General features: G+C 43.6%; 1 protein-coding gene and 1 pseudogene across 4 annotated transcripts; both read right to left on the bottom strand.

Moving 5' to 3' along the window:
• Window positions 1–54,281: 54,281 nt before the first annotated feature.
• On the bottom strand, window positions 54,282–121,421 carry RECA1 (recA DNA recombination family protein). Of its 4 annotated transcripts, XM_087690891.1 has the most exons (14): window positions 121,140–121,421; window positions 104,337–104,428; window positions 104,161–104,236; window positions 103,851–103,913; window positions 103,350–103,479; window positions 103,156–103,241; window positions 102,944–103,069; window positions 102,758–102,862; window positions 102,606–102,662; window positions 56,392–56,454; window positions 56,239–56,321; window positions 55,765–55,837; window positions 55,540–55,684; window positions 54,282–54,756 (listed from the first exon to the last, which is right to left on the bottom strand). In XM_087690891.1, the coding sequence occupies exons 1-13, from the start codon at window positions 121,332–121,334 to the stop codon at window positions 55,580–55,582; spliced, it is 1,254 nt and encodes a 417-aa protein (XP_087547017.1). In that variant the 5' UTR covers window positions 121,335–121,421; the 3' UTR covers window positions 54,282–54,756; window positions 55,540–55,579. The 4 variants fall into 4 exon arrangements, with proteins under 4 accessions (XP_087547017.1, XP_087547007.1, XP_087547026.1 ...); XM_087690881.1 differs by lacking the exon at window positions 54,282–54,756 and having other exon boundaries at window positions 55,381–55,684; XM_087690900.1 differs by lacking the exon at window positions 54,282–54,756 and having other exon boundaries at window positions 55,381–55,684; window positions 56,239–56,315; window positions 121,140–121,420.
• On the bottom strand, window positions 80,794–80,879 carry LOC148039455 (U6 spliceosomal RNA; annotated as a pseudogene).
• Window positions 121,422–126,626: the final 5,205 nt, after the last annotated feature.

Below are 126,626 nucleotides of genomic sequence, written 5' to 3' on the forward strand. Positions count from 1 at the left end.
TTTGCCTTAGCCCAAAAGTGCTACAGTAATCCTACCTAGCTAAGCATACTATGAACTCACTCCCGAATCGTCCTATTCATGCGCCTAAAGGATTTAGGGATATACTCTCCCTCATTGTCAAAATGTAGGCATTTTAGTCTATACCCAAACTAATTTTTAACAAAAGCAAACCAACACGAAAATGTAGCCAAGATTTTCAATTTCTAGTTTATGATGGGGAATGCCCAAACCTTATGTGAGTAATTATCAATGAAAGTAACAAAATATTTTCCACCACCTAAAGCCTTGCAAGGTATAGATCCATAAATATTAGAATGAGCAAGAGTCAAAGGCTCACCCATGTGCATAATACTCAACTTCTTATGAGAATTATGAGCCTACCTCTCATAAAGACAATGATCACAAGAATCAAAACGCCTACAGTCAAGGAGTAGAGGATATTGCAAACGAGCAAGCATTTTCATTCCTTTTAATGGCATATGCACAAGGCGGCACCACCATAACGATATGTGTGGTACTATAGCCACTGCCAAAATATCATCAATAGAGCCATATACAAGTAAGAGGCAAAGAGTACTAGACTTGGTATCTCATGCCAAGACAAGATTCGCATAGGTAAGCTTCCATAAGGAATTACCAAAAGAGATAGCATAACCTGCATCATCCAATTGTCCAACTAAAAGTAGGCTTTTAGTCAAAGCTGCAACATGATATACATCATGCAAAATGTCTGAAGAAAATTACAACTTGGCATCTCTAACACCAATAATATCCAATACCAAGTCACTACCCAATCTAACAAATCATCTCATGTTGCGATAGCAGTGGAATCACTCTCGATAAGGAGTGACATGAAATGGAGTCCCTAAAAGCCAATACTATTGAGTATAGGTAGAGGGGGCATTAGTCAACTATGAAGCATCAAGAGAAGAATCTATAAGTACGTAGTCATCATTAGAATCAGTTTGCATGACATTAATCTTTTCAATCTTGATGTTGTACTTGCTAGGGACAATGCTACAATCGTCATTCTTTTCTTGAACTTTATCCTTACCATTTTGTTTACACTTGTCATCGCACATTTTATAGGATTGTGGTCAAATATGATTGGACAATGTTGCCATCATCATTCTTTTCTTGCGCTTTATCCTTTCCATCTTCTTTACACTTGTCATCATGCATTTTATGGCACTGTGGTCAAATATGATGTTACTTCACACAATAATGACAAGTCAATGTAGACTTATGGCCACGAGACTCACTCCGAGGCTATCCATGTGACTAAGAGAACGAAACTTTTGAGAGTCTCTCCATGGCAATCATTATTGCTCCTACCATTATTGCCTCTCACTATCAAAGCATGAGAGGTGTGGAAAGCATCAATATTCTTTGTATTAACCTCTTCATTTAAGAGTGCACCCTCTACATCTTGCAATTTCATCCCTATATAGTAGTACGCAATATGTCCCATGACTCGAGTAATATAACTAGCAAGAACAAAGGAGGAATATTGTTCTCAAATTTAATCCCCTGCAATGACAAGTCACTGAAAAGAGAATGAAACTCATTTAAGTCGAAAAAAGTGGAGGTTCCCTCCTTCATACAAAGGTTCACAAGTTGCTTCAACTAATACATTTCATAGACAAAGCTTTGCATATTATAGATATTATGAAACTTATCTCATAATTGCCAAACCGTCTATCCATGTTGAGACAACATTATAGTAAACCTACTTAAAAAGTGACAAAATTATTGTAGATTTATATAACTCATCTAGTTCAATCAAATCCTCTATATCAAAGCGTTCGAGCTTTACACCCTCATCTCTCAATGTCTTAATCTATAATTTTTGGACTAAAACTTGCCAAATTTATACTTTTCAATAGTTGTAATTTGTGCCATCCAACTTCTCAATGTTAGAGATAGCATTGTCATTTAATCCACTAGCCATAATGCAAGAGAGAAAAGCACAATCCAAGACAAATAAGCTATTGTAAATGATAGTAAAACAGCCCCAGAATCACAATCAAATCAAGGGTTAAGAGAAACTACCAAAATAGTGAGTTGTCCACAAACTATAATCAAGTAACTGCCAAATCTAAGTGACCACCCTTGATAGAATGCATAAAACTAAAATGACAAGCTACTATACTAACTGTAGTATTATGTCAGTAACCAATCATGAGCAACTAAGAAAGAAAGACCATGAATAATTAGTATTGAAAGTTGTCACAATTGCTCAACACATAACCCAGAAGCATATAAATATCACTCATAACACACTAAAAAGCATAAGTGTCAAGCACAAAGTAACTAATCAAACTAGTCCACTATAGGGTAACTATATCCAATACATATCAAGAGAGCATGTACATGAAGTGTCCCATGGTCTCGATGAAAGTAAGCTCAAGCTCAACTCCATAAATCCAAAGCTCTATGGAACATTCAAAGTAAAATAGGTAACTCCCACTAGAATAAAATTAAATGCCAAATTAGCAATGCAAGCTCAAAACACCAAGTGCATGACATCCGATTATCTAAGATACATGAAGCATAAGCCAAGAGCATAGAACCCAATAGATTCTTTAAGCCTGTAAATGTATAAGCCACTAAAGCAACTAAGGCATGTAATCACAACCAAGATCAATGTAACAAAGCTCAAATCTTAGCTCAAAAGCATGCCATAGCATATTGGAAAGTCTACACAACAACCGAAGTAGTGATGCATCCACTCAATATCTTGTAAAGCATCAATGAGCATTAGGCATAAGCTTTTCACTGATAAAATCTTCTTCTCCTATTTAACAGGTGAGAATGATCAAAGCTTACACGCGAGAGCTATGGCGGGAGAGCAAGAGTAAGAAAGAAAGAGACAAGAAATGGGAACTCCAACAACCACAATGTGTGGTCGGGCCTTCCTTTATTCAAAATGTAACTAAAAGAATAAAGAATAAGTGACTGTAACAAGCACCCACCACCTACAGTGTGTAGTGGCGGGTACTGTCAGTGTAGTAATACACAGGTGGCTAGGTGGAGGTGCCTTTACCCCCAACAACCTCCCACTTAAAGGTGAATCTGCCCCAGTGAGAGAGAGAGAAAAGAAAAGATAGTACAACATATACACATGTACAACAGGATGAGAAAAAAGGCGTCATCTCATCTAATGTCCATCAATCTCCTGAGGAAGGCAAAGCACTCAGTAATGAGGCTCTTCATGAGCAATTCTGCATGATTCTACTCAGTCAGAATCTTGACAAGGTCAACAGACCTGTCCTCAATGACCTCGTAAATGAAGTGATACCTCACCTCAATATGTTTCGTCTTTGCATGGAAGACCACATTCTTGGCCAACTAAATGGCAGTCATAGAATCCGAATGCAATGTAGACATAACATGTGTCATACCAAGGTCTGCAATTAAACGGCCTAACTAGATAGCCTCTTTGCAAGCCTCTGTGGGCTGCAATATACTCTGCCTCTGTAGTAGAAAGAATTGTACACTTTTGCACCCTGGACATCCAAGAGATAGCCCCTCCAGCATAAGTGAATACATAGTCACGCAAAACGGTCAGGAGGTCGTCCATCTCTTGTAGAACGCCTCAATCCAAGCTCTGCTGCCTGACCAACATCCTGTCTAACATCAGTATGTCTAACATCTAGGCCAAGAGCATCAAGTGATGTTACATGCTGTCTAGCTAGCCGTGGAGTGGGCTAAACGAGAGTAAGTGGCTCCTCCTGTGAACGATAACTCTACGTTCCTCAACCACTTTTTCAAGCTGCATATGCATTTTGTCCTCATGAAAGATGACATCATGGCTGCGGATCACTTTCCGTGCATGTAGATCCCATAGATGGTAACCCATCTCTCCTGCATCTCCATAGCCAATGAAAATGCATTTGACACTCTTAGGATTCGGCTTATTGCATTTGTCCTTGGACACATGGCAGAATGCCTCACAGCCAAAGATACGCAAATGATCATAAGAGGAGGGTTTGCCTGCCCATACCTCATTTGCAACCTGAAAGTCAATGCCATTGCTACGTGACCTATTAATGAAATGCACTATATTAGTAATTGCCTCAACCCAAAAGTATTGCGGTAAGCCAACCTGGCTAAGTATGCTATGGGCCCTTTCCTGAATGGTCCTATTCATGTGTTCAGCCAACCATTCTGGGGTGGGGTGTAAGGGGCGGTCAACTAACGCTTAATACCCCGCTCATCACAAAATTGCTCAAAAGCACATGATACATACTCACCCCCATTATTTGATCTTAGGTATTTTAGCCTTTTCCCAGACTGGTTTTCTGCCAATGCAAGCCAACACTGAAATGTATCTAAGACATCGAATTTTCTTTTTATGGGATAAGCCCAAACCTTACATGAGTAATCATCTATGAAAGGAATAAAGTACTTTGTCCCACCAAGTGACTGAAAAGGCATGAGCCCACATACATCTGAGTGTACAAGAGCCAAGGGCTCACCCATGTGTTTCTTACCAAACTTTTTATGTGTATTTCTAGTCTGTCTTCCATACAAACAATGATCACAAGAATCAAAATGTGAAGAGTCAAAAGGCGGAAGATACTACAAAGCACGGAGCATTTTCATTCATTTAAGAGACATATGCCCCAAACGAGCATGCCAAAGGGATACATGGAGAATAGAACCCACAGACAAAACATGATCCAATGTAGCTCCAGATACAAGGGATAGAGGCTGCCAGATTTGGCATCTCTTGCAAGTACAAGCTTGCCACAAGTAATATTCCATGCAAAGTCTCCAAAAGACACAAAATACCCTGCATCATCAAGTTGTCTAGCTGACATAAGGCTGCGTGTTAACACAGGTACAAGGCGTACATCATGTAAAAAAAAAGAGCTACCAAAAGGAAACTGCAGCCTAACATCTCCAATGCCCACAATATCATGAGACCTGTCATCACCAAGTCACACAAAACTAGACATGGTACGATAGCTATGAAACCAATCTCTACAGGATGTCACATGAAAGGACGTATCCAAATCCAAGAGCCAACACTGGGCATACATGGAATGTATCTGCGAAGTCTGTAAGGCATCACATACAGAAGCTGCAAGTATGTAATCATCATCTGAATTAGTAGCTTGCATGACATTAACCTCTTTTATCTTCACACTAGACTTTGTAGGTACAATACTGCACTCAGAAGACTTTTCCTGCACTTTTTCTTTTCCCTTTTCCTTGTGCTTATCATCGCGCATTTTATAGCACTGCGGCCTAATATGTCCTACTTTCCCATAATAATGACAGGTAAGATCAGACTTCCATCCATGAGACTTACTGCGACCATGTGACTTGGACCTGGACTTCTGAGAGTCCCTATCCTTATGATCATTATTATGCCTGCCATGTCTGCCACCTCTAACGGTCAATGCATGTGAAGAGCGGGAAGCATCATTCTTTCTCCTGTTGATTTTCTCAACCAATAAAGCACTCTCAACATCTTTGATTTCCAGCCCATCAAGCTTGTTCGTGCATATGGCAAGAAGACATCCCATGATTCAGGCAAGGTGCCAAGCAGAAACAATGGGTGCAAGTTTTATTTGAACTCAATACCTTGTGACAACAGACTCTTCATGATAGCATGAAACTGACTGAAATGAGATGAAAGGGAGGTCCCCTCCTTCATGCAAAGGTCCATTAACTACTTCAGCCAATACATCTGTGACACAGGACTCTGGTGCACATAGAGCTTCTGAATCTTCTCCCATAAATTCCATGCACTCTGATTCTCGTCTTCAATAACATTATGATAGACCTCTTCTGAGAGTGACAAAATAATGGTAGACTTGCATAGCTCATCAACTTCCATCCAAACATCATCATTCATATCCTCAGGTTTGACAACTATGCAGAACCAACTCTCTAATGCTTAGATCTATAGCTCTCATTGCACTCTTCATTTCTAGCTATAAAACACCTAAACTCGATACTATATACAAAAATTAAGGCCAATATACGATAGCACTGTCAAGCTACCATAGTTTCGACTTATACAGTATGCTCTATATCCACTCAAAATGGATAAAATGGATACTCCTTAGCTCAATAAGCACTTCATAAGGCTCAACTAAGCCTTGGGAAGCTCCTCAACAAGCACGGAGCAAGCGTACCTTGAGAGAAAAAAACAATGATTACCATGAAACCTTGAGTTAAATCTTTGAATGCGAGTTGAAGCAAAGGATAAAGAAGCTCCTCGAATGGTTGGCTTTGATACCAGTTGAAAGGTAGAGCCCGAGTGAAAGCACACAAGCAAAAGCAATAGCTATGGTGGATGAAGCAAGTGAGCAAGAGCGAGATACATTGTATGTAAAAACTCCAATAGTCACAATGTGTGACCAATCTTCCCTTATTCAAATGTCATTGAAAGAATATAAAGAATAAAGTGACAATGATGAGTGCCCCTCCGTTTGCAATGTACAAGTGTGCCAGTATTGTCAATGTAATGAATATAAAAGTGGTTAGGTAGAGGTGCCTTTACCCCCAATGACTTATTCTATTATTTCTCATCCTTTAAAGAATCCATTCACACTAAATGTTTGCTTATTTACAACAAGAGTGTATCAACCTATCCTTTCTCATTTGTAAGCTAATTTCAAGTCAAGGAGGGTGCCAAAGTGTATGCCTCTTCAACTAGCTCATGGGAATTCCCTTCATGACCAATAAGAACCTAGTCTAGAATATCACTACTTATGCAATTGAAAATCAAGTCATTCATGAGTCAAGTTGTACTAGCCTATATAAGAAGCAACATGTCCACTCATTTGTAATGCAAAGTTTAGGTGTGGTCTAGTCTTTTTCTCTCAACTTCATTTATTTTCCACTTTGTTCTTCTTAGCTAGTGATTAGCAATGCATTTAAGCCATAATTATATTGATTTGTAATCCTCCTTGACTCTACATCCAAGGGTGTGTAAGTAGAATCCACTGACATTCATTACAAGAATCATGAAGACCATTGACAACAATCTACACAAGTCAAAAATTTGTCCATAAAGTCACCTTCATCCATTTGTTCACCCTCTAATTGCTTATCCAAGTAAGTAGCACATGCCTATTTTATTCCTTCATACAAAATTTCAAGTATCTCCCAAGCATCTTTAGTTGTATTACACTATGTCATCCCAAGGAATCTACTCATGAGTAGATGGTGGTGTTGCTCTAGAATGAACTAGAGTAGAGCTAGAAACTACAACATCCTTAATAGCACCTATTTCTACTAAACTTGCAACTTACGGAACACCACCAAGATGTACTTCCATTCAATGCACAATATTCCAATAAATGATGCATCATTTCAGCCCATAGTGAATTGTTGGTTCTATCTAGCTTGTGCTCAGCTAACATATAGAACGCATCTTCATTGCCAATCATGGCCATTGACTGTACTTAATGAAAAGTATAGAGAAATATATACACAAAACAAAACTATGCTCTATAACATAGCACAAACTATGTTGTAAAGGTTCTTACATGCAAAATTGACCAATATTGCTAAAAGTTTTACATAAACATACAAAATAGCTTGTGCAATACAAGCAAAAGTGCAAATGGAGCCCGAAATGAACCCAAATCACAAATATCACAAATTTGATAGTGCTTAGCCCTAAGGTCTTTCCTAAGAAGTTTTTACTAAAAACACTTGTTAAATTTTATTTCACTTCAAGAAAATCAATTGGAAGGTGACTCTACTGAAGAAGTTAAAGCATGCTTTGATGCCAATTATTAGATTTAGGATTGCAATAATGCACACGTACTAATTGGAGAAAAACAAGATTGAGAGCACATAACACAAAGTGTATTGAGTGGTATCAATAAAGAAGATTTACAAGACATCTACAAGACTAAGTATACCCTAAAGTGAATAGGCATATATACAAGCTCCGAGGGAAGAGGGTTACCACCTAGGGAAAGGAAAACAATGTCCCAAGGGTCCTAAATGTGTTCAATGCATCCTACTAAAACATGGTAATCAATTTATCCTTTGAGAGCTAAGTCGAACAATGAAATGATCAATTAAAGGGCAAAGATTTCTAAGGCATCAATATATTTTTGATACAGACATGAACTATGCAATTATCAAAGATAGGGCAAAGATTGAGAAGTCCAATACCATGCCCCAAATTGTTGGTGCAAGCATTACATGATAATAAAATATATGCATGTTTTTCTAGTGTCCTTTTTTTGAGTCACATGGTGTGTTTTTCATTAAATTGTTGCACTAGTTGTTTCTAGTGTGCATTATAAGAATTACTCTATCTCTTTTCATTGAAGAGATTCAAAAGAGAGATAAGATTCAAAAAATTTGATGGCTACTATGCAATGTGAGTATATTGCTATTTTCAAATATGGATGCCATGAAATTTGAATGTTGCTATTATCAAAAATGGTACTTGGTTCTTGTGTGAATTGCCTCCTAATAAAAAGGCCATCTGACTGAAGTGGGTTTATAAGTTGAAGAATAAGCCAAATGATAGTGTTGATCACTAGAAAACTAGACTTGTGACAAATATGTATGTTTAACAAAGAGCATTGACTTTGATGGGACCTTTCCTTCTGGTTATCATATGATGACAATTCATAGCATTTGCGCATTAGAAAATGGTCGAAATGTACATCAATACCCTCCATAGAAGCCTCTAGAAAAGCACTAAAGATGTGAATCAAATCTTCAAAGCTAAGAATATAGTCCAAGAAAAGGGTGCACAACCTATAGCTAAGAACCAAAATCTAAGTAGCCTTAGATAATAAAGGTTAGGCCATGATGCCGAATCTCAAGCCAATCAAATAGAGTAATCATAAAGAGTTGAGGTGATTTGGAACATAATACAAGAGATAAATAAGATTCATGCATATAGAAGTAGTCAAAAAGCACAAAGACTAGCACAACATAGAAGTGAGTGTAGTGAGTTCACAACAACCAACACTTGGGACTCCCTCTTAAGTTTAAAAACCAAAATCCAAGTGTAAAGATGATCAGTCTCAAAGCTGATGGCTTGGCAATTAGGACTTGGTCTCATAATCACAAGGTTGTGGATACAAGTCTCATTGGGTGGATCGCTTGGTTGGACACTTATGTTCACATGGTGTGTTGATGGAAGTATGTGCTCTTGCCCAATCAAACACCTACTTGATCAGGTCGCCAAGGAGGAGGATCCAAGTGCAATCAAACTCTTCCGCACATGCAACTTGCGAGGTATCCTATTTGCGCATAAGAAAAACACTAGTGTGGCTCTTTCCCACTCTTTTAAGAGCCTCCCCTTGCAAGCGTTTAGGTGTCGGTATATCATATTGGGAAAAAGTATAAAATTTAACCAAGTCAAAAACAAATGAAAGTTACCACAATGAAGCAAAGTGGATTCAACCAAAATGCAACATTTAAGATTTGAAACATGCCACAACATAATAAACCTTCATGGTCATAAAGCAACCCAAAACACAAGTTACCTAAAAGTCATGTGATACAAGGAAAATAGGTTTTCCAACCCAAAGTGAGGCCATCCATTAGAAAACATGTTGCCCACTGCAAAGCAGGGTGAGGAACTTTGAAAAAATAAAGAAAATATTAATTCCTCCAACAAAAGTAATACAACAAGTCATTAGGTTTATAGACAAATTTCTAAATAGTGGATAGGCTTAGAAGTAGTAAATGCAAGATTACAAGCATGTACTAACCAAGAATAGCAACACATGAAGACACAAAACCAACAAGACTAGTCATCTAATACCATGTAAAAATGAGACAAGAAATGAAAGAAAAAGGATATGATTGTTGAACATAAAAGAATGAGTGATGAAAAAACAAAGACATGAACTCAGAGAATGAGCAAGCCAATGATAAGAGTCCATAAGACATTAGTAACAATGAAAACCACATAGGTGATGGCACAATGATGATAAGGAATACCACTATTCTCTCTTCTCCATGCGGATGGACAACCTCAAATGAGCCACCCAGCTACCCATGAAACCACTAATTAAAGGCCCAATGTGTGCGCCCTTGAAATGTACATTACTAATAACTAGTGCTTTGATAATGTTGGAAGTGTAACAAGCCTAAGGGAGTTTTCTTTTTTGGGATATATATATTTTGTATGTGTTAGAACAAAGCTGAAGCAACATTAAGCAAGGCTCATGTAAAGGAAGTCCATTAGTAGATACAAACCAAATACATGTCTAAGATACACAATTGTATTAGAATGAAATTGATCAACATAGAGATATTAGAATGAAATGATTTATTGGCAACTGCAAAAGGCTAGCATGACCTATGACATCAAGAGTTATAAAAATCTATATGGTGATACAAATGTCTGAAAAACAGAAGTAATTGTAAACGAAAGCCAAATGAAAGAAACGTCTTGGGCTGATACAATCATACGTGATGATGCCGCCTCTTTTTGTTTTGGGGAGAGAGAGAGAGAGAGAGAGAGAGAGAGAGAGAGAGAGAGAGAGAGAGAGAGAGAGAGAGAGAGAGAGAGAGAGAGAGAGAGATTGAAATGATTTATTAAGGTATGTGAAAGGCCAACATGACCTATGATCTTAAAAGTTACAATCATCTATATGGTGGTACAAATGCCTAGAAGGAAACAATAAATGTAAATGAAAGACAAATAATAAAATAAACATAAGAGATGATGTCATGTACATGGAACAAGGTTACCAATATCATCATGGAGATGCACGGAGCCGAGCTCTAGCACAAGCAATAATCTCCTCCATCCTCCTATGCATGTGTCATCAATTCATGGGTCGAGATCTAGGACATCTTAATCAACCAATCTGGACAACTTGGTCAATCAAGGTCCCCCATGTAGATGTGAACTATGGCTATGTCGGCTATGTTGGAACCTTCTCACTACTCGTATTAGATGTGGACCAAGTCTAAGACCACTCTAAAGTCCCGTGGTCACCCCTCAAAGAAATTTGTAAGTTGCCTCTAGATGTCCTCAATGCACTCGAGCCCTAGTCCTAAGGAGTCTCTCTCTCAATTGTTGTATCTCAAGGAGAAAGAGGCAACCACCTGATCTATGTAATCAAGGACTCTCGATAGTGGCCGAAGCCTATCTCTAAAGAAATTAAAAGCACCCTTGAACCTCATAATAGGCTAAATAGCACAAAGAGAGTGTGTGTGAGAGACGCACACATGCACGTGTGTGCGCATAGTGTTTTAACAACATCATGAGATCAATACTTAGTAACATGACAATATAAAGCATAAACAATACCAATTACAAGTCAAAGGCAGCTCAATAATGATAAAGAACATACAAGAGTTACCAAAAAGTGAGTTATCAATAACACTTTCAACAACCTAAAGCCAAGAGTGAAGCAATAACCAATTGTGAGAAAAGAATAAGTATTGCGTACAATGTGTAGCATGCCAAAAGAGGGTTATATTTAAATATGGTAAAACTCGAACCAAATTAGATAACATGGACAAGAGTCTCATTATGAACACCATATGACAAGAACCCAAATAGCACTTTAAAGAGTAACATGTGTATTTCCAAAAACTACACCTTTTGAAGAATCCCCATTTTTGACACAGATAAATAATTTACTTTCTTTGGACAATAGGTGTTTGAAGGGGAGAGAGTGCGCAGAGACACGAGCAACAGAGTTGAGAGCTAGAGAGAGTGAACGCAGAGATGGGTGTACCAAATTGTGATAGTACACAAAGAATGAAAGAATGTATTTATATGTTAGGGTACAATAAGGGTGTGCTCACACCTGTATTGGCTATATACACGAAGACGAAGGGACTTTACACCCAACAACCTCCCACTTAACGGCCCGAAGTGGTACCTTTATGTAATATTTCTACAACAAAATATTAAAGACCCTAGGTCCCGTGCAAAAGCAATTCAAAGTAATCCCCCGCAACAAAAAAACTTTGGCCTAAGTGCTCCATCCTCGTGTACTAACAAACACCAGCCCGCGTTGTGCATAGGAAACCGTGGCTCAAAACTGTAACCCACCACGGGAACTCCCCTTCAAGGGAAGAAGGAATAATCAATGAATTACACTTTTTTTATATAACTCCCTCTCCTTCACCCGTTGCATGGCGGGGAGAGAGAAAGTGAGTAGGTGTTATGGAGGAGCATGGGGGGGGAAGCATGCAATTGCCACTTGTGTGCCCCCTCCCCCCCCCCCCCCCCCCCCACCTTCACCTCATATAACCCCCCCTCCCTCCCAAGCTTGGGAGGGGCATTGTCTGTGCTGCCCACCGTCAAGCTGCTGCCACCACCAGTCTGCGCCACATCGCCAAGCTGCTGCCCGCCGCCAATGCCATCATCATCATCATCATCCTCATCGTCATCCTCACCATCATCACTTCAATCATCTTCCCCATCACGTCTTCACACGTCATCTTTGTCCATCAAGAAGCTTCTATTGAAGCTTCTCTAGACCAAGTTCACTCGCGGCTCCTGAGGTTTCTAGAGCATGTCTTGCAAGGCCTGTTTCTTGTGCTGGGAAGGAGATTCGGGCAGTAGTAACTTTGAAACTCGTAAGGGAGCCAAGGGAGAGTTTGCTGAGTCGAAATTTACCTTGTCAATGGCTCCTAAGCAAAAGTCGAGAGGAGCGCACGCGGGAGCTTCCACCCAAAGTACGAGAGTGGACAATGCCCCGATATTCAATGCCCAGGTTCTGAAAATATCCCCGCATGGAAAGGATGCATAAAGCATGTTTTAATTCACATAGAAAACTTATATACTTGTTCGATTTACAAATTTCAGTTGCATGACGAGGTACTTGCATTTGCTTGCACTTCCATGGTCAAGGGTAGTCGCATTTTTTAACGTATGATGCATAAGTTAAAAGTTGAAATTGTGCGAAGGCGTCCTTGTTGCATCACGCAAAGGATAGGGCATATAACACATAATGCACTTATGTAATAATTTTCTGGTTGTGACTCATGTATAAGATAATCGTAGACGATCATTAAATGATGTCTAAATAGTTGCAATGAAAGGAAAAGATTTATGAACTTTGACAAAAAACATATAGTATGCAATTCACATGCAATGATAGCTATATTTTAGGTTGAGACAAGTGATAAAGGATGGATTAAATCTATGATTTATTCATTGGCATCTGGTCATGAAAGAATGTTGCGTCCATCCATAGAGTTCTATTATCAAAATTCGCAATTGGGAAAGGATGCACCTTCACTAAAATACAAAAGTTTTGAATTTGATGAATAAAATGTAGGATTTATAAGAAATAATTGTGAATGTCGACCAATACCGTATAGGGCGAGGAAAAGAAAGATCATTGTAGAACCTATAGTTGCATAAAGGTAAAAGATCTATGGTCTTGAAATTTCATATTCACATGAAATGATTCATCTCATGCATCTTGCAATTACTTCCATCTTTTAAGGAAAGTTCTTGCAAATTTTGGAGGGAAATATTTGCATCTCTAAGGGAGAGATCATCTTTATTCATAAGATAGTTAGATTAGTTAAGTAAATCACATGTAATTGTGTAACTCACATGAGATTCATAAGGGTGTGAATAGTTAACGTACGGCGAATAGCTCAATGTGCTAGGTTAGGTTAAGTTATGTTAAAATTTTGCTTAGTATCGCACTTAGGATGCTAATTTAATATTTCCAATCTTAAAGGTCCTACCCACATTCACGAAATGTTAGGATTATCTAAACGCCCATGTAAGAATGATCTAGGGTTCTCACTCTAAGGATTAGATGACCAAATGCTAGACTTCCGCAAGGAATTTAGGGACCTTAGGGCCAAAACATTTATCAACCTAGTAGGATTAGGGTTTTGGATTGGAATCAATAGGACTCCCAAACCCTATATCGTGATCAAGACATACCGCATGATGGAAGATATAATCCCACAATTTAGGTACTGACACCTATCTTATGCAACAAGCTTGCAAGGCCATATGCTCTTGCGTCTAAATCACAAGTTACTACTACTATATCTTAGACCAAGGTTAGCGAGTCCTAATTACAAATTAGTTTCTCTGACAATTGAGTAGTTGCCCTACTACAACACTCCCTCTTGGGAACTGTTTTGTCAAGTTTAGGGCAGTGGTGAATTGTCAAGAAGCAATTTGACCAACCAAGTTAGGACAACAGGGTTGTCCAGGAGCTATTCAACTATAATATAAGGAAACCTAAGGTAGTGAAAATTTGGGGTCAACAGGGTATAAACCCTAACCCAAGGAAAAAGGGTAAACAAGCAACCCAGCTTGCTAAACCTTTGGGATCTTGCCAAGTCATGAATGATCTAGGATTGAATGCTGGAAGTATTTGGTAAAAAGCAATCACACCTTAGCAGTTGGCCGTACGAATGACCACTGGAATGTTCGTGATTGTACACTTAGGTGCACTATTTGTACTTCTTTGCTCAAGGAACTAATTTCAGAAAAAACAACTAATGCTTCAGGTTAAAAAGCGTGGAGGGAGAGTCAGTTCCAGTTACCTCTGACTGTCTGTCTGACCCTATCCAAGGGGGTTGTTAGCCGCGTCAAGTACATGGACCGAACCCGCCGCGAGAGGTCTCTCTATGGGTGCTACTTGGAGCAGGAGGACGCTTGGATACTAGGGGAGGCTCTGGCCGTAAATTTCTTGCCTCCGGATCCTGCACAAGAGGCCGATGTGACTCGAGACAGGATCTCAAGGCCCGTATACTAGTCAACGGGCGAAACTTGGAATAGTGATCCCCTGAGGATTGCTGGGATAGTCTTCGGGCAGGATATTTGATGTATTCCAAAGACTATGATAAATAAAGATCAAATGTTGATAAAGGAACTTGCTTGACATTGTTTTTGTTACATGAAGGAACTTGCCTTAGTTACATGAAGGAACCAGTGATTAATTGGTTAATTAAGGAAGTTGTTTTTGCTTGTCAAACTAAATGTGGTAGGTAATTAGATAGCTAAGCAACCCCAGGAAAGTGCAGTGGACGTGACTCTGGGTCCGTCCTATGGAAGGGTGGTCCCGGTTGGCCGGAAACTTTTCTCAAAGGAATTGATAGAGAAGTAGCAATGACCTAGAATTAATAGAGTTAGAGTCCCGATTTATGTTGTTTTAGGGGAACGGAATGGGACTAAGCCTTACGAGTAGAGAGGTCGAGCTTTGTATCCCTCTCGTTTTCCATTCTCCTTGAACCAAGTGCAGTTTAAATCCGCTACGACCCTGATGTTTTGCGCAAAGTGGTTTGTCTGGGACTCAACGCTAGCTACTTCCTAGTGAAGGGGAGCTTCGAGCTCTACCCCGAGACCTACCGACCACTTATTGCTCAAGTGTTTCGAACCGAGCGGCCATGGCTACCTCTCACATAGCCGACGTGCAATGCCTACCTTACGAGTGTAGTGAGCTTACCTTGTTGCTCAATCGAGTACCCTCCTCTTTCTTGCACACTGGTAGCTCCATGATCCTTGAGGCAAGCTCAAGCAACCTCAATCCCTCTCCCAAGAGCTTCATCCTCCATAGCCATGCGCGAGACAAGAGGAGAGAAAAGAGGAAGGAAAGATAAAGAAAGAAGATGGAGAGCTTCTTCTCCAAGATCCCTCACTCTCACACAATCTCTCCCTCACTCCCTCACACTCTCTCAATCCCTCTCTCAAGCACAAGCAAGGAGGCAAGAAACAAGAGAAGAAGAAGAAGAAGAAGGAGAAGCTTTGGCCACACACAAGAATGAGCTTCTCATTCACTTTTCAACTTTATATACATGCCCTACTTTTCATGGGCGGTCATCCCCTTTTTTACATGGCCGTCCATTAGCCTAGGCCCATTTCTCATTTCCCACCGTTCTAGTCTATCCTATTCCCAACTAATGCATACAATTTGCACAAGAGTGAGCCTGGCACTCTCTTACAAGGATTTGGGAGCGTTTTCAGACTTAATGGTGTGCTTTTTACTCTTTTACTCTCCTTGGGCGACTCTAAGACTTCTTAATGGCTCGTACCCGTGCTTTTAATTTTTTACAGGGTCTGGTTACCGGTTAAGGCGCATTTTTCTTCTTTTTGTCCTGCGCCTTTTGGTATTTCCTTTTTTCCATTTCCCGCTCCTCTGTGTTGCGGTAAACATTGCCCCCCTCCTAGCCAAGTGCCAATCCCATGGCATTGTGGTGGGAGGTAGTGGGATAGATGATGCTATTGCGAGGTGGAACTGGTGGGTAGATGACACAGATGCTTGTGAATGAGAAGTGATGGGGTTTGATGATGATGACCAGGAGAGATTTCGGCGTGCTTTAGGCTTGATGAAGATACTTGGCATCTTTCACACTGTTGTGGCGCCCCTTTAGGTAGCCGATTGTCCTTTGAGTATCCAAAACGCTTGAAGCAATAAGCAATCCCTTAGGAGGATGGTATTGAAGGGATTTATTCTGGAGAAACCCCCCGAACACTGTTTGCCTTGAAAAGTCGTGGTTGTGGTTGAAGATCCTTGTCTTTGAGTAGAAGGTCTTCAGTTTTGAGTTGAAGGTGTTCAGGCTTGTGGAATCAATAAGCGATCCGTAGATCTTGAGGCATTGGGCAGGGATCATTGGACGATGAGGTTCCAAGATCTATGCCAATGGCAGATCCATCACTGGGGTTTCCTTCTGCTTGATTTGGTTCAGTCATGGCAGCCATCAGTAGACAGATGTTTGGCTACATGAAGTCTGTTGAGCCCTTTAGACCTTCGCAGTGAAGCTTCAAATTTGTGGGAATGGAGTCATGTCCGTCCCATGGAAAAATTCCTTGTCATTGGAGGATGTAGTGGATGATCTTCTTCAACCAAGCAGCCAGTTTTGGAAACACGAACATAATCTGCAAGAAAAGTTGTGCACTTCCTAGGGGGTGTGTCTGTCTCACTGTGCAGTGCATGGTGCCCGTGCCAGTGGGACTGGGAGATGAGTCTAACCTTGGGCAAGCCCTTGGTAATGTCCCACACTACCCTTGATGTGCCCTAAGTGTAAAGTGGGGGAGGGGCTAGAGAGAACCCTAGATGCAATGAGTGTGGTGTACAATAACAGTGAAGGGAGACTGCAAACACATGTGAAGTGTCCTCCTTGTCAACCTGCTTAGTAGTAAATTCATCTTTCAAGTTTGCTATTTTTGCTATTGTCCTACTCTCCAGTCACCTTGTCTTTGTTTCCTTTGTTTTTCTCTTTTTTTTTCTTCTTCTTCTCTCTCTCCCTTTTTTTTTGAATAAGAATGAGAGAGAGAATACATTTAGCAAGGTATATCAAACCCATTTAATCACAGGGAGGCATTGTGATAAGAATGCACGACTTTGTAGGTATTCTTTAATATCGGCTTTAGCTCTCAAAGGAGTGGTTGACAAGAAAGGGTGATTACACCTTGCAAAGCGGGTGTCACTCATATTTTCTAAGAGCTCTAGACAGAAGGAAGGAAGGAGAGTAGCCCGCATCATTAATCTAGTCATAGCTCTACTATCTATTCCTAGGTTAATATCAAAGAAGAGTGGGGGGAGATGGGCTTCCTCTGCTGCAGGTTTTTGGAGTAGCAAGAATTTGATAAGTCGAAGGTAATTACAAGTGGTCAAAAATGCTGGATCAGGGCTGGAAGAGAAGTCTACAAGAAAATGATTTATAGAGGGAAGTATATCCTCTAACCTAAACACTAAGCACTCCTCAGGGCTCCTAGCATTTACATTATATATTTTCAGGAAGTCATAATCCCCATGTAAGTCTCTATCATAGTCCACTCCATGCCTACGAGGGTAGGGCATGTAGATAGGACCATTGCGCTCTTCGGGGAGTAAACTACAAAAGGCGGTCCATGCATCAAAATTGGTGTCCCAAATCCTCCTCCGCCATTTCGGCTATGCCTCGTAGCCTTGGACGGTTTTGGGAACCAGATTGACCTTATCTTCCCAGTACTCCTGTGGCTCTTGTCGCCGCCTAGTCATTATTATGCTCCTCTCTTCTATCCACCTGTTTGCAAGTTCGTTAGCCAGATATTTGATCTTGGCTACGACTCCTAGAGGCAGGGCCCGGTCCAGAGAGCGTGGGAAAGCAAATGAAAGCTCAAACAACCTCTTATGTAACTCTCGCTGACGCCAGATGACCAACTCATGGGGCCAATCTACAAGATGTGTATCATTTCTCAGTGGCATGGGCTCCTCAAGGAGTTGTCGTGGAAGTGTGCATGCTCGGCGTTGGGCCTCCTCAGCTAACTCTTGTCTCCTTCTCCTTGCTGCAACTATGTGCTCAAGTAGATGGCCATCTGCAGGTTCTTCCTGTGGGATATCGGGTTGAGGCGGACTCGGCATCCTTTGTTGCTCTTCGTCATCAGCTTGCTCGAAATCCGGACCCTCTTTGACATGTCGCTCAACCACAGGTGGGATGACTGGCGGTGGTGGTGGTGGCTGTTCACGCTCCCGAAAACCTAGCTCCTTGAGCTCAGCAATGGAAAGGCATGTACATCGTAGGTAGTGGAATTGTTGATCTTTAGTGATCCCTGTACTTGTTGGAAGCTCCCGCTCTTGAAGACCGTATCTTAGAGCTCGGGTGGTTAGCTCCAACTTTCTTTTCACCTTTTCCACTGGATCATCGCCCTCAGCTTGTGTGACATGGAGCACCGTGTTGAGGAAGGCCTGCCGTTGTGTTTTAGTAGTTATTTCGGCAACCTCAACCCTAGCTTCTGCAAGCATTCTTTCGTATTCTACCACCGCCAGGCGTTCGGTCAAGTCCCTCACCCTGTCAAAATTTTTCCTTTCCCATTCCGTAGCTCTTTCCTCCATCCTTTTCCTTTCTTCCTGCAGTTGGCTCGCCAGGGTGGTTACTACCTGTTGTTGCTCATTTGTTAAAAACCATAACTGGTTTCTTTCTCTTAACTTTTGAGCCAGCTGCTCTTCAGCAATCCCTTTGGCTTGATCAACAATGATGAGCCTTTGGTGCACCTCGGCCAGTACTTCTGATTTTTCTTGCACCAGCTACTCTTGGCTTCGGATTTCAGCAAGGAATAGCCTTTTTTTATTGAAAGCCATGGCCATGAGGGCCTCTACATCTTCCTGGGAGATCTCCAGCACATCTTGTAATCTTTGCACTTCATCTTGTAGCCGTTTTGCTTCAGCTGCTGAGACTCTTAGCCCTTCACTCTTCAGGAACTCGATTTCGCTTATTAACATGTTCTGTTCTTCTAGCTCCTGCCACGACTGGGGCTCCGTGGCATGTTCTTGTGGTATATTGGCTTCGCCTTCCTGAACCTCCTGGTTGAGCATTTCCACTTGAGCGACCCTTTGTTGTAGATCATTTTATTGCTGCATTAGTAGCTTTAGACTCCTTTGTTCTGCCACCAGGTTCTGTTCCTCGTCTTCCAACCTTTGTCTAAGGCGGCTTTCATTGTCTTGGGCTTCCTTTGTTTTTGCTGCTAGTTGGTCCTACAAGGCCTTTATTTCTCTTCATCGGTCGGCTCCCTGCCTTAAGACTTCTAGCCTAAGATCCGTTGACATTTCTTTTTCTTTCTCTAGCTCCAGCAAGTCCACTTTCTTCTCTTCTTTCGCATTGTCCAGTTGTGTCAGTAGCTCGGCCGCATATGCGTTATAGTTAGTGTCAGCAGGCATGGGAGTATGGGGCGTGGTGGTTGATGCCTCCAGCCTTTGTCGTTTAGGGTATTGCCGTGACTCTGCATCTACGGGGCAGTGGGCCTTTTCAATCTGGTTTCTGGCACGATTTCGGCCACTTTGCTCACTAGCATTTGCACCATGTTCATGAGATGTGTCGTGTCGAGGGGAGGTGTGGGTTGTGCGGTGGTTGCAATCGTGGTTTCAGCCGTTGTCGGCACAAAAGAGGAAGGAAGTGGATGTAGTAGGAACTTGCCCTTGCCTACGACCACTGGAGCTGCTTCCACACTTGCACTGGCTTCAGCTTTATGAGAGGGGTTCACGGGTTCGAGCTCTCCACCCCCGTGGGTCTCTTCCACAGATCTTCATGTAGCCTCTGCCAACTCGACCAGTTCCTTCAATCTCTGCTCTTCGGCTTCTTCTTCTGCCCTTCTTTTCCTGTCCTCTTCTGCCTTCTTTGACTCCTCTCTTATCCTTGCAAGCTCCTCCTCCTCTTTCCTCCTTCTTTCTTCCTCAGCCCTCCTAGACTCTCTTTGAGCCCTCCTGATGTCAGCTCGTTCTTCTTTGCTTAATTTCTCTTTCCTTTCCTTCTGTCTCCTGTCCCCTTTCTTTTGTTCTTCGGGTTTTCTCACTCGTGTAGGCGGCACCTCATGTTCTCCCTTGTCAATTATCGTTATTTTGCTTGATTCTCCTCCTTCATGGTGAGGTGGGCTTTGATGCGCAGCTCGCTCCTCCATGACGCCAGCATCCTTTATTGCTTCATCTATGATGGCTGTCAAAATACCACCGTATCTGATTGTGGCTACCTTTGAGGCAATTTTCTTCCTTGTGGAGTGTGCGGTTGAGGCAGGGATTCTCCTCCTACTGGTGCTTCCGCTGGAGTGAGAAGGGCAACTGAGCTTTGAATGGTTTTCTGCATGAACCCATTCTAGTCTACCCCTTCAGGGACTCCTGCTGCAATGCTTTCTAACAGCGGGACCCCGATCCTGTTCATCAATGCATTGTACCTTTGGCCCGAGAAGAGTGTGTGGATCATCTTCGCTTGCAGTTTCACTGCTGGATCCGGGATGTCAGCCAAGCTGATTCCATCCATGGTGTGCACGTCTTCTTTCTTTACCCCCAGCATGGCGTAAACATCCCTTCTCAGCCGCCTCTCTTTCTTGGGCACGAGCCCTAAGGCTTTCTCTACGATTGCCGCATTGAGGGGCACTTCAATTCTTCTCTCCTGCTCCCCTGTCCTCACTGTGACAGTACCACAGTTCCTGCCCTTATCGAAGTTCCTCAAAAAATCCGCACACATGTCGTAATCCATGGCCTGCCCCACCTTTTCCACATACTTGTGGAGGTGGCATCTATCCACCAAGTATTTGATCGCAGGTTCCTCCAGGATGGCCTCATCCAGATTCGGCGTGTGCTTGAAGGTGAATTGACTGAATCCTCGTGTCTCGACGCTGATGTCGAAATTGGTCATCTCTTCTTCAGAAAATGAGAGTTTGCCCCCTTTGTCTTGTCCTACCATGGTGGTTACCTTTCAACACACCATGCCAACATTAATGCTTAAAAATCAGCTTATTTCTAATCAAAACTCAAGTTTGAGAGAAAAATGTATGCGTCCAAAGTTGGTATACTTGCTTAGAGGCTTGAATTTTAGGGACAAGCCAGCAGCAGCAATTGCTATTGTTTACTTGTAGTATTCTTCCATTGAAACTTAATTAATCATAACATCCTGCTAGCTAGATAGCATAACTCTCATTTTTCTTTGCTCTTGCTCACATTGCTCCCCCCCCGTCTTGGATCTTTCAAGGAATCCTTCCTAGGATTAGCACGGGAAGGATGAGGCAAATGTTGTTTCGTGTGGATTAACTTACCTAGCCAATAACCAATCATAGAAGCGTGGATTGTATTCGAGTTGGGCATGACAATCAATAGCAAATGGTTGGATGGAGACTTGGGAGATGTAGGTCAAGACATCATGAAGGAGATCTCTAGTATTAAGGTGGCTGGCAACATGTAATTCCTCTTCTGTGAGGAATTGGTCAATGTAGGGGTGAGCAAGCACTTGGTCGTCTAAATGCTGGTTGCGGGCGATGGCCAAAACCCTAAACGATATAGGTGCCATATAAGTAGGGTCATATTCGATGGTTTTAACGGCCCTGCATTGCTCAGCATTGGTCATTATCCGGCAACCTTTTTTCTCCCATTGGATTCTCAGAGTAAACCACTGCTGCAAGAACGTGGAATGTGAGCTTGCTATCTACGTGAGCTCTTGCAACTCATGTTCAGGAACAGAATGAGGAGGCTTACGATATGAAGTGATTAGTCTTTTGAGGGAAACTTGTTGCTTTGAGATTTCGTCATTTACTATCAGTTCGGCAGCAATTTTGGGAAATTTAGTGGTCATAAGTTTGTATTCTTCCCAAGTGCATGGTAATGCACGAACCTCCGAAGCAAGTGTTTTGTCAAGAAGACCTAGGTCTAGCCTCTCATAACTTCTAGCAAAGGTAGTTAAAGTTTTGTCCAACATCTGGATGCAGGTTATTAAGTCATCCCCAGAAGTCGCGGCGAGGTATTTAGCCAAGGAAAGGAAAGGTCGTACCGTGTAGCAAGGTTTAAGACCTACTAGTGGTAATGGTGCAGATGGACTGGATAGCGGCGACTCCATCATTGGTGTCACAGGTGTGGCTGTGCACTCCAAAGCACTGTGAGGTGTTGTTGAAAGCTCTGGGGGCATGGGAGGTGTGCTGGGTTCTGAGTGAGCAATCATGGGGGTATTTAAGTTCTCTAAATTAGGTAGGTCTAAGGCTTGTGGCATTTTCTTTGGTCGATAGATGAGCTGGGGCTTACTAGCCACAGTGGGCAATGGTTTGCTGACTATGTCTTGGGCACCATGTGTGCAAGCCTCCCTCATTGGGGTGAGATTGCTTGTAGATGAGCTTTTTAGCTGGCCATTTTTAGGCACCCAAATCCAGGGGTTTCCCTTGTAGTATCCTTGTGCTCGCAAGAGATCTTTAGGGATCCATCGCGGCATGATTGTGTGTATACGTTGATAGCGTTTAGATTGCCTCTTAGGCCGTGACGGTTGATGATTTTGGCGTTTAGGATCACGCTTGGGTGGTCTACCCGGATGTGGTTTTTGTTGTTTCAGACCCATATAAACTTGGACTCCTTGGCCTTGTGAGCACTCTTGGTGGGTTTGGGCCTAGGGTCGAGAGCCTGGCACGAGGCCGTAGTTTTCTTCTATTTAGACTCGGGCTGGAGCGTGGTCGTAGGGGTTTCTACCGAGTGGCTTTGTAATGGTGAAGGAATCATGATAGCTCTTGCTGAAAGTCAATAGCAAGATGAATGCGGTTTAGGTTATAATCCACATTACAGTTTGTTTGCTTCTTGAAAGTGCGACCCAATAGTGACACATTACCGGCTCCTTTAGTGTCAGGCAACACATGGAAGAAAGCTAGTAAACTCTCAGACTCGATGGAAACGACTACCTTGCACTTCCCTAGGAGTGAATAAGCAGTACCCCCAAACGGGGTGAGTTTGGCATTAGTGGGTTGTAGTTTCGGTTGGCCAATGCATGTCCAGTGGTCATGCGTCAAGATGTTGTAGTCAGCACCTTCATCAATCAAGGCATCGAAAGAATACGTCACTCCTGTTGTGACTATGATTCACAGGTATGCCGGTGCCACTGCTTCTTCGTCCTGATCTGTAAGGTCAGTTATAGTAGCCATGCAGATGTTCATTGGGGGTTCTAGCACGGGTGGCTCATGTAATGGATGGGAAGGAGGATAGTACTTCTTCATGCGGCTGCCATTGAAAAAGCCTATTCCTTCGCCTTCAAGTGTCTCCAACTCAACATTCCCTGTTCTACCAATCATGCATACCCTGAAAGGCCCTAGCCCCCGAAACTTCATCTTCTGTTTATGTCCTTTTACAGAATATAGTAGAACAAGGTCCCCTTGTTCAAAGTCTCGCTGTTTGACATACTTGTCAAACCACATCTTTCGTCAAGCCTTCTCACAAATCAGAGAGTGAGTGGCGAGGAATCGAGTCTCCATTAGGCACTCTAGCTCCACTAAGCGATTGGTCCAAGCCTCTCTTCCCTCCCAACGCTCCTGGACTGCTAGTCTTAAGCTAGGGATGAAGAATTCCAAGGGCAAAATGGCTTCAGTTCCGTACATCAGCCTAAAAGGCGTCTGTCCTACCGTCATTTTATAAGCTGTGCAATAGGCCCACAAGGCCGCCATTAGCTTGTTGTCCCAGTCACTTCTTGAAGTAGACACAACCTTTGAAAGCACATTGACTAGGATTTTATTTGTGGATTCGGCTTGGCCATTAGCCTGAGGGTAATAGGGAGAGGACTTCCGATGCATTATTAGGAAGGTAGAGAGCAGGTGGGCAATCACTTCATTAACGAAGTGCGTGCCTTGGTCACTTACAAGTTCGATTGGATAGCCAAACCGTGAAATGACCTGCTCCCACAAGAACTTTGCAGTGGTCCTAGCATCATTCTTCCTCGTGGCTCGTGTCTTTGCCCACTTCGTTAGATAGTCGATTGCCACTATGATGTAGCAAGCTTGGGAATATTGTGCCACAGGACTGATCGGTCCAATAAAATCAATGCCCCATTTTTCAAAGGGTTGTCGGGCTATGACAAGGGTCAACTCCATCTTGTCTTTTCGCACAGGCACTTTGGTCCATTGGCACTCATCGCAGTGCTTTACGAATTTAGTTGCATCGCGGAAGAGGGTGGGCCACCATAGTTGGAATTGTAGCACCTTTCGGGCTGTCGTGTCCCCGCTAAAGTGTCCTCCAACGATTCCGCCATGTGCTTCGTTCAATGCATCGTGTATCTCGTGCTCACACACGCATCTGCGCAATAAATCGTCTTGTCCCAACCTGTAGAGTTGGCCAGCTATCAATTGGTATGGTTGAATTTTCAAGATAAGTCTTTTCAGCCTGGCCTTCTCAATGGGTCGCTCAGGTAGTCCGTTTTCTAGCACTTGCACTATGTCATCGACCCAATACGGCATCAGATCAGCTTTAAATAATTCTCTCTCGCTAGACAGGTTAAAGAGATTAGCATCCGGCAAATCGTCAAGTATGCCTCATCCAGCGGCTTCTCCTGTGGGTATGCGGGACATGTGGTCAGCCATGTAATGTTGCTTTCCTTTGCTTACAAACACAGAGAAGTCAAACTCCAGTAGAAGGAGTAATCATCTAGCTATGCGTCCCGTAGCGTAAGGCTTGTTCACAAGATACAACAAGGCTTGATGGTCAACAAAGAAGACAAAGGGAGTGGCTAACAAGTAATGCCTAAATTTCTTTACTGCAAATACCATGGCCAACCCCTCCCTTTCCGTCGTGGAATAGTTCATCTCGGTCTCTGTGAGCTGCTTGCTGGCAAAACTCACCAGGCAATCCAAGTTATGTTCACCAGGCTGGCATAGCACGGCTCCAATAGCGAACTTAGAGGCGTCTATGTGTACATGAAACGTTATGTTCCAATCTGGGGCTCGTAAGATTGGTGTAGTCATAAGAGCCTTTTTCAACTCTTCATATGCGCGTTGGCATTCCTCCGTCCACTCGAACACTATCAATAGCTTGTACAATGATCTAGCAATTAGTGCGTAATTTAGTACAAAGCGTCGATAATATACAGTGTGTCCTAAGAAGCACTGAACTCCCTTGTAGTTATCGGGTGGCGGTAAGTCAACAATGACTCTAACTTTGGAAAAGTCAGTGGCAATGCCGTTCCTTGACACTACGTGCCCTAAGATGCATCCGTGTTTCACCCAGAATTGGCACTTTAAGGGGTTCAACGAGAGGTGGTACAACCTACACCTTTCAAAGACAGCTCTCAATTTCTCCAAGTGTTCGGCCCAACTAGAGTGTAAGCATAAGTCGTCTATAAACACTTCCAGTTCGTGCCTAAGCATGTCCTTAAAAATAGTGCACATTAGGCATTGAAAAGTTGCAGGTGCGTTCATTAGCCCAAAAGGCATGACAATGTAGGCAAACGCACCCCATTCCGTGGCGAAGGCAGTCTTGTGCATGTCATCGGGGTGCACTTGCACTTGATTATAGCCCTAGAAACCATCCAGAAAACTGTAGGCTTCTCTACCTGCTACCCTTTCAAGCATGTGCTCGGTGTAGGGTAAAGGATAGTTATCCCTCTTTGTAGCGGCATTCACTTTCTTGTAGTTCACGCACACTCGGATTTTTACATTTTTCTTCATGACAATCACGATAGGTGATACCCAGTCCGTGTGCTCGATCTCATATATGAATCCTGCCTTTATGAGTTTATCAATCTCTTCTTTTACTACATGGGCGTGCTTGGGATTCATGGGGTAAGGTCATTGTTTCGTTGGCACTGCATCCAGGACCATTGGGATATTATGAGTCATGACCCTAGGGTCGACTCCCTTAAGTTCGTCCAATGTCCAGGCATATACATCAATGTACTCTTGCAAGAGCGCAACAAGTTTGGTATTCTCATCCTCCATCAAGTCATCTGCAATGAACACCAGTCTTGGCTTTTCACCTTCCCCAGTCAAGTTAACTTCCTTGACCTTGGCGGGTCCCTCGATCAGTTCACTAGTCTGACCTTGTCTTTTTGCACCTAGTAGAATCACCACTCTGTCACCCCTTTTAAATTTTGTAAATCGTTTGGACAGATCCTACGGTTTCTTCTGCCTTTCTGCTTCTGAGTTCCTTGCTTGCTTTCTGGCCTCCTCTTTTAGCCTCCTGCGCCTCACGTGGACTGGCAAGTCTCCCTTGGTGCATTTGACCTTAGAGGGTTGCGGTATCTCGGGATCACTCTCAGTACTGACTTCCGACTCTGAGTTAAACTTGCATCCCTCACTTGAGGAAGGTGTTTCCCCAGGGGATCGTAGTTCCGTAGGTGCATCCATCTTGAGCACTGGGATTACCCATGGTTAGGCTACTCCAGCTTGCTCGTAATCCACGGCTCCTATGCGTTCTAGCCAAGATCTATCACACTCCATCCGTATGACTCCTTTTTCGTTCCGACTGGTCCCTTCTTTCCTAGGCCTTGAGTCTGCCCTGATTTGTTCTATCGCTTTTTCTTCCGTGTCGTACTCTATTGTGTCTATCTCTTCTTCACTCTCTTCTCCCGTAGAGTGACAGTCCTCATACTCCTCATCATCCGAGTCATGTCCTTCTGACTACTCATCATCCCCTAAGCTTCCCTCTTCAATCTCCTTGTCATCAGTAAATAAAGCCCAGTTATATAACAAATTCAGGTCGTGGACCTTGGTCCATTTCCATTCTGGTTTAGCTAAAAGATCACGTAGAGGTTTTAAGTTAGCAGCCAAATTGTCGTCCAATTTATTGGTCAAATACTCTACGATTTCCTGAAGCTCTAATTTGTTGTTGGGGATGTGGGACAAGGTTGGTTTGCCCGGGTTGAGTGAGCTCCCTGCCATCGTGCAAAGTGGCACAACTGGCTCCTTAGTTGGCATGGTTGCAGCTTTAGCAGCCTGCCGATACGGTTCTTCCTCATTCGAGAATGGTAGGTCAATGGTTGCCAAAACGTACATCCAATTCCTCTCATCCTCAAGGCAACTAATATATTTAGGAAGCGATCCATAGGGTTTGCTTGTTTGAGTATCGCCTTTTAGCATAGCCGAGATGGCAGCTAGGTCAACAGGTGTCGTCGTCCAAGTGTCCATCTCTACCCTTCCTACACTAGTTCTATTCCCTAGGAAAATCAACCCATTGCCCCAGTCCTCTATGACACTCGCATTCCTCATCCAAGGTCGGCCTAATAGTATGTCGTAATCCACTCCCTTCATGACAATGAAGTTTACCGAAAATTGCACACCGGCAATCTTTACTGGCCAATTCTTTAAGACCCCAAATGGTCTTACCCTCATTCCATTTGCTAACATGACGTTAAACCTGGCAGTCTCTATAGGAGGGTTCCCCCATGCCTCTAAGACTGCATGATTTAGTATGCTGACACCTGCGCCTATGTCTACAATTCCCTTTCGCGTCATATCTCCTAAGGCTAGGATGGGAAAAACTACATGCATTTCAGTGCCTTCCCAAAAAGCATTGATATGCAAAGATTTAGGATTTGAGTATAGAGTTAGACTTGGGATCTGTGTAACTACATCATGATCTTGCAGATTAGCACCCACAAGTCCTGTGTGTCCCTCGATCAAGTCTTTTAACTCCTGCCACAAGGAATGATTTTGCCTAAGCAAATCTTCCAAGCTTAGAGTTACTGGAGTGGACAACAAGGTTGTGAGGAGGTTACTGGACTCTTATCTTTCTCTGAGGCTAGCAGTTCTAGGCCATGCGTTCTGTCTGCCCTGGTAAGTTTCCCCCCGGCCTTGATGCTGAGTCGCTCCTAGTGGTGCAGATATGCTCACAACCTATGGTTTTGAGGGTGAGACTGGTGTGCTCACACTGGAGAAGTCGTCCCGGATCTTCTAATATGGGTTCAGCATCCTCGAGGTGCTTTTGGGCATCCTTGACCCACTCCTTGACCTTGGCTATAGCCTCGAGTTGCTGTTTGGGGTGGGGATATTCCCCTACCTTGGCACTCCCTAGCTCAGCTGTCTCAAGAGCCAAGGTCTCTGCCTCTGCGTGCGTGACCTTCTTTCCCGTTACTAGCGTAGTCACTTCCTCGGTTTTAAGGGTTATCTTTGCATCGGTTCTCTTTTTCCATCTCCTCCGGCTTTTCTTCCCTATTGAGGTTGCATCAAGGTTACTTGGCCCTGGCAAGGAGATGCCTGCTTGTTTCGTTTGAGCTCGCTTCATAGCATGTAGTGGAATGGGCGTATCCTCACTACCAAAGGTTTCCACTCCAAAGAGCCACAACGGCACTGATGGCATGTTGGCAGAGCTGGTTGATGCTTCCACCTAGGACAGTCAGGAAACAGATGTGTGATTCCACACTCTGTGCATCGGAGATCCGCTTTGTCCTTGTTAGCTTGTTCTCGTTCTGGGCAGCGTGATGAAATGTGGCCTGGGTGGCCGCAAGTCCAGCATGTGACTGGATCTTGGCTGGGCCCTCCAAAGCCTCTTCCTCTTCCTCTTCCTAAAGCCATCACCGGCACTGGCCGATAGTCCATCAGGACTGGGTTGCCCTCCTCGTCATAGAATATGTACGGGTTGACGTATGTTTCTTCCTCATTAGGCTCCTCCACAAAGTGAACAGGAACATCGCTAGATGGGTTGGTTACAAAAGGCCCTGGTGGCCTGGGTATACTAGTTGGGTTCATCTCCAGCCTAGGCATGGCAGGTCTTGAGTCAGGTCTTGAGTCAGTCGGTGCTGGAAGACCTAACTGGGCTCTCCTGCCAAAGAAATTAGGTGGCCTATTACCTAAGTATGGAGGGTTGTACTGCTGTGTGTATGGGAATCTCCTCGGCATTCTGCAATGCACTGCATCATGCCCGAATCTACCACAATTTGAGCACGGCCAAGATCAAGGATCTTGGCATTCAACTGGGAGGTGATTGTCGTCGCAGTATACACATTGTACATGCGATCTCACAGGCTTCCTCACGAGCTCTTGCAAATGTGCAATCTCCATTCTCATCTCTGCCATCCCTTGGTCGGGGTCTACACTCTTTCCCTTATCCTGCACACTAGCAGTTGCTTTTTCCCCCGAAGTGGTTGATCTCTCAGGGTTCCTCTAGCTTGCACTATCTCGGTTGGCAGTCCTCATGCTACGTTCCCTGAGTTGATCATCTACGCGTATTGCCTCCTCGAAGACTCTAGCTATCACGTCTCGTTGCAAGGTGGAGTTACTGGCCAAAGCCTTGTAGAGCTCCTCACTCCGAATCCTGTTCATGAATACTGTAGGCACTACCCTCTCGGTAGGTCGCTCGTTGGCAGGGATTCTCTTGTAGAGGCTGCGCACCTAACTGACATAATCCCTAACGTCCTCCTTCTCCCTTTGACTGATATTCATCAACCTAACAATGAGGTTATCCGAATACCCCGCCTTCGAAAACCTCTTGATGAAGAGGCCCTTAAGGCGAGCAAAATTCGTACGTTCTGTGTCATCCAGACTAGAATACCAGGTCCTCCCCTTATCGCCTAAGCATAGGCCAAAGGCTTGAGCTCGCTGCGCAGGATCAGTAAGACCGTTTGCCTCACATACTTGCTCGAACTACTCCATGAAGCTGTACGGGTCACTGCTAGGTTCGTACCTAGCTAGTTGTTTTGCTACAATGGGGATTCTAGCCTGCCCTTTAGCCCCTTGCGTGACTCCCAATCCTGATAGTAGCATGGTGGCTAGGGAAGTAGCGCTTTGTTCCAAGGACGTATTGTCCATGAGTCTCTTTGCTACCAGTTCACTCAATGTCATGTTAGCCTCTGCTGCCCGTTCCCTCTCTATGTTCGGTCCGGATTTGGCCGCTCCTGCTAGGTCTAGTACTCGTCTAGCCTCATACATATCTACGTCTTGCTGCAGCCTTCTAGCCCATTGCTCATGGTTGTAGGCAATTATGCCTTCCAGCTCTCTCTTGATAGCTCTTCTCTCTTCTTCCAGGTTAGCTACCACTTCCTCTACAAGTCTGCCTTGGATCACGGTCCTGGTGAGTAGATCGTAGTCGTGGACCAGTTCCTAGACCGAGGTTGGAAATTCTCCTAATTCTAATCGGTCTTCCCCTTGTTTACCTCTTGATCCTGACATTGTTTCCCTCCACATTCCTAGCCTAATTTGAGTTCTCAACTCGGTTCCCAGCTATTCTACGATCTTTCTGCAGGTCTGTGCTACGTTTTCTATTCTGCCCTAAGTTCGATTGGTCTCTGAGATTCTAATGGTCAAACTGGGTCTTGGGGGTATTCAGGATTGCGTCCTGGGGATCAGGTCTGTGGCAGGGTCAACTAAAGATCCTTATCTTTTCCTTCTGGCAGGATGGTCCGATTCTGGGAATCGGACAGCACTGGTCCGACTCTAGGAGTCAGACGGTCTAATTCTTGCAGTCGGACAGGTCTGGTCCGACTCTACTAGTCGGACAGGGTTGGTCCAATTCTGGGACTCGTCCGATCCTGGTGGTTCGATTCTGGGAATCAGACCAGGAGGGTGGTCCTATTTTCAAAGTGGTCCGATTATAGACCGGCCCGAGTCCGACTATAATGATCCGACTCTAGTGGGCAGTCCGAGTGCCATGTGGCACGTCCGATCGGGTTGTCCGATTCTGGGAATCGGACAGGGTTGGTCCGACTCCCTCAGTCAGACAGTCCAATTCTAGGAATCGGACAGTCTGACTCCAAGACTCGGGTGGTCCGATTTTGGGAATCGGACCACTGGGACCTGGTCCGACTGTGTTTGCGGCGGGCGCGATTCCGACGCATTTGGATCCCTATTGATGTCTGATGCACACAATCACGACAAACTTTCCATATCTGATTAAAGCACTATTAAGAAACACCAGACCCACCTAGAGCAGCATGAATTGATGGCACCCAGAATCGTGATAGCGCTCCCTCTTCCTGTCAATCAAAAGCTTTCTCTCTCTCTCTCACACACACAAAGCTAACCATTGAAATGAGGTTTGTCCTGGCCTCCCAAGCCTCTTAAGGCCCTTTCCTAGCACTGCAAAACCTTACAACCAGTTCCCTTTCCCTGTTTCACCCAGAAACTTGAATCTGGTCCCGTGTTTCCCTATTTCCAGCAACAGCCAAAACCTCTGTTTTCTCTTTTCTTAACCTAATCTAACATTAATCTAGTGCAGCCAAAATGAAAAACAGAAATGCAGAATGGTAGTCCTAAACTAATGCTTCCAACAAACCCAAATACTTACTTGTTTCATGAATTAAACCCTTCTAAATCTCCTAGTTATCTCGAGCACCGGTTCAGGCTCCAAACCTTACTTCTATGCTCGATTTGATGCGCGTGGCGCTCAAGGCTCAGGGGAGCCTCGAGCGCTACCCCGAGACCTACCGACCACTTATTGCTCAAGTGTTTTGAACCGAGCGGCCATGGCTACCTCTCACATAGCCGACGCACAATGCCTACCTTACGGGTGTAGTCAGCTTACCTTGTTGCTCGATCGAGTACCCTCCTCTTTCTTGCACACCGGTAGCTCCACGATCCTTGAGGCAAGCTCAAGCAACCTCAATCCCTCTCCCAAGAGCTTCATCCTCCATAGCCACGCGCAAGACAAGAGGAGAGAAAAGAGGAAGGGAAGATGAAGAAAGAAGATGGAGAGCTTCTTCTCCAAGATCCCTCACTCTCACACAATCTCTCCCTCACACTCTCTCAATCCCTCTCTCAAGCACAAGCAAGGAGGCAAGAAACAAGAGAAGAAGAAGAAGAAGAAGTAGAAGCTTTGGCCACACACAAGAATGAGCTTCTCATTCACTTTTCAACTTTATATACATGCCCTACTTTTCATGGGCGGTCATCCCCTCTTTTACATGGCCGGCCATTAGCCTAGGCCCATTTCTCATTTCCCACCGTTCTAGTCTATCCTATTCCCAGCTAATGCATACAATTTGCACAGGAGTGAGCCTGGCACTCTCTTACAAGGATTTGGGATCGTTTTCACACTTAATGGTGCGCTTTTTACTCTTTTACTCTCCTTGGGCGACTCTAAGACTTCTTGAGGGTCGTGCCCATGCTTTTAATTTTTTCCAGGGTCTGGTTACCGGTTAAGGTGCCTTTTTCTTCTTTTTGTCCTGCGCCTTTTGCTATTTCCTTTTTTCCATTTCCCGCTCCTCTGTGTTGCGGTAAACGCCTAGAAACTTGACTATTAGGAAACCCTGATTCAGTTCAGTCCTAAGTGGGAACGGCCGGATGCTTCCTCTTCGTGGCAGACTCGGAAAGACCTTGATCGCAAACCCCGTAACATTCCTATGAGTATTAGGCGGCGCTTTCTGAACTCTCTTCCCGATGGGCTGCTAAGACATATCCTACAAGTGGACAGGGGGACACGTTACAGTTGGCATCAGAGTGAACCAACGGGATCTAATATTTACAAGGAAACTTAACGAGGGGGAGTAAAGTAATGTTGCCGCTAAGAACATTTCCTTACTTACGGATGTTGGGCTGCAGAGTCGCGAAGCATGGAACAATTTCTTGGTGTTCCAGGTTATGTTTATGACTGCAATGCGTGCTTCAAATTATCGATGGCAGCTAGGCATGATGAATATTCTAGACCGCATCTACAATCCTTCACCCCTATATGTGGAACGGAGATGGACGGGTGAATCAGTGATATATTACATAACAGCCCACCGACTTGTGTACCTTCAGACCAACTTAAAGAGAATCAAGTGGATGGAGGATTTAAAGATCATGAAGCTATTCATCTTTGTCGAGGCTCATGCAAACGCAACCCTACATGTCGGCAGTTGAAAAGTCAAGTAGAACAAGTATGTGTACGAAGAAGTGACTCGAGTGATCCCTGCCGATAGAATCAAGGTGTTGGGACGTTATGAGAAGAACGAGTATCAAAGGAAGGGATATCCCAAGCTTCCTATACCTATCAATTCCTGAAAATCCATGACCCCTCTCCATATTATTACTCAGTCCTCGTAGCTAAATGTAACACAATCCTATTTTTCCCAAACTGATGTATCAGCTTGTTCTACCTTCCCAAAATAAATGTACTAAAAAGGGCTATGCCTACATGAATGAATAAGATTTTTATCACTGTCTATCATGGCTGTAAGTGTTGGTAAAGAAGTTAAGTGATTAGCTCACTTGACTAAAAGCTGTACTGGGCATATTAATGTAATATGAGAAACATTTGGTAAGTTTTTAACGTAAAGAATCTTATTGCCCAAGCACAATCCCAAGTGCAGATTCCTAGTCCAACCCCTGCACTAAGTACAGCTGTAATTCAAGAGAAGAAGTTCCTCCTCAAACAAATTAAGCCACCTCAATTTTATGGTAAGGGAAGGACTGTTCAAACTGACGCTGAGGTCTGAATCAAGTCCATGGAGAACTATTTCGAGACAGCAGGAACTGCACCCGCTAACCAAGCGATGCTCACCAAACTAAAGCTTACCGGAGCGAAGCAAGACTTTGGTGGAAACAATGGTGCAGAGACCAAGGGATCTCAGAAGGGTCATTTACCTGGGAGAAGCTTAAAAAAGCTATGCGAGGGAGGTATCTGCCACCTACCTACCACACACAGAAGATGAACAAATTCTATGAACTGAAGCAGCTTGGACTATCCCTTGATGCATATTATTCAAAGTTTGTCTCTCTCTTAAAGTACGCGCCACAAATGGATATAACACAACAAGTGTCAAAGTTTTGTGCCGGATTAAACCCACCCATAAACACCTACCTAGAATCAATGTGCCCAGGAGACCTTCAGGATGTGCTCATTCAAGCTGCACTGATAATACAGGAGGTGTAGTCCAAGCCAAGAAATAACAGGACTTGGTCTTACATGTTGAGATGACAAGCTCAACACATGCGACATTGATGATGATGGACCGCCTGGTTAGATGGGTCCACACGTCTACACTTAGTAATTCGGTAGTCATTATGACTCACACATGGCCACTAACTCATTACTTATTATATTCAGGTTGTTACACCTATTTACAGCTGGCATAGTTATAGCGCAAGTCGACTAGTGTAGTCGGTTATGCATTGTTTGACTTAGTAGGCCACTTTCCTTTATGTTGTATCTTATCTATACTTTGTGTACATTGTAAAGAGTGTGTAAGAAGAAGAAACCAGCAAGAAAACGTTTTGGCCTCCATTTCTCTTCTTGTCTCTTGAGTGAGCTTCTCCATCTGCATTCTGTGTGTGTTCGGCGCAGCATCTTGAGCAAGTCCCCCCACCACGCGATTCTTAACATGGTATCAGAGCCGCACCACTAAGAAAGGCTGATTTCGAAGGCTGAAGCGAAGGAGAAGAAGCAAGGTTCGAGCAAGCAAGCCACGGGTAAGAAGCTCTCCCATTCTTTCACTCTCTCTCTTGGATAGTGCCTGTGGAGGCACTGGAAGCAGGGTCGAGCAAAAATCTCATATTGCAGTGAGATTTGGTGTGCATGAAGAGCGCTGTATATTTTGCGAATGTACCCTTTAGGGCTTTCCCACAGTTATTTTGGGCATCTGAGGCCGTTTCAGGCCCCGTTTTAGAGCCGCAAGGTTGCAGACAGCAGTTTCTGGATACACTGTGACTTCGATTGTATTGACCGAAAGTGGGTGCATAGGTTACAGATTTAATATCTATAAGTTCAAAGGTGTTTACCAGCGAGTAAACACAAGGTTTATCTGCAAACTGGGCAGATTGCATGTATTGTTGATCAGACAGTGAAAAAGGCTGTCTGGTGTATTGCTGTGCACTACAAGTCGAGGGTTGCAGAAGATTTGCTTGTTGTTTGGTATTAGTTTTGTGATAATGGCAGAGAACAGTGGAAGCCCCATCATTGAGAAGCTCGACAAGAACAACTACCCTTCATGGAAGTTTCGTGTCACGAACTTCCTTATTGGAAAAGGCCACTACGAGTTTGTTTCAAGAGAAGAAAAGGAGCCGGAGGTGAGTGATTCTCCAACTGCAGAAGAGACAAAGGCACGGAAGGAATGGAATGCAAAAGATAAAAAGGTCATGTATTGGTTGTCTGCAGTAATTGACAATAATATGCTGGGACATATTAGAAATGCAGAGAATTCATATGTAGCTTGGACCATACTTGAAAGTATGTTTTCTGTAAATACAAAGGCACGAAAGATTCAACTTAAGCAAGAGTTGAATACATTGAAGAAAGGGAAGATGTCTATCAATGAGTATGCACTGAAGGTAAGGAGCATTGCAGATGCATTGGCAGCGATTGATGCAATGCCCGATGATGATAATTTGGTGTCGTCTACCTTGGGTGGACTTAACAATGAAAAGGCTTTGAAGTCTTTTGTAACTTTCGTATATGTCAAAAAGCCATTTCCAGATTTCGATGAGTTGGTCTCCCTTATGATCACTAAAGAGATCAACATGCAGAGTGAGACATCTGAAAGAAGTGGTGAACAGGTCTAGGCTTTCTACTCCAGTTCAGGAAGGGGACGTGGCAGGTTCTCTTCAAGAGGCCGTGGTACAGGACGTGGTAGTGACAATCAGCAAAACAGATTGAATCAGCAATTTGGCGATATGTAGGTTTCAAGAGGTCGTGGCAACTTTAGAGGCAGGGGGAGCTTTAGAGGAAGAGGTGGATGGCAGAACAGAGGTTCTAACAACTCTGGTATTGTGTGCCACTACTATGGCAAAACAGGTCATATCGCATCCCAATGTTATGCTAAGAAAGATTATATTCGCAGTGGTAAGTTACAGCAAGGAAACTATGCATCGTCTTCACGATAGAATGAAGACAAAAATGAACGTCTTTTTGTTATGCAGCATATGTTGAATGTTGTTACAGGAAAGGGAACACATGATGATGTTTGTTATGTTGATTCAGGTGCATCCAATCATATGACTAGCCATGCAGAATGGTTTGGAGAGATGCAGGATTTGCAAAATGTAGGTTATGTGCAGACGAGTGATGATTCATGCCACCCAATTTCACACATTGGAAAGGTTCCCTTGTCCTTGCATGATGGTAAGACAAAGAGTCTTTCATATGTATTACATGTGCCATCTATTACAAAGAACTTGGTGTCAGTCGGTCAAATGGTAGAGCAAGGGCTGCAAGTCAGATTTAATGCAAAGGGCTGCTTTGTAGAAGACTTCAATGACAAGTGCAGGTTGGTAGCAAAGGGAAGTACAGTTGGACGTATGTTTACTCTGGATGCTGGAATTCCTACTATGAATGCTGCTATGTATGCTAAAGGAAAAGGTGTTGTTACAGATATTGAAATTTGGCACAAACGCATTGGACATGCAAATGTACAAAGGCTAAAATTAATGCAGTCCAAAGGGTTGGTTACAGGTTTGCCTACATTTAGAGTTGCAGAATTTCATAAGGTATGCGAAGCATGTCAGTTTGGTAAGCAAGCAAGACAACCCTTTTCACATGACAGAGATGTAAGCAGAAGTATCCTTGATGTTGTGCATACAGACATTTGGGGGCCTACACAAAATGTATCTCTTGGAGACAGTTCATACTTTGTCACATTCATTGATTATTGTTCTAAAAAGCTGTGGGTATATTTTATGAAAGAAAAGAGTCAAGCTTTTGAGCACTTTAGAACTTTCAAGGCTGCAGTTGAAAGAGAAACAAGCTTGAAAGTAAAGTGCTTGAGGTCAGATGGAGGGGGAGAGTACCTCTCGAATGAGTTCATTGATTTTCTGAGGTCTCATGGAATAAAGAGACAGTTCACATGCAGGTATACCCCACAGCAAAATAGGGTTGCAGAAAGGAAAAACAGGCATATTGCAGAAGTTGCACGTGCCTTGATGGCTGAAAAGAATATGCCTAAGCATTTTTTGTCTGAGGCTGTTCATATTGATGTTTATATTATGAACAGAACTCCCACAGCTCTGCAGTTCATGGGATGACTCCTGAAGAATGTTTTACTGGCAAGAAGCCTGATGTATCGCACTTAAAAGTGTTTGGTTGCATTGTGTATATTCATGTGCTAGATGAGTTGCAAAAGAAACTGGATCCAAAGGCTGAAAAGTGTGTCTTTATTGGATACTCTTTAGAGCAGAAAGGGTATCGCTGTTACAACCCTATCACATGTAAGTTCAGAGTGAGCAGGGATGTCATCTTTGATGAAATGAGCAGTTGGTATGCATCTACTGGTGATGATTTGGATGATGATGATGATCATGACACTCATGTGCAGGCTGAAAAGCAAGAATCACGGACTCTTAGTGGACCAGAGACATCATCTGGTAGTCCTTGGTCTGGGAAACTGAGTACCTCTACATCTTCAGGTGCATCTAGTAGCACTACAAGTAAAGACAAAGGAAAGAATAAAGTGTCAGATGGCATTGATGCAGTTCTTGATGGAGACTCCAGTGGCTCAAAGAGCTTGGATGATGAGCTTGGCATTCCTTCAGTGAGAACTCCAGGTATGCAGAGAGCACGCGTCAATGCAAAGACTCCATTGAGTGATCCAGTGGTACACAGGTCTAGCAGGGTGAGATACCCTGTTAAAATATTTGGTTTTGAAGGTTATGCAGCTCACCATTATGCTTATATGGTGAAACTAGTTGAGGATGTTGAGCCCACATGTTTTGAGGAGGCTGTTGATCATGCTCATTGGGATGCAGCAATGGATGAGGAGATGGCTGCATTAGAGGCCAATAAGACTTGGGATCTAGTATCATTGCCAAAGGGCAAGAAAGCTATTGGATGTAAGTGGGTTTATAAGATTAAGCACAATGCAGATGGTTCTATTAGTAGGTACAAAGCTAGGCTGGTTGCAAAAGGCTATGCCCAGACATATGGCATAGATTATGATGAAACCTTCACTCCAGTTACTAGGATGGCAATTGTCAGATGTGTGATTGCTTTGGCAGCAGCCAAAGGTTGGAGGTTGCAGCAAATGGATGTGAAGAATGCCTTCTTGCATGGTGAATTGCAGGAAGAAGTGTATATGGATCAGCCAGCAGGTTATGAAGATTTAGAGCATCCCACGTATGTGTGCAGGTTGAAGAAGGCTCTATATGGGCTCAAGCAAGCACCTAGAACATGGTCTGACAAGATCAAAGAGTATCTTGTCAATATTGGCTTTTATGTTTCTGATGCTGATCACTCACTTTATGTGAGAAAGGGAGATGCAGGTTTGGTCATCATAGTCATCTATGTGGATGACTTGATTATTACAGGTGATAGTGATAGTGGGATTGCTGAAGTCAAGGACTTCTTGAAGAAGAAGTTTGAGATGAAGTATTTAGGTGAGCTAAGGTACTTCCTTGGCATTGAGATGATTAGATGTGATGATGATATATAGCTGTCCCAAAGACAGTATGGCTTGGATATGTTGTCTAAGTATGGTATGACAGCATGCAAACCACTTTCAGTCCCATTGGAGCAGAATGTAAAGTTGAGTGCTGATGTTGGGGATGAGATAGAAGACCCTACTATGTTCAGGAGGATAGTGGGGAGTTTGATCTACATGACCATTACAAGGCCAGACTTGAGCTATGTTGTTGGTCTTGTGAGTCTGTTTATGCAAGTACCTAGAAAGCCACATTTGGATGCAGTCAGACGTATATTGAGATATGTGAAGTCCACATTACATTATGGACTTTTCTATGAGGCAGGTACAGGTGTTTGGATACACAGATGCAGATTGGGCTGGTAGTATGTCTGATAGAAGATCTACCAGTGGATTCATGTTCTCTCTTTGAAGTGCAGCAGTTACTTGGAGCAGCAAAAAGCAATCTACAGTTGCTTTGGCGAGTACAAAGGTTGAGTATAGAGGTGTTGCTGTTGTAGCATGTGAGGTAGTATGGCTGCAAAAGTTATTGGCTAATTTAGATGTGCAGGTGGAAGGTCCAGTTGTCATTTATTGTGACAACATGAGCAGTATACAGTTGGCTAGGAACCCTGTGTTCCATGCCAGGACAAAACATATTGAGGTACACTACCACTTTGTGAGAGAGAAGGTACTAGCAGGTGAGATTGACTTGGTGTATGTCATCACACAGGATTAGATAGCTGATATCTTCACGAAGGCATTGGGTACAGAGAAGCTTCAAAAGTTTCGAAGCTTACTTGGAGTTGCAGAGATGCAGTTGAGCTTGAGGGGGAGTGTTGAGATGACAAGCTCAACACATGCGGACATTGATGATGGACCGCCTAGTTAGATGGGTCCACACATCTACACTTAGCAAGTCGGTGGTTATTATAACTCACACATGGCCACTGACTCATTACTTATTATATTCAGGTTGTTACATCTATTTACAGCTGGCATAGTTATAGCGCCAATCGACTAGTGTAGTCGGTTATGCATTGTTTGACTTAGTAGGCCACTTTCCTTTATGTTGTATCTTATCTATACTTTGTGTACATTGTAAAGAGTGTGAGAAGAAGAAGAAACCAGCAAGAAAACATTTTCTCCTCCATCTCTCTTCTTGTCTCTTGAGTGAGCTTCTCCTTCTGCATTCTGTGTGTGTTCGGCGTAGCATCTTGAGCAAGTCCCCCCACCACGCGATTCTTGACATTACAAGGATCAGAACAAGGAAGTGTATAGGTCACAGACCAAGAGAGTGCAGGGCCAAAACCAAGAACAAAGGAAGAAAGCTAGGGAGAACATTGCTAACAACTTCGTTCTTGCACAAGGTAATGGCCGCAATCTTCACTGCTTCCATTGCAACGAGCCCAGTCACTTTAAAAGGCAGTGCCCCAAGCTTAGTAGAGGACAACATCAAGGGTCATTCCAAGGAGTTGTCCATGGCCAAGGAGCCACCGTCATGGCCAGAGGGAGAACCTCCAGTGTTGCCAACAAGGAGCTGGGTAATGAAGAAGATCCATCCATGGAAGCTGACATTGAGAGGGCAACGGTTCATGCCGCTCTTCACAAGAAAGGCCCGAATCGCCAATTCTCGGTGATTCAAACACCATCGGATTATCAAGGTAAAAGCTTCAAAACCTTGATTGATTGTGGCAGTACGCATTCCTTCATTTCACCAATCTGTGTAAAAAGATTAGGAATAGCCACAATAGATGCACCTACCTTACTTGTGGAATTAGCAAATGGTCGTGAGGTCTCTTGTACCAGGGAAACTGCTAAGGTAAAATTCCTACTGGGTGGAAAGTCGACTTCAGTCGGATTCAGGGTAATGAACCTAGGTGTCCACGAATGTTTTCGCGAAATGGATTGGCTAATAACCAATGATGTCCACATTCACTCTGGAAAGGGCCAAGTCTCCTTTCAAAATTCTGAAGGGAAACTAGTCACAACTCAAGGAGAGGCTGGTAAGCCAAAAATTCAGCTGGCAAAAGCAACACGGATAATAAAAGGAGTTAGGAAGGGCCTATCTCTCTATTTAATTAAGCTAAATAAGCTAGATCAGAATCGGGAATCTAGGGAAGAACCTTCATGGTTAAAGGAATACACAGATGTATTTCCTGAAGAGCTGATTGAACTTCCTCCTCAAAGGAAAGTCGATCACGAAATCAAGCTGGCGCCAGGAGTTGCACCAGTCGTCGCAAAGAGACCATATAGGATGTCCATCCCAAAAGCGATTGAGCTAAAGGAGCAACTCAAGCAACAATTAGATCAAGGCTACATCCGTCCTAGCAGTTTGCCGTGGGGAGCTCCAGTGCTGTTCCAGAAGAAGAAAGATGGAACGCTTCGGCTATGCATTGACTATAGAGGGTTGAATCAATCAACCATTAAAAACAAATATCCCATTCCAAGAATAGATGAACTTCTTGACCGTCTTCAAGGTACGAAGATCTTCTCCAAGATAGATCTCAGGTCTCGATATTATCAGATAAGGATCAGGAAAGAAGATATCCCGAAGAGTGCATTCAGCACAAGGTATGGACACTTTGAATTCCTAGTCATGTCATTTGGACTAACAAATGCTCCTGCTACCTTCAACAGGTTAATGCAGGATATATTTAGGCGCTATCTTGATGACTTCGTACTCGTCTTCTTTGACGATACCCTAGTCTACTCCAAGCAGGAAGAAGATCATGAACCCTAGCTTCGCATTGTCCTCGAAACAATGAGAGCACACAAGCTTTATGCCAAGAAGAAGAAGTGTGCATTTTTCAAGCAACAGATCGAATATCTGGATTCATTATATCAGCGAAAGGAATTTCAGTAGATCCGACCAAGGTCAGAGACATTCTGGAATGGCCAACACCAACTTCTGTCAAAGAAATACGTAGTTTTCTTGGATTGACAGGATGGCACAGGGTCTTTATCAAAAAATATGCTTTGATTGCAGCGTCTCTAACTGATCTACTAAATAAGCAAGTATCAATTGTATGGTCACCTGCTGAACAAACCAGGTTTGACAAACTAAAGCAAAGCTTGGTATCAGCACCCATCCTGAAACTTCCTGATCTTGGTAAGGAGTTTGAAGTGATAACTAATTCTAGCGCACTTGCCTTAGGATGTGTGCTTATACAAGAAGGTCATCCCATAGCATACTCTTCAAGGAAACTGAAGAGCCATGAAAGAAACTATGCTACCCACGATCTGGAGCTGTTGGCTGTCATCCATGCTCTCAAACTTTGGAGACGCTACTTACTAGGTAACAAATTAACCTTAGTGACAGACCACAAAAGTCTTAAATGGATTTTCACCCAGAATGAGGTCAATATGAGGCAATGCCGATGGATTGAAGTACTAGAAGAATATGATTTTGAAATCAAATACCGGCCTAGAAAGGAGAATGTAGTTGCCAATGCACTTAGTCGCAAGGCATTTCTAAATTCTCTGATTTTGCAAGATCCATCAATAGCAAGATCTCTAGCCACAAAGGTATCCATGCCAAACAATCCAATTCTTGAGCTAGCTAGAGAAGAGGCATGTCATGACCCAACCTATCAGAAATTGCTAAGGGAGATCCCCATCAAAGATCAAGACCCAAAGCTAGAAACGAAGTATCAAGAATTCTCTATCAATAGTGGACTTGTCTACTATAGGACAAGATTATGTATCCTAGCAAGCCAATTACTCAAGCAGAAGATACTTTGGGAAGCCCATGACTCCCCTTTCTCAGGACATCCTGGCTATGCCAAGACCCTTAATGCAGTCAACTATTATTAGGATAGGCTCAAAGGTGACGTTCTCAAATATGTCACGGAATGTTTGTCTTATCAACGCATTAAGGCTGAACAGGTCAAAATGCCAGGGAAATTGCAACCACTTGACATTTCCCAAATGAAATGGGAATTCATTAGTATGGAGTTTGTTGTTGGCCTGCCCCAAGTTCAAAGAGGATACAACTCCATTATGGTCATGGTAGATATGCTCACCAAGGTTGCACATCTTATCCTTGTTAAGACAAACTATAAAGCCTCTGACATCACAAGGTTATTCATCAAGGAAATATTCAAACTGCATGGGTTACCCAGAAGAATCATTAGTGATCGTGACTCTCTCTTCACCTCACACTTTTGGAGGGCTATCTTCGAGGCCATTGGAACTCAACTCTATTTCAGTACAACTTATCATCCCCAGACCGATAGTCAAACAGAATGAGTCAACCAAATCATAGAAGACATGCTTAGGGCACACTGCTGTCGTGAACCCAAAAAGTGGATTCAATATTTGCCACTAGTTGAGTTTTCCTACAATGCTTCTTACCAACAAAGCATTCAGATGACCCCTTTTCAAGCATTGTATGGGCACGATTGTCGTACTCCTTTGAGCTTTTCGGATCCAACCTTGAGGGTTGAAGCTTCAAAGCAGATGCTGGAAGACATGGATGACCGAATCAGATCAATAAGACAGGACATCCAAGCCGCCAAGGATAGACAAAAAAGGCTTACACAAACTTGAAACGTCAAGACAGATCCTTCGTTGAAGGTGATATGGTCTTCATTCACGTACGTCCAAAGAAGAGTTCTCTATCCTTGGATAAATGCAAAAAGCTAAGTCCAAGATATTGTGGACTCTACAAGATTCTCAAGTGCCTAGTGCCTAATGCTTATAGACTGCAACTCCCTGAAAACCTAAAAGTTCATAATGTATTCCATATCAGCCTATTCAAAAAGTATGTGCCTAACCCTAGTCACGTGCTTGATGATCAACAAGTTGTAATGCCTAGTCAAGGAGTCCTTGAGCTACGACCAGACAGAATCCTAGATGTTAGGGGGAGGCATTTGAGATCCAGGACCTTGAGGGAATACCTCATCCAGTGGAAAGACTATCCCGAAGAGAATGCCACCTGGATGGATGAACATACTCTCAACCAACAATACCCCCAGATCTTCTCGAGATGAGGACATCTCGCTTCCTCTAAGGGGGAGAGAATGTAATATTTCTACAACAAAATATTAAAGACCCTAGATCCCGTGCAAAAGCAATTCGAAGTAATCTCCCGCAACAAAAAAACTTTGCCTAAGTGCTCCATCCTCGTGTACTAACAAACACCAGCCCCGCGTTGTGCATAGGAAACCGTGGTTCAAAACCATAACCCACCGCGGGAACTCCCCTTCAAGGGAAAAATGAATAATCAATAAATTGCAAATTTTCTTTTTATATAACTCCCTCTCCTTCCCTCGTTGCATGGTGGAGAGAGAGAGTGTGAGTAGGTGTTATGGAGGGGCATGGCGGGGGAAGCATGCAATTTCCACTTGTGTGGCCACCCCCCCCCAACTTCACCTCATATAAAGCCCCCCTCCCAAGCTTGGGAGGGGCATCGTCTGTGCTGCCCGTCGTCAAGCTGTTGCCGCCGTCAGACTGTTGCCACCGCCAGTTTGCGCCATGCCGCCAGGCTGTTGCCGCTGCCAACGCCATCATCCTCATCGTCATCCTCACCATCATCACTCCAATCATCTTCCCCATCACGTCTTCACACGTCATCTCTGTCCATCCAGAAGCTTGAGCAGCTTCTATTGAAGCTTCTCTAGACCAAGTTCACCCACAGCTCCTGGGTTTTTTAGACCGTGTCTTGCAAGGTTTGTTTCTTGTGCAGGGAAGGAGATTCGTGCAATAGTAACTTCAAAACTCATAAGGGACCCAAGGGAGAGTTCGTTGAGTCGAAATTTACCTCGTCTCAATGGCTCCTAAGCAAAAGTCGAGAAGACCGCACGCGGGAGCTTCCACCCAAAGTACGAGAGTGGGACAACACCCCGATATTCAATGCCCAGGTTTCGAAAAATATCTCCGCATGCAAAGAATGCATAAAACATGTTTTAATTCACATAGAAAACTTAAATGCATTGGAAAACTTATATACTTGTTCGATTTACAAAGTTCAGTTGCATGACGAGGTACTTACATTTGCTTGCACTTTCATGGTCAAGGATAGTCGCATTTTTTAACGTATGATGCATAAGTTACAAGTTGAAATTGTGCGAAGGCATCCTTGTTGCATCACGCAAAGGATAGGGCATATAACACATAATGCACTTGTGTAATAATTTCCTGGTTGTGACTCGTGTATAAGATAATCATAGACGGTCATTAAATGATGTCTAAATAGTTGCAATGAAAGGAAAAGATTTATGAACTTTGACAAAAAACATATAGTATGCAATTCACACGTGATGATAGCTACATTTTAGATTGAGATAAGTGATAAAGAATGGATTAAATCTATGATGTATTCATTGGCATCTAGTCATGAAAGAATGTTACGTCCATGCATAGAGTTCTATTATCAAAATTCGCAATTGGGAAAGGATACACCTTCACTAAAATACAAAAGCTTTGAATTTAATGCATAAAACATAGGATTTATAAGAAATAATTCTGAATGTCAACCAATACCGTATAGGGCGAGGAAAAGAAAGATCATTATAGAACCTATAGTTGAATAAAGGCAAAAGATCTATGGTCTTGAAATTGCATATTCGCATGAAATGATACATCTCATGCATCTTGCAGTTACTTCTATCTTTTAAGGAAAGTTCTTGCAAATTTTGGAGGGAAATATTTGCATCTCTAAGGGAGGGATCATCTTTATTCGTAAGATAGTTTGATTACTTAAGTAAATCGCATGTAATTGTGTAGCTCACATGAGATTCATAAGGGCGTGAATAGTTAGCGTACGACGAACGCCTCAATGTGCTAGGTTAGGTTATGTTATGTTAAAATTCTGCTTAGTATCGCACTTAGGATGCCGATTTAATATTTCCGATCTTAAAGGTCCTACCCACATTCACGAAATGTTAGGATTATCTAAACACCCGTGTAAGAATGATCTAGGGTTCTCGCCCTAAGGATCAGATGACCAAATGCTAGACTTCGCGAATTTAGGGATTCTAGGGCCAAAACATTTATCAGCCTAGTAGGATTAGGGTTTTGGATTGGGGTCAATAGGACTCCCAAACGCTATATCATGATCAAGACATACCACATGATGGGAGATATAATCCCACAAGTTAGATACTGAGACCTATCTCGTGCAACAAGCCTGCAAGGCCATATGCTCTTGCGTCTAAATCACAAGTTAGTACTCCTATACCTTAGACCAAGGTTGGCGAGTCCTAATTACAAATTAGTTTCTCTGAGAATTGAGTAGTTGCCCTACTACAACACTTCCTTTTGGGAACTGTTTTGTCAAGTTTAGGGCAGTGGTGAATTGCCAAGAAGCAATTTGACCAACCAAGTTAGGACGACGGGGTTGTCCAGGAGCTATTCAACTATATATAAGGAAACCTAAGGTAGTGACAATTTGGGGTCAACATGGTATAAACCCTAACCCAAGGAAAAAGGATAAACAAGCAACCCAGCTTGCTAGACCTTTGGGATCTTGCCAAGTCGCGAATGATCCAGGATCGAATGCTGAAAGTATTCGGGAAAAAGGAATCACACCTTAGCAGTTGGCCGTACAAACGACCACTGGAATGTTCGTGATTGTATACTTAGGTGCACTGTTTGTACTTCTTTACTCAAGGAACTAATTTTAGGAAAAACAACTAATGCTTCAGGTTAAAAATCCTGGAGGGAGAGGCAGTTCCAGTTACCTCCGACTGTCTGTCTGACCCTATCCAAGGGGGTTGTTAGCCGCGCCGGGTACATGGACCAAACCCACCGCGAGAGGTCTCTCCATGGGTGCTACTTGGAGCAGGAGGACGCTTGGGTGCTAGGGAGGCTCTAGACATAATTTCTTGCCTTCGGATCCTGCACAAGAGGCCGACGTGACTCGAGGTAGGATCTCGAGGCCCATATACTATTCAACAAGCGAAACTTGAAATAGTGATCCCCTGAGGATTGCTGGGATAGCCTTCGGACATGATATTTGATGTATTCCAAAGACTATGATAAATAAAGATCAAATGTTGATAAAGAAACTTGCTTGACATTGTTTTTCTGTGTCAGTGCCTAAGTTACGTGAAGGCACTAGTGACTAATTGGTTAATTAAGGAAGCTGTTTTTGCTTGTCAAACTAAATGTGGTAGATAATTAGATAACTAAGCAATCCTTGGAAAGTGCGGTGGACGTGACTCTGGGTCAATCCTATGGAAGGGTGGTCCCAATTGACTGAGAACTTTTCTCAAAGGAATTAATAGAGAAGTAGCGATGACCTAGAATCAATAGAGGTAGAGTCCCGATTTATGTTGTTTTAGGGGAACGGAATGGGACTAAGCCTTACGGGCAGAGAGGTCGAGCTTCGCATCCCTCTCGTTTCCCATTCTCCTTGAACCAAGTGCAGTATAAATCCACTACGACCCTGCTGTTCAGCACAAAGTGGTTTGCGGCTCGACGCTAGCTACTTCATAGAAACTTGACTATTAGGAAGCCCTGATTCAAGTCGGTCCTAAGTGGGAACGGCTAGATGCTTCCACTTCGTGGCAGACTCAGGAAGACCTTGATCGCAAACCCCATGACATTCCTTGTGAGTGCCAGGCGGCGCTTTCTGGACTCTCTTCCCGATGGGCTGCTAAGACATGTCCTACAAGTGGACAGGGGGACACTTTACACTTTAAGCTAACCAACTCTCACTAAACGAATGCAATGGTCATGCTGAGCATTTGCAAGACAGTGAGAACATCTACAAGGTTATCTTGGGTTTTGAGCTTAGTCAGTGTGACAAGACCAACATCCAAGACCTCTCGAATGAAATGGTACCAAACATCTATGTTTTTGGTACGTGCATGGAACATGGCATTCTTAGCCAGACATACTACACTCTAGCTATCACAACCAAGCATTGGAGTACATGAAGAAAGACCAAAATCCTTAACCAAACAGCCAAGCCAAATAGCTGCCTTAGAGGCTTCTATGGTTGAAATATATTCAACTTATGTAGTACTCAATGCCACAATTTTCTGCAATCTTGAACACCAAGAGATAGCCCCACCAGCCAAAGTAAAAACATACCCACTCGTAGATTTCGTAGTGTCAAGATCTCCTGCCATGTCCAAATCACAAAATCCCTGCAACTAGTGTACCCTTTCCATAGCATATACGCTTTTCTTGTGTACCTTTCAAGTATCTGAAGATACATTTCACTGCTTCCTAGTGTGGCTTGCCTGGGTTAGACATGAATCTACTAACAACTCCCACTACATGAGCAATGTCAGGGCGAGTTGCAACCATGGCATACATCAAAGATCCATAAGTTGATGCATAAGGTATACCCTTCATGGCACTAGCAGTTGCATCATCCTTAGGGCAATCATCTTTGCTAAGCTTTGTATGTGGCTAGCATCAGTCATATTTAACCTGGCAAGTGCTTTGTTGATATACTTGTTGTGTAAGAGAAACAACAAACGCTGTCCTTTGTCTTTTTTAATGAGCATGCCCAAATTTGTTCAGCTACCCCCAAATATTTCATGGAGAAGACTGAACTCAACTCTCTTCAAAGAGCATTCAAAGTACCCTTATGCTATCCTCTAGTCAGCATGTCATCCACATGTAAAACCAACACAATAAGGCTTCCGTCATCAGCATAAAGATATCAAATTTTTTGTACCATTGTCTAGGGGCTTGTTTCAACCCATATAAGCTATGTTTCAGCTTACAAACCAAATGCTCTTTTTCTAAAATAGCAAATCCTTCTGGTTGCTTCATGTACAGCACTTCATCCTAGTCACCATGAAGAAAAGTAGTCTTCACATCCATCTGATCCAACTCTAAATCCAAGGATACAGTGAGAACAAACAAAACACGGAGCGCAGTCATCTTCACCACTGGTGAAAAGACCTCGTGAAAGTCTATGCCTTCCTTCTATGTATAGCCCTTAGCAACTAGTCGTGCCTTATACTTGGACTTCCCATCAATACATTTCACTTTGTAAACCCATTTATTAGGAATAGCTTTTCTATCCTTGGCCAAAGGTACAAGCTCCCATGTGTTATTTACATATAGAGACTTCATCTCTTCATGCATAGCAAGCTCCCACTTTCTTTTGTTTTCACATGATTGTGCCTCTTTAAATGTCAGAGGCTCACCCTCATCAATCAACAAAATGCAATCCAAAGATGGCTGAAACCTTTGTGGCTGCCTTATGACATGTGTAGACCTTCTTACCCAATGATTTGTATTATCATGCAATGGGCCTACATCCTGAGGAATACGCACACCATCACCAAGTGGATTTTCATCATTTTCTTGCTATTGTAATCTGTTTTCAACATGTTCTACTTGCTGTCCTATTTCATCATGTGCATCTACGTGCTATCCATGATCTTCTAGCTGTAGCACAATAGGTTGTTGCTCATTTTCACCATCAAAAGGAACAGAACTTTTAGATAATGGCTGTTGAATGGTTGGTTGTTCATGCTGAAATTTGACCTTCTTTTTATCAAGATCACCATGTGTAGCATTTTTCAGCAACTATGTTTCATTAAATACTACGTCTCGACTGCATATTATCTTCCTACCTTGAGGAAGCCAAACTCTATAGCCCATCTCTCCCTCATTCTCCATATCCCATGAAGATGCCCTTGATGGATTTAATGTCTAGTTTGGTCCTTTGTTCTACAAGTACATGCACAAAGACATCACAACCAAAGATACACAAATGGTCATATGACGCAGGTTTTCCAGACCAAACCTCTTCATGAATGTCATTTTCCAATGCACAATTGGAAGAGCAATTGCATACATGAACTACAGTTTTAAGAGCCTCTCTCCAAATTGCTGCATGAGATTAGCTATGGAGAGCATGCATCTGACTCTCTCATAAAGTGTGCAATTATATCTTTCAGCCACACCATTTGATGCAGGATTATAAGGGGCTGTCAACTCCTTATTGCCATGCATCTCACAAAACTTGTTAAATTCACTTGAGACATACTCACCCCCATTATTTGTTCTTATGGCTTTCAACTTAAGCCCTTTCTGTGTGGTAACAAAAGCATGAAACTTTTGAAAAGCATCCAACACTTCCTTTTTGCTCTTAAGTACATACACCCATGACTTTCTACTGAAATCATCAATGAAAGTAAGAAAGTAGTGTGCACCCCCATACGAATTAACAGGCATAGTGCACACATCAGAGTGTACTAAGTCAAGAGCATTAGACTTATTAACGACACCAAAATAATAAGGATACTTCACATGTTTTCCATACAAGCAATCATTATAAAATTCGAGACCAGAGTCTTTTACATCGAATCTCCCTAAAGAGGAGAAAACATAAAGGCCTTTCTAGCTCATATGACCAAGTCTTTTGTGCCAAAGCTCCATCTATGAATGGACTTCACCCACAGCCAAGAACTTGCCATGTAATGCTTTACAATTCAAGTCATATAAAGTCCCCCTTTTGATGCCTTTAACAATCAGCATAAAGCCCTTATGGACCTTCCAAGATCCACCACCAAAGGTAGTAAAATACCCTCTAGCATCAAGCTGCCCAACTGATAGTAGACTTTTCTTTATGCTAGGTACAAATCTAACATCCTGTAAAATCAGCACTTAAGCTATTTTCAAGGGCCAAGTGAATGGTGCCAACACCCTCTATCTCACATGCATAGTTATTACCCAAGTAAACCTTGCCTAGGCAACCTACAGTGTATTCAAAAAATGACTCCAAAGAGGGGGATAACATGAAAAGAGGCATCGTTCTTATCCACTATCCATGATTGTGACAGCCCATCATGAATTGAAAGTAAAGCATCGATTGCATCCTTTTTGGTGATGTGCATATCACCTGCTACTGCCATAACATTTACATCAATGCATGAGGCTACAACAATTACATCTTCAGTGTCAAGAAGCTCTTCAATAACCACACTAGACACAACATTTGCCTTTACAACTTTTTTTAAGAAAGACCTATCATCATCTTTCATATCATCCTTCTTTTTCTTACAATATTCTTTCTTTCTTACTTACTCCTTGAAGTACAGAAAATCAGGCTTTTTATCCCTTTACACTCACACTGATAGCATGTGATATCCTATTGTTTGCCATTGCTTTTGCTTCTATTTTTGCCTTTCCTGACTGCATTACCCCTCTTTTCAGACATGCCTCTTACATGGTAAGTTGAGCCACTACTTTCACCACTAGACTTTCTTCTTATTTCTTCATTAAGAATTGAACCTCTAACACCATCAAAAGTCAAAGCAAGGTTATTCCTAAGTGACACAACCAAAGATTCTCAACTGTCAGGCTAAGTCATCAATAAGAAAATAGCTTTCAATTTATCATCGAAAGCCGCCAAACTAGAGTCCTGCAACTGTCTCAAAACCCTTGTGAAGGCACTCAAATGCTCAAATATTGACTTAGACTCATCCAACTCCATGTTCACAAGTTTACGCATAAGATACACCTAATTCACAGTTGTACTTTCAAAAGTATCCTTAAGCTTTTTCCATATAGCATAACATGTATCAAGACGCTCGATGTTTGTAAGTACATCATCAGACACTGTCATCTTAACGTATACAATGGCCTTCTTGTAAAGTCTAGCCCAATCCACATCTGCCATAACTGCAAGCTTAGTCTCCAAGAGAGCATCTTCACATTCCTTGAGAAACAAAATGCCTTGCATCCTATCGTTCCACAAGTCAAAACCAGTGCCATCAAATCTCTTGATTTCAAAGAGGCATTTAGTGTCACTACTCCTAGAAGCATTTGTAAGCATTTTTCAACAACACACTAGGAATTCAATGTTGCAATTTATGACAACAAAAATGAGTTGAATATTCAACTGATTGCAGTCTAAATTTTTAGTGAATAATAGCAAGATTAAATCCAAGTACATTTACAGCAATAGAACGAATGACTTTCAGCAGTATGACTACAATTTCAACATACATTAAATGCATACATTACTGCCAGGTAACCCCCACTTCAACAATATCACCAAAAATACATCTACAACAATCCTAGATCTGCAAATAATCACTAAGACTGTTGCAACATGAATAATCAACAATACATCAACTCAATGGGAGCTGCCTAACATATGTGATGCATACATATGTGCTCATATCAACTTCTGATACACAAAACACCAAGAAATCTCCGTATTTTTTTCAAAATCGCACAAGTGAAAGATAAAAATGCTCAAATCACTCTGCTTATGGCAACAAGATTGCTTCAACAATATTCCGAAGGTGCATTTCACGCATCAACTTTGCCAAAATCTACAGATTTCAACAAAAGGCCCAAAATTTCACTATCAAATCTGCCCCAATTGCATTAACACATGTTCACGCGAGCATAAAACGCGCAAATTTCGTAAAATTTCACAAATTTTTGCAAAAGTCCCAAAAATTCCGAGTCCAAGTGTACACGAATGTCATCCACTCTGGCTCAACTAAACAAAATTTCAGCAATACAACAAAAGCCCTAAATTTTATGAATCCAATGTTGAGAAATTTTACTCAAATGAGCAAAATTTCACTAAATTTGGCAAAATCCTCAAATTTAAACGTACACAATATTTGCAATTTCTCACACATGCCTCAATTATATATGAACACTAAATCAAAAAAAGCCCCAAATTTCTAGGCATAAAGCTACACAAATCTTAGCATTGTGCTTACATGCGCAAATCCCCGTCAATGAGCAAGGGGTCTGCTTGCCAAAATTAACAAAAAATTGACGAAAATTGCTAATTACATGACGAAACACCAACCATTGACCAACCGCCTATCCCGTGTGCCTATCACCTAAACAATATGCCTGCGCTTGTCCTCGTAAGCTATCGCGTGTTGTTCGTGATTGCACTTGCTGCCACTAACCTACTGGAAGTGACAAAAACTGCTGCGCTGAACAGAATCAGTTGTCGCCTAGCTGAGAACTATCAATTGTTTGTCCTGGCAACACACGTGTGTCAAAATAATGATGACCTGACTTGTATTGGCTTGCAAAGGCTATGCGTGACTTGTCTAGTAACAATGACAGTTTGAGTAAAAACGAGCCAGAAGCACTGCCATCTATGTGTGCTCCCGCCTGACCAGCAAAGATAATGAATTGCTAATTTCTTGCGAGCAAAGCACTGGCGATATCCCCACATGGGCTTCGAGAAGCGTGCACACCTTAACCGCAGCTCTAATATCAATTTGAAGGGGAGGGAAGTGCGCAATGGAGTGCAAGATACAAGCACGAGCAGCAAAGTTGAGAGTTAGAGAGAGTAAACGCAAAGATAGGTATATCAAATTGTGACAGTACACAAAGAATTAAAGAAATATTTATATGTTAGGATACAATAAGGGTGTGTTCACACCTGTATGACTATATACACAAAGATGAAGGGACTTTACACCCAAGAGCGTTTGCCTTCAAAACATTCATCATTAAATGTTGACCTACCAAAACTTCTCTAAATTATCATATTTCAAGTAATTTTTCAACTTGTTATGACAATCTTAAAATGTATTTTAGCCATTTTAAATGAGAATCTAACGCAAACTTTTGGCTCCAACATGTACATACCAATCTTCATGCCTTATGCCCACAATTGTCACTGTCATCCACACCATCCTCCAACTGTTGCTAGCTTCCACGTAGCATCTTCTTTTGTTGTTCTATTGCAAGCAATCTAGAGTCGATTTGTTGTAGTCTAAAGGCTCTTCTACCTTGTTGCACCCATGACCTCATCTTTAACATCAACTTTAACCTACACAAATAGACATCATTTTTGACCCTCATCTTAATCTACAGTTGAATCTAATTTGAGTTTTTGCTAAAGGTATTATCTTTACTGAGATGATCAACAACAATTCAAGTTTTGTTGGATTTTGCATCATCACCATTAGATTCAGTATCACCAACATCACTCGAACAGTCAAGGTTGTTGCAAGGATCTACACTACTATGCTTTGTTGTTCCAACCCAAAGATTGCCACATTTCAACATCCAATCTATTGCCATACTATTCTTAGCCCTCTACATCAAATTTGTCCACAAAAACTCCACCAAATGAACAACTATTGTTGTGTGGCATCAACACTCAACTCCAACTGGTGGTGTTGCTACACTCCAAATCCATTCTAGGACGCCACTCTTTGGCACTCTTCCTTAGTCTACTCTCGTGAGAGAAGTGACTACAAGACATCTCCACTCCTTGAGTTCCATCTGTATCATATTCTCACCATCCATTCATTATATTGAGGTTTTCTTCATTTGTATTTATCCATGCTCATTGTGTTCTATTCGTGTTTGTACACTCCAATGCATGGTGTTTCTTTTGCAAAATATCACACTTTTTCCCCAATACCAACTACAAGAAGCGCATCCACCTTGACAACTATTTTTTCAAGTAGTATAATAGCCCGCCATACTAGACCCCCCCCCCCCCAAAAAAAAAAAAAAAAAGTTATGAGTCACCTCGCAACAAGCCACACTTGGAGGTCCTCTACTGGATTGTATCCCCACACAAGTTGCACAATTCCTTTACTAAACCCCTAGCCCCTCCCTTACTTTTTCCTAAAGCATATCAAAGACAAGACATACCTAGGAAGCTCGAGCTTGCCTTGTGCTATACTAATACCCCCTAGGCATTGCACTCCTTGTTTTTCACTCACTCTTTTTTGTAGTTGTTCCTTAGCCCTCTCAAGTTCCAAAGGACACCAACAAAACAAAAATGTGCACCCTTTCACAGTCAACTTGGGAGTCTTTACCCCACCCATTGCCCCTTGTGTACAATAAAAACTTGCATTAAAGACCATCCGTGGAGAGGCACTCCCATATCTTTTACTAATACTATAGGACTAGCCCTCTAATAGTAAGTGAAGGAATTATTAAGGCCTCAAAGCACCAAGCAGTGACTATGAAGGAACAAGTTCCAAGTGCCAAACACACTTCCAAGGATGTTAATTAGAGGGCTGGTAAGGTTTGGTCAGCCACCAAATTAAGTTCCCAACAGATATAGACTATAAGCAGGCATCAAGTTCCTTGGCCCACTCTTAAGTTCCATAGGAGATGGACATAATAAGGACTTGCACCCTTGGGATGCCAACTTGGGAGCCTATACCACACCAATTGCACCCTATGTTAAGAGTCAAACCTGTATTAACAATCACCCATGGCAATTCACCACTCCCATATCTCTTCTCAAGTGCAATGGGACTAGCCCTCTGATAGTATAAGTGAAGCAATCACAGTCTCAAAGCACCAAGCAGTGAATATGAAGGAACAAGTTCCAAGCGCCAAAAGCAAAGTTCGAAGGATGTTGACTTGGGAGCTGGGAAGGTGGATCAGTCCCCCGAATTAGGTCCTTGCCCAATATTATAAGCAGGCATCAACCTAAGAAAGAAACATCAAATGTTAGGTGCTTTCATGCCACACAAAGAACATTCTGCATGGTATTTTCAACTCCTCATTCATAATGTTATGCATGGACCTCAGATCAAGTGGTGATAATGAGTCAGTTGGATACTGGGAGGACCTACAAGCAATCCTTTGATTGTCATAGACCCAGTCTGATCATACACCGGGGCACTCATATTCCAAAATTTTGTTGTCAAATAAGTATGGAGGGATTGATTCTAGGAAAATGTACCACAGGGTCCAACAAACCAGCTAATGTTATATATCAGCCTGCTAAGGGCTTTAGCCCTTAGGGAGGCCACATGCCAGTTGTGCATCAAGGGGCACAGACATTTAAAGACAAGAATATAAAAGTTAAGAATTCTACTGATTCTAGATACACATGCACAGGCAAGATGGGATGGAGTTAGGCTTCCAGTGTGAACCGGGCGATTTGGGTCCTGAATGCTCCCCTACCTCATGAATCATATTTTTGCCCAAGGGGAGGGGGCCCTTTTTATGGTTTAGTGAAAACATCCAGCTGGTGAACCCCAGCAGGCCAATATTTAACAATCCCCCCACAGACCACTCTTTTCCCAAAATAATTTCTTCACACAAGAATGGAAAAACCAACTCCACCTTTTCCCAGAGAAAGTGTAGTAAGAATCATGATAATAGTTTCAGCTTCTTGTTCCACTTCAAATAACATTTGGCAGCACAGTCTGCAAGAAACCTTATGGATGCAGCAGAAGTGGAAGCTGGATTGGTTTAGATGATTACAATTGATGAATGCATGTCACACTGGCATGGAAAGCAAGGACTAGGGTACTTCATCATCATCTGACAAATGCTCTGACAGGAAAACCGAGCCATTGTCATCACCATGTGGCATGCTTACATCCTCTGGCATTTTCTCGCGCACAGCCTGCTATACAAACAATAATTTGAGGGAATTGGACCTGCTTCTAGATTTTATTGCAGAAGTGAGGAAGCAACAAGTCGCACCTTCTCAATTGCATCACAGATGGATGGATTCTCGCTTAAAAACTGCACAGCTTTATCTCGCCCTTGACCAAGCCTGAAATGAGGGCAGAGTGATACATCAACTGAAACTATATTGAATCTCCAGAAGAAATTATTTCCTGTACCATGATAAGATTCATGAAGTGGAGATATTCATTCCCACATGTATCAGAATTGCAAGTGTGAGTATGCTTTCCTTGGAGGACACACTGATACAAGATCTATGTGTATATTATTATTAATTAGACTTACTAAGGGTGAACCCTGTCATAAAATAATAAAAGAATAGTTTATTCCAAATCCTACATCATTTAGTACAGAATGTCACCACCAGTCACACACACTCTACAAGAACTTAGATGAGCCTCCCAAAAACATAAACTATGAACTTTCTAAAGATTTTGCCTAATTCTCTGATGTCTGTCAACAAAATGAAAGAGGAATTTATAAGTGCACCTTGAATCACCATAGCTATACCAGGAACCTCTCTTCAGCACTATGCCTTTCAGATCTGCACAATCCAAAATGCAACCCTGCAACTATGCAAAATAAGTGTTGCAAAACTATAGGAGTCATACTGGCCTAAAAACAAAACCAAAATCCACTCACCACCCTGCAAATCCCACTTCCAAAAACTATGTCAAATTCGGCTTGCTTGTAAGGTCTTGATACCTGTCAATGTTACCAAGAAAGTATGAAACAATCTAAGGGGAAAAGCAATGTCATACGATTGTAAAGCTAGATTTGTTATTTTGGGACCCAATCAACACCAAGTGGTTATAAGATATAAACACTTGCAGATTGATCAAGCTTTATTTTAATGAGAAAATACAACTTGCATTATGCAAAATATCTACAACTCGTGCAGAATATTGTTCAGCTCATCATATGCATCAACCCTAAGCACTTCCATGACCTACATGGCAAGGTAATAATAATGGTACCTTTGCTAATCAAGTAAGCAGCCTGTTTCAGCTCCCGCCATTGCGTCACATCACTGCCCCCCCCCCGCGCCCTGCGCCAGTCTTCCCCCCTCCCACTCGACAGTGTCCCCCCCCCCCCCCCCCCCGGGCGGCCTGTCCGCCATGCGCCTGCGCTCCACCTTTCCCCCTAGCCGCACCACAGACTACCTCACCTGAGATCCCACAGGCCCCACAAACCCCCCCCCCCCCCAACCCAATGGACCAAACTACGCTTTTTGCCTTCAATGGAGAGCTCCGTGGGATGTGATCAAGTGGCCCCTGGCACAGGCGGCCCGTTTCTACCAATGTACAAAGTCACAACTCTCAGCATGGCTGATAGATGCATTGATAGTACCCCCTAGAACATCTATCACCCCTATGGTCCGGCCAATGGCCACCATGGAGGACTAGAGTTCGTCGTCCAAACCTGCGGCAAAGCGTACTTGTATGCCCCATAGTTTTTCCTCCTCATCAGCAGCCTCCACACTAAACAGATGCCTGTTCGGTCAGTCACAAGTTTCTCCATGAGCTTACACCTTGCATTCTGAAATGTGAATAGTCTCCACTACAGTGGGGCACATGGTTCCAGGAAATTGATTGTTTGGCAGGAGCTGCAGCCTGCCCTTGCCGGATGGATCAACATCTTACTGAGCACAAACTTACTCCCACCCAGGCCCAACGGATAGGGAAGGTACTCCCGAGTAGCTCGCACACTTACTGGGAGCAAGCCATAGGTGCCCACGCAGGAGTGGAGGCATATGCACCTCTATTGGCCTGAGTCTCACCGCCTGTGTACAAGACCATGGGACAATAGTGGCAGGGAGGGTTCTATGGATCAGATTGGATATTGGGGACTCATGCCTTGGAGTCCTCAATGTCTATGCCCCTACGGAGGTTAGGGCACGCAACAGATTCTGGGTGGAGATCGCGGAGGGACTCCCAGAGGTGGACTCCTGGATCGTTGGAGGAGACTTCAACAACCTGGAGGCTTTGGAGGACCAGCAGGGCAGACACAGAAACTATAGGGCATGGTTGGGGAGGAGCAAGAGGCATGGGAGGTCTTTCTACTGGCAGTAAGAGCACGCAATGCCTAGAGAGACCCCGCCTTCCACATGAGGGAGAGATCGTTGGACTTCTCTTGGGGACACAGGCGGCTAGATGGAGTCCTGCTGGAGCGATTGGCCAGGTTTTATGTGGGAGAGTGGGGAGCCTCTCGTGGAGGCCAAATTGGGCAGTTGGCGGGCACCACATTGTTCGATCATTAACCGGTTCTCCTGACACTTGATCCCCCAGCATCTGCCCTAGACACACGATCCTGTCGGATCCTTGACTCCATCTATAGAAGGGAGGAGGTGACGAGACAAATAGAGCAAATTTGGACCAAGGACTAGGGCAAGACAGACCGGATCCAGAGGAGGTTGCAAAGGTCCTAGCCAAGTGGAGCAATATCTACCAACAAGCAGCCATACACGCCAGGCAACAAAGCTGGGAGGAGGTGAGAACACTTCGGCGGAACCTTGCAACCACGCAAAGACTATTACAGGAGGCACCAGGGGATCCCACCCTCCACGCACAAGAGATGCGCGTACAAGAAGCCATTCCTGGCCTAGAGAACAGGCGCTCGGAGTTCTCTTTCCGCACCTCAACAGTCTTCTAGGCGCAAAAGGGGGACACGATGTGCAATGAGTTCTTCCAGGTGCACCTCGGGAGAGCAAATATGCAGCCTTCCGAATCAGTATGGAAGGACTCGTTCTATCCCACAACGAGTCGAGGTGATGGAGATTGCCACCGACTACTACAGATACCTTTTCTAGCAGGAGATAGCCTCAACTTGAGGACAGCAATGTGGATAGCAGGTCTGGGATCACATCCCGTCCCTCATCACAAAGAAGATGGGACACTCCCTCCTAGCCCCCTTTGTTGGGGGTAAAGGCGCCTCCACCGTGCCGCCCCGTGTATTACTACACTGACAGTACCCGCCACTGCACACTGCAGGTGGCGGGCGCCCGTCACGTCACTTTATTCTTTATTCTTTTAGTGACAGTTTGAATAAAGGAAGGCCCGGTCACACATTGTGACTGTTGGAGTTCCCATTTCTTGTCTCTCTCTTTCTTGCTCTTGCTCTCCCGCCATAGCTCGCGTGCAAGCTTCGATCCTTCTCACCTTTCAACTGGTATCAGAGCTTGGCATTCTCTTGCTCGAGCTCGACTCGGTGCTTCCCGACCTTTGCATCGACTCGCTTCACGCATTGGGTCTCCATCCCGGCAGCCATAGCCGACCTCTTGAGCTCCCGACTCTCCCCGGCTTCCCGAGCTCCATCCTGGCCTTCTTGAGCTTCATCAGGGCCTTGCCCTTGAGGTATTGCTTCAGCATTTGCAGGCATTTGAGTGTATTCTCAGATTGAAACAGGGCAGGAACAAAGGGCAGCCACTCTTCTTGAGCTCCATAGCTCATATCTTCCCTCCCCTTTGCATTGGGCCTTCATGGCTTGGTATGTGCCTACCTTGGGCCATCATTGAGCCCCCCATTACCCCCTTTTCAGCCCATGTGGAGCAACAGCAAGTTCAGCACCAACAGGGCAGATTGCATCATTTTTTCCAGGCTGTGAGCACTCATCTACTTCAGCTCCACACTTGGCCATTGCTTCTTGCTCTCTACCTTGATCAAGAGGGCTATAGACTTCATGTTTGATGTCATTCAAGCTTTGGGTATTGGTCTTGATCTTTCGGGGCTGATTTCTTCAGATTTGGGACTGTCATAAACTGTCATAACAGGCTGAAAACAGGGCAGCACCATTGGCATTAGCATTTGTTGCTTATACTCCATTCCGGTTGTGCTATTTGATGCCCGTATGCGGTCTACATGATGCCTAGTGCCTTGGGAATGTATGCACATGATTATGCCATGATTTTGGCTTGAAATATTGGCTGATTTGGGACTGTTATTTACTGTTATACAGTGCTGGAAACAGGGCAGCCACACTTGGCATTGGCATTTAATGCTTATACTCTACTCCGGTTACCTTGTTTGATGCCCGTATGCGGTCTACTTCCTACCCGGATGTATTGGGGATGTATGCATTTGGTTTGACCATGATTTTGGCTTGAATTTGGGGCTGAAATCTACTGTTTAGAACAGTAAATACATGCTGGAATAACAGTGGGCTGAAGGTACTTTACATGCTTTGGCACTTACCTACCGATACCGGATGTATGCTTTGAGCTTTGGCATGATATCTCTGACATTTGGGGACGACTTGGAGCATATGTATGAGATTATGGGATGCTTTTGAGCTTCGTATTAGCTCCGTCTTCACTGGCATTTGGACCGACTCGGCATGCTCGTGGACCGCCTATGCCTCATGTCTCTGCTTGACAGTTAGGCTTTTGCATTACATGCTTTGGTTCGTGACATATGCTATTTGGTTCGTGTATGCCATACCGACATTTGGAGCTTGGATTTGGATGTATTTGAGCATTCCCGGCTTACTTGATCACTGATCTTGGTTGCTATTTGGATGTCATTGAGTTGACCGAGAGCTTATTTGGGCTTATGTATTGCTTCATGGTTAATATGACCGGTGCTTCATGTATGTCATGCTCTCTTGGATGCGCTTGATGCATTGACAGGGTCACTTATCACTGGTGCTTTCTCTTGGGTTGTTTGAGCTTCTGAGCTCGCTTTGTACGCCTTTTGTGCCAGTGGGAGCATTTTACATGCTTTCTTGACCTTTGACAGTTGCATGCTATTGGAGCACTTACATGTATTTGAAGCAGTTTATGTCTTGAGCAGCTACATACACATTGAGACTTTGGGATCATACTCCGATCTTTATGGATATGCATTGATGTACTCTTGGTTCACAGGATGCTTATGAGCTGAGTCTCATATTTGGATCTTTCTCTTTGAGCAGATACCTATTTGTGTCAGGTTTTGGCAGTTACAGGAACACTTTGCCTAGAGTGTCTGGGGGTGTGCCTTTCACTGGCAGATGTTATTTTGACATGCTTGGTGTTGAGCTCATGTTCTTTTCACTGTCATTGGCCTTGCTTATGTCCGTTTCATGCCGGCTTTGGACCTAGCATTGTTTGCTTGACATTGGATCCTATTTTGGGACAGTTTGCTCTCTAGACTGCATACCTGCAATTTATTACAGCAAGCAGTTATTGGTGGACTGAGGTGTACTTTTCATGCTGAAATATCCTGATTTGGTGTACCGCACCTAGTACTAAGTGGGCAGCAACTTTTGGCACACTTTGCTCACCCTTTGGACCCCGTTTTGGTCATTTTTGGGCAGTTTCTGCAGTAAAACAGCAAGCAGTTTTGGACTGTTTGGGCATTTCCAGCCTGCATAATGGCGTCATCTTCGCATGATAGTGCCATCTTTAACATTACAAAGTTGGATGGTACCAACTACTCTTACTGGAAGAGTCAAATATGGCAGGTTTTGGTGCAGAAATCTCAGATTAAGCCACTTCGGTTGAGTGGGGAGCAGCCTGAAACTATGGACATTGACGACTGGCTTGAACTTGATGAGCTATGCAAGTCCACGATTGTATTGTCTCTCACTGAACAGGTACATTATAATGTATTTGAGGAAGCACAGAGTGCATGGGATCTATGGAATAAGATCAAGAATCTTTATGATAAGAAAAGTCCGGCGAGTCAGATGTACTGGTTGAAGCAGCTTATGGATCTGCGCATGAAGGATAATGCGACTATGTCTGCTCACTTGAGCCAGTTCCATGCTATACTGAAGAACCTGACTTCGCAGGATATCACCTTTGGAGAGGAAGTAACTCCTCTTTTCTTGCTTGGAACTCTGAATGAGTCATGGGATGTATTCCGCACTGCTCTTTGTGCCTCTAGTGCTACTCTAAAATTGGCAGATGTTGAGAGTGCTCTTCTTCAGGAAGAGGTGAATCGCAAAAACTTGGATGCCTCTCGTGGTAGTCATGCTTTGACAGTTAGAGGCAGGAATGACAGGTATGACCGTGGTAATGGCCGAGGCCGTGACTCGCAGAAGGGTCGGTCTAAATCTCGTGGTGGCAAGTCGCGTAGTAAGTCGCGTGGACGCAATGCAAATGTCACTTGTCATCATTGTGGGAAAAAGGGCCATATTAGACCACAGTGTCATGAGTTGCGCAATGAGAAGCGCAAGGATAAGGGGAAAGATAAAGTGCAGGAGAAGTCCTCTGATCGCAGCATAGTACCTGCGAAGTCCAACGTCAAGATTGAGGAAATTAATGTCACGCAGACTGAAGAGTCCGATGGTGGTGATGAGTTTATACTTGCAGCTAGTTCTTCTGATGCTTCACACTTGACTGAGACACCTAGTATGTATGCACAGTGCTGGTTATTGGATTCAGGTGCGTCCTTCCATGTGACGCCTTACCGTGAGTGGTTTCACTCTTACCGTACTGTATCTGGATCAGTCAGACTTGGAGATGACAGGTCTCTTGATATTGTGGGCTGTGGAGATATTCAGTTGCAGTTTTCCACTGGCAGTTCCTTTTTGCTCAGGGATGTACGTCATGTACCTGCGCTTACGCGTAGTCTTATGTCTGCAGGACAGTTGGATGATGCAGGATTTCATGTCTGTTTTGGGGATTCTGCCTGGAAGATTACCAAAGGCAGACTTGTGCTTGCTAGAGGCGCCAAGGATGGCAGCCTCTATCCTCTTGTTGTATCTGGGTCTTCTGTAGACCATGTTTTGGCAGTGGGCTCTATCCCACATGTATCACTTTGGCATGCCCGTTTGGGGCATATGTCTTTGAAAGGAATGAAAATGTTATCTGGTTTGCAGTATCTTCCGCCTTTGGATTATGCATGTTTTGACTCGTGTGATCATTGTCTTTATGGTAAGCAGAATAGGTCTACGCATAAGAAATCGGGTAGGCCACGCATGAGTGAGCCCTTGGCATTGGTGCATTCCGATGTTTGTGGGCCTATGCCTTGCATGTCTATGGGTGGCGCGAAGTACTTCGTTACCTTCATTGATGATTTTTCTAGGAAAGTGTGGGCTTATCCCATAAAGCAGAAGTCCGATGTCTTGGCAGTTTTTCAGAGATGGCTTGCTCTTGTTGAGAACCAGACTGGGTATAGGCTGAAATGCCTTAGGACAGATAATGGGGGAGAATATGTCTCGCATGCTTTTGAGCAGTTTTGTGATGACAGGGGTATTAAGCGTCAGTTGACCGCCCCTTACACCCCACCCCAGAATGGTTTGGCTGAGCGCATGAACAGGACTATTCAGGAGCGTGTGCGCTCTATGCTTAGCCATGCAAGCCTACCCCCGAGTTTTTGGGCTGAGGCAGTTAGTACGGCAGTGCATGTCATAAACCGATCGCCTTCTAGTGGATTGGATTTCCAGGTTGCAGAGGAAGTTTGGGCTGGTAAGCCACCCTCTTATGCGCATCTCCGTGTCTTTGGATGTGAGGCATTCTGCCATGTGCCCAAGGACAAGAGGAGTAAATTGGATCCAAAGAGCATTAAATGCATATTCCTTGGCTATGGTGAGTCAGGAGAGATGGGCTATCGCCTATGGGATCCGCAGGCGCGGAAAATAGTACGCAGCCATGATGTCGTCTTCCATGAAGACAAGATGCATAGGCAGCCTGAGAAGGTGGTTGAGATCCGCAGAGTGATCTTTCAGGAGGAGCCTAGAGCTCCAGCACAGCCAGTAGTACAGCCTGCAGCAGTTTCTCCACAGGGCGAGGGTGTTAGACAGGCAGCAGAGCCTGTGGTGAGACGGTCTGCTAGAGATAGACGTCCACCTGACAGATTTCAGCCCTCTATGCATTATGTTTTGGTTACAGATGCAGGAGAGCCTTTCACTTATGATGAGGCTATGCGCAGGGGTGACAGTCACTCCTGGGAGAGGGCTATGCAGTCTGAGATAGACTCCCTGCATAAAAATGAGACTTGGGATTTGGTTGCCTTGCCTAAGGGCAAGAAGGCTTTGCCATGCAAGTGGGTGTACAAGCTGAAAAGTACCCCTGGACACCCCAAGCCGGCATACAAGGCTAGATTGGTAGCAAAGGGTTTTAAGCAGGAACATGGTGTGGACTTTGATGAGGTCTTCTCTCCTGTGGTTAAGATGACCACCCTGCGCTTAGTCTTGGCTTTGGTTGCACAGCTTGACTTAGATCTATATCAGATGGATGTCAAGACGGCTTTTCTACATGGGGACTTGCATGATGAGATCTATATGGATCAGCCTAAGGGCTTTGCAGAACCTGGCAGGGAGCACCTAGTGTGCAAGTTGAAGAAGAGCTTGTATGGCTTGAAGCAGGCACCTAGGGAATGGTATCATAAGTTTGATGCCTTTATGCAGTCACAGGGCTACAGCAGGAGTGCTATGGATCCGTGTCTTTACACGAAGAAAGCCCGTGATGGCAGTTTGCTTATCTTGGTACTCTATGTTGATGATATGCTGATAGTAGGGAAAGCTCATGATGAGCTAGATGCTCTTAAATCTCAGCTGAAGAAGAGCTTTGAGATGAAGGATTTGGGACAGGCCTCACATATACTTGGGATGCGCATTAAGCGCGATAGGCATCAGGGACTTTTGTATCTCTCACAGCAGGAGTACATTCATAAAGTCCTTGAGCGCTTCCGCATGCAGGACGCAAAGCCTATTGGCTGTCCATTACCTTCTTATGTGAAGGTATCACAGGCCGATTGTCCGCAGACAGATGAGCAGAGGGCCGAGATGGCCAAGATCCCTTATGCATCAGCCGTGGGCAGTTTGATGTATGCCATGATAGCCACTCGTCCAGATATTGCACATGCAGTTGGTGTTGTGGCACGCTATATGGCTACACCTGGCAGCAGACATTGGGATGCCGTGAAGGGTATCATGAGGTACCTGAAGGGCACAACAGATATGTGTATTTGCTATGGCAGCCAGGATACAGGGGTCGTGGGGTACACTGACTCCGATTATGCAGGACATGCAGATAGTAGGAAGTCCACTTCTGGCTATGTATTCACCTATGCTGGAGGGGCTATCTCTTGGATGTCCAGGGTTCAGAAGTGTACGGCTTTGTCTACCACTGAGGCCGAGTATGTTGCAGCCACTGAGGCTTGCAAGGAGGCCATATGGTTAGGCCGTCTAGTTGCTGACCTTGGGATTGATGCTACACCTACACTGCATTCGGATTCTATGAGTGCCATTCAGTTGGCTAAGAATCCGGTCTTCCATGCGAAGACGAAACACATTGAGGTGAGGTATCACTTCATACGTGGTGTCGTGGAGGACAGGTCTGTTGACCTTGTCAAGATCTCCACTGACGAGAATCCTGCAGATTTGCTCACGAAGAGCCTCACTACTGAGCGCTTTGCCTTCCTCAGGAGGTTGATGGGCGTTGGATGAGATGTCACCTTTCCTCATCCCTTGTACCTATGTACATTTGTACTGTCTTTTCTTTTTCTTTTCTCTCTCACTAGGGCAGATTCGCCTTTAAGTGGGAGGTTGTTGGGGGTAAAGGCGCCTCCGCCGTGCCGCCCCGTGTATTACTACACTGACAGTACCCGCCACTGCACACTGCAGGTGGCGGGCGCCCGTCACGTCACTTTATTCTTTATTCTTTTAGTGACAGTTTGAATAAAGGAAGACCCGGTCACACATTGTGACTGTTGGAGTTCCCATTTCTTGTCTCTCTCTTTCTTGCTCTTGCTCTCCCGCCATAGCTCGCGTGCAAGCTTCGATCCTTCTCACCTTTCACCCTTCACAAAGAAGGAACTAGAGGAGGCTTTCCATACACAGGATGGGCAGAAATGCCCGAGAGGATGGCCTCTCTAAGGCCTTCTTCACTACCTACTGGGAAGTGGTGAAGGATCCCCTACTGATGGCCTTCCAAGAGATTTTCACTTTAGGACAGATGCCAGGGAGTCTTTCAGCAAGCCTTATCAGTCTTCTCCCCAAAGGGGAAGACCGGTTGGAGCTTTCCCAGTGGAGACCGATCACCTTATTGCCAGTGGCCTATAAGGCACTGGCAAAGATGACTGGTAGGCAACTATGCCCCATACTTCCAAACATCATCCATGACACATAGACAGGCTTTATCTAAGATACGAGCATCCTAGACAATGTATTTACATTCTTTGAGGCAACAGAGTGGGCTCAACACAGTGGGCACAGACTGGCCGTACTACTCTTGGATTTCGAGAAAGCTTATAACAAGGTGGACTGGGATTTCGGGGAGCGATCCACCTTGTTACAGCTTTTCTCATGATAGGTCTTGGAGCTGCAGCCTGCCCTTGCCGGACGGATCAACATCTTACTTCTAAAGGAGCACAACCTTACTTCCACCCAGGCCCAACGGGTAGGGAAGGTACTCGCGAGTAGCTCGCACACTTACTGGGAGCAAGCCATAGGTGCCCACGCAGGAGTGGAGGCATATGCACCTCTATTGGCCTGAGTCTCACCGCCTGTGTACAAGACCATTGGACGATAGTGGCAGGGAGGGTTCTATGGATCAGATTGGATATTGGGGACTCATGCCTTGGAGTCCTCAATGTCTATGCCCCTACGGAGGTTAGGGCACAAAACAGATTCTGGGTGGAGATCGCAGAGGGACTCCCAGAGGTGGACTCCTAGATCGTTGGAGGAGACTTCAACAACCCGGAGGCTTTGGAGGACCAGCAGGGCAGAGGCAGAAACTACCAGGGCATGGTTAGGGAGGAGCAGGAGGCATGGGAGGTCTTTCTACTGGCAGTAAGAGCACGCAATGCCTAGAGAGACCCTGCCTTCCACATGAGGGAGAGATCGCTGGACTTCTCTTGGGGACACGGACGGCTAGGTGGAGTCCTGCTGGAGCGATTGGACAGGTTTTATGTGGGAGAGTTGGAAGCCTCTCATGGAGGCCAAATTGAGGCACCACGTTGTTCGATCATTAACCGGTTCTCCTGACACTTGATCCCCCAGCATCTGCCCTAGACACATGATCCTGTCGAATCCTTGACTCCATCTATAGGAGGGAGGAGGTGACGAGACAAATAGAGCAGATTTGGACCAGGGAGTGGGGCAGGACGGACCGGATCCAGAGGAGTTTGCAAAGGTCCTAGCCAAGTCAAGCAATATCTACCAACAAGCAGCCATACAGGCCAGGCAACAGAGCTAGGAGGAGGTGAGAACACTTCGGCAGGACCTTGCAACCATGCAGAGACTATTACAGGAGGCACCAGGGGATCCCACCCTCCACGCACAAGAGATGCACGTGTAAGAAGCCATTCCTGGCCTAGAGAACAAGCGCTCGGAGTTCTCTTTCCGCACCTCAGTAGCCTTCTGGGCGCAGAAGGGGGACACGATGTGCAGTGAGTTCTTCCAGGTGCACCACCCTCGCACCTCACGAGAGCAAATACGCAGCCTTTCGAATCAGTATGGAAGGACTCGTTCTATCCTAGAACAAGTCGAGGTGATGGAGATTGCCACCGACTACTACAGATACCTTTTCTAGCAGGAGATAGCCTCAACTTGAGGACAACAATGTGGATAGTAGGTCTGGATCACATCCCGTCCCTCGTCACAGAGAAGATGCGACGCTCCCTCCTAGCCCCCTTCACAGAGAAGGAACTAGAGGAGGCTTTCCATACACAGGATGGGCAGAAATGCCCGAGAGAGGATGGCCTCTCTAAGGCCTTCTTCACTACCTACTGAGAAGTGGTGAAGGATCCCCTACTGATGGCCTTCCAGGAGATTTTCACTTTAGGACAGATGCCAGGGAGTCTTTCAACAGGCCTTATCAGTCTTCTCCCCAAAGGGGAAGACCGGTTGGAGCTTTCCCAGTGGAGACCGATCACCTTATTGCCAGTGGCCTATAAGGCACTGGCAAAGATGATTGGTAGGGGACTATGCACCGTACTTCCAAAAATCATCCATGACACATAGACAAGCTTTATCTAAGATAGGAGCATCCTAGACAATGTGTTTACATTCTTTGAGGCAACACAGTGGGCTCAGCACAGTGGGCAGAGACTGGTCGTACTACTCTTGGATTTCGAGAAAGCTTACAACAATGAGTGGCTGCCACGAGGAGATAGTTCGTCAACGGGTGATCTATAACCCCCAGGTCAGAGATCGGAAAGGGGCATAGATTGGCGAGCGCCCCCCCATGCAGTGGGCTGGTTGGAAGGCTAGCTTGGCTTGTACCATCAGGACATGGCGGGAGGTGAAACCAACCTTCCTTCTCGGATAGGGTGGTTTAACCTAATTAAGCACTTAATTACAGCAATAAGCAAATGAACATAAACTGAAATGCTCACTTTACCTTCACCCACAACCAGCCCACCACTTTCTATTTCATGCACGAACTAGCTGACATGTACAGCCATCATGTCTATGATGGCTTACAGAGTTTGAGTATACTACCTCCCTAGGCATGCTCACCTCCATTCTACACACAGCCACTCTCCAAAGCTTCCCACACTCCACACAAACTAGCAAACTCACAAGGCATGGGACCATACCCCAAAACAAACGGTATAATGACTAGTGTAGGGAGCTATACAGACACCTTTGGATCAAGAGAGGACTAGGGTCTATACCGATGAGGCAAGGCCCACAAGTATATGAGGACCCGAACACCTTGTAAGCAACAGGCATATGAGGAGACACAATATCAGGATCTATACTATTTATTCATAAGCAAAGATGTAAGGAGAGCATTAGTGCATCTATAGTATGGACAATCAATGGACCACACAAGTATACAGTGTGAGCACTTCATCTATACAGTGGAATTTTAGCTCCTCTCCTTGCTTTTAAGTTCAACAGGGCTCTAGCAAAAGGCTTCCCATGAGTGGACCATGCATACCATCATGCCTATCCATAAGTCTAAAGATTCCCTAGATCGTGGTAATTACAAGACCATCATGGTGGGCCACACATTGGCTAAGATCTATGGGGTAGTGATAGAGGCAAACCTCAATGCATATGCAAAGAGAGGGAGATTGAGGGCAACAAAACATGTTGGATTCAGATGGGGATTCTCTGCACTTAACCACATCTTTACCTTGAGGGGTATGATTGAGCAAGCTAAAGGAAAAAAAGACTCTACTGCTACTTTGTAGATTTCCGAAAAGCCTTGGATACAATTCCACAAGATAGACTACTACATAGGCGACAAAGATTGGGAATCCCATCAGACATAATCTAGGGCATCTATATACTATACGAGAGGGTGGTATGCAAGGTGAGATGCCCTAGGAGGACTACTAGACATGGTCTCTAGCACCATTGGAATGAAGCAAGGATGTCCCCCCTCCCCTACACACTCTTTGGACTCTACATCAATGAGATAGAAGACCACATCATACAAGGAGGAGATGATGGGGTGGAGATGGTTGGTATATTGGTCTCTATTATGCTTTCTGCTAACGATATTGTTCTAGTCTTTTGAGTCATAGGAGGGTCTAGAACAACATCTCCATCTCCGTCATGACTTTTGCACATAGCATGGATTGATAGTTAATCTTGGGAAGACCAAGATCCTTATCTTCCACACATCAGCCCCAATGAGAAGGAGATCACTCTTCACCCTAGGAGCAAGACATGTGGAGGTTGTGAACTCATGTCTACTTAGGAGCACGTTCACTGCATTGGCCAGGAGATTCACCAAGGCATAGGCAACCAAAGACCACGACTCACACGAGGATACGTAGCATTGGCCATGATGGAGATACAGCACCACCAAGCATACTTCTCGGAGCCCTACACACAAAGGTGGCTATTCGACATATTGGTCACACCAACTGTCAAGATATGTGACAATGCAAATAGACTATAGGGTTTGCAGGGAGAAATACAAAGTGTATACAGCAAATATTGAAAGAGAATAAAAATGCAGAAACACAAGAACACAATGATGCACTAAATCATGCTATGAGAAGAAAAGCTGATGAAGCAAAGCCAAAGCTCAAAAGATGACTGCACTGTCTTGTCTAACTCAAACGGCAACACCTATGGGGAATCTACATAGTGAAGGGAGCAAAACAGAGCCCTCTAGGCAATGGGCTATCGAAATAATCACTGGAAGGTGAAGGACAGCTATCAAGGGAGTAAATCGCAGTCCTCAAGTGCCATCAGAGATGAAAAGGATTATCACCAACTGTCAAGAGAGCAAAGCGCAATCCTTATACACCACGAAGATGGCCTAGAAGCAAATGCAAATCCTAGAAGCCAGAAGGCTGCAAACGCAAATTGTAAGGGTCTCCAAATGATAGAGCACCTATGTGAAGAAAGGTCGCGAGAGTGATGAGAACTGCCAAACACAAAATGTTGAATGGCCTATGATGACACTAGCTAGTGGTGGAGACTAGCCCCTATATGAGGAAAGCTAATGCCTATGACCCTGATTAGCAAACGCACGTTGTAGATGTGCCACTAGATAACAATGATGATGCCAAACTAAAGAAAAGTTGATGCCAATGACCTTGATCAACTAACGAAAGCTATAGATGTGCCGCCATGTGTAGGAAGATGACACCAGAGTGAGGAGAGAAGGAAGGATGCCCACCACGAACCACAATATCTGCCTTCTCTCCTCACTCTGGTGAAGAATGTCAGAGTGATGGAAGAAGACGGGTGAAGAATGACTGAAGTGGTCAAGAAAGAATCAAGTGACGGCTAGGCCTAAGCTATCTAAGGTGACCGGCCGCACAGTGACTAAATGACCAAAATGAGGACCCTAGCCCTATTTGGGGCTGTTAGTGTGAAACCCAACCTAAAGTGAAGAAACTGAAGATGTGGTTTTTCAACACCTCTCAAGCCCAAAAAGAAATAAAGAAAGAGGAGAGAAGAGAGATATGAAGAAGAGGTAGAGGATCCTGAAGATCCAAGATTCCACCTAAAAGGTAACTTATAGTAAGGAACTATAGGCAGGATGAATTGTAGAGCTTGACTCCACCTCGAGAGAGAAGCCACCAGTTCCGTAACTCCATGCTGAAATGAATTCAAAGACCTTGTCACCAAGTCGCGACTAAACCTCCAAGGCCCCAATCTGGGAGGTCTCTCAAGATCCTAGGTATCAATAGGAGAAATGACTACTCAAAGACAACCATTCCCAAAGAAGAACTTCATGATGAGTAGGTGCCCCTTCTAAGGTTGGAGACACAAGAGCCCCCTTTAAAGCCAAAGAAGAAGTGGGAGTCCCCCTCTAAGGGCAAAAACAATGCATCCCTCTTGTTGGGATATAAAGGCCCGGTAACCTCCATGTATAGTACACGCACATTGTACATGTGAACGCACCCTTTACGTGCCCTAAGTATAAATACATTTTATTCTTTGTGTACCAACATATTGTTCGTACACTCTTATCGTCTCGTACTTTCACTCTGCTCACACTCTCTCAAGCCATCACACTCACTCATTCACTCCTGCTCGAGCTACGTCCCTATCGCTTCCAATAGCTGGTATCAGAGCCAAGACTCTACACGCTTCCCAAGATTCAAGCGACAACTGCTAGGCTTGCAGTTTTGCTGCAACTGATTGTTCAACGGGACAACAGGCACACTCGACGCAACGTGAAACAAGCAACGCCAGCTAGGCACAAGCTGTAGGGAGTCGCGACGACCTACAGAGCGAACGCGGGCACGATGGCAGAAGATCACGCGTGTAGGCGAAGCGACCAAGCGTGTTGGTCGTGGGCAAAATGGGCAATGGCACGTGGAAGGGACTAGGTAGCAATCGACGCGGGCGGACTATGACGGCCAGTCGTCGAGTCGTCGGCGGACAGGCCACGCAACCTGCCTAAAGGGTCCACCGACCCCCCCGTGCCCCCACCCGTCAGTTCCTTTGGTTTTAAAATCAAAATTTTCTCTAATCTCCTCATTATCACTTGCCATTGACAGGAGTTCACACGCGAGAAGCAGAGATCACAAATCTTTGAGGATTTGAGCTAGAAATTTGAAACTTTTCCCAGATTTGATATAATTCATGCCTATCAGTGACTTTTGAATTAGAAATTGCAAACATCGCGAGTGGTGACCTCAATTAAATTGGGGATTTTGCCAATTTTGTCAAAATTTTGCATTTTTTGGGTAAAATTTCCTTGCATTGGATCCTGGAAATTTGGGGCTTTTCATGTATTGGCAAAGCTTTACTAAGCTGGGTCAGATTGATTGACATTCATGCAATTTTGGACTTGAAATTTTGGGGATTTGCACAGAATTTGGCAAATTTCTGCATCTTTTGCCCGTGCAGTGGCTGGTTAATGTACAAACAGCACAGATTTATTTCTGGTTGAGGAAAAACAGCAAGGTATCTTGTTGGTTCAGCTTGTGCTTCCACAGATTAGTGCATTTACTCTTGTGTTCGAGATAAAATGGCTGCAACTTCTTCTAGTTCATACATCAAGAGTTTGGTGGAGATCAAACAGTTTGATGGTCATGGCTTTGACCTTTGGAAAGACCGTATGCAGGGCATTTTGTTCCTGAAGGATTGTGAAGATGCTTTGCAAGAAGATAAACCCACACTAATGTCTAATGCAAATTGGGCCACAGTGAATAAAATGGTTGTGGCTTACATAAAGACGGGTGTCACTGATGACATTCTGACAGACATTAAGGGTTTAGACATAGGTTATGCAATATGGGAGAAGCTAAAAACTACTTATGAGATCACCACCCCTGTTAATCAAGTGCATTTAATGCAAGTTGGTAAATATGCGATTGGATGAGTCAAAGCCTGTAGCTGAGCACTTAAATGCATTTACAGGGATTCTAAATCAGCTCAAAGATGCAAACTTGGACTTTGATGATAAGTTGAGGGAGATCTTTTTGATCATGACACTGCCTAACTCTTGGAAGACCTTGGTGGTTTCACTCAACAATAACCCCAATTTCTCATACGATGGGGTGAGGGGTTCTATCTTGAATGAAGAAATTAGACGTGTGTCTAGTGGAGAAGGCAGCAACTCAGCTTATAATGTAAGAGGCAGCGCTGAAAAGAAAAATGCAAATGCAAGGCACAGAAATAGGAGCAATAGCAAAGGAAAGGATAAGAGTGACATTACTTGCTATCACTGTGGTCGGAAGGGCCACAAGAAACCTGATTGCAGGTATTACAAGAAGGAACAAGAGAGAAAGAAAAATGCAGGAGATAAAAAGAAGAACAAAGAAAAGACAGATGCATCGGAGACAACCAAAGGCAAAGAGAAGGCCAATGTGGCCTCTAGTGTGGTCATAGAAGAGCTTTCAAATACAAAGGCTGATGTATTATGTGCAATTGATTATGATGCCCTTGTATGTCACATGCAGAATATGCAGATTACCAAGGCTGATGTGATTGATGCACTCTTGTCAATTGATGATGGTGTCACTCAGACTTGAATTGTAGACTCTGGTGCCTCTTTCCATGTAACTCCTTACTTGGAGTGTTTTGCTATGTTCAATGCATGCAGTTATGAGAAAGTATATCTTGGAAATAACCATGCTTGTAGCATTGATGGGATTGACACAGTACACTTGTCTTTAGACAATGGTCTAGAGCTTGTGTTGAAAGATGTCAGATATGTGCCTGGCATTAAAAAGAGCTTACTATCTGCTGGTCAACTTGACTTGCATGGTTACACTACACCGTTTGGTGGTGGTTTGTGGAAATTGAAAAGGGGTTCCATGCTAATTGCAAAAGGAACCAAGAAGGGCACTTTGTATTGTTTGCACTGTAAAGCTTTGAATGGCAAGTTTATTGTAGTTGCTGAAATTGGTTGTCATTTGGAGTTGTGGCATAAGAGATTAGGCCATATGAGCCAGAAAGGACTTGATGTCCTTACCTCTTTGAAGAGGGTCGATGGAAAAGGCTCTAAACTTGACTTTTGTAATGACTATCAGTTTGGAAAGCAAATGAAAAATTCATTTTACTTTGGTGTCTCTCGTAAGTCCAATATCTTGGACTTAGTGCATTTTGATGTATGTAGTATGCCCATGAAATCATTGGGTGGTGCTGCATGTTTTGTTTCTTTTATTGATGATTGTTTCACGAAGATTTGGGTTTATCCATTGAAAAAGAAAAGTGAAGTGTTTGCTATAACTTTTCATGCATTTGTAACCACTCAGACAGGTAGAAAGCTTAAATGCTAGAGAACTGATGATGGGGGTGAGTTTCACATCTACTGAATTCAAGTCTTTTTGTGACTTGCATGGAATTAAGAGGGAGCTTACAGCTCCTTACAGCCCTTCTTCAAATGGGGTGGCTGAAAGATATAATAGGACTTTATGTGAAAGAGTGCGGTGCATGTTGTCCACTGCTAGTCTCCCTCATGAATTTTAGGGAGAGGCACTCAAAACCGTGGTTCACATTTGCAACCACTCTCCAAACACGCCCTTAAATAATGGCATCCTTGAGCAGGTTTGGTCTCTCGCAAATCGGCCTCATATAACCATTGGTGTGATACTTTTGTGCATATTAGAGATGAGCTAGGAGCAAACTTGACCCAAAATCCACCAAAGGCATTTTCATGGGCTATGGTGATGAGGGTGATTTTGGCTCTACAAAGTGTGGCTACCACAGTCTAAGAAAATTATTCACAGTCGTAATGTTGTGTTTAATGAGGCAAATTTACTGAAAGGTACTTTAGCCTCCAATGAAGACATGAAAAATGTCAAATTTAAGAATTTGCACCCACCTATTACTTCAAATGATGAGCCTCATGATGCTTTACCACAAGCTGAAACTGATGATCAGCCGGTTATTTTTTAGCCAAATGATGATGGACAACAAATAGAAGCACAATGAGGTCATGGACAGCAAGATAGACTTGTTGATTATGAAAATGCAAGTGCTGGTAATAAAAATGAAGGTGATGTACAACATGAGCAACATGCTTAAAATGGCTTACAACAATCAATAAATGCTGAAGATAACATACCTCCAAAGTCCAGATGTAGACCCAATTCTTGAAAATGTAGATCATCGGGTACACAGGTCTACATGTTTAAGAAAGTAGCCACATAGGTATGACCCCTCTTTGCACTATGTGATGCTTACATATGAGAGTGAGTCTCTTATAAATAAAGAGGCCAAGTCATGCAAATTCAGCAGTAAATGGGAGCTAGCTATGCAGAAAGAGATTAAATCTCTGTATGCTAATGATACTTGGGATCTTGTGTCATTGCCCAAAGGAAGGAAGCCTCTTCCAAACAAATGGGTTTACAAAGTAAAGACAGTCGATGGGAAACCCAAGTACAAGGCAAGACTGGTTGCTAAAGGGTATGCACACAAAGAAGGGATGACTTCCAAGAGGTCTTCTCACCTGTTGTGAAGATGACCACTCTACGTGTGCTTTTTGTCCTCACTACTGTATTGAACTTAGAGCTGTACCAAATGGATGTAAAAACAGCTTTTCTGCATAGTGACATTGATGAGGAAATCTACATGAAACAACTCGAGGGCTTTGTAGTTCCTAGAAAAGAGTAGATGGTGTGTAAACTAAAATGCAGCTTGTATGGGCTGAAGCAAGCACCACGGTAGTAGGACAAGAATTTTGACACTTTTATGCTCTCTCATGGGTTTACATGTAGCCATGCATATCATTGTTCGTACATTAAAAAGGATACAGATGGCAGCCCCATCATACTTGTTTTGTATGTGGATGATATGTTGCTAGCTAGGAAAAGAAAGACCAGCTTGAATGCTTTCAAAGATCAACTGAAATCAGCTTTCTCCATGAAAGATTTAGGGAATACAGAGCATATATTGGGTGTCACCAGGTGGTGATACTTTTTACAATTGGTTTTATTATTTACTTATATAAATATTTTATTTTTCTTTTTTTTTTGTTGCTTTTTATCCCCCAGAGTTCTCTTGGAATAAGCAGAATCTTTGCATGGCCAGAAGAGGCAACCATTGGGACAAATATTGGACTAATGGTTTGTTTGAGCCTTAGGAGGACCAGTTCCATATTGAATGGACACTGAAGAATAGAATGCTAGTGGTTTGGGATTGTGTGCTTAGCCACTGGAGATGGTGCAAGACAATGAGCCTGGCCAAGATAGAAGATGCACATGTGAGAATGCTCATGGAATAAAAGTCACTGTAAAAAACTGAGCCACGTTACACTTTTGATGTGGTTACAATGATAAAAGTTGCACAGAACAACTTGAGGAATGTAGGGGTCACCATCCCTTAAATTTAGGGAGTTACTATTTTTGGACCCTAGAATCTGTTCATGTCATTGTCTTCATTTTTACACGAGAATTAATTCTCTGGTCAATGCCGAGGTCAAATTTTGCACTGATCATGGAGAATTTTAGACCGGAAGGTTTAAATGGGAAAATATGCCATGTGGCACAAATTGCCAAAAGAGAGAGAGAGAGAGAGAGAGAGAGAGAGCATTAAAAAAAACGTAATAGGCATAAGGAGCAGATGGGAGAATAAAGTTTTGAGGAGCTAAGGGCAGATTGCTGCAAGAAAACCAGCCATGGAGAATACTTCTGCGTCTTTGACTCAAGCACGGAGGTAGAGCTTGCTCCCTCTGATCACCTCTCTCTCTATTCTCAGAAGAAATGCTTTGCATGAAGGATTGATTCCATCGAAGGTACAATTCTATGTTTTTCTCTGCACATGCTGAATTGTAAGAACAGTGGACTTTGCTCATGCAGAATAAGAAAAGTGAACTCTGCTCATGCTGAATCGTAAGAACAGTTAACTCTGCACATGCTCAATCGTAAGAACAGTGAACTCTGCTCATGCTGAATAAGAACAGTGAACTTTGCACATGCTGAATCGTAAGAACAGTGAACTCTGCTCATGCTGAATAAGAATAGTGAACTCTGCACATGCTGAACAGTAAGAACAGTGTGCTGGACAGTAAGAACAGTGAATTCTACACATGCTGGACAGTAAGGAATGTTGATCTCGACATGCTGTACTATTCCTATGCAGCTGGGATTTACTTAGAAGAGATGAAAACCAACTGTTCACAGGTTATGTATTTTGGAACATTACCATTTTTGTAATTTTCTATCTTTTAATTGATAAAGAAATATCGAGAGGGACGCCGGTCTTCGGGGCCAATCTAGTGTTGAGCGAGGAAGAGAGGTCTCTGTTTATGTGTGTGTATTTAAAGTCCAGGTGTTAATTGAAGGAACTACCACTTTATGTGAGTCATAGACCAGTTGCATTGGGCATGAGGATTCGCAGGGATAGAACGCAGAAATTGATGTTCTTATCTCAAGAAAAGAACATTGAAAAGGTACTGGACAGATTTAACTAGGCTAAAGCTAAGCCTTTTGGGGTACCCTTACCTCCAGATCTTAAGCTTAGTAAAGCCAGCAGCCCAAAAGATGATGTAGAAGCCAATGCTATGAAGGGAGTCCCTTATGCATCAGCTTGTTGTTGAGAAACCCTTCACCCTTCACCCGCAGTTTGCGTTTTTGCGTTTTGCGTTTAGGGTTTGCAGCCCCAAAAAGGGGCGCCATCCTAGACTGACTATGCCTATTTATAGGCCACTCTCTCATTCATTCCTTACGGCTGATTCATTTAATCCGTCACCTCTTCTCTCCAGCCTCTCCACTACCCTCACACCCCTTCAGGAGGACATTTCGGTTCGTGGTTCGTGGCTATCTTCATCATTTTCCTTGTGCTATGGCACCCTTATTCCCTTGTATCACATTCACTCCATGATTCAGAACTTCATCATTCCATTCATCAGAGTTTCTTCTCTCTTCTCCTCTTCTCCATATTTGGCGAGTTCACTCTGTGTTCCTCCCCGTGAACCCTACTGTCTCGCTAGTACGTGATCTTTTGACATGGTATCAGAGCTGGATCTGCTCACCTAGCAGCGAAGATCCTCCACTCCAGTGAATGCAAAGACTAGTGGCGGGTTTGGCTTCCACTTCTCTTCTTCCGCTGCATCAAAATCTCGTTTTTGCAAATTTCAGGTGTTTCAGCTTGCTGCCCACACCCCATTCGCGGAGGACATCTCAGTCGAAGTTGTCCATTGCTGTCTCCATCAGTTGGCGCCTGATTTCCAGCCCTCTTTACGCAGTTTGGAGCTGATTCCCGCTAGGCGACTAATGTTTTTGTGCAGACGTGCTGCCGTACAACCTGCCACATCATCACAGTCCTACTGCCTGCGTTTTTAGTCTTTCTCTCTCCTGTAGGCTGTCCTGCCTGCGTTTTTAGTCCTCTCACCTGCTGCCTACGTTTTTAGCTTGTGTTTTTAGTCTTTCTCTCACCTGTTGCTTATGTTTTTAGTCTTTCTCTCTCCTACAGGCTGTCTTGCCTACGTTTTAAGTATTTCTCACTCCTCACCTGCGTTTTTTTTTTACTGGTTGCAACCTCTTACTGCTGGTCACATCCTCCTTCCACTGGCAGCTCACTTCCAGTCCTTCCACCCCTTGAGGCAAACATTGCGGTTCGTGTTTCACACTGCCCTCACACCCCTTAAGGCGGACATTGCGGTTCGTGGTTCATGGTGGCTGACCTCTTCCTTTTTCAGCAAGGCACACTGGATCCATGGCTTCTTTGCCCATAGATGACTAGACTATTGGGTGCTCCTACTGTGGCATCACCGGACACAACATCGATGCTTGCCAACTTCGACCTTTGCTTCCCATCCCCCCCGGAGTATATGCATCTTCCACCAGGCACTCCTTGTGCCATCTCTCCTTTTTGGGCCACGGAGATCGTTCTGCATCGGCTATCAGAGTACTATGCTCAAGGCAATAAGGTGCATCTGATGCGCACTAAGTCCTTTCGAGCACATGGAGGATCGATTCGCGCTACGATCTCTTGAGATCGTCGCAATGTCAACGACAGTCTTCTCTCACCTATTTTCGAGTACTGTGGCTTCCACAACCTACGGATCTGCAGTCCGCTTCATCAAGAGACAATGATTGTTTGATACCGTCTCCTCGTCAGTCTGCTCCTTCGAGAGAGAGTGGCTGCTCGACTCCTTTCTCTTCTTCGGCTACCCAGTCTGCTCCACTGAGAGAGAGCAACCGTTGCCCACCTCTTGCTCATTTTGAGCCCCATCCTTCCCCACCCTTGACTCCTCAGGTTCGAGAGGCCATCTCTAGGAGCTCTTCGACACCCCAGATACCTTCTTTGGCACGATCGGCGGCACTTCCTTTGTCATCAGACATTTCGGAGTCCGTGATCCATGAGTTTTTGGATTCCCTATCTACTTCAAAGGGGGATTCAAAGGGGGATGTTATTTCTTTGCCCTCAAAGGGGGCATCTGCTTCTTCTTCGACTTCAGTGGGGACCCCTCCACCTCCCACCTCAGAGGGGGAATCTACTCCACATGAAGTTCTTCACCCATCCTCTACTTTCTTGGGGTGGCTGTCTTCGACTAGTCATCTCTTCTACTGTTACCTAGGATCTTCAGGTGCTGCCTAGATCGAGACCTCAGAGGTTTAGCCGTGACTTGGTGACAAGGCCTTCGTATTCCTTCTAGCATGGATGCACAGAGCTAGTGGCTTCTCTCTCGAGGTTGTGTTTCGGGTTCTCCAGTTCAATCTATCTACTGGTCTTTACTGCAGGTCCCCTTTCCGGTGGAAATCTTGGATCTTAGGGATCCTCTACATCTTCTTCCTCCTCTTATCTTTTTGCCTTGGTCACTTGGTTAGCATGGAGCCACCTCCTGAGATCGAGTACGGGTATATCATTATGGTTCTCGGCACCACACAAAGTCCGACATTCCTCCTATGCATTGCATGTTTTCATCATCTTTGTACTAGGGCGCTTGGGCAAGTGAACAATTTCCCCAAGAGGGACACTGTCCAAGTGGCACCTACTGCATGAGCATTCTTCAGCATGTAGCATTGCATCTCCATCTCACTCTTCTCTTGTTCCCCTTTTTGGGCCTGAGAGGGGGTGTTGAGAAACCCTTCCCCCTTCACCCGCAGTTTGCGTTTTTGCGTTTCTGCATTTTGTGTTTAGGTTGCGTTTAGGGTTTGCAGCCCCAAAAAGGGGTGTCATCCTAGACTGACTATGTCTATTTATAGGCCACTCTCTCATTCATTCTTTACGGCTGATTCATTCAATCCGTCACCTCTTCTCTCCAGCCTCTCCACTACCCTCACACCCCTTCAGGAGGACATTGCGGTTCGTGGTTCGTGGTTGTCTTCATCATCTTCCTTATGCTACGGCACCCTTATTCCCTTGTATCACATTCACTCCATGATTCAGAACTTCATCATTCCATTCATCAGAGTTTCTTCTCTCTTCTCTTCTCTTCTCCATATTTGCCGAGTTCACTCTGTGTTCCTCCCCGCGAACCCTACTCTCTCGTTGGTACGTCATCTTTTGACACTTGTGGCTCTCTTATGTATGCTATAGTTGCTACTCATCCAGACATTGCTCATGCAGTGGGAGTTGTTAGCAGGTTTATATCAAATCTTGGCAAAACACATCGGGAGGCTATCAAGTGTGCAGACATGGCAAGTGCCTTGGACACTCGGAAGTCCACTAGCAGGTATGTGTTTACAGTTGCTAGTGGGGCCATTTCTTGGTATTCCAGGTTGCATAACATTGTAGCACTAAGTACTACTGAAGCTGAATACATATCAATTACTGAAGCTTCTAAGGAAGCTAGATGGTTGAGCAAACTTGCAGAGGATCTCCGCATGTCTATGGTTACTGCAGTGTTAGGATGTGATAACCAAAGTGCTATGTATCTGGCTAAGAATGCCATGTATCATTCACGCACAAAGCATATAGATGTCCGATATCACTTTATCAGACAAATTTTGGAAGATGGTCTAATTACATTGACCAAGATCAAAACATAGAACAACCTTGTAGATATTCTCGCCAAAAGTCTAAGCAAGGCTTAGCATGAGCATTGCATATGACTAGTAGGAGCTGGTTAGAGGTTCACTTTGGACCTTTCAGCGGGAGGTTGTTGGGATAAAGGCCCTTTATTCACCTCCGTGTATAGTACATGTGTATTATTTATTTGTACATGTGAATGCACCCTTACGTGCCCTAAGTATAAATACATTTTATTCTTTGTGTACCAACACATCGTTGGTACACCCAAATCGAATCATACTCTCTCTCTCTCTCATACCCTCTCTCTCTCTCTCTCTCTCTCTCTCTCTCTCTCTCTCTCTCTTCTCGATTTGTGCGTGTCGTCCTAATCTTCTCTGTATCGTTCCAATTTTATCAGATATCTCCGAAGAGACTCCCTCTATCTCTCTCTCTCCATTGCCCGTCACAGCCACGCCTCATCTCTCCCCGCCCATCTCACCTCGTCTCGCCCCGTCCTTCCATCTCTCTCTCGCCCCGCCCGTCTCGCCACGCCCCGTCCGTCTCGCCATCTCGCCCCGTCCGTCCGTCTCTCTCTCTCCGTCTCGCCCCGTCATCGGTCCATCGGAGGGAACCATCATCACGCCACGCTCCTGACATCACGCCACGCTCCGTCCGAGTCTCCAAACCTCTCTTCCGTATCCCCAAAATCCCCAACACTCCCCGTCTAAGTCCACTGGAAATCGGACGCCCTCTCGTCCGACTCGGACACTGCCACGTGGACTAAACTCTCCGAGTCTCCACAATCAGACGACGCTCATCCGAGTCTCCGCCCTCATCCGACTCGGACACCAGTCCCTCGTCCGAGTCGCACAATTGGACGCCCCATCTCCACGTGACCACGCGCCTCGTTGTCCGAGTCGCCGGACCACGCACGCCAGCCCGCCCCGGCCATCGCCCTCCCTGCTCCCTCGACAGGAGCAGTCGCCATCTCTCCTCTTCTCGCAGACCCCAGCCTCGGCACCCATATCACCCCACCGCCACTAGCCCTGCCCATACCCGACTTTTCCGCCACCTCCCACCACCGCCCATCATGCATCCGCAACCACAATGAGGCAGGATGCCCACATCCCCTGAGCAAGCCCCGGAACCGTGAGGAAGGGATGGGCTCGAACAAGACATCCCCGTCACCAAGCAGCCGCACAAGGGGGGAGAAGAATGAGAAATACTCAGCGATTTGGAGCAGCATTGACAAGGTGACAGACTACCACACAAGGAAAGGCATGGAGGCCCTCCGAGATGTATGCAAGGCGCATGACCAAGACATTAGCAACATCAAGGAAATCATGGCAGCAATGTGCACGGAAACTGCACACCAAATCAAGGAGGAAATAAGCACGAAAGTGCAAGAATGGAAGAACGAAATCTACGCCGAGATCACATCACACTTCACCTCCTGGAAGGTGGACATTGAAACGTCCCTCCAGGACAGAAACAGGGTGATCGAAGAATGAGGCACGAGCTCGATGAATATAGAAACTAGTTGGACCTACTCAAGAAGGAGGAAGGAGAAATCACTGAAACAACGCTCACCAAGGTGCAATCCGAGATCAACGAGCTGAAGACACAAGTAACAAAGAAGCTCAACACGTGGGCGAATATAGTGAAACAAGCACAAGCCGAAGTGGCCGAGAACTCCAAATGGATTGAGGTAGCCAAGAAGTCGCCAACAAAGGAGGAGTTTGTGAATGCAGCACTGGAGGAGGAGAAAAGGAGAAAGCTTAGAGCGCTCCACATCTGGGTGGTCGAATGGAAGGAAGGGGATAGCCCCCTGGCAGATGCCCAACAGATATGTGGAAAGCTGGGAGTAGAGGACCCTCAAATAGTGGAGAATGCATGGCATGTAGGGAAAGACCTCACCAAGGGAAGGCCTCTTATCCTCCAATTTGCCAACTTAGAATCCAGATGAGACTTCCTCTCTAAAAGGACAGCTCTAAAAGAGGAAAAAGTCTACCTGGAGGATGATCTCACACCCGCACAGGTGGCACACCGTAAAGAATGCATGCCACAGATCCTGGAGGCTCGCAAAGCGGGAAAATGGGTAGTATACAAAGATGGTCGGGTCATCATCACAGATAAGCGCCAATGACGGGGCGCGGCCTATGAGACCCACCTGAGTTTTACAGTGTGACACTACAACGGAGCTATGAAGACAGATGCAAGATTATTCCAGGAGACCTTCACCGGCAAGGACATCGTCCTCTACACAGAAACCCACCAAAGCCCAGGCACGTACTTACCAGAAGTGAGGGGATATAGATGGGAGATGGCATGCCGCCCTAGAGCCCGAACAAAAGAAGGGACCCGAGGGTCCGAAGGGGTGGCTGTGTTGTACACGGAGGAGCTACAGCCCATGGTGCAAGTCATGCGGAAAGATGAGGAAGCCCGATTCATGTGGATTCGGATACACATAGATCGCCCCCGAGACATATACATGGCGGTGTGCTATTTCCCACCAGCACACTCCCCATACGCACCACAAAAGGGCGACCACTGTACGAAGATATCATGCACTACTCCAGCTTGGGGGATGTCGTGTTGGCTGGAGACTTCAACGCATGCACAGCACAAAGGCAGACCCCCTTCTTCGAGAGCGAAGACCACATGTACAAAGAGATTGCACCGGAGGAGATAGGACTCAACCGGGCGTCACAGGACACAGCTGAGTGCACCAAATATGGCGAACACCTACTGGCGTTAGGGGGGGCACACGGACTGGCCATCCTCAACGGCCTCGACAGATGGTCCGGGTCGGATGCCCTCACATGCTTCCCACACAAGCACGCGGCCAATTGCATCGAACGGGGAGCACATGGAGCACCCACACAGAAACTGGGAGCAAGTACAGTGGACTATATCCTCGGCCCTCTATCACTTATCCCCGACGTCCAGTCCTTTAAAATATCATCTCGCCCACTCACAGTGGCTGCCGACCATGCATACCTACAATTTGACATAACCTGCAGGTATGACCTAACCCCCCCAACAAGCAACCCCCCAAGATTCCCCAGGTACCACTTTACCAGGCTAACTGCGAGCGCATACTCCGACCATCTCTATTGGAGCCTGCAAGAAATGAACCCCCACGCACCCCTAGAGGAGGTCACAGCACAGTTGGCGGGCACACTACACACCTCAGCTGCCGAATACTTCCCCCACACATCCCCCTCCCCCCACCCCACCCCTCCGAACAAGAATGTCCCACAGAATAGCTGGTACGACGTAAAGTGCAGGGAAACCCGGCTCCGTCTTCAACAGGATGAAGCATGGGGAGTACACACGCATAAACAGGCACGCTTGATCTTCCGTCGCCTAGTGTGACAGAAGAAACGAGCCTACCTCTCCAAAGTGGAAAACGAATTCTACCAGCTATTCTTAGGACAGGACAGCAAAGAGGCATCGAAGGCGTTTCAGGAACCCCGAGCCTAGACGCCCATCACCTCCCCGAACACTTGGCACGCATATGCAACCTCACTATACCAAGTATCCAAGCAACCCCAGCTACCCCGGCCCCCAGGGAGCAGACCCGGATCATCCACATTCTTCAACACGGGGGGGGGGGTTTCGGGACGCCATTGACAGACTCCAAAATGGCCGTGCCCAAGACCATGAAGGTTTGGTAGCAGAGCATTTGACCCATGCTAGAGACATACTGGCACCCCTCCTAGCACACATGTTCAACAGAGCCCTATGCGAAGGCTTCCCAGCCAGTTGGTCAGCCAACACCATAATACCTATCTTGAAGGCCGGAGACCCCATGGTTCCCACGAACTACCGAACAGTCATGGTTGGCCATGTACTAGCCAAGCTCTATGGATCCATACTGGACCACGAGATAAGCAAGTGGGCAGAGCAACACCAACACCGAGCAGCAGGACAAGCAGGGTTTAGGAGGGGGTTCTGCACCCTTGACCATATCCTCACACTGAGAGCCATCGTAGAGGAGGGCAGAGCACATGGAAGACAGGTGTACTACTGCTTTGTGGACTTCCGCAAGGCCTTTGACACAGTTCCACGAGCGAGGCTCACGCACAGACTACAAGAACTGGAGGTACCAACCGAAATATGATGGGGGATACTGGCACTATACGAATCGGTAACGGGCCGAGTTCGGGCACCGAGAGGCTGTCAAAGGAGATCACCAGCACCATCGGAGTCAAGCAGGGATGCCCACTCTCGCCCACCCTATTTGGCCTCTACATTGATGAGATCTCAGAGTACATAGATAGATTGGGCGAGGAGGGATCGAGCCTGGGAGGGACACTGATACCTATCTTACTATATGCGGACGACATAGTCCTCATCTCCAGCACACCCGAAGGGCTGCAGCGCCAACTGGACGCACTACAGGCCTTCTGCCAAGACAAAGACCTAACTGTGAACCTGGGGAAAACCAAGGTCATGGTGTTCAACATGTCAACCCAATGGCTCCGACGGTCGGTACCCCCCTTCACATACGGTGGAGAAACCGTGGACGTGGTCCAAAGATATGTCTATCTGGGGATTACATTCTCTGGACCGAGATTTACCCTGAGAAAAGCCGCGGAAGATAGACTAACCCGAGGCTATACAGCCCTTGGGTCAATGGAGAACCAATGTGCCCGCATACAGTTCCAAGAACCTCGGACAAAGCTCTGGCTTTTTGACACCTTGGTCACACCAGCCCTCCTGTACGGGGCTCCCATATGGGGGTCCAATCTCTACCATACGCGGAGGGCGCCACAGGATCAGCCACTACCTAAGGAGGAGGCCACCTATGAGGGATGGGACCAGATGGAGAGACCCCTAATACTTATGATCTCACGGATGATCCGAAGCAAGCCCTCTGTACCACACGAGATCATCCGCGCAGAGCTGGGGGCACCGCCCCTCGTGGCTGAGGCCCTCTTCCAGACCGTGACCTTCCACCGAATATGGGACCTGCCCCGGCACCGGTACCCCAAACTCGCCTTGAAGTCATCCAAACAGCTAGCAACACAAGGGGACACTGAGTGCTGGTATGCCCGAACAGAGACCTGGCTACGGCTCCATGGCCTGCACATGGACCACCTCCCCCCACTACAATACAGCCTAGACTGCCCACACCTGGAGCTCAGCCGAGAGGAGGTAAATCACATCACCAGAATGGATATCATCCACACAGACACCGCCAGGACATGGGTGACCCCCACATCGGAACTAGGAACCAAGAAGGCTTTCTACCGAGAACACTTCCTGCATATCTCCCCGGACGGCTTCATCACCCGCCCAGGCTACATGGACACACACCTGTCTCACGGGGTCAGAAGTGCCATTGGACAGATCCACACGTCCTCACACCAACTACAGGTCGAAACGGGCAAATACGGGGCCAACCCCCTCCCCCCAGAAGACTAAATCTGTCAACTCTGCCATCTCGAGCCAGAGACAGAGGAACACTATATCTGTAGATGCCCAGTGTACTACGAAATCTGGGGACGCTTCCACTGCCTATTCAGCGAAGGATTCAGACCACTCTCCAAGGTGATGGAATTCAAAGACCAGATATGCCTGGGGCTCTTTCTACTGGAAATACGACACCACAGAGACCACCTCCTACGAACCACGGAGGACAGACAAGGAGCCACCAACCAACGCACACTCAACGACTTCTACCAAATACCAGCTACCCTCCCCACCACCGAAGCCCCACCAGCCCAACCGGCCTCCCGACCCCCGGGGACCACCTTAGAAATAGCCACAGCGAGAGGTAAAGCCCGGCGACCATGCCCCGCCGGCCCCCGTCCCCGCAGAAGACACTAGTCGAAGATACAAGGGATACTACGCCGCCATCGGAGGGCCCTGCCCCGCCGCTTTAGCCTCTCCATGCTGGACCGACCCATGAGGGACATCTTAGGATGAACACACCAGGAGCTGTTCCACACCGCACTGGGAGTACCTCTAGATTGTATCTAGTCCAGATATCATCATTTTTATACCTACTCAATTTAGTTCAACATAGCATAAATGTTAGCTTCACTGGGACTTTTGAAATCACCCAGACATTTGTATGCAACATTTTAGTCTCATAGGCCAACTTGGCCTGTTGTAGACATTAATATAACTCTCTCTCTCTCTCTCTCTCTCTTCCAGCTACTAACTCTTCCAACAATCTCAAGCTTCTCATGAAGTACTGCCTTCATCTACTTGACCATCTTGGCATGGTCACCTATCACAATCAAGTCATCCACATAAAGGACAAACAACACACAACCTCCACCTAAGGTATGAACATAAAGCTCAGGGTCAGCCTTGGAAGGCTGACATCCTAATCACTCTTGGAGAAATGAGTCAATCTTCTCACTCCTAGCATGGGGAGCCTGCTTGCCTTCCTCAACCTATACATCTTACCATCAAAAGAACTGAAGCCTAGAAGCTGCTAAACATAGATCTCCTCCTTCAACTTCCCATTCAAAAATGCAGACTTCACGTCCAACTGATAGACCGGCCATCTCCTATGGCTAGCCAAGGCAATAACTACACAAATAGTAGCCATCTGAGCTGTAGTGGCAAAAGTATCATGGAAATTGATGCATGGGCGCTATGCAAGACCTTTAGTAACAAGGTGGGCCTTGTACTTGTCCAACGTGCTATCATTGCGCTACTTGGACTTGAACATCCATTTTGACTTCAATGTCCATCTTATGAGAAGGCTTAGGCACAAGATACCAAGTGTCATTCCTCTCAATCAGCTCTAGCTCCTACTCCATCGCTCTCCGCCAATGACCATGCTGTAAAACCTCCTTCACGGAGGTGGCCTCCCAATCCAACATGGCACGAGTCATCAAACAGTAATTAGTGTACACAAGCTTGGTGTGATGTGTCTCATTTCTTCGAGAACGTCGTGGGCCATCTTGTGGCTGCCACTCCTCGAGGACCCCCCCTAAATCCTTGCATCATGAAGAGTATCACAAGCCCAACGAGGAGGAGGCCAGATCTCTCCTCATCGCTCTCCATTTGCTGAAGTCTCTAGAAGGTCCATCGACTACTAGAGCTTAACCGGTGAGTCCGATGGTTGAGAAATAAGCTTCTCATCCGAATAAGAATCCTCAAGAGGCACAACTCCAAAGGGAAAGTCACTGGTGCCCAACTATCACCGAGATCTCCAAGAACACGGTATTCCTCACCCCCTTTGAGGTTGGAACTTCCACGAACCGAACATCAAGCCTCATGTAGACATCTCGCTTAACAGGATCATACAATCAATAACCTTGAGACTACAAGCTATAGCCCACAAAAACCACCTACATAAGATCAAAGTACTCTTCAAAAGCTACATTTTGACATGTGCCATGTTTCACTTGGATACTTCTATTAAAAGATATGGCAAATTTTGTTCAACAAGCTCTGCTTTTATAGCAAGTTGTCCTCTCATTCTTGAGCTTATTTCTTGAAGACTTATAGGCTCCAAATGTATATAGCTGAGGCTTACCTTCACATCTTCATTTCAGTCAATATATCTTCAATCTTTCATCCATTTTCATACTTTGTATAAATGAAATTAAAGTAGTACTCTATTTCATCGATCCTTTCCAACCATTGTAAGTTTTTTTTTCTAGGCAAAAACCTTTCGAAAGAAGGAATGAATTGTAAGAATCTAGGAAGAAGATATATTTTAGTGTGGAATTATTAATTATACCTTGTCACACTAACATAGGTATAAAAGGGGTGAGACATGTCAATTTTCACATCTTTGGAATATTAAAACATTTATTGTCTCTTACCTCACCTTGTTCATAACTTCTATGGCTTCTCTCTTCTTTCCTAAATTTCTAGTCTTTCTCTCTCCTCATCACTATTTTCTCTCTCCTCTTCTCTTCTTTCTCTCACTTCTCAGTTATCTCCTTGACATACACATGTAAAAATAGGGTTGAAGTATAAAAAATAGACCCATAGAATACTTTCTTCATCATCAACATGTCTTCAAATTTAACACACTGTGTTTTCGGGATGTGCACATAGGCGTCACACCCAAAAACCCTAAAATAAGAAACATCTAGCTTAAACCCAAAATACGCTTCATAAGGGGTCATACCAACCATAGCGGAAGTAGGAGATCGATTAAGAATGTGGACTGCAGTAGCCACAACCTCAGCCCATAGACACTAAGGTGTCTATCCATGCTCCATCATGGTATAGTCCATCTCAATCACATTGCGATTCTTCTGCTCCAATATGTCATTCTCCTGAGGGGTGTTTGTGTGAGCAAACTCTTGGTGGATACCATGATCTACACAAAAATGAGCAAGCTCGTTAGAAACAAATTCTCCACCCTTATCAGACCGTAAGGTCTTTAGTTTTCGGCCCGATCGGTTCTCCTCAAAGAGCAACCAATCTGTAAAGTTAAAGAAAGCCTCCGACTTCAGCTTCAAAAAATAAGCCCATATCATCCTGCTATAATCATCCACAATTAAATGAAATACAAGCTCCATTTAACAAACTCCATTCTCATCAGCCCACAAAGATCAGTAGAAAAAAGCTCCAAGGGTGTTGACGGCTGCCTCAAAGCCTTGTTGGGAATAGCATCGCAAGTTTGCTTCCCATGGATGCAGGATACACAAGGCTGCTGGCTCACCACAATATCTAACAAACCTCAAACAAGCTGCCCCTTAGACGCCTTTCATATGTAATCATAGTTGAGGTGGCCAAACCAAGCATGCCAAAGCTCGACTGTGTTTGAGAGGTAAGAAGATAAGAAATCAAGGCAGAAGAAGACCACATCTTACAGACCTTATTCTCCTCATACACAAAAGCAAGGACCTATCTCGATCCACAATAAAGAATCTGTAAAGAATCCATATCAAACTCGACCAAGAGGCCGAGGGCACAAATCTTGTAAAGTAATAGTAGATACAAATCTTCTATTCCAAGGCTGGTACATAAAACACCTTGGATGTATGGGCACCACCTTGCCCATATGGAATAAGATACATGTTACCCCATTCTTGAATAGGGATAGAAGAACTATTACCAATGAGAATCTAGCCATGTGAAGGCCACAAATGAGCAACACATACTGAAGGAGTCATGTGTCGTGAGGCACCACTGTCAACAATCCACTCCCAAGTGTATGGAGCCGTCAATGGAGCATCAGAGGCGATCAGGGTCAATGCCTCAACCACCTCCAAGTGGAGAAAAGCAGCTGATGAGGGAGCAGCCACTGCTCCGAAATCCTTTGAAGATTTCTCCTTCTTCTCCTTTTCCTTCTTCTCCTTATTGGGGCAATCCTTCTTCCAATGACCTGTCTTGCAACAGATATAACAAGCGAACTCCTTGTCCTTATCCTTCTTTAATTTGTCCTCCTCCTCCTTTTGGTCCGTTCCATTTTTTTGAGAGGACTGACCTACCAAGGCCTCAGATTTAGAAGCATCGGTCCCTTTCAACTGCTCCTCTTGTTCCAAGACCATAGGAATCAACTCCTCCCAACAAAAAGTCTCCAACCACCCTGAGGCAATCAAGGCAGAATAAAAACCATTGAAACGAGGCAATAACTATGAAAGAAGAGTTATCCCCATGTCTTCAGAAGTGATCACCTTCCATGCGTTTTGTACCTGCATCTAAAGGTGCCTCCACTTGTTAATATGCACTCGCATAGAAGATGTTGTTGACACTCATGATCCTCATCTGTACTTCCAAAGAAACTCGTTTCATGACGATCATGCAATTATACATCTGATCAAGCTCTAGCCATATCTCTCGAGCCACCATCAAATGCTCTATATGAGAGATCACAATTGTAGTGCATGAGAGAAATAAAGACGAGCGGAAGTGAGCATTTAGTTTGTCCCAATGTGCCTGAGCCTTTACCAACTCCAGCTTATCACTTGAAGAGAGTCTAGACTCGTCTAGCGAAGTAGGACAATGGATAGCCTTCATAACAAGCTCCGCCAAATCATAGGACTCCAAGATGGCAAGCATCATAACCTACCAGATGCAGTAGTTCTTGCCATCGAGCTATTGATCTGGCAAAAGAGTCGGTAACACGAGCATTTTCCGGTCCATGATTGCTTGAAACTCTGTCTCAGTTTTTACCTCCAATGCCTACACAAAACACAAAAAGTAGTCCCCCTCCGACTGTGTAAATATAGCTTGCTAGGGCTCTTCACCACTTGACCCACTCCTTCACTGGCCAAAGGCAATGAAAAGGTAAAATTTGCAATTGAAGGCCCAAAATACAGCCTTTTTCCTTCTCAAATAGCAACAATCAGTAGCAACTTCAGCAACTCTACTCCTTTCTCACACACCCACACTCGCCTCAGACTTGTTTTGATGGCGGCCCTCCTACTTGCCCTTGAATGCTAAAAACGAAGCCTTGTGCCGCACTAAAATCTCCTCTTCAAGTAGCTCCACCCGTGGTTAGTCCTTGAATGCTCTAATACCATGTTAAAGTAAAGCACTGCGGAAGCATATAACCAAGACCGAGAGTAAAATCTCCTCTTTAAGTAGGTCCATCCTTGAATGCTCTAATACCATGTCAAAGTGAAGCAATGCGGAAGCATACGACCAAGACTGAGAGTGAAAACAGAGAGAGGGGGAAGAGAGAGAGCGAGAGAGAGAGAAAGAGACAGTGGAACATAGAAAATCTACAATGAAGAATGCTGTATAAGAAAGCAGATGTGTACACGGGCACAGAGTATATGTTTGTGTATGTCTCCACCTCGAAGATCTCACACTTTGTGAACCCCGACGGTAGACTCCACGATCAGCAATCTGGAAACCTGAGATCAAAAACTGTGAAAGTGTGTGCTGAAGACAAGTAATAAATAGCTTGCCAAAAATTAGGAAAAATATGTTGTCAACTGCATTTAATGCAGCCGATTGTACTGTCCAACTGCATGAAACTGTCCGACTGGACCAGCTGACATGGCAATCAGCTCTCTGCTGCCATGTGGCACTCCTGCCTGCTGACGTGGCACACTTGTGGACCGTACTGACCTACCAGCACACACAAATCCCAAAATCCAGAAGGCTGCAAATGCAAACTATTAGGAGCCTCTGAATAATGGCCCCAATGTAAAGATGATGGCCTGGGCAGCAAACACAAATCCCAAAAGCTGAAAGGCTAAAAATGCAAACTATTAGGAGCCTCCAAATAATGGCCCTAGTGTAAAGAAGGTCGCCAAAGTGATGGAAACTACCAAACGCAAAATGTTAAATGGCCTATGATGACATCAACTAGTGGAGACAAATGCCTATGTGACGAAAGCTGACACGTGTCCTTGATCAACAAATGCAAGCTGTGGATGTACCGCAAGGTAACAATGATGATGCTAGACTCAAGAAAGCTAACAACAATGACCTCAATCAACAAACGCAAGATGTAGATGTGCCGCCAGTGAGGGCAGTGGAGAGGCAGGAGAGAGAAGGGAAGAACGTCGGAATGATGGAAGAAGAGGGGTAAAGAATGACTGAAGTGATCATGAATGAATAAAGTGACAGCCTATTTATAGACCTAAGTTGTCTGTGGTGGTGCACCATTGAGTGGCCGCCCACCAACTAAATGACCAAAATGAGGACACCAACCCTTTTTGGGGCTGTTAGTGCGAAACCCTAAGTGAAGAAACTAAAAGAGTGGTTTCTCAACGCCAATCATGATGTATGGTGCACCTATTTGGATCCCAAGCCTCACCACATACCTACGGACACAAATTGAGAGACCACATGTCATCATGCTCTCACGAATGATCCACAGTAAACCATCAGTACCACACGAGATCACTATAGCTGAGTTTGTCGCACCCCCCATGATGATGGAGGCCCTTTTTCAAACCATCAACTCCATACATAGAGTACGCAACATGCATCCAAATAGACTACCTAAGAGAGCCTTGGAGACCTCTCAAACCCATTACCTTGTAGAACATCTCTAAACATAGAGTTTACTTTAAAACCATATTGGTATAATTTGGGTTGCCATAGTGACTTCCAATTGGTTTCTGCATTACAGAAGGAGACAAAATCAAACTCATGCAAAAATGGATTTTACAAACCTACCACTAGGAGTGATTGCGAAGAGTTTGAACTTTCGGTTGTGTCCTAAGTGGATCGTCTTTCCTCAACTGAGAGGTGATCAATCTCGTCAACAAAGTGCTCCAATTGAGATGTACCTTGTAAAGGAGTATGAGATGAAGAAGAGTTGGGCCTCGATGAGTGATCCCTACAAGAAAGGTTAGTAGGAGCATTGTTCTCCAAATCAAGGCCATAATGCCTCCTCATGGTATCCATTGAAGTATAGGAGAATGCAAAAAGGATCCAAAGATGGAGTAGTCTCGGCCATCATGAATTGGTAATGCATCGTTCATATATCTCACACAAAACCAAACCTCAACAATCACCATAAGATACTCTTTAAAAGAGCATCAGCTATGATGCCATGTGAAGATATGCTAGGGTTTGCACAAAGAAGGACAAAGTCAAATAGAGAATCTTCCTTTCACCACAAAACAAAGAAACATCAATATGCATGACTAGCTCTTGAGTCCTCTTGACACTTGCCGAAGAGGATGATACTTTGTGTTGGTATGCACAAATATCAACCTAGTTTGAGTTACATGGCTTTAGCATGGACAAGTTACCCCCTTTCAGTACTCCCTTAATGCACCATACAGATCCATACCCCCAAACCAGCGTATTTGCCAAATATGTCAACTAGAGCAAGAGACAAAGAAGGACTATATTTACTACTACCTAGCCGTAGTTGTCAAGTACAAAAGGTACGATATGGTATAGTACGATAAAATATAGTACTAAATGGTACCTTATGATTTTTAAGGTATAGTACAATATTAGTATGAAAAATTTTTGCCTTTATTTTTTTAAAACCATAAATCATTAAATGATAGAATACATATTTAAAATGGAAATAGCCATTTCAACACAAAATGAGATGAAAACATGAGGGTGACCATCGTGGTCGCATGGGCTGCACAAAACATGCGATACAACTATAGTCTAGACTCTAATGTGTCATAGTAGCATCATGAGTGTGGATACAATGATAGCAGATACAAAAAAGAGAGAGACCTATGAATCTATGATGAGGCATCACTATCATTATCATCATCAGAATCATCTAAGTGCTCATCAAGAGAGTCTGAAGATGACTCCTCCGCATCGAATAATGAGGCACACTCATACTCGTCATCACTAATGAGGTTACCATCATCATCAAATGATGGCTCCCTAGGTGGCAACTGTGTAGGCAAGGGGGGAATGTTATCATGAGGCATAGAATTTGAGCTACTAGAGCCCCGCCTTACATATGTCTGCAAGCCACTCGAACCACCCCTCCTCGATGTTGGAGGGCGTCGAATGACCATGCCCCTACTACCACCTACTCGAACTCCCACCCACGAGCACGCTAACTACAAATGTCACAAGTATCTGTTGCCATAAGCTCTCTATAGAGCTCTAAAAATATCATCTCCTCCTCCTCATCCACCTCCTGATGTACACTCGAAAAAGTGTTGCCCGTCAACTTGAATGTATCAACATCCACCTACACAATGCACGTAAGATTGTAAATACTAAAGTCTAAATTGTAAAGTATAAACTTCAAAGTTCAAAGTTTAAAACAACAAATTTTAAATTTTATGGTTAAGTGTTTAAACTTTACTTGCTTCGAGCTATCCATGCTCATCATGGCCCTTATCATGCATAAGTTAGTGCGGCAATAGAGAATAGACACTCCAATTTCTCTCACATACACCCGAAGAGCAATCTTGGGCAAGGACCCTTATGGCTAAGGGCTGAAGGGTCTCCAATGCGTATCCAAAGTTTTGCCACCAAAATAAAGGCTTCACAAGTAACACTTTTCTCCAACGAGTGGGAGAGGCAAAAGCCACATGCCCTCTCTGATCTACATAGCATCCTAGCTTTTCAAGCACTGCGTTGTGATCATCCACAGGGACCACACAAGTCAAATAAACAAGTTGGTCCAAATAGAGCCCTCTATCATCCATGACCACCGGTGACTTATAGGCCAGATGTACCAATGCGGCAAAACCATGGATGGGCTTATGTATCCATGCGCATCTCCTCTCTACTATCTCTAAAACATGTGCACGTTATATCTCTATGATCACTATATAAGTACGTGCCTCCACCAATGCCGCTTTAAAGAAGTGAACGAGAAGGCTCATGGTGAAACCCTCACAATCACTCATATGTAACACCCTATAAAAGGGAGTCACGACAATGACAACAACACGGACTTTTCGCCAAAATTGCTCATTAAGGCACAAGCGTACATGGCTTTGGCCTCCTCACTCTCATGCTCATCCCACTCATTCCATAGAGTAGACACCATTGTCTGGCGCAAGGCGAACCGCACCTCATAAAGGCGCTCCAACAACAACCACATGTAAGCAAATTGAGTTAAAGAAGGCTTCTTCAACTCCAATGTGCTATGCTCATGATACATCGCAAGCACCTTTACCTTTACAATGAAGAAGGTAACGACCGATGTAGCTTTGAGGACCACCCTCTTCACCCACTTGAGCTTCCCAATGTCCTCCATGAGCAAGTCTAAACAATGACTTGCACATGGAATCCACACAATCGTGGGCAATTTGGCCTAATGCAAACAGCCCATGCACCAACAATTCAATGCATTGTTGATAACAACTTACACCGCATTCAAGGGGCCCACCTACAATCACAATTTACAAATTACAAGTATATCAATAATACTTCGAGATTAGAGAGAGAAAGAGAGACTCGAGAGTTGAGCCTTTCAAGTTTCAACTTTCAAGATTCACGACTAAAGAGAGGGCACGGAAGGAAAGAGAGAATCGAGATAGATATTAGAGAGAAATTAGAATATGGAGATAGAAAGTTATACATAAATCAATTATAATAGTGAAAGAAAGTGAAACAAATTTAACAGGCAACAATAAATGCATACCTCAATGATAGCTTGCCGAATGTGGCAATAGATTAATACGTATGTCGTTTTTCTCCCCCTCTTGCCAGTATCTACGGCCTGCAAAAAGTAAGTGCCGAGTGGACATGAGACAAGTATATTGATAATACCCCGCTTCTTACGATCACTCCATCCGTCGACGAGAATGGAGCAACCATATTTTATCCATGCTGCCCAAATAGAATCAAGGGTTCAATCAATCCTCTCCTTCTCTTCATCAATCTTTTTCGTCTTCACGTCGTTGTATGTGACACTAGTCCATCTTTCACATGGACCCACAATGGCAATGGCTTTTACTATCTTCTTCCATTGCTCTTGCTTTAGGACATTGAATGCAAGATTGCATTTAATCACTGTGCGTGCAATTTCAATGTTCGCAAGGCATTGCCTTTCTCTAAGAAAGGCGATCGATCCACACACATGACCAAGAGCTTGAGAGAGAGAGAGAGGATTGTCTCTCCAGCATCGCATGATCCTCCACTCTTTGTCTTTTATCGGAGCCGGATGCGGATGTGGAGCCCCCACCACCAATGGTAGAGACCTCACCCGCCTCGGTTGAAGATACACCCACATTCAATGCTTCCTCGTTAGTAGGCACAAGAGTTGGTGCCAATAAGCCACTTCCTCCTCTTGTGGATCCCCCTCTCATCTTGGAGAGAATCTCCTCCGCGATGTTTTGAGGAATCTCCTTGCATGGAGCAACTCCCCCCCCCCCCCCCCCCCCGGGCCTTCGTGGAAAGATGTTGGAGAAGCCAAGTTGCACCACTTGTATAGTACTTCCCGCAAGACTTGCATGTGCAATGGTGGGAGTTGGACTTCTTTGTGTCCCTCTCCACATGAATCACGTGCAAATTGAAGGCTTCGTGCTTCTTATGAGTCATGGTGCCGACAACGGATGAAGAGGCCTCGGGAAGAGAGAGAGAGAGATGCTTGAGTCTCAACTCTTGAAACTTAAAAGTTGAAAGAGAGGGAGAGATCGGAGGGTTGAGGTAAAGTTAAAAGAGCAAGAGTGAGAGAGAGAATGGGAGATGAGAATGGCAAATGCTTTTAATAGACTACAAGATAGAGAGGATGGGAGGTGAGATTTGAGAATGGCAAATGCTTTGATAGGGTGCGGGAAAGAAAGGATGGGAGATGAGAATGACAAATCACAAGTCAATTCAAGATCCAAAGAGAAAGATGATAATGGTAAATGCTTGCTGAATTGGTGTGGAAGCATGGAGGAGAGAGGGATCTTTTATAGATGAGAGACGGGTCAAACAATCAAAGAGGTGTCAAACAATCAAAGAGGGCTGCCAGCTGGATGGAATCCAAGGAGAGCTTTTTTTTTGGGGGGGGGGGGGGGGGATATATAGTTGGAAAAGGGGGTGAAATGAGGTATCCGAGGCTTCCCACCCTCCCCAAAAAGTGCTAGGTAGGCAGAACGCGCCAAGTTAAAGTGCAACTGAACGCAGGACGACACACAGATGCGGTAGCAAAAGTGACCCAGTTTTATCGTACAAATCCATATGGTATGGTACAGTGCAGATCATACAGTATAATCAGTACCATACAACGTAAGGAGACAACTATGTACCTAGCATACTATGAGATCCAAGGCCACTTTCAACATCTATTTAGAGACGGCTTCAAACCACTTTCCGAAGTCATGGATTTCAATGATCAGTAGTACCTTGGCCTTTTCCTCCTAGGGATACAATGGTTTTAGGCACACTCCTTAGAAGTATAGCATCTCTTAGACATAAAGGCCCTAACCAAAGGCAACTTACAAATCTCTTTGCAAGGGAGACTCGAGAGGTTTCAACATTCTCAAAACCTTAATCCTACATATACACATGGAATATTGATAGATCAAGCCATCCAACTTGGCCGATCCAAATATCCTAGACCTTGATACAAGCGTCGATGGCACTTCCATAGCCAGATACAAGAAATTATTGCTCAGGCTAGAGCCAAGCCCTCTACACCTCCATGAGATTGTATCAACTAAAGCTCTTTATTTGTCAACTAGAGTTCTCATTACTTGTATCTTTTAGCTTTTCTTGTATTGTTTATTACATTTTCATTTGTCTTTCTTTTGAGATAGTTGTACCATCATACAAATGGTTGTAACTCATGGTCTCATGGATCCACTGATCATCTTTTAGCACGTCACAGTGATGGTTTTGTCTCATGGCCTCTGAAGATGTTCCAGGCCTCTGAAGATGTTCCAGGATCCCTCACCCACCAACTATCACATTTTACATCCCCTACACTCACTAGATGGTGTTAGATCTACATGGCATCATTGTATCTCACACGCGTATAGCCTCATGACGCCAAATGGACATACTTGTATCCATTTTGAGGGCTTGCCCAAATGATAGTATCTACACTTATTACACATTTAGATAGGATTTTCATTTCTACTTTTCACTTTCATGATATCATAAGAATATTCCTTTGTACATGGATATGTTTCATAGGTCGATTTGGTTTTTAGTCAACATTAATATTTCTTTCTTTTTCTCTTTTCCTTCCCCCCCCAAAAAAACCATACAATTACATCCATCATAGCTCCTTTCACCTCATGGAGCTCAACACTACAAACCTTGAGTACAACTTTCTATATGCACCAATGCAAACGAGGAGCTAGATCATGATAAGCATCAAGTTTTGGCTATTTCTACTCTCTGTTTTCAAGGCTTGGTACCATCAACATCAACATTAGTGTCTTTTCAAGGTACCTTTTTAGTGGCTTGATCACCCACATTGCTTGGGTATCCATGGTCCTCTCTACTTGTCATTGTTACATCTACTATGATGATACAAGTTTCTAGCAAAATTCAAATCATTGTTGTGATATGGAATGTTGCGATGGTGCCTAGGGGCTTGTTCCCCCATCATTGCATATTACATTGCACTCGTCACCATGGTCTGAAAGAGTGTTAGCATAAGAACATTTCATGGATTCTATTAATTCTATTGAGCATTTGGCGAGGCACCTAGGGTGGCCATTGTTTTCCACCTCCATTATCTCAAGCCTCATTCCTTGGCCTATTCATAGGTGCCTCCTCTCCACAATCCGTTCAATGCGCATGTATATTCATTAGAGAGAGCGATACTAGAGGCACACTGGCACTACCAAAACCCATGTGGTTTATATGCATTTTTTCATGCTCTCGTATATTGATTCCATGGCCCGGTTCTTCATCCATTTTCTTGTGTTCTTGCCTTTTTGTTCATCTCTTTCAATGTTCAGCAATTGTTTCTTTTGCTTCCATGTTCATATCTCTTTCTCACAAATTCATACGATATTTTTGGTGCATTTTTGCCACCCATCCTTCGCACAAAAACCATTTATGCAGCACGATTTCGACACATTTTTGCGAGGGCCCGGGGCCGTGAAGAAATACCCTACCACAGAAAACACAAATAACACCATACAACAAAGCACAGACTGATAGGAGAACACAGTTAGGGTTAGGGTAACTCAGAGACAATGAATACAAAGAATGAATGAAATGATATGACTATTGATTATACATTGCTCCTGCAACAAACACACTATGTACTGAGTGAATATTGTATCTCAAACTCCTATATCTCAAGGATCAGGGCAAGGATAATGCGCTAGAGAGTGTGTCATACTCCGAACGGATCCTAAATCGCAACAAGGCAACCTCTAGATGTCGAACACCAACAAATGCAGCCAAGGAAGGCTGATTCTAATGCAGACGGTGGTGCAAGAGAGAGACTAAAAACGATGGTGAGAAGAGAAAGAGAGACTAAAAATGCTGGCTGCAAGAGAGAGAAAGACTAAAAACGCAAGAAAAACCAACAACAGTAGTTAGACTAAAAACGCAGGAAAAACCAACAATAGTAGTTAGCATGCTGAAATCAGCTCCAAACAATGTGTGGTAGGCTAGAAACAGGTGCCAGACTATTGTAGACAGCAATGGCCAGCTTGGATTGCGATGTCCTCCACGTCCGGGTTATGGGCAATAAGCTAAAATATCTGAAATCTACAAAAACGAGATTAAGACTACATAGAGGGTAGCATACCTATTTATAGAAAGTTTGGGCCCTCCCAAGTGGATTTGTGCTTATGCGATACAGATACTCTCTAAGAACGCATTTCTTTTTAACAAGCTTTATTCTTTACTTAAACATATTTTGGGACTATTTAAGTGAAGCTAAAGCATTTTTAGTTCAACACCCCCTTTCAGGCCCAACAATGGTGCCACAAGAAGTAAACCAACCAAGCCTTTTTTTTTTTTTAATCTTCTACCCCAAGGCGTTCCACCCCAAAGCAGCTAGAGCATCGGACAAAGAATACGTATCAGTTGCCTAGTGGTCTACTAGGACTATAGAGGCAATGGTTATCTTACCAAGGGAGCCCAAGTGATTACCCCAGAGAGACCGAGGCATTGGACAAAGGGTGCACGATGGCTGCCCAGTGGCCTACCAATTCCTACAAAGGGGGATGGAATCAACTATGAACTTTTCTTTCTTGAGAGGGCTTTGTAGTTTTAATAGATTTAACATTAAGTGAGGGTTTCAAATCAATTTCGTCCTATTGAGTATCCGTGCCCCAAACGGGAGAGTAATAAGGGATGGTCACACCCAAGACCTTCACAAAAAAAATAAACTATCCCTACCATGACTAGGTGTTGGTGAAAAAGAAAAATAGCCAAGGTGTGGGTGACACAATATAGCAAATATGTGAAGCAAGCAAAGCAAGCAAGCAAGACAAGCAAAGCAAGCAAGCAAACTAAGAAAATTTGCCTTGGAGACTACCATGCTCAATGCCACGAATAAGACCGAAAAGGAATAAATGTGCTCAAATGCATGTTTATGTGAGCAAAATATCAATACATGGAATAATACAAAGGGAGATGCAAGATGTCATGCTCACATAAAAGTGCCACCTGGGCATTGCTCTCGCAACAATTCCCCTGTCCAAGTGCCCTTTCACAATCATATCATCCTAACAGAGCGGATGAAATTACAAATGTTCATAAGTACAAAAAAAGAATAAATCAATGAATGAATGTCTAAAAACGGTAAGCGTCATCACTGTCGCTATCAAGAGAAGTAGCCGCCCCCTCTCAAACTGGAAGGAAAAACAAGAGGGAAACACCCTCTCCCCATCAATCTGAAGAAGTAGGGGAGGGTGTACCCAAGCTGATCCTGGCTAAAAGGTACTGAAGAACCGGCCAATTGACTACTTTGGTCAAATTATCTACAAATTTGTCTAATGAAGGCACACTCTAGGCGGATAATGTCTAGCTCAACCTGCTCTCTCTAAAAGTGGAAGTGGACTCCCACATGCTGCATCCATAGTGTAATGATTGAATTACTCGTAAGAGTAATGGCACTCTAGTTGTCGCAGTAGACAACGGTGGGAGAGTCACAAGGAAAGTAAAGCACCGCCAGTAGGCTCCTCAAGTAGATGGCCTCGGTAGTGCCATCGTAGAGAGCCCTATACTCAGTCTCGGCCGTGGAAGCTACTATCGTCTCTTACTTACAGTTGGACCAAGAAATGAGAACCGTGCCCAAGGTGAAGAGGCAGCCGCCATGGGAACGTTGGGTATCAGGATCTCTTGTCTAATCAAAATCAGTGTACCTTGCAAACATAAACCACAACCATAAGTGAGACCATAAGAATAAGTACACCATAAATAATGCAACATACGAAAACATGCAATCCAATGTGACATCCTAGGTGCTATGAAATACTAACTGAGAATGCTGACTGAGTAAGCTAAGTCTGACCTAGTATAAATTAACCAAAGAAGTTTCCCTATTTTATCATTAGGCATATGTATATATGTATGACACTCAAAGACTCTCAAGTGAAAAATGACAAGCCAAGAGCGAAAGAATGCCTTCTACGGGATTTCTTGAGGAAGAACTGCAGTCGAACGGACATTAGTTGAGGATGTACACTCTAGTATTAGCAACCTCAACCCAAAGGCACTCAAGGAGTTATGCTACAAATAGCAAAAAGAATGACATTTCCATGGCTGCCCGATTCCGATAGTTTTTTTTTTTAATTCAATTTTTTTTTAATCATACTAATATCGTACCATACCTTATAGAATCATAAGGTACCATTTAGTACCGTATTTTATCATACCGTACTATATCATACCTTTCATACTTGACAACCATGGTAGTGGGTATCATTAATCTACAACATTAGCCACAATAATCCAACATATTCTTCTCACTACACATGCATGAGAGATTTCTGCAATGTGCCCTTTTTTAAAAGCAATACCACTTTTTTCTTGGGATACATATATGTGTATATATTAACCCTTAGTCCTTGCTTTTTTGAAAAGACACAAAATCCATTTAAAGACTATTTTTCCCCACCATCAAGTCTTATATATCTATCCAATGTCTAACTCTAACACCATAACAAAAATGGGAGCCTGCAAAATTGGAAGATATGAAAGCCTTGCACTCTCCATGTACAAGAGAAGAAGAGATAAATCTGACATCAAGGTAAAGCCCAAACATTTCTCTCTCTTGCTCACACAAGAACAATTTATATAAGCTAAGTGTGCATACAACAGAACAGATAGGTCAATGGTATAATGATGTCCAATGCAATACATAGAATGGACAACTATCTAGAAGAAGAATCACTAGCACAACTCAGGTATGAGGCCCACAGTGCATAGTAAAAAAATATGCATAGCTTTGCCTTTAATATAAAGTCATCGTCTTTACAGTATTCTCATTCAATATATATGTGTTCTGGTTTGTCAAAAGCAGGTGTGTTAATCAAATGCAAGTGTCACACCTGAATGCCTGAATTGATCATAAAACACGTAACCTTGATGTTGATATAGGTCAGTCTCTTCACAACACTTAGTCTGTGCATGTGTGTATGGTTTGTCTGCAACAGGCATTTCTTCAACCCGTGTGTCCTTTCGATGTATGCAGAGAAGTTAAGTGACTCAAACAATAGAGGGATTTTAAGACCAGAAACCATTTCTAGAAGACTAAACTGGAACTAGGAGATCTTCAACACTTTTGACAATGGCCTTCTGCTGATTTGCTGGTTAAAAGTTGAGTTGCATTTGACTTCTCCAATCAGATATAAAGCTTCTGTTGATTCACTTAGAAGGCTCTCTTGCAAATGATTCAATGAGGAAGAGATACAAACCTTGCTCTTTACTACTTTTACACGAACTCGAAGTCCCACTTCTTCATCACCTTTAGCCTGAAATGTTCCATTTTTGTTTTCAGTAGACAAACAGGAATTTCATTTAAAAAACTCGACAGGACAGAACCTTGATTTTCCAACATTGGACTTACAGATTTGATTTTTCCAGTTGAGCGAATTTCAAGGCGTAGTGATGCAAAAAACTTTAATGCTAAGCCGCCACTGGTGACCTCTGGGTTTCCATACATCACTGCTACCTGCATGCACACATATCGTATTCAATAGCAACAAACTGCAGATCAAAAATATAAAGCTGAAGATCAATTTATATAGGATACCTTGTAACGAATTTGATTGATGAAAAGAAGTGTGCAACCTGCTTTAGCAGCATTTGCAGCCATCTTTCGCAGGGCTTGACTCATGAGACGAGCTTGCAAGCCGATTTGTTGCATTCCAATCTCCCCCTACTTGAAGAAGAGTCGTTGTGCCTAGTGGTAAGCTTCAATGCCTAAGCACTTGCTTAAAGACCTCCTAATATTAGATTTTTTACCTCGATTTCTGCTCGAGGAGTTAAAGCAGATACAGAGTCAATACATATAATGTCAACTGCACCTGATCTGCAAAGTCGATCTGCAGCTGGAGAATAACCAAACGATGAACATATTATAAGCCAACAGATGAACTTGTCTAATGAAAAGACTTCTACAGCACAGCTAACTGAATCTGCAAGTAAAGGGAACCAACTTTCTAAAGCCATCTCCCCAGTGTCAGGTTGGCAAACAATGAGGTTCTCAACATCAACACCAACAGCTTTAGAATATACTGGATCAAAAGCATGCTCTGCATCCACAAGAACTGCATTCCCACCCTTTCTCTGTCGACCAACATGGTTCAAAAAGTGATCAAAAAAGCCTGTGGACACAAGCATATGTTTCAAACAAAGCACACATAACAGCTATATGTTCACACAAATATTAGGCAGACATACAAAGACAATGCTAGATCAGAAAAGTTTAGAGGGTCTGGAATGCAATTGTTAGAGAGTTAAAAAAGTCTAGAGGGTCTGGAATGCAATTACAAGTCTAAAGTTCATTCACCGTCATCTGTGTTGATAGAAGCTGCATACATTCCATACTGAATGGCACCATAACTTACATGTACTAAATGCAATGAAGTATATACATGCTAATAGCAACTGATGCCACAAAACCCTGCTATGTGAGAAGAAAAAAGAAACCATCATACCTGTATCTCTGCAATAGCATGTAAAGCCAATGTTGTTTTGCCACTACTTTCAGGTCCAAAAACCTACGATAAAAGAAGTATGTTGCGAATGAAATGCCAATGCTGCCCTTTTACCTCTAGTTGCACAATTCCAATCATCAAAAAAGTGTGATGATAATGAGCAGGTTTTCTAACTAAACTCATCAGACTTTAAGTGCCTAGCCTTTTCAAAGGGTCTTAATATGTTTTCATATAACCACAAAGACTAGTTATACAGTGTGCCTTCTTGATTGGAAGAACGTACAAACAAAAAGACCATACTATTACATACCTCAATAATGCGGCCTTTCGGCAAACCACCTCCCAGGGCCAGATCGAGAGCTAAGCAGCCACTTGAAAAAGTCTCCCTGACACAGAAATTATGTTTCACTCCAAAGTGAACATTAATATCAAACATGAAAAAGGGTTTCCTCATGTTAACACCAAAGTGAGTATGGTAAAGCTTACACAAGTGCTCCACCTGCACTGCCAAGTCTTGTTACACTGCCTCTGCCAAACGTTGCATTTATGTCTTGCATTACAGCATCTAGCGCTTTTTGCTAACATCATGTCATAGAATGAGTTAGTAATACACCAACCATAATTCTGTACAAATTATGCAATTCACTGTCTTAAAGTGAGATCAAGAATATATAACTCTCAAAGAATAAGAATATACAGTCTGAAAAAGCTACAAAAAATATTGAGAAGTGTGGATCTTAAGAGGAATCTTTCATGTTGTTAATGTTATGATAAAAACAAATAGTTTCCTATCATGACAAAGTCATCCTATGTTGCCCATCCAGTTGCTTCTAGGTGGCTGTCCACCAAAAAGCAACTATAGCAAGCTGCTACATGTGGCTGTCCACCAAATCACAGCCTTGGCTGCTGCTCCACTGCTGAAAACACACTGTCTGGCTTCAATACAAAGTTGCCTGGCTGATTCCCACTCAGTCCAGACAGCAAATTGCAAACTGCACAGCAGGCTGTGCTCTAAAATGCAGATTTTATAGACCAAGACCCGAGGCCGATGCCTTGTCTTCCAAGGGGTGGCTTCTAGTTGAAAAACAAAGAAAACAAGAAGATTGCAGAAAAAGAATAGTTAAAAACTGCATGTCAATTATGGCCAGCACCTTCTCTGTGCTTGAGTTTTGAAAACACTTCTTACAATGAGATGATACTGGTTGAGGCTCATGGAGGGCAAAACATGTAAAAATAGCCATTACAACATAGGCTCTATCACAAGGATGTGAGTATTTAACTTAATGCTCTTTGGACATTTCAGTTATGACATATAAGGTGTGCACATGTGAGATTAAGTCAGTTAAGTCATGGTGACAGCCTAAGCACCCTAAGACTGCAGTGGGTGACATTGGCAAAAGTTGTATTAACTTATGCTTGACAGGTATTTGTGTGTGTGTAGTGTTAGTTAGGACCTAGGGTGTTTATTGGGCATTTAAAATGACTTGTGGTGACATTAGGACCAAGCATTAATTAATAAATTAATGCTAGTCTAACTCCATTTAATGTTGGGAACAACTTAAAGTTCCAAAGGGGTTAGCATATTAAATGTGGATGGCCAGCTGAGTGTGCAAGCAGCCATTCAAGCAAAGCAAGGAAGGAGGAGCCACCAGATTAGCTTGGAGACAGGCGAAAGTTGATAGGGGCAGCAAGTTTCCTTCTCTATCTGCATAGGGAGACAGCGATAGAAGAGAAGGGCTATCTATGTGGTTGACGGCGATAGAAGAGAAGGGCTCACCAGTTACACTCCTATTTTTACCCCCCTTTCAAAGTTGTTTTCGCCATCAAAGCCATCATTCCAAAGATTCTATCTCCAACTGATTTTCTCTCTCATTTTCTAACATTCCCTCAAAAATTCTCAGTATAATCCAGTCTTTGGTGAAGAGCAACTGAAGAAATTGTTGCTCAAACCCTAACTTGCAGCAACCATTAGAATTTCTCAACCACCTTGAGATCCATGTCCAATAATTGAAGACCCCGTACTCAAAGTAGCAGTTGTGAATTTAGAATTTGTAGCTGATTTGAGGGGTGATCCCATTTCCACTTGATTTGCCCCGTGTGTAAGAGCCCAAGGATCAATTTGTGCCCGATCTCTACTCAAATCAAGGGGCAAATCAATTATTAGTCATTTATCATAACCATTCATATTGAAGATTGACAAAGATCAGTACGTATCTCAATATACTTCAACTTAGAGCAATACCATATAAGAAATACCACAAGGGGCGCCAATTGCTAGGGCCGATCAAGTATTGGCTGTCCAAGATTGATTGATAAAGTTCAAATTTCAGATTTGCGAATTTATGCCGCTTGTAATTTGAGTTGAATCGGGTCACCTACCACCCTATATGTGAAGGAAGGCTCATTTCAGGTTCTAGCAATCGAACCCTTAGATCTGATGTCGAGGCTCCAATATCATGTTAGGGTGTCCAACGGAAGAAGGAAATAAGAACTCCATATATGGAAAAAGAGAGGTACAAGAACAAGATGGCAGCCCCAAGGAGTGCAGGATGTTTAGCTAAAAAGGTGCATTACACCTTAGATTGTTGGGCCCTAGAGCGCAAGGATCGAGACACGGAATGCTTTCTCACAACAAAGAGCAGAGAGACAGAGAGACAGAGAGTGCAGAGTAGAAAGGAGAGTGAGGACAACTTGTTGGGTACAATGACGAGTGTACCTCTTTAGGTTTTTAAATAGATATATATATATATATATGAAAGTACAAATGTGCTAAGGATGTGTTCACACCCATGCACATATAAAAGGCACGATGGCCCTTTATTCCCAATAACCTCTCAACTAAAGGCAATGTGCCTTAAGAGGAAAAAAGAATCAACTAAGTCTAGGTATGTACAAAGCTGAAATACATGTATCTATCCAACTCCCATCATCTGTCGGCAATGAGCAAACCGCTCTACAAGAAGACCCTTCGTGAGAAGATCTGCAAGATTATCATCTGTATGCACTTTGACAAGCTCAATGCTCTTGTTGTCAAGTACATCTTTAATGAAGTGGTACTTCACCTGTATGTGCTTCGTCTTTCCATGAAAGACGGGATTCCGTACTAGCATGATAGCACTCTGACTATCACAATGAAGAATAGATAACTCTGTAATTCCAAGCTCTCCCACCAGACGTGAAAGCCATAAAGCCTCCTTGCATGCCTCAATAGCAGCCACGTACTCTGCCTCTGTAGTAGACAATGCAACACACTTTTGTAGCCTGGAGATCCAAGAGATTGCTCCTCATGTGAAGGTAAACGCATACCCAGAAGTGGACTTTCTGCGATCCGCATGACCAACATAGTCTGCATCCGTAAAGCCAACGACAGATGCCTTCTGCTTTATAAGCAGATGCACAAATCCTTTGTGCCTTTGAAGTATCTCATAATACCTTTCACTGCTTCCCAATGCTTTTTAACAGGATTTGCCATGTATCTGCTAACCACTCCCACTGCAAAGGCAATGTCAAGACGTGTAGCAACCATAGCATACATCAAACTACCAACAGCTGAAACATATGGTATCTTAGCCATTTCAGCATTCTCATCATCAGCTATAGGGCTGTCCTCTACATTGAGTTTCACATATGGAGGCTTCAGACTGCATAAATGTATCAAACTTAAGATACCATTCTCTAGGTGCTTGTTTCAGCCCATACAAACTCCTTTTGAGTTTACATACTATCTTCTCTTTTCCTTTTTCCACAAACCCTTCGGGTTGTTGCATATATATGTCTTCATGTAGATCATTATGTAAGAATGCAGTCTTTACATCCATCTGTATGAGCTCCATGTCTTCAACTACAACCAAGCCCAAAATGGTTCTCAATATAGTCATCTTGACTACAGCAGAGAAGATCTCATCAAAGTCAACTCCATGTTCCTGTTTGTACCCCTTTACAACCAATCTTGCTTTGTACTTTGGCAAGGAACCAAAAGTGACCTTCATCTTGTAAACCCATTTACATGGAAGGTTTTTTTGCCCTTTAGGCAACTGCTCCAAGTCCCAAGTGCCATTTTTCTCAAGAGATTCCATCTCTGACAACATGGCTTTATACCATTTCTTGTTGTCCTGTCTGTCCATTGCTTCCTTGAAGTAAGACGGTTCACCATAATCTATCAACATTACATAATCAGCCACATTGTTGGCACCAGGAACAAATCTATCACATTGTCTAGTAGCCCTAGATGATCTCCTAACCCAATGATCATTGTATGCTAGCTGTTCTTGCAAATTTCCATTTTCAGCTTGTTGTCTTGGCATTTCAGCCTGCAAATCAGCATTAACAACTTGTTGCCCTGGTTGTTCCTACGCATCCAGTGGCTCATTATTATGGGCAATAGCTAGCTGATCATTTCCAGCATTATTTTCTGCATTTGCAGGTTCATTTACAGCAGTTATTTGTTGTTGTACAGCGGGCATATTTTGCTGTCCAAAATGTATTTCTTCCCGAAATACAACCCTACAGACCTCCTCTGTTTTTTTGGGCTGTTTATGTATGCGATCTTCCCAGAAGATAACATCATTGCTACGTACTACTTTCCTTTTCTCGGGATCCCATAATCTATACCCCATTTCTCCTTCATCACCATATCCAAGGAAAATACATTTACAAGACTTTGGCTCAAGTTTGTTGCATTTTTCCTTACATATGCGCACAAATGCTTCGCAGCCAAACACTTTTAAGTGTGCATACGAAGTTGGCTTGCCCAACCGCGCTTCTTGGGGAATTCCCACCCCCCAAAGACCTGTTTGGTGACCGATTAATCAAGCGTACCGCTGTCATAACAGCCTCTGCCCAAAAACCATGGGGTAATGCAGCATGAGACAACATTATATAGGACCCTATCCCGTATGGTCCGATTCATATGCTCTGCAACTCCATTTTGGGGTGGACTATGAAGGGCAGTGAGCTCCCTCTTTATCCCTTTGCTGTCACAAAATACCTGAAAGGCCTTGGACACATATTCCCCATCATTATCAGAGCGAATGTCTTATCAATTTGATTTTCAACCAATACCAAAAAAATTTTAAACTTGTCAAGGACTTCATCCTTGCTATGAATAGGGTAAACCCACACTTTTCGTGTAGCATCATCAACAAAGGTAGCAAAGTATTTCTTTCCCCCTAAAAATAACCCCGGCATCTAACATACCTCGGAACGCACTAACTCTAGAGAGAAGATTTCAGTGAAAGAAACTTCTTATGAGACGTCTGTGCATGTTTACCATAAACACAATGCTCAAAATCGGCATAACGAAGACAAGGCAAGTAACCCAAACGAGAAAGCACTTTCATTCCACTTTGACTCATGTGTCCCAACCGGCCATGCCACAAAGAAACACTTGGCTGCTCGGTCACAGCAACAACATGGTCATGCACACTAGATACATGAAGAGGATACAAGGTATCACTTTTACAACCTCTTGCAATCACTCTAGATCCCTTACAGATCTTTCATTTTCCATCACCAAAGGTGGGATGAAATCCATCGTCATCTAGCTGCCCTGTGCTAATCAAGCTCTTCTTGAGCTGAGGTACATGCCGTACATGCTGAAGTGTGAAGACAAAACCATACTGAAACTACAATTGCACACTACCAATACCTGCAATGTCACATGCATAGTTATCCCCAAGATGGACAACACCATGTCGACCCCCTATATAGTTAGAGAACCACTCACGATGAGGGGTGACATGAAAGGAAGCACTTGAATCTAAAATCCAAGTATGCATGTCATCATCCGTATCTGCAAGTAAAGCATGTGTACTAAAGTATGAAGAAACAAAGAGTACATCATTCCCACTGTCACTGTCATGAGTGACTATATTCACTTCAATTTTGACACTGCTCTTCTTAGACTGACTCTCTTTCTTCTTTTCCTTGCTATCATCTGTCTTCTTGCCCTTTCCTTTCTCTTTCTTCCATTTGTAGCAGTCACGTTTAAAGTGACCCTTCTTGCCACAATGATGGCATTCAACATCCTTACCACGTGATTTCCTGCATCCTTTGCTATCAGATTTGTCTTTCTGCTGTGATCTACCCCTAATATGCAAAGCACTGGAAGACTTATTGGATGCATTGTTCTGCCAATTCATTTCTTCCATGAGTAGAGCATTCTCTACATCAGCATACAAAAGAATCGCATTAGAATTGCTCATAGCAATCCTGAATGTATCCCAACTTTCTGGCAAAGTGCAGAGCAAGAAATAACCTGAAATTCTTCATCAATCAAGAACTTCAAGGCAACCAGCTGGCTGAAAATGGAGTTAAACTCACTCAAGTGAATAGACATTGATGTACTCTCTTTCATATGCAAATCCATAAGCTTTTTCAGCCAATATACTTTGCTTGCAGCACTCTTCTGTGCATACAATTCTTCTAGTTGAGTCCAAATAGCATAGGCAGAATCCAAACCTTCAATGATAAATAGAAAGGTATCAAAAATCGATAGCTCGATGGTTGAGCGTGCAAGCTCATTAACTCATCCCAATCTTCCTATTCCATGTCTGCAGGCTTTGCCCCTTTGGTCTTAATCGGCTTTGCCTGCTTCTTTTGCAGCAGGATATTATAGCACTGTTTTTGCCAGACTGCAAAGTTATGTGCACCTTCAAGCTTCTTAATGTGCATGAGATTACTGCTGTTACTACTGACAGCCATAATTTTCAGCCTAAATGTGACCAAAAAATTCAGCAAATGCAAGCCCAAACCGCACACAAGTGACCAAGGTACAAACAAGTACCAACCAGCAGTAAATAACCACGTAGAAGCAGAAATTTCAGATCTACAAATAAATTTTCAAAAGCACCAAACCTTGTGCTACAACACTCCACAACTGATTACAGCTGTTCCAAGGACAAATACATCACATTACATGAGAAGTCCCAAATTTTAGCTGCAATTTCTATTGTACATATACCCACGGCCACAAAATTTGACACACATTGTCAAAAGCCCCAAATTTTTTGTACTCAAAGCATCAACCATACATCTGCATTGTCTCTGACATGCATAGAACAAGCCAATTTTGCCAAAATAGAGCAATTTCAACAAAACCCCCAAATTTTTCAAGTGCTAGATGTCCAAATTGCATGGAATTAAACCAACATGTACATAAAATGACCAAATGGTACACAAATTTTGCCCAAATAGCAAAAGCCCCAAATTGCACGAGGTCCAATGTACATCAATGTCAAGAAATTGGGTAAATTTCAATCCAATTCTTGCATGTACATGAAAAACCCCGACTGTGGGAGGCAAAATGTCACAAATTCCTGCAATTTCTGAGACAAATAGTCTTGTTCTCCATCACGATCCCCAAATCCGGGAAAAGCCCCAAATTTTCGGGCCAAGCTTGCACAAATCTGAACTCTGTGCTTATGCGTGCGAGCTCCCGCCAAGAAAGAGAGGTAAAAACTGATTTTTTTGAGAAAAAAGAAAAGAAACGTGACGAGGGGTGTGGGGGTCCATTGACCTTCCGTGCAATCGCCACGCACCCGTCGACGTCAATCGCTTGTAGGTCATCGCCTTCGCCTATCCGCCACCAGCCCATCACATGACTTCTGCCCCGCTGGTCCCCGTCCATCAAATCTGCTGGTCACACCTACTTGCCTCGTCACCCTGTGCCATGACGCTGCCATATCGCGACCAGCTGACTACTGCCGTTGTCTACTCGCCAACAGTCCGCCTGATCCATTGTACAATTGCGCTTGACTTGTCTTGTCGCCTGCTCCTCAGCAGCGTTATGCCTGCAGCAGGCGTTAACACAGCTGCCGCCTGTTGGTCCAATGATGACAACTATACTGTCAACAGTGATGCCGGTCATCACGACTGCATACTTGTGTGAACCATTGGCTCACTCCTGACGTCTTGAGAAGCGTGCACTCCTTGCCCACTTTGATACGAATTTGTTGCGCCTTGGAGTGCAAGGATCGAGACACGCAATGCTTTCTCACAGCAGAGAGCAAAGAGACAGAGAGTGCAGAGTAGAGAGGAGAGTGAGCACGACTTGGGTAGTAGAATGACGAGTGTACCTCTTTAGGTTTTTAGATAGATATATATATGAAAGTACAAATGTGCTAAGGGTGTGTTCACACCCGTGCACATATAAAAGGCACGATGGCCCTTTATTCCCAACATAGATCATTGTTAGCTCTTTAAAACAGCCCAAAACTCAAAGATTACCACCTGTCCCATAAGCCAAAACCCTAACAATCACTTCTTTTGCAGGTTTAGTCATCAGCTCACTGCTGCCATGCCGTCATTAGTCCAAGGAATCTTGTTTTTCAAACGCTGCCCTAAAATAATGCAACCTCTAGTTCAGCTGATGCCTTCATTGCTGCTAGTGCTGCATTTGCCACTGCAGCAGGATGCCCTGCAGTCCAGCACCCAAGATGACAGTTCACAACCTGCATTTGGCTGCTGCACAAGCCACCCAGCATCTGACTACCCTCAGCCAGCTGTCCCCCAGCTGTACATTGCTACATGAGACTGGCTACCCACTCTTTCAAGCGGTACATTGCTAGGTTTACTAGTTCCAACCCTCCATACTGCTGTGTTTTGGTTTCCAGCCCGTGACCCTTCCATTTTCAGCATCATCTCAGCTTCAACTATGTTTACAGCCCTTGGAATCCATCTTCAATAGACGTCATTTTCCGACTACTCCCTCAACCCACCCTCGGCTGTTGGACAGCTCTATCTTTGAGCATCTTGGACACTCTTTCCTTCATTTACAGCATCCATTCTTTCACTTCAAGTTTGTGTTCTTGCATTTTACATTTTTGCCCAAGTAGTCGTGTTCATACATTTTGTGTCTTCTCCATGCAAACCCTAGCATATCTTCACACAGGATGCACAACTGAGGGCATTGCAAAGAGAGAGTCACTACAAACCCATCAAATGGTGTTTGGGCCAAAGGTTAAGAGAATATCGCACTAGGGTCTCTATATATAAAATCCTAATAGTAAACTAAAATGACTAGTAGATTCTCGAAACAAATATACGGCCACAACACAACTAGCCAAATTGGAATAAAATGACCAAACCAGCCATAAACGGACCATAAAGGTTAGAGATCCATAATGCCCCCTACCAGCTCATTGGCTCATGACTGCAAGATACATGCATGTACTACTAACACAAGGGATGTCCCCTTTTCAAGATACTAATAATTAATGTGATTGAGGAGACTGCTAGCAATCATGTGTATCTTGCACAATCATCTCCTACCTGTGAGCCTCAGCCTGTGTCATACAGGAACATAAGGAGCTCTGACATAATGTATGTTAGTCATGTTGCGTTTTGAAAAAGATAATATCAGAGCTCCTAATGTCCTCACTTAACTCAGATCGAGACTCATAGGCAAGAGATGAACATACAAGACACCTAACTACTAACAGGAGGGACCCACTCCTATTTTCTCTAACAATCAAAGTGCTATTTCAGTAGCACAAAAACTACTGGTTGATGCTTGTATTAAACACATTGAGATACATTATCACTATGTCAAAGAGAGCCCACATGCAAGGGAGTTCGGCATGATCTATATTTCCACACAGGAGAATGTTGCAAATATTTTTCACCAAGGCACTATCACGTGACAAGTTTGAGGAATTTTGCAAATCCTTAACTTGATATCTTTTGGTGATTGATCCGCTCCTTAAACAAAAACAACGGTACTATAGAGGGGTGTTAGAATCTAGGCAGTGCCCAATTTTTATGTTTTAGTATGGTGTGGACACAACTAAGTTAGTGAGTTATATCACTACTTTTAGAGTGTTAACTCCAATTGAGATAGGGATAGGTCAACCTATTGTACTTTCATTATATCATTCTAGTACTCGTATCTTCTAAGAGTGGGACTACTACCCACTCCAAGCTCTAGCTCAATCTCTCTCTCTCTCTCTCTTTTTTTCGTAAAAGGTTCTCTCTCTCTCTCTCTTTTTCGTAAAACTCTCTCTCTCTCTCACACACACACACCTAGCCAATGACCTTGAACAAGCACTTGTTGCCAAGGGTTTTGCGCTAAGGGCAAGCTTGGACTACTCAGAACTTTTGCATCGACAGCCTATATATCTACTATTCAAGCTATCTTGGCTCTTGCAGCTCATCACCAATGGCCAATTTTCAAAATGGATGTAAAGTTTGCCTTCTTGAACAGCATTCTTGAGGAGAAGATTCATGTTGAAGCCCGCCATTGTCCACTGGTTCATGCCAAGAACCTCCATCTTAGTCATGGTTATGGAAGAACTAACTCCTGTGACTGAATTTTAACTGCAGTTTTCACTCCCTAATCACTGCAACTAAATCTATTGCATAAAAATGACTTTTGACATGATCTAAACTAATGCTCCGATACCAATGTAAAGAAGGACTAATCTAACAATGAAAATGAATAGGAAATCAAAAGTACTCTAAGCTACAAATGACAAGAAATGAACTAAACTGAGATTCCAGCATGGCCATGCCATGGAACAACTTCCATTACCATAGCACAATGTAGCCATGGACTGTCATCCATGTACAAGAAAAATGTGAGAGACAAGAAGGATGAAATTTTTGATAATGCCAATGAATGATGCTACATTAGTACTTCTTGCCTTTTACACTAAAACCTAAGTCCTCTTTTTCTAGGCTCAAGTATTTACAAAGTTTTATATTTGGGATAGGCTTTAACTCTCATGTTGATAATTTGCTTCATTACACCATTTTGCTGGTCAGCCAATTTTTCGGGGTCTTTCGCTATATATAGCTGCCCCCCACTAGTTGGCAAATCATCTTCTTTTGTTCCTTGGCACATGCTTCATCAAGTGGCGGCAAGCTTCTCCATCTCTGGTGAGGACAGCAGGCCGGATATTCTCTATCTCCATCACTATCGTCACCGGTGGTGCTGCTGTCATCATTTCAGCCTAGTCCGGTGCCCTCACTCACGCCTCGGGCTACATGCAAGGACTGATCAGTCCTTTCCTTTGTATTCAGCATTCTATTCAGCCAATGCAGATTTCTTTATTCATCTCTTGCTCTGTCTCTCACCTCTTCTCTCTATGTTCGTGGTTCTCTTCCATTGCACACTCTCACATGGGATCACCACCAAAGTGAGTATATGGAATTACCCCTCTGAGAGGAGACCCCTTGGGCTGAAAATGCATTGGTGGAAATGCAGATTTTCTGCAGTCTACTACTCCATATGACATGGCGGACCATCTACAATCCTATTGTTGAGGTGTAGCCGATTTTCACTGTTTGAGACCATTTAGAGCAAAAGACAGATTTTTGTGGTATTTGCAAGTGTAGAAGATGTCTTATCACCAATTCAATGGCTTTGATGACTTCGACGAGATCTCTCGTTACTCCTCTAAGGGGCAACATGATCATTGCAAAGATCAAAGGTCCCAACCCCATTCTAAACAGGAACCTTCTCCTAATAGATCCCACAAATCAAAGTAACCCTTGCCTTCTCCCTTTCTCCATATCTCCCACAGGGCCCATCCTTTTGGCCCTAGGATGCCTATGATGGCACCATCAATGCAAGTGTTTGTTCTTCCTTTGCTTCCCAAAGAAGACCGTTTGGATGGATCAAATTATTCGCTTTAGTCATACTCCCCTGTAAATGCAAAGATGTCTCACGCTCAAGCAACATCAAGGACATATGTGTAAAGCTCACAAGTGTAGAGGATGTTCGCGTCCACAAAGCATTCGCCACTCCATCAAACTCTAGGGAAAGCTTGTAGAGTACCATGTCCACTAGATGTGTCTCTAGAAGGGCAGACTGCATGTATCAAAGCTAGTCATGTATCTATGTAACACGAAGCAAAAATGACTAAATGGTGTCCTTGGACTCAAATTTCATCTACTAAAGCTGTCCAAAAGGCTCACAATATGCATGGGAAATGTACCTCGTACAACAGCTGAAGCTTCGACCATATTTCTAGTGATGTCCTATAGGAGGTAACCGCTGGTATAACTTCCTTGGAGATACACCGAAGCAATGCAGAATACGCAGGAGCATCATTCGAATCCCATGTAAGTACAACTTCCTCATTGTTATCCTCATCAAAATCTTCAGGAAGAGGAAAAGGATGCTAAGGCATAGGAATAGCTCCACATACAATTGTACCAAATCTGCTTCTGCACAAACCAAGCTTTCATCACACCACTCCATGTAAGATAGTCAGGTCCGTGTAATTTACCATCCATAGAAGTGCACGAATGAGCCATTTGAAAAGGAGAAGAAGAGAATATAGAGGATAGAGGGTACACGAAGAGGGAATACAGCCAAACCAACAGCAAAGACTTCACAAAATGAGAGTTCACATGCAATGTAACCAAAAATCTGATCAAAAACGAGGGCCCACTACTGAAAATGAAGAAAAACCAATCAAAAACTGCCAAAAACAGCAAAAACGGCTTGTACAAACAATCGCCCAACCACGGTTAAAAGCCAAAAACACAGGCTGGTGAAGCATTGAATGCAGCAAAACTGAGATTACATGCTGGAATCCAAGCGTAGGCTAAAAACATAGGTTGTTGATCTAAAAAGCACAGGCTGAAAACATAGGTTGCTGATCTACAAAGCACAGGCTGAAAACGCAGGTTGCTGGTCTGAAAAACACAAGCCTAATCAGCAAGGGAAAGAAAGACCTAAAATCAGCTAAAAACTCACGGCACAAACCGAGATCCTGCACTCTAATGCCATGTCAAAAGTGGTACAGCAATGGAAGCATAGACAAGTGCTGAAATAAAGTTGAACACAAGACAAGAGAAAGAAAACAAAAGAACATTGCAAAGAAAGAGAACTCAAAGATGTGCTCAAGAAATGGAATCCATATACCAAACTCGAGAATGACACGTACAGCAATGTCGCTGGCTGCATGGACACCGGCACTAGTTCCTCTCTCCAACAGGAAGACCACCTGAAGAATGATGATAATTGAATGAGAGAAGGAGGAGCCATTAAATAAATAGACGATAAAATACCCAATAATGTCAAGCATAGCCCAAACTCACACATGAGCTGTAACAAAACGCCAATGAAAACAGACCAAAAATGAGGAGAAAATGGTTGCTAGGGCTGTAGAGCAATCGTAGCCACAAGAATAGGTCCAAGCTGTAGACAAAAAGCCAAGAGGCCAATCTGTACTAGCAGAAAACAGCAGCAGGAACCTCAACCCTGAAAACTGATATCATATCAAAAGTGGATGCAATGATGGAAGCGTGGAAAGCTATTGTAATAGACTGTTGAACACAAGAGACAAAGGAAAAGAGAGACATTGTGAAAGAAAAGAACATTGCACAAAGAACTCAAAAGCAAAAAGATGCCCGGAAAGTGGAATCCATATACCAAGATATGAGACAATACAAATTCAACGTGAGTCATTGGTTGTCAAGGCATTAGCACCAGCTCCCTCTCTCCACTACAACTTGGAGGTGAATGACAATGACTAAGGAGGAGGAGCCCCAATATGTAGGTATAAAATATGCCTCAAATAAAGGCTGCTTGGCCAACATTAACATTGGCCAACATCATAAATCCAAAACTGGCATAAAACAACCACAACAAAAATGCCTAAAATATCTATAATGTGCAAAGCTCACTCTGGCATGTGCAGACTCACACATGAACTGACATATCCATTGACAGGCTCGTTGAGAAACCACTTCTTCAGTTTACATACTTCATTTAGGGTTTCACACCGACATATCCGAAAAGGGCTTGTGTCCACATTTTGATCACTTTTTCAATGAGCACCCACATAGTAGTGAGCCACCCTAGACAGCTTATGCCTATAAATAGGCAATCACTTCATTCATTCTTACACTGCTTCAATCATTCTTCACCCCTCTTCCTCCATCACTCCGACACTCTTCCCTCTTCACCCCATTGCTACCCATACCCCTACTGGAGGACATCACAATTCGGGTCACCCTTCCCCTCCTCCTTCAAGCACCCTATTAAATCACTAAAGTCTTGCGTTTAGAGCTCTCCCAATCTCACATCATCTTCTCCACTATTGGCATCAGCTTCTTCCATCAAGGCTCTCTCTAGATTTGCATTTTGCTATCTAGAGGCCTTCTTCCTATCTCGTGTCTCCTCTTGCAGCCTGGCATCAGCAGTCTTCACCTTGACGATAGCACCCACATGGTACACCATGGCATCAACTCCTCTTCCTCCAAGCATCATCACTTTTTTGTGTTTGATTTTCTGCGAGACTTCTTCCACCCTAGCGACCATCTTTGGCAACAATCATCAACATTTGGATTGTTCCTACTTTGCGTTTATAGCTCATCTCCCCACGCTTGCATTTTGCAACCTAGTGACTTCTCCATCATCTACCATTATCCTATTCCTCCTGGCTTTACCTTCTAGGATATCATCATCTGCACTTGGCAGCTCACTCACATTTGGGATTTACATTTTGCTGCCCAGGCCACTCCCCGGCATTTGAGGACTACGGTTCGCTCCCTTGATAGCTATCCTTCACCTTCTAATGATTATTTCAATAGCCCACTGCTTGAAGGACTACGTTTTGCTCCCTTCACTGTGCAGATTCCCCACAAGTGTTGCTACCTAATTCAAACAAGACAATACAATCATCTCTTCAGCTTCAGCTCCACTATATCAAATTTTCTTCTCATAGCGTGATTCAGTGTATCATCACTGTGTTCGTATTCCTGAGTCTTTCTTCTCTCTTAGTGTTGGTCGTACACACTCCATGTTTCTGTCAGAGTGCAGCGGTGCGGAAGCGTAGGACTGAGAGAGAGAGAACACACAGAGAGAAGGGAGAGAAAGAGACAGTGGACGATGAAGATCTGCTGTATAAAGAATGCTGAATACAAAGATATACACGGGCGCAGTGCGCTGGACTGCGTGTCTCCACCTCGACGATGCAACCTGCTGTACACCTCAAAGTCTGCTGCAGTTTGCACTGTCTGCTGTCTGAAATCTGTGAACAGAGACAGAATCTGCACGCCACCGGTCTGTAATCTGCGTCAGAGAAGTGTGTAAGACTGCTGGGAACGTCGGGTATAAATAGCCAAGAACTGCCTGGAAATAGGGCGCCAGAAATGCCCAGTCGGCTGCTTTAAATGCAGCCGACTGCTTGCTGCAGGTCGGACTGCCACGTGGCAGTCCGACTGTGCAGTCCAACTGCATGCAGTCCGACTGAACTGCACCAGGCTGAAACCTCCTGCCTGGCTGTGATCTCTCTAACTGTTTCTCCCCGCAAAACCCTCTCTAGTCTCTTTGTCATTTTTTTGGCATGGTATCAAAGCCAAAGGTGCTCAGTGAGCCACGAATATCCTCTTCACCAAAGAAGGCAAAGATACGTTGCATATTCAGCATCACCTGGCTACTAATTTCCCCCTTCATTTCCACTAGATCAATAGGAGACAGAGGTACCCTTCTCTTCCTCTCCCTCCCACTCTCTCTTTTATAGGTTGACACTCTGGTGCTCTAACTTCTCCATAGGCAAATGGATAGACCACTAGGTGCTCCTCTTCCAGCATCACTGGACCTCCCATCAATGCATGTCAACATGGACCTTTGCTCCCTCCCCTGCCAGAGGATATGTGTCCACCCCTAACTCGTTGTGCCACCTCTCCCTTCTAGGCCACAAAGTTTATTCCGCACTGGCAGCCCCAAAAAGGGCTCATGTCCACACTTTGGTCATTTTTTCAATGAGCGCCCACACAGTGGTGCGCCACCCTAGACAACTTATGCCTATAATAGGCAATCGCTTCATTCATTCTTACACCATTTCAGCCATTCTTCACCCCTCTTCCTCCATCACTCCAACACTCTTCCTTCTTCATTCCACTACTACCCATACCCCTACTAGAGGACATCGCAATTCGTGGTTACCCTTCCCCTTCTCCTTCAAGCATCCTATTCCATCACTCAAGTCTTGCATTTGGAGCTCTTGCAACCTAGTATCATCTTCTCCAGCATTGGCATCAACTTCTTCCCTTAAGGCTCTCTTTGGATTTGCATTTTGTTGTCTGGAGGCTTTCTTCCTATTTGGCGTCTCCTCCTACAACCTGATATCAGCAGTCTTCACCCTGGTGATGGCACCCACACCTTGCATCATCTCCTCTTCCTCTAGGCATCATCATTTTTCTTTGTTTGAATGTCCACGAGGCTTCTTTCACCTTGGCAACCACCCTTGGCAATAGTTGTCAACCACGAGGCTTCTTTCTGTGTTTGAATGTCCACGAGGCATCTTTCACCTTGGCAACCACCCTTGGCAATAGTCGTCAACATTTGGGCTGTTCAACTTCTAGGTTGTCATCATCTATGTTTGGCAGCTCACTCACATCTAGAATTTGCATTTTGCTACCCAAGCCACTCCCTGACATCTGAGGACTGTGATTCTCTGCTCATTGTTGCTGCAGCCTTGTACCCGTGATTTAGTCAGTTTTGTCCCTTCTATTTCAGTGTGTTCATCTCCATCTTCTCTCCTCGCTCTGTGTTCTTGTTCTTTCCTGCTATGCACTCTCACATGGTATCATTTACCTGGATGAGAGCCGGAAGTGATTTGAAAGAGAGGCACCTATTTGACCATCAGCTTGCTGGGCAGTATCATCTGCTTGCTGGATGCCAAACATACAATGACATGGAGGAGAAAATGGAGGAAAATAATGAGCAGGTTGGCCAGCCATAAGTGCCACCATAATTGCAGGTCAGCCAGGCTGACAATAAGCCATCCATACAAAATAAAAATGCCCAAATTCTGGGCCACTGAAATAGCCATAGAAGCATGACATGTCATATGCTAACATTGTTATGAGTACTTTAGATTGCTACAAGGATAGTTCAGCCATCACCATCATAAGACAAAAATTGTTAGCCAGACAAGTTACCACGTTCAAAACAACTAAATTCCAATGTGGCTTAATGCATGTTATGAACAACTGCCTAAGCTAGAATATGGTAACATCGAGTGAATAGAAGAGCAGTCTTCAAAGCTTTGGGTTTTGTTTTACCAGATGGCACACACAATGACGAGATGGTCTTCCCTGGTCACAACTCAAAGGTTTGGTTTATGAAACCAGTGTTATACAAGTTATACGAAACATGGCTATTCTCTGTTACACATGTTACAGCAGTCAAGGAAACAGTCCAACTGCAATCTGATTCTAGTGTTAGTAGTGCACACCTCTCTCTCTCTCTCTCTCTCTCTCTCTCTCTCTCTCTCTCTCTCTCTCTCTCTCTCTCTCTCTCTCTCCAATAAAATGAATGCAGGCCCTTACCCGTTCAGCGAATCGTCCTTGGTAGTCAATATCGCCACTGTCAAGCACAGCTTCTACTGAGGCCCGGCTTTTGGCTTTGCACCTGGGCATATGCAAATGTCGTGGACGAGCTGAAGCACACCCCTTGACCTGCCTGCAAGACGAACAGAAACTAGAGGAGGCGCCATGGGAAAGCCTCGCTCCAACAGCTTCCATGGTTTCTTTCTCTAGTTTTTATTTGGTTTTTGTTTTGTTAGCTTGGAAGCATTTTAGAGGGACGGTTCTTCATGTTCAGTTCTGTTATATATTCTAGTTTGGATCCCTCTATATCTATTTGTACTTCTATACCTATATTTCTATACTAAAGAAAGGTTTCACAAGGTTGGTCCCTAAGCACGAGCATGCGTCGTGGACCTAATAGATCCTTTGGAGTATTCTTAGTGAAAATTTGCCAAATTGGGATAGTGCATGTGAGAGGAAAAGAATCTAAGATGGTGTGTTAAAAGATACTAGCGCTTGGCCTTAGGATGAGTGTAAGCGTGAGTCATTAGGGTAATTGTACAGCGATGGTGTTTAGTACTCTCTCTCTCTCTCTCCGTGTACATGCATATAGTCGAATACCATTTTGGATGGAGCAAATGATATATTATTATTATGAGAATTCTATGATATGTCATTGTAAAACTTGAGCAAGGGTCAAATTAAATCAAACATAAACTACAAATCCAACAAAGTAGATGGCCAAAAAGTTCTCATTAAATAGCTTGCCCTTGCCCCATTGTTGGGTCGATGTAAGGTTCTTGGCTACATATATCCCAAAGGCTCATAAATATATCTCATAAGATTGATATTATGCATGTTTTCTCTCCTAAATCAACATCTTCCATATAGCAGAGTCTTAATGTCGCGCTCTCCTAATGTTACATGAAAGTTAAGAGGTTTCATTTTGTCATAAGCAAATATCCTTTGTCTATTCTCTCATATCTTACTATTATATTATTTTGGTTGTAAGTTTAGAAAGCCCCTAACCTCCAAATCTACCCACTTTCCAAACCTCCCCTTTTTAATTAAAACCCCCTCTCTCTCACATCTTACTACATATTACTTTGGTTGTAGGTTCAAAAAGCCTTGAAACTCTAAGGGCTTCTCAAACCTACCCCCTTCCCAAGCCTCCCCTTTTTAATTAAAACCCCCCCTCTCTCAAGTTTAATCACTCCCTCTCTTTTCCCCCTCCCCTTTTTAATTAAACCTCTCTCTCTCTCTCTCTCTCTCTCTCTCTCTCTCTCTCTCTCTCTCTCTCTCTCTCTGATTAAACTTTTTAATTTAAACTTTTCTCTCTCTTTTTCTATTTTAATTAAACATTTTTAAAGCTTTTTTTATTTGAACTTTTTTTTACAAATTTTCACATACTTTGAGAGAGAGGGAGGAGAGGAAGGGAAAGAGAGAGGGGAACGAGAGAGAGAGAGAGAGAGAGAGAGAGAGAGTGTGTGTGTGTGTGTGTGTGTGTGTGTGTGTTATAGAGAGAAAATATAAAAATTGAGAGAGAGAGAGAGAGAGAGAGAGAGAGAAGAGAGAATTATAGAGAGGAAATAAAAAATTTAAAGAGAGAAGAAGAAAAAGAAAGAGAGAGAGAGAAGAGAGAATTATAGAGAGGAAATAAAAAATTTAAAGAGAGAAGAAGAAAGAGAGAGAGAGAGAGAGAGAGAGAGAAGAGAGAATTATAGAGAGGAAATAAAAAATTTAAAGAGAGAAGAAGAAAGAGAGAGAGAGAGAGAGAGAAGAGAGAATTATAGAGAGGAAATAAAAAATTTAAAGAGAGAAGAAGAAAGAGAGAGAGAGAGGAAAATCGGGGAGAGAGGGGAAGAGAAGAAAAGGAGAGAAAGAGAGAATTTTACATTTGAAGAGAGAGAGAGAACGAGGAGATGAGAGAAACTAAAATAAAATAAAAGGTAGAGAGAGAAGAAGCGAGAGAGAGAGAGAGAGAAGGGAGACATAACAGAGAATAAAAAAATTAAAAGAGAAAAATTATTAAAATTAAAAATAGAGGAGAGAGAAAAAAATAAAGAAACGAGAGACATAGAGGGGGAAAGAAGAAAAATGGAGAGAGAAAAAACAATAAGGGAGAGAATATAAGCACATAGAGAAGAAATGAAAATTTTAAAAGAGAAAGAGAGAGAAAAAAAACTTAAAGAGAGAATGAATAGAGAGAGAGAGAGAGAGAGGAAAAAGGAAAAAAGAGGAGAGGGAGAGAAAAGGGAATGAGTGGAGAGAGGGGGGAGAGAGATAGAAAGAGAGAGAGAGCGAAACTTTTGATTTAAAAAGGGGGAGAAAGAGACATCTCTCTCTCTCTCTCTCCCCCTCTCTCTTCACTTTTCTTCTCTATCTCTCTCTCTCTCTCTTAAATTAAATTTTTATTTAAACTTTTCTTTTTTAATTTCTTTTTTTCCTCCTCTTTTAATTCAATATTTTTAAATTTCTTTATAAACTTTTTTTAATTAATTATTTTTAAAACATGTTTAAATTTAATTTTTATTTGACATATTTTTCACATATTTTGAGAGAGAGAAAGAGGAAAGAATTATAGAGAGAGAAAATATAGAATTTAAGAGAGAGAGAGAGAGAGATAAAAAAGAGAAAAAGAGGAGAGAAAGAAGGAAAGAGATGAGAGAAGGGGATAGGAAAATGGAGGAGAGAAAAAAGGAGAGAGAGAGAAGAAGAAGAAGAGAGAGGAATTCGAAAAAATTTAAAGTGAGAATAAAAGCAGGGAGAGAGAGGGAAGAAGAAAAGGAGAGAGTTTTCTATTTGATGCTAGAGAGAGAGAGAGAGAGAGAGAGAGAGAGAGAGAGGAGATGAGAGAAAATAAACTAAAATAAAAACCACATAGAGAGAGAAATTTAGACATATCTTACTACTATATTACTTTGAATGTAGGTTGGAAAAGCCCTGAACCTCCAAAGGGCTTCTCGAGCCTAATCCCTTCCCAAGCTTCCTCTTCTTAATTAAAACCCTCTCTATCTCTCTCTCATTTAATCACTTTCTCTCTCTTCCCCCTCCCCTTTTTAATTAGAGTACTCCCCTCTCTCTCAAGTATAGGCTCTCACTCACTCATTCACACACACACACACACACACTCTCTCTCTCTCTCTCTCTCTCTCTCTCTCTCTCTCTCTCTCTCTCTCTCTCTGATTAAACTTTTTAATTTAAAATATTTTTAATATTTTAATTAAATATTTTTAAACTTTTTTAAATTTAAAAATTTTTAACATATTTTTTCGCATACTTTTAGAGAAAGGGGAGAAAGGGAGAAGGAGAGAGAATTATACAGGGAGTAAATATAAAAGAGAGAGAGAGAGAGACACGGGAGGGAGATAAGAAAAAGGAGAGAGAGATAGAGAGATTCCAGTCTCTCTCTCTCTCTCTCTCTCTCTCTCTCTCTCTCTCTCTCTCTCTCTCTCTCTCTCTCTCTCTCTCTCTCATGCATGCGATTAGTCCACGTATAATAATGCCTCACATCAGATTATGGCATGTGTTGTAACAAACACTTTCCTTAAATCATAAATGTCTCTTTTTCCATCTCGCACGCACACACACACACACACACACACTCTCTCTCTCTCTCTCTCTCTCTCTCTCTCTCTCTCTCTCTCTCTCTCTCTCTCTCTCTCTCTCTCTCTCTCTCTCTCTCTCTCTCTCTCTCTCTCTCTCTCTCTCTCATAATGTGAATGCTCATGCATCCACTCTATATTTTTAGAACTTTAATTGCAATGGATTGATAACTCTGTCCCCTCCCCTCCCCCTCGCTCCCCCTTTCTTCCTTTCCCCAACGAATTCAATACAAGACAATTCATACAAGCAATCCAAATATACATTTATATTGTGTTAATTTCTAGTAATAGTACTTTTGTTGACAAACTAAGAGAGACAAGGTCACCAAAAGCTTGTTAAAATTTTAACATAAGCTAACAAAGTGAATTGTATGATAGTATTTTATCGACACAATAAAATGTAGTTGTTCTAAGAGATAGTGTTGGCATTGTATTAGTAGTCACAGTATTGGTGGTGCTGGAAAAGTTCTTATGCTTCTAAATACAAGGTGCAAGTTTTCTTCATTGAGTACAGGTTGGTGTATAAACATGTTTACATCTGTATCAATTTCAAACACCCAAAGGTACACATAGTACAGGTGCTTGCATGTCAAAATACACTTTTCTTTTTGCAACATGATCCATGAAATCGTGGCAATTACATGTTGGATTCTTTGCAATGTGTACATTATAACACTCTTACAAGACATTTGAGTTAGGTGTCTCTAGTTTGAAAGCTCATGCTTCAAGGGCTTTAGCACTGTTTGGCCCTTCACAGTTGCATTTAGAGACAATGATGAGTCTATCCTTTTCCCTGCAGCCTGTGAAACACCTCTATGATATCATCATGAGTCATTGTTAGCATCCACCTCTTGTGCTACATTTTGTAAAACAAATCCACCACTTTGCAACACGTGGATTTCTTTGGATATCAAATTTGTGCCTTGCACCACTAGGCATACTTGTGAAACTTTGGGTGGTGCGTGATGAATTGAAGAACAAATATTCTATGTATGGTCCCCACTGTCATTACAGAAACACATGAACTAGTGCCTCATTCCATGTTGATTTTCTAGCTTCTTCTCTTGAGCTGGACCACTCCATGATGCCCCAAAGTGAAGGTGCAGGCATCCCATCATCGTGTTTTTTATTGTTTTTTGCATTTTCCCTATCTAGCTCCCAACCATCCTTAACACTGCACATGACTGCGAGGTGAAATCTTTCTTATAGCCCAAATGGTGTCGTGAAGGATTGTCTCCACCAGCATTTCCTCCAAAGAATTTGGTGATATTTCCCTTGATTGGTTGGAAGACAAAGGGTCCTCAAAGTCTAGTTTTTTTTGTGCCCTTTCTTCTAGGTATGTTTTTAGTCACATAAGTATGAGAGAGCCTTTACTTCCTTTTGTTAGAAGATGGGCATAGAAACCCACTGTAAGCAAGGGAGTATAAGGGTAGATGGGTGTGAATAGCCCTAAGGGCAGGGGAAACCCTAACCCTAGCTGGCAAAGGGCTATATAAACAGCCTATGGGTCACTATCACCTGTGAGAGAGTGTACCCAAGTTGTACTCTAAGCAACTTAGTAAGCAAGATTTCATTCTTGTACTTTGAGCTCTTCTCTCCCTCTTGTGCACACATTCTACTGCTGCAATCTCTGATTCTCAACACCTTTGACCCCACTTTCCCATTAACCTTACATTCTCGCTATAGTCACATTGTCCTCTCAAAATCAGGACGTTGATACAAATTAGTTCCTCCTGCCACCTTCTCGACCATCCTTGTTGTTGCTCAAGGTGTAAGGCTAATTCCTTGTTATGGTCGACTCAAAAGCTTCCATGCATTAGATTTTGCACCATGGAACTTTCTGCCAATGAATGCATGCCATTTTATGCTCTATGTAGTAGAGCATTGACCAAATCACTAACAC

Source organism: Lygodium microphyllum, chromosome 2 (assembly GCF_053477565.2).
Source record: "Lygodium microphyllum isolate KBCC chromosome 2, Lygodium_microphyllum_v1.1.10, whole genome shotgun sequence".
Taxonomy (NCBI): domain Eukaryota; kingdom Viridiplantae; phylum Streptophyta; class Polypodiopsida; order Schizaeales; family Lygodiaceae; genus Lygodium; species Lygodium microphyllum.

Coding starts and splice junctions, on each gene's coding strand:
- RECA1 (XM_087690891.1), bottom strand. CDS start 121,334: ATGGAAGCTGTTGGAGCGAGGCTTTCCCATGGCGCCTCCTCTAGTTTC. Junction 103,914..104,160: donor CGAAAGGCCGCATTATTGAG/GTATGTAATAGT, acceptor CTTTTATCGTAG/GTTTTTGGACCTGAAAGTAG. Junction 56,455..102,605: donor TAAAAGTAGTAAAGAGCAAG/GTTTGTATCTCT, acceptor TAACATTGACAG/GTATCAAGACCTTACAAGCA.